At 41.4% G+C, this 121,896-nt stretch overlaps 1 protein-coding gene across 3 annotated transcripts; it reads right to left on the bottom strand.

Moving 5' to 3' along the window:
• Positions 1-11,313: 11,313 nt before the first annotated feature.
• Positions 11,314-63,067, bottom strand: LOC140481656 (uncharacterized). Of its 3 annotated transcripts, XR_011961581.1 has the most exons (5): positions 62,495-63,067; positions 47,917-47,974; positions 47,718-47,802; positions 11,533-11,613; positions 11,314-11,452 (listed from the first exon to the last, which is right to left on the bottom strand). XR_011961581.1 is itself a non-coding variant. In XM_072578195.1 (3 exons), the coding sequence occupies exons 1-2, from the start codon at positions 28,607-28,609 to the stop codon at positions 11,567-11,569; spliced, it is 3,732 nt and encodes a 1,243-aa protein (XP_072434296.1). In that variant the 5' UTR covers positions 28,610-28,660; the 3' UTR covers positions 11,314-11,452; positions 11,533-11,566. The 3 variants fall into 3 exon arrangements, 2 of the variants coding, with proteins under 2 accessions (XP_072434296.1, XP_072434297.1); XM_072578195.1 differs by lacking the exons at positions 47,718-47,802; positions 47,917-47,974; positions 62,495-63,067 and adding an exon at positions 24,925-28,660; XM_072578196.1 differs by lacking the exons at positions 47,718-47,802; positions 47,917-47,974; positions 62,495-63,067 and adding an exon at positions 24,925-28,660 and having other exon boundaries at positions 11,538-11,613.
• Positions 63,068-121,896: the final 58,829 nt, after the last annotated feature.

The raw sequence follows: 121,896 nt of genomic DNA, 5'->3' as shown, positions 1-121,896 counted from the left end.
TGATGCATGTCAAAATAACCTTTGGCATATGTTAGCTGTCATTATGGATGGATGTGTATCATGTGTTATGATCGTCTGGTTGTTGTCTGGTCTGATAATTCCAATATTAAAGTCATCATTATGTTTGATGGATGATTAGTCAAGTACAACTTGTTTTGGCCTTAAAGTTTACTGTTGTTTGCAATAATGTTGTATGATCAACATCATACACCATGTCATAGTATCTCTCCATGGGCCCAAATAGTTATAGGAAGACTTCAAGATCTGTGCTTTATCACACAATCATGCAACACAGAAACAGACCCTTTGGTCCAACTAATCCACACTGATCATGATCCCAAACTAAACTAGTCCCACATGCGTGCATTTGGCCCATATCACTCCAAACTTTTCTTATTCATGAAGTTATCCAAATATATTTTAAAAGTTATAACTGTACCTGCATCCACCACTTTCTCTGTCAGTTCATTACACAGACAAACCACTCTCTGTGTAAAAATGTTGCCCCTCACGTCCTTTTTAAGCCTTTCTCCTCTCACCTTAAAAATGTGGCCCCTACTTTTGAACTCACCAACCCTAGGAGAGAGACCCTGCCATAGACATCTTATCTATACCCCTCTTTATTTTATATACTTCAACATGGTCATCCCTCAATCTCCTACACTCCAGTGGAATAAGTTCCAGCCAATCCAGCCTGTTTTTATAACTCAAAACTTCCATTCCTGGCAACATCTTGGTAAATCTTTTCTGAACCCACTCCAATTTAATGATGTCCTTTGTACAGCAGAGCATCCAGAACTGTTCACAATACCCCAGTGGAGGCCTCAACCTCAGTACAACCTTAACGAAACATCTGTACAACCTCCACAGGCGCTGCCAGACTTGCTGACGTTTTCCAGCAATTTCTGTTTTTGTTTATAATTTAAGTGTTGATGTTAGAGAGTTTGTGAGCACAGTTATCTAATATTAGCGAGTGATAATTTATATCAATTTTTTGATAGTTTATTGAGAAGCAGCATTTTAGATATGGTCCATTCATTAATTGGGTAAAAAAAGGAAATTAAATCTGCCTATATCACATCACCAAAAGCAGAATTGTCTGTTCCCTAGTGGGCTCTACAACTGCTCCAAAAAACCGTGTCATAGATGTTCATGTTGCGGCTGTACAGGACATTGGTTAGGCCATTGTTGGAATATTGTGTGCAATTCTGGTCTCCTTCCTATTGGAAAAATGTTGTGTAACTTGAAAGGGTTCAGAAAAGATTTACAAGGATTTTGCCAGGGTTGGAGGATCTGAGCTACAGGGAGAGGCTGAACAGGCTGGGGCTGTTTTCCCTGGAGTGTCAGAGGCTGAGGGGTGACCTTATAGAGGTTTATAAAATTATGAGGGTCATGGATAGGGTAAATAGACAAAGTCTTTTTCGTGGGGTCGGGGAGTCCAGAACTAGAATGGTCTGTTTCCATGCTGTATATCTCTATGACTCTATGTTCCATGAATTCCTTTTCTGTTAACAATCTGTTAGGGTGAGAGGGGAAAGATATAAAAGAGACCTGAGGGGCAACTTTTTCACGCAGAGGATGGTGCGTGTATGGATTGAGCTGCCAGAGGAAGTGGTGGAGGCTGGTACAATTGCAACATTTAAGAGGCATTTGGATGGGTACATGAATAGGAAGGGTTTGGAGGGATATGGGCCGGGTGCTGGCAGGTGGGACTAGATTGGGTTGGGATATCTGGTCGGCATGGACAGGTTGGACCGAAGGGTCTGTTTCCATGCTGTATAACTCTATGACTCTATGTTCCATGAATTCCTCTTCTGTTAACAATCTGTTTTCCCAGCCCACTTGCATATTGCAGTCCCCCGTGATTATTGTAATAGTGACTTTCTTACATGCCTTTTCTATATCTTCTAATTTATTTTCTTCCCCACATCTTGACTACTGCTTGGTGGCCTTTACATAGCTACCATCAGGGTCTTTTATCCTTTGTGGTTCCTCAAATCTATCTATACAGATTCTACACCTTCTCACCCTATATCACTTTTAGCTTTCAAATTTGATTTCATTTCTTAGAAACAAGACAACTCTGCTCCATGTGCCTGTCATTTCAATAGGAACCTATGGAAACTTAGTTCCCAGCCCTGGTCCTCTTATGGTTGCCTACAACATTATACCCACCAATTTCAATCTGTGCTACAAATTCATTTACCTTGTTTTGTACATTGCACGCATTTAAGGACAAAACCCTCGGTCCTGCATTGACTGTCCCCCTTCTCCTAGTTGTTCTCTTATCCACTGTGCCTGATGTTAGATTCCTGACCCTTCCCATACTCTGTGCCCTATTACTTGTTCTGGAAACTTTAACACTCTCTGATGAACAATCCTCACCCTCTTTAATAGTCTTTGTTCTTCACAGAGGTTAACATAGACGAACTTCTGGTCTTCACTGAGGAGATTGTGTGGCTTGTCTCCCTGGATTTTCTTGCCCCTTTCTCCCCTCCTGTCCCTGTTAATTTCCATATTTTGGGGAGTGGCCACCAATACCTTGTCAATCATCTGTCTAACCCCTCTTGACCAAAGGCCGTGGGACAACTGTTGAAGACATCAGATGACTTTTGTCCCTTTATCCATCTCTATCTGAAGGTTAATTTTTTTTGAGACCAAAATCCTTTTTTTCTGGTGAGATTTAGTGAAGACATGAATCAATGCCTTGATGATTCTTATTACCTTTTATGTTTCAAACAGAAATTTGTTTACGCTTACAGAGGGCTAATTAGTTGTAGCTTTAAAACACTCATGTGACACAGATTAGGTCTCATACTGGACAAAAATATCAAATCAAATATTGAATGCTGAGTTAATATGGGTTAAGAGGGCCCCCAATTCTTAACAGGGACATTTGAAGAAACTGAGACATCTTTAACTTCGGGTTTAGACATTCTTTGTACATTTTCTAATTTGGTGTGGGATTAGATCTGATGCTGTTTTGAAGAATTAATTAATCTGAAAAAGTTATTTGGCTCATGTTGATTTGACAATTTGGTTGCAAACTAAGCCTTGTTCTTGCTGCTGCCATGAATTGATGAAGATTTATGTCATGCTAATGTTTACTTTTCTGGAGAACTGCAATCGAATTTACAATATAGAGATAACCACAGAACACACCAGATGGCCTCCTTCTTTAGAGACAGCAATTTCCCTTCCCACGTGGTTAAAGATGCCCTCCAACGCATCTCGTCCACATCCTGCACCTCTGCCCTCAGACCCCACTCCTCCAACCATAACAAGGACAGAACGCCCCTGGTGCTCACCTTCCACCCTACCAACCTTCGCATAAACCAAATCATCCGCCGACATTTCCGCCACCTCCAAACAGACCCCACCACTAAGGATATATTTCCCTCCCCACCCCTTTCCGCCTTCCGCAAAGACCGCTCCCTCCGTGACTACCTGGTCAGGTCCACACCCCCTCTACAACCCACCCTCCCATTCTGGCACTTTCCCCTGCCACTGCAGGAATTGCAAAACCTGTGCCCACACCTCCTCCCTCACCTCCATCCAAGGCCCTAAAGGAGCCTTCCACATCCATCAAAGTTTTACCTGCACATCCACCAATATCATTTATTGTATCCGTTGCTCCCGATGCGGTCTCCTTTATATTGGGGAGACTGGACGCCTCCGAGCAGAGCGCTTTAGGGAACATCTCTGGGACACCCGCACCAATCAACCACACCACCCTGTGGCCCAACATTTCAACTCCCTCTCCCACTCTGCCGAGGACATGGAGGTCCTGGGCCTCCTTCACTGCCGCTCCCTCACCACCAGACGCCTGGAGGAAGAACGCCTCATCTTCCACCTCGGAACACTTCAACCCCAGGGCATCAATGTGGACTTCAACAGTTTCCTCATTTCCCCTTCCCCCACCTCACCCCAGTTCCAAACTTCCAGCTCAGCACTGTCCCTATGACTTGTCCTACCTGTCTATCTTCCTTTCCACCTATCCACTCCACCCTCCCCCCTGGCGACCTATCACCTTCATCCCCTCCCCCACTCACCTATTGTACTCTATGCTACTTTCTCCCCACCCCCACCCTCCTCTAGCTTATCTCTCCACGCTTCAGGCTCACTGCCTTTATTCCTGATGAAGGGCTTTTGCCTGAAACGTCGATTTTACTGCTCCTCAGATGCTGCCTGAACTGCTGTGCTCTACCAGCACTACTAATCCAGAATATAGAGATAACGCTGTTGGAATATATCCTGGCTATCTGAATGATAATCTGGACAAAAAACAGTATCTATCAAAAAGTATTCTGAATGTAAGGGTCAGAAGTCGCATGGCACCAGGTAATAGTCCAACGGGTTTATTTGAAATCACAAGCTTTTGCAACACTGCTCCTCCATCAGGTAGGGTGAATGTTGTCAGTTCCTATGATTCTAGAAAATGATGTGTGAACACATGTCCATTCTTGCATCAACTTGGAAAAAATGCATTGTGCTGAACACTTGTTGAACATTCAGGGTAGGAGTGTTGTATGAACACATTTTCAGAGCAACGTTCAGTCACCTTGGATCTAAACATACACATCTTTCTTCATTACAAAAGCATTGGAGTTGTACCAATTCGTGTAATGTTGAACTTTGCAGATGTTGCTGTGTGCTTTGTACCATGGAATCCAGTTCCAATTTGAGTTTATCCTGAATGTGAACACTGCAATTAAGAAGAGAGTTGATGCTAAGTTGAGCATCATCTTTCCCGGGTAATTTTGCATTATTTTTAAAGTTATCAATAGAATAAGGTCAGTCTGACCACAGGTTAGTCAGGTGATGAATAAACTCAGTGTTCCTGCTTCCATTCTTTAGACACTTTGGCTAGTTTTTGCGCAAACACATTTTGCTTGGATATGATCTTGTGTGATGAACCAGTCAGTCAACTTACAATTCAATGCAACTTCATTTACAAAGTACACTAAAGGAGTCACATGGTTAAATATTATTTGTGACCCTGCTCTTTCATGATAAAACCCCAATTCTTACATTGATTACCCTATTAGAAGTCTTTGTCACAATCCTTATCTAAACTACGGCTAGCTACCAAACTAGGTTCCATTAATCCTTGTTGCTCAAAGTTTTCCCAGTCTAGGGTAGGACCTGAACAGCTAGCTATCCACAAATTGAAGAGGTATTTTGCATCAGTCTTCATTGTAGAGGATACAAGTAACATCCCACAGGCAACCTTATAAAGGGACTTAGCTATTTTTCATTGTACAAACCAAATTTGTAATTGGGCACATCAAAGCCTTCCAGTGATGCCTTGTCCTCTCTGCTCATTGTGTATGTGTGAAATAACTAAGGTGCACAAAGTGATGTCCCTTTATGCTTGTTGTTATCAATGATTGGTTATACATAACATGAATTAGTCATATAGTTGGGCAATTGTTATAATCAGCTTTGAGCAAGTATTCCACACATTTGTGAGGACCTGCAGGATTTGCATATCATATCAATGCTGCATCCATGTGCTCATTTGAAACTGCTAGTTTATATATGAATGTATCACTCAAGTAAGCTACAAGCATTTGTATTGCAACATTATACCATAGTGTTCCAGTCCTGCAAGGATTGTGAAAATGAGTATTAATTGAATATATTAACTCAACAACTTGTGGTTTAAGCGTTAACATCTTGTATACCTAAAGGAAGTCATCTAGACCGGAAACGTTAACTTGCACACTCTCTACAAATGCTGACTGATCCGCTGTGATTTCCAGCATTTGTTGTTTTCAGTAGATTACAGTATCTGCCCAAGTAGATAAAGTTGGTGAGATTCCGTTAAAACTGTGTATTTGATGGAATGACACTTAACCTCCTATCTCTTGTAATATTTTTGATAGATGAAATGGCTCCAGCTACACTCAAATTGAGATAAAGCAGTTAAAAGAACGTTGTTCCATAGATGTGCTTGTTCTCTTCCACTGCCTCATGCAAGCCTACCTTTACTAGTTCACACAAATGTTGCCATCTCTAGTTCCACACGCTATAGTAATCGCTTTATTGGTAACATCACAAGTCTGAGTGTTTTCCTAACCACGCGATCTATATACTGAAACAGGGCATATCAAGGCCATACTGCAAGATAATGGCAAGCCTAGATGTGACCTTATAGTTTGTGAGGGGCATAGATAGACTAAATGTTCCCTGGGGTGGGGGAGTCCAAAACCAGACAGCATAGGTTTAAGGTGAGAGGGGAAAGATTTAAAAGGGACCTAAGGGACAATGTTCTCATGCACAGGGTTGTACGTTTATGGAATGAGCTGCCAAAGGAGCTGGTAGAGGCTGGTACAATTGCAACATTTAAAAAGCATCTGGATGGGTATATAAATAGGAAGGATTTAGAGGGATATGGGTAAATGGGATTAGATTAATTTAGGATATCTGGTCAACATGGATGAGTTGGACCGAAGAGTCTGTTTCCATTCTGTATAGCTCTGTGCCTTTAAACAGATCATTTCTTGCTATTATGGCAGCTCATGAATGTTCTGAAGGCCACTTTTGGTTGTAAAATATGCCTTGCATATCTCAAAATAAGGTATCTCAAAAATCTGATCAGCAGGTGAAACTCAATGTGGATTTCACCAGTTTCCTCATTTCTCCTCCCCCCACCTTATCCCAGTTTCAACCCTCAACTCAGCACTGCCCTCATGACCTGTCCATCTTCCTCCTCACCTATCCACTCCGACCTATCACCATTACCCCCACATCCATCTACCTAGCGCACTCTCAGCTACCTTTCCCCCAGTCCTGACCCCCCCCCCCCCCCCCCCCCTCACATTTATCTCAACACCACCTTGGCTCACAGCCTCATTCCTAATGAAGGGCTTTTGCCCAAAACGTCGATTCTCCTGCTCCTCGGATGCTGCCTGACCTGTGTTTTTCCAGTCCTCACTTTCGCCTAGATGAACCTGTCTCACTCTGCTGTTATTCAGTAGCAACATGAGTGGTGTTCACCACTAATAAGATGCTGCTATTAGGCTAAAAAGATATTTTCCCGATCCCACAAATCATAATGTAGTATATCAATTTCAGTACCAGTGTAGTGCAAGGTACATAGACTGTCGTTATGACATGGTGACAACAAGCCAAATCAAATCAGCCTCCCTGCATTTGCATCAGAGTAAAATTAAAACATGTAGTGACCCCAAAAGTTCCTAAACAGACTTCATGAATAACCAATTTATACTTGAACAAAAATTAACAATTTATTATTAATATTGTAACTTCAGCAAATCAAAACTAAACAAGGTAAACTAATTAATGCCTACAATTGAAGTCCAATTGTTGTTGGGAGAAAAGCAAAGAGCAGTCTTGGGTTCTGTGTTCAGCAGGACAAGTGATCTTTATTCAGGGCTCTTTCACCTCACACGCGGGAGAGTCAGGAGACTGTTCTGAGTCTAGCTTTCACATGAGGCCCAGTTGCCAATTGCAGCTCAGATCAGAAGAGAGGTCAATGATACCGTGATTTTCACCAGATGAATATATTTTTATACTTTTCACAAGACAAAACACACGGTCAATGATAAACAATGCTATGAACAGCCCAAGGTCCTCCCATAATCTCATGATCTTTACCAGATATCTCCGCCATCTCTCTTTGGGATCTTACAATGCTTCTGACAGTTATACTTCTTCCTAAACATTTACCAGCTGCAACGCCTTATTTGTCAATGACATAAATACTTGCTTATCATTAAGAACTCTTCCAAATTTCCTAACTTCAGTACAGAAGACTAGGAAGGATATTCATTTCAACCAACTGTGACAAAGTCTAAGTGTCTACAATTCTGTGAGACCGCTTACAAACTGGGATCAATCCCTCTCTCACTTCAGCTTGAGAGATCTAACAAACAATCCTTCTGACTTGCAGTTCTAATTACAATTCCCGCTATTTTCATAACCATAACATGGAGGAGCTGGTGTTGGACTGGTTTGGATAAAATTAAAAATCACACAACACCAGGTTATAGTCAAACAGGTTTATTTGGAAGCACTAACTTTCAGAGTGCTGGTCCTTCATCGGGTAGCTGTGGAGCAGAATCTAAGACATAGAATTTATAACAAAAGATCAGTGTCATACTCACACAGACCCTCTCTCATACACACGCTCTCTCAGACACACATACACCTCCCCACACTTTCACTCATGTACACACTCTCTCACAGGCTTATACTCCGTTACACTTACACAAGCACACACTCTCTCATGTGCACTCACACTCAGATGCACCCACACACTTTCTCTCTCCCTCACATTCATGCACACACATAGAAGTCTATGGGGTGAATTGTATTTGCAGAATTCTATTTCCTGACACATTGTGTGTTTTTGAGCAAAATACAATCTGCAGGCAGTCAAACCATAAATTCCTAATTTTATAAATTCCTACTTTGGAAATATAACCAGTCTGACTCAAGACTGGGATACAGACAGCCTCTAACCTCACAACTTTAATACATTGTCTGAGCTGAGATGTCACCTTTTTTTAAAATAAAACCTTAAGTTATCTCGAGAATGTGATTTAAAAGAAGTTTTGGGATTTACATATTAATGAGCCAAAACCTGCAACCCACTCTAAAAGATGAAAGACTGAAGAGCATATTGCACCCACAAGGTCTTAGCGAGTTTTGAGAAGATTTGTAGCTCAGGTTGAGGATTTGGATGTAGGTTTGCTCACTGAGCTGGAAGGTTCATTTCCAGACGTTTCATTACTCTACTACGTAACATCTTCAATGGGCCTCACGCGAAGCAATGCTGAAAATTTCTGCTTTCTATTTACATCACCAACCCAAAGAAACCCAAACCTATAAACAGAAAGCTGTAATTGTTTATCTCTCCATATTGTGCACCACTTGTTACTCCATCTTCACTGCAATTGAAGGGGGGTCTCTTCTTACAGTGAACAGTTGACTGCTCATAAAATTCAACTAAATCTCTGCATGGCTGCTTGTGGGTTGCATTTTGCAATACTCATATGGGTATGTTTAACATGTCATAATTATCAAAAGAGTTTTGATTATTGTAGGATCATACATTTCCATCTACTTTTTATTAACTAACAAAGTTAGTACCTTGGCTTAACTGGGCCTTTCAAAAATGCCCCTTATTAAAATGCTTATATGTTTGGAAATGCCTATTTTGAAAAAAACGCGAGCAAATCCCGTTTCTTCCCATCAGCGATCCTTTTATGACACCACGGGACCTTTCACTATCCAGCAACATCCGTCTGACTCTGAACATTTGCCAGATAAATCTCTCAACCCCTTTTGGCCATCTTGTGTCAGCTAAGAAGCCCCAGGCGGCCAACTTGTTAACTTTAGTCAAGGGCTGGTGTAACACCAATCTTCTTTGAACACAGTCCCACTCACACACAGACAGATGCAGTTAAAGGATAAATTGAAACAAAAAAAAGGGAGGTATGACTGGCCAGTTCACTTACGTAACTTCAATGACATGCAGTATTACAGGTATATGGGATTGGATCTTGCTTGATTTCTGAAGACAGCAGTCAATGCAAACAGCATCAAGGAGGCTCTGTGTTATATTCACTTATTTTACATAACTGGGGTTCTATTCTCTGAACTTTCAATAAGTCAATAACAAGGATGATAACTAGAGAGCATCCAAAACCCCTTGCAGAAAACTTTCACAGTCACAGCTTTTCTGTCTGAAAACACAGATCAAAATCTGATTTCTCTTACTGTTTATTCTAATGTTCATTGTTAGGCTAGTCAGTGCCAGCCTCTCTGTGATGCCTCTTTTCAACACGCAGATATTTGTCAGCCTTTGAGCAGAATGTATCTCAAGAGCTGAATTGTCTACTGCGTTCTTTGAACAATAATTGACCTGCAATTAACTTCTCAGGCCAGGTCCCATCAACAAATAGCAGTTCGTTCTTTCTTTCTTTAAGGAAAAAAACAAGCTGCTGCTCACAGCCAAAGATCACTGTCAATTCACAGCTCATAGTTTCAACCAGAACTGAGAATTAAAAACAAAATCATTAAGAATTCAAAATACTGTTGATATCAAATGTTGACAGATCATACCAAACAATGTATCCCTTCTGCTGTTTGCAATGGACAAGGTATTGACAATATGGAGTCACAACATGGATTTCTGAAAGCGCTACCATACTTGCCGAGTGTACTAGAGAGTTTTGAGGAGAGTTGATATTGGTGAACCATTGCATATGGTTTACTTGCATATACAGAAAGCTTTTGATAACGTCCCACCTAAGAGATTAGCATGTAAAATTAAAATTCATGAGATTGGGGTGAGCGTACTGACATGAATGGACAGCTGGTTGGCACAGGAAATAAAGAGTGAGAAAAGAGTGGGTCTTTTTGGAAGTGTCAGACAGTGACTATTGGGATACTGCAGGAATCAGTGCTTGGACCTCAGCAATTAAATATGTTGCTGATATAGATGATGGAAGTAGATGTAAGATCTTCAAGTTTGTGGATGACCAAAGTTGCATGGAAGGGTGAGGTGTGAGGAGGATGCAGAGATGCATCTGTTGATTTGGATAAGTTGAATGAGTGCCACATGCACAGCAGCTTATGTATAGTGCAGAGAAATGTGAATTAAGAGAGAAATCTGTGGAGAGAAATCATAGTTATGTTGCGGGTCTGGTGTCCTTCCTCCAATGTGGTTCAGATAGCTGATGGCAGCTCTCTAACATTTCAAGACAGAGGCATGCGGTGTTTGATCAGGATTTGGTTCTGTGGTCACAGGTCTTGCCAGTTGTCATGATCTCAGGAGACTTTGGTTTGAAGGTCCAGATGTCTACGGAGAAGGGGAACTTGGAGAAGTGATTGGGGTGAGCCATCCAATGGACTCATTCACTGTCCCATTAAGGAAAGATCATCCTGTGCCAGCCATGAGCTCACAGAGTGTAGCTGCTGGCTTGGCCATTTGGTATGGACCTCTTTTCCTGCCAGCAGAATCCCTGCATTAACTGCCGACTTAAGAAACTTGAATGACTCATTGGCAGGCAGACCACCTGATAACACCTCCACTTCTCGCATAGTTGCAGTGGTGGCTGGGATGGGTGAATAGTCAGGTGGCAGGCTGCAAGCTGCATTTAACAAAGGCCTTTACCTTCAAGCTTGTTGGTTGGACAATGTAAAACCCTTCCCAATGTGCAAGCCTATTAGAATATATTTACATTAAGCAATGTTTTAAGACTGATCTTCAAGAATTTCCATTCATAAAAAAATAATTTGGAAGGAGATAAACTGCACAGAGATCAGGTCTTATTCACTTTGCCGTTCTGATGTTTATTTAAGCAAGTGAAATGTTACGTGATGTAACTGAATCATTTCAGCAAGCAATAAGACAGTCCCTTGCTTCACTGACGTCCTGCCTTGTGTTTGTAAGTTTTACAAAATCCTGCCGATGAAACTGAAAAAAAAAACAATTTTTCTTATTAACTTTTCACTTTGGCAAGTAATAAGTATTTATTAAAGCAAAATTCCACATACATTACCCATCATAGGGTCTCTTGCTCCCTCTGTCCTATTGTTTTGTGTGTGACGATAATGGACTCTCACACTGGTAATAGACTAAAAATAGGAAAAAAAATCATTAACTAAATTATTATTTTATGAGCTATCATGCAATCTATATCTGCTAACAAATTTCTGTGCAATTCAAATTAATCTATAGCCTTTATTAGCATGGCTAAGTTCCATTTTATTCTCCATGACTTTAAATGGTTCAAAGAAACATTAAGTGGCAAACCATATACAAGTAATTACTAAACCATCTTTTGAATGAGATGTTCAACTGAGATCTCTTAATTTAGCACAATCCACAAACGTTACTGTCCATTTTCCTTATAAAGCTCAAGTTTATAGTATTAGCACTTGCCTGCACTCACTACACTTCCTTATCCTGAAAATACTCTTTTTGAGAGATAAGGAATACATTTACAATGCATGCAATAGAAACTCAAAAAATATTAAACATCAAATTGCTTTTTGTTTTATTCATCTGCAGGATGTGGGCATCACTGCCTAAGCCAGCATTTACTGCCCATGCTCACTGTCCAGAGAGCAGTTAAGAGCCAAGAACTTTGTTGCAGGTCCGAACTCATGTGTCAGCCAGACCAGGTAAGGATGGCAGTTTCCTTCCCAAAAGGACATTAGTGAACCAGATGGGTTTTTTTTGAAAATTAATAATAACTTCATGGTCATCATTAGACTCTTTATTCCAGATTACTATTGAATTCAAATTCCACCATCTGCCATGGCAGGATTCAAGCCCAGGTCTGCAGGACATCATCTGTATCACTAGGCCATTGCCTACCCTTAAATATGTCCTGGGTTCTAAGACATAAAGAACACCATGCAGCTAGTGACCCTTGGCACTGCCTACTCTGGTACACTGAATGTGGCACGATGTAGACTTACATAGGTTCAATGGAGCAAGTGGTATCATTTCATTCAAACAAATTTTTCTCTTATGGAATTACTGCACCAATAGAGTTAACATCTTAGAATGTGAATGCCAGCACTGAACTATGCTGATAAAGTGGCAATACTGGTGACATTGGGCAGAATCTTCCATTACAGAATGTAAGTCTGTTGAGTGTGTTGGTGATTGCTGCTTCATGTCTTTGAGCCCATCATCTTTTCTCAAATTACTGAGCTGAACTTATGACATAAGGAGAGACAGGACATTCTCAACCGTTGCAACATTTTAAAGTCAAAGATTGCAGTAGCATATAAATAAGCACCAGACAGTCCTTGACTCACTATAAGACCTTAGCATCAGTGAAGGCTGTGTTGGTCATTCCTACCCAGCTCTCACTGCAAACAAAACTGACCCTTGGGTTCAGCAATGCCTTGTTCGAAGTTGTAGTTCAGAGTAAATAAGGAAGGTCCTTTTTCCCCAGGCATGGTAGCAGGAGACCTTTCAATCGGACAAAGGCATCCTGGACTGAGGTCACAGGACAGGTCAATGGTCATGCACAGAAGAATCCAGATCCAACTGAGGAAGGTGTCAAACAATCATTTGTGCTCTGCAAAGCTAAGTGACAGTTTGTCCACAGCAACCTGACACTTACAGGTGTATCATTCAGTCTAACTGGGCCTGTGTGGAGATATGTCACATAGGAAAATAATTACATACAGGTAAGGGATCAGGACCTAGCACAGTTATGCATACTTGTAAGTTTCTGACACACCCATTGCCATTACACTCAATACTTTTTTTTACTGAACAAAATTGCCCATATCAGGAAGATATGTTAGATATTCATATCGTCATTTCTATGGCCGTAAACATGACTCCAGGATGGTATGTTGCCTCCCTGATGCCAAAGTCAGAAGTCACATGACTGCAGGTGATAGTCCAACAGGTTTATTTGAAAGTACAAGCTTTTGGAGCACTACTCTTCTGTTAGGTGAAATGCTGTGACGAAGGAACAATACCCCAAAAATTTGTGATTTCAAATAAACCCGTTGGACTATAAACTGGTGTTGTAAGACTTCTGACTTTGTCCACCCCAGTCCAACACAGACTCCTCCACATCACCCCTGATGCCAGGGTCAAGAATGCCCCACAACAGCTGAGGATATTATTCGAGAGAAGGGTGAATAACTGAGGTCATAGTCCATGTTGGTACCAATGACTTGGATACAGAGGAAGTGGAGTTCTAAGAACAGAAGATTCAGGAAGGAGATTGTAAGGAAATGGTGAAGAAACTAAAGTTACTTGGCGAGTATTTAGAACATGGAACAAAGAAAAACTTAGCACAGAACATGCCCACAATGTTGTGCCGAGGAGTATTCCAAATCTAAAATAAAATAACCTAACCTACGTACCTCTCAATTCACTGTTGTCCATGTGCATGTCCAGCAGTCTCTTAAATGTCCCTAGTGACTCTGCTTCCACCACCATCACTGGCAACACATTCCATGCATTCACAACTCTCTGAGTAAAGAACCTACCTCTGATGTCTCCTCTATACCTTCCTCCTAACACCTCAAAACTATGACCCCTCGTGCCATGAGGAAAAGTGTCTGGTTATCGACTCTATCCATGACTCTCAATACCTTCTATACCTCGATCAGGTCACCTCTCTTCTTCCTTCTCCCCGGAGAGAGAAGTTCGAGCTTAGTCAACCTCTCTTCGTAAGACAAGCCCTCCAGTCCAGGCAGCATCCTGGTAAACCTTCTTTGTACCCTTTCCAAAGCCTCCGTATCTTTCCAATAATAGAGCGACCACAACTGGACATAATATTCCAAGTGTGGTCTCAACAGGCTTTGTAGAGTTGCAGCAAAATCTCATGGCTCTTAAACTCGATCCCCCTGTTAATGAAATGCTTTCTTAACAACCCTATCTATTTGGGTGGCAACTTTGAGAGATCTATGCACTTGAACACCAAGGTCCCGCTGTTCCTCCACACTGCCAAGAATAGTGTCGTTTAATCCCATATTCAACATGCCAGTTTGACCTTCCAAAATGCATCACTTCACATTTATCCAGGTTGAACTCCATCTGCCATTTCTCAGCCCAGCTCTACATCCAGTCTATGTCACGCTGCAGCCTGCAATAGCCCTCGATACAATCAATGGCACCTCCAACCTTTGTGTCATTGGCAAATTTACTAATCCACCCCTCAACCTCCTCTTTTGAGTCATTTATAAAAACTACAAAGAGCAGAGGCCCAAGAACAGAGCCTTGCAGGACCCCACTCAACACTGACCTCCAGGCAGAATACTTTCCATCTACAACCACTCTCTGCCTTCTGTCAGCCAGCCAATTCTGAATCCAGATAGCCAAATCTCCTTGTACCCCATACTTCCTGAATTTATGAATAAGTCTACCATGGGGAAGCTTATCAAATGCCTTGCTGAAGTCCATATACACCACGTCCACTGTTCGGCCTTCGTCAACATGTCTTGTCACCGCCTCAAAGAACTCAATAAGATTTGTGAGGCATGACCTGCTCCTCACAAAGCCTGCTGACTGCCTTTAATCATGCTATGCTTTTTCAAATTGTCATAAATCCTATCCCTCAGAATTCTTTCCAAAACCTTGCTGACCACAGACAAAAGACTGACTGGTCTGTAATTGGCAGGGATTTCCCTATTATCCGTTTTGAAAAGAGGAACAACATTCGCCTCCTTCCAATCCTCCGGTACGACTCCCGTGGAGAGTAAGGAAGGAAAGATCTTTACCAGCGGCTTAGCAACCTCCTTTCTCACTTCCTGGAGCAACCTAGGATAAATCTGGTCTGGACTTGGGGACTTACCAATCTTAATATATGCCAGAATTTCCAGCACATCAACTTCATCAATCTTGATCTATTCAAGCCTGTATCCCAGGTCTTCAAAGTTCTCATTCACAACAAGGTCCCTTTCCTTAGTAAAAACTGAAGCAAAAAACCCATTTAGGGCTTCCCTTATCTGCTCAGACTCCACGCACCAGTTCCCTACGCTATCCCTGACCGGCCCTACCTTCTCCCTGATCATTCTCTTATTCCTCACGTATGAGTAAAATGCCTTTGGGTTCTCCCTAATCCTTCCCCCCAAGCCTTTTTCGTGCCACCTCATGGCTCTCTCAGTCCATTTCTGAGCTCCTTTCTAGCAAGCCTGTAATCCTCTAAAGCTGTGCTAGATCCTTACTTCCTCGGCCTTACGTAAGCTGCCTTCTTCCTTCTGATGAGAAGCTCCTCTGTTCTCGTCATCCAAGGCTCCTTCATCTTACCCCTTCTTGCCTGTCTTAGAGGGATGATTATTTATTGAAGAACTTACAGAAAGTTTCTCAGAAATCTAGGTGACTATATAAGGAGTCTTCAAGAGGACTTGGACAAGCTGAATGAAGGGGTGAGAATGTGGCAGATGGAATATAACTAAATGTTAGGTCATCTACTTTTGCAGGAAGATTGAACATTTCTTTAATGCTGAGAGGTTGGGAAGTGCATTGCAGCAAGTTTTTCTTGTACTTATGTTTCCACCCCATTTGGTGTCATCAGCAAATTTGGAAATAGTACTATTGGTCCCCACATCACTGCTACAGTTGATGGAAGATCCCGTTTAGCCCCATGAAGACAATGAGCCTCTATACTCAGCCATAATTGGCATCCTGTAGCTGCAGAGAGTACAGGGTGTTTGGGACCATCAGGAGATGGAGGAGACCATCCAAGTTCTGATTACATCTTTGCTCCAACATGCAAGCAGCTGGCTGCTTCAATTGAAAGGATGGTACCTGCTTCAGAGACTGAGGTCCAGCAGAACATCCAGCAGCTGCCAAATAAGACACCTGATCTACATTTCATCCACTGGACAGCATCAAAGAGAAGACAACGGGATGAGCCAAGATACTGGGATAAGACACCACAACCTCCCTCCATATGTCCTGTACCTGAGGAGATGGGGTGCAGAATAGGGCACTTAAAAGGAAGAGATGCACCAGGCTGTTGTCCAAAGGGAATTCATCTCTGGGTACTGAGGTTCCCTGCCCTTCCGTCTTCCTTTTGCCAATGGTCTTATAATTTTCAGCAGATCAGATCAAAAAGGGTGCCTCTGCATCTTTACAGCAGACACTCAGCAGTCCAAGGTGCTCCATGCCCAGAGAACCCAAAGAATGCCCACTACGGTTATCATAGTTAGCGAGGCACAGCAGTCAACAGGATGTCTCCATGTTAACTAATCTAACTGACTGCTGTACCAGAATAATGAAGGTAATAAAGATTCTTTATTTAATTGAGGCACAATACAATGACACAATATTTCATCAACGAGCTGTGTCCCAAACAGAAAGCTGTGGGCTTCCAGTCAGCTGGTCTCAAAAATCTTTCAATATAAACACAAACTGTTTCAGGAGCACATTCACCAGTTCGTACTGAAACTTTCATCGGCTTTTCTGACACTTTGGACAATCGCTTTATTGATCTCTTATTTGAATATCCTCATGCCACAGTTGCTGTGGGGAGAATTCCAGGGATTTGAAAGTCTTTGAGTATGTCTTTTTCTGTCCGAAATGTCTAACTCCTTATACTGAGATTGTGATTTATCATTCCAGGCCTCCAGCAGGACAACATCTTCCCAATGACTATCTGTCAAGCGTTTAAGAATTTCATGTTTCAAATGAGATCACTTTTTGCTCTGCTGAACTGTATGAAATAAGTAAGGAGTCTACTTAATCTCTCCTATGGGACAATCTCTTAATCCCAGGCTCTGGATTAGTGGTGCTGGAAGAGCACAGCAGTTCAGGCAGCATCCAAGGAGCTTCCTCAATCCAGGTATTCTGAGGCAAATATACCATTCCTTTGGTAAGGAGGTCAAAATTATATAAAATACTCCAGGTGTGGTCTTACCATGACCTACATAATTATATAAAGACTTCTTTATTCTTACACTGCAATCCTTCTGCTTTAAGAGCTAACACACCATTTGGTTTGCTGATTATTTGCACTTGCTACTTCTCTCCGCATCTTCCTGCTGAAAAAAAATCTGATTTTCTAAAGCCTGTACATTTTCAAATTCTTTCCTGTTCTGACAAAAAGTTATCAATTTGAAACATCAATGTTGTTTACATTTTCACAAGTTGCTTAACCTGCTGAACATTTTGAGATTGTTATTTTATGTCAAGAACCTTCTTTTCACATTCACTGAGGCAACAGACACGAGTTTCAGTTTAACATTTCATCTAAATGACAGCACCACTAACAATGCAGCACTCATTCAGTACTACATTAAATTGTCAGCATTGATTATAAACTCAAATCCTTAAGCAACAATAAAAAACACCATTGTATGAATCTGTTGGGAGTGTGGTCACTGATTAAAGCTCCAACACTCGAGCGCTTCAGACCACTGCATTAATAACAAATGCAAAATTACAATGTAAACATGACTAATTGACTTGTGGTATTATTTTAGTCTTGAAGTAAATCAGTCCTCAAATGATTACATTTCCATCAAACTGTTTTAGAAGTCCATTGGTGTCCCTTGTTTTATGTCTATCTTGTTGTTAAGAGATTTGATCTTTAGTGTGCTGTGTTGCAGATAGTTGCAACTCTGCCAACTCTGGCTTGGGCGTGCAGAAATCAGATGTTTGCAATACAGTGGAAACTCGATTATCCGAACGTGATGTACGGGCACTACTTCGTTTGGATAATCGATTATTCGGAAAATTGATTAAATGCCTTTCCTCTCGGGCTCGGAGTTTTAAAGTCTGCTCCCCGTTCAGGAGACTGCAGCAGCGCACTGCGCGCAAGAACCCGCCCCGCTCTTGTTTGCTCCCACCCCGTCCAACATCGCCCCCGCCCCCAGCACAAAGCGTGTGAAACCCCGCCCCCCCAACCCAGTCCAATTCCTCTCCTCACCCCCAAACCCGTTCAACGTCGCCCCCACGCCCCCAAACCCATCCAACGCCGGCCCCCTGCCCCCAAACCCGTCCAACGCCGGCCCCCTGCCCCCAAACCCGTCCAACGTCGGCCTCCTGACCCTAAACCCGTCCAATGCCGGCCCCCACCCCCAAACCTGTCCAACGTCGGCCCCCCGACCCCAAATTCATCCAACGCCGGCCCCCCACCCCTAAACCCGTCCAATGCCGGCTCCCCCCACCCCCAAACCCGTCCAACGCCGGCCCACCAACCCCAAACCCGTCCAACGCTGGCCCTCTGCCCCGAAATCCATCCAACGCCGTCCCCACCACCCCCAAACCCATCCATTGCCGCGCCTGCGCCCCTGAACCCGTCCAACGCCGGCTCCCTGCCCCCAAACCCGTCCAGCACCAGAGCCCTGCCCCCAAACCCGTCCAACACTGCCCCCCTCATGCACAAACCTGTCCAACACCGTTCCCCCGTCCCCATACCTGTCCACACCGGCCCCCGCCTCCAAACCGGTCCAACGCCAGTTCCCCCGCCCCCAACCCCGTTCAACACCGGTCCCCCGCCCCCAACCCCATTCAACACTGGTCCCCCGCCCCCAACCCCGTCCAACACCGGCCCCTTGCCTCCAAACCCGTCCAACACCGGTCCCCCGACCCCAAACCCGTCCAACACCGCCACCCCCACCGACAAACCCATTCAACACTGGTCCCGCGCCCCCAAACCCATCCAACAATGGCCCCCATCCCCCAAAACCATCCAACACCGGTCCCTCGCCCCCAAACCCGCCCAACACTAGCCTCGAGCCTCCACACCCGTCCAACACTGGCCCCCCACCAACAAACCCGTCCAACACCGCCCCCCCCAGCCCCAAACCAGTCCAACACCGGCCCCCCCACCCCCAAACCAGTCCAACACCGGCCCCCCCCACCCCCACACCTGTCCAACACCGGCCCCTCACCCCCACACCTGTCCAACACCGGCCCCACACCCCCCACACCTGTCCAACACCGGCCCCACACCCCCCACACCTGTCCAACACCGGCCCCACACCCCCCACACCTGTCCAACACCGGCCCCTCACCCCCAAACCCGTCCAACACCGGCCCCCAGCCCTGAAACCTGTCCAACACCAGCTCCAAGCCCCATCCAACCCCATCCCCCAGCACAACCCCTCTCCCTGCTCCCAACCTGGACCAATCCCTCCCCCGTCCCTAACCCCATACAACACCGGTCCCTCACCCCAAACCTGACCAACACCGCCTGCCCCACCCACAAACCCGTCCAACACCGCCACCCCGCCCCCAAATCCGTCCAACGCCGCCCCCCACCCCCAAACCTGTCCAACACCGGCCCCCGCACCCAAACCGATCCAACACTGGCCTCCCGCCCCCAAACCCATCCAACACCGGTCCCCCGCCCCCAAACCCATCCAACACCGACCCCCGCCCCCAAACCTGTCCAACACCGGCCCCCCCACCCCCAAACCTGTCCAACACCGGTCCCTCACCCCCAAACCTGACCAACACCGCCACCCCGCCCCCAAACCTGTCCAACACCGGCCCCCCCACCCCCAAACCTGTCCAACACCGGTCCCTCACCCACAAACCCGTCCAACACCGCCACCCCGCCCCCAAATCCGTCCAACACCGGCCCCGCCCCAAACCTGTCGAACACCGGTCCCCCGCCCCCAAACCCGTCCAACACCGGCCCCCGCCCCCAAACCGATCCAACACCGGTCCCCCGCCCCCAAACCCGTCCAACACCGCCACCCCGCCCCCAAATCCGTCCAACGCCGGCCCCGCCCCAAACCTGTCGAACACCGGCCCCCGCCCCCAAACCGATCCAACACTGGTCCCCCGCCCCCAAATCCGTCCAACACCGGCCCCTCGCCCTCCAAACCCGTCCAACACCGGTCCCCTGCCCCCAAACCCGTTCAACACCCGTCCCCTGCCCCCAAACCCGTCCAACACTGGCCCCTCGCCCCCAAACCCGTCCAACACCGGCTCCCCACCCTGAAATCCCGTCCAACCCCTCTCCCCACCCCCAACACCGGCTGCCAACACCCAAACCTGCCCAACACCATTCCACCGCCCCCAAACCCGCCCAACACCAGCCCCCAGCCCCGAAACCCGTCCATCACCAGCTCCTCGCCCCCAAACCCATCCAACACCGGTCTCCCACCCCCAAACCCGTCCAACACCGGCTCCCCGCCCCAAAACCCCGTCCAACCCCTCTCTCCGCCCCCACTCCCATCCAACACCGGCTCTCTATCCCCAAACCCGCCCAACAACAGCCCCGAAACCTGTCCAACATGGGTCCCCACCTCCAAATCCGTCCAACACCGATCCCCTGCCCCCAAACCCATCCAACACCGGTCCCCCGCCCCCAAACCTGTCCAACACCAGCTCCCCGCCCCGAAATCCTGTCCAACCCCTCTCTCCGCCCCCAACCCCATCCAACACCGGCTGCCCGCCCCCAAACCCGCCCAACACCAGCCCCCAGCCCCGAAACCTGTCCAACACCGGCCCCCACCCCCATGCAACCACATCCCCCAGCACAACCCCTCTTCCTACCCCCAACCCCATCCAACACCAGCCCCTCGCCCCCAAACCTGCCTAACACCGCCCCCCCACCCACAAACCCGTCCAACACTGGCCCCCTCACCCCCAACCCATCCAACACCACCCACCCCACCCCCAAACCCAACCAACACCGCTCCCCCACCCCAAACCCGTCCAACACCGCCCCCCCACTCCCAAACCCAACCAACACCGCTCCCCCACCCCAAACCCGTCCAACACCGCCCTCCCACTCCCAAACCCGTCCAAAATCGGCCCCTACCCAACCCTGTCCCCCCACACAAAGCGTGCGAGCCCCCGCCCCAACACAGCCTCACCCCCCACCCTTGGCCCTCTCCGGGGCATCCAAACTGCGCACCAACAACAAAAGACTGCTGCTGCTGCTGCATTTGTGGGATAAGTCTCCAAATAGCGCACAGCCACACATGCACACAACTTTTTACTGCAAATTTTTGACAGGTTCCCTGTTTGTCCTGTACAGGACAATGTTGGAGAGATTATTCCTAGGAAGGGGGGAGGTTAGGATACACCCCTCTGTAAAATTCCAGGGTAAGTGTGGGGAGAGAGAGAGGGCGGGAGGCCAGTCATTTGGAGACAGTGTCTGTTTGATCAATGTAAACAAAAGACGCGATCACTGTTGGAAACATGTCTTTGACGTAATGTTTCCATCGGGACCTCGAGATCTCATTCAGATAATCCGATTTTTGAATAATTGAGTTTTCTCTGTAATGACTGTCTTCTAACTTCCAATGTTATTTATTAACTCAAATCAACTAAACCACAGAGTTTATTAACATTCACATAACAAGGTGCCAACGGTGGAAATGGTGTTTAAGCCTGAATCAACCGAAGAATTCATGTGCAGTATGAAGAGGAACAGCATAGAAAATATTGCAGTGTTGATATTAACTTTTATGAAACACATCTTTAAGAAAGCAACAGACAAGACAGTTCCAGAATTTAAAAAAATTAAATAACAGTTAACACAGACTGTGGAGATGATAAACATCTCTCTGGCTGAGGCATGTAGCAGATAGAACCAGACAAAAACTTATGGAAAAAGCCAGTGCAGACTAAACAAAGCTGCAGCTTAGAAAATTTCAGAACCATCTTGAGGTGCAAATCGAAACTGAGGAGTTCAGCTTAAAAAGTAACACCCTCAGGGAAGGTAGGCAGAAATTTTACCACAATAGCACAGTTATAACTGGGAGGTTTGGATAAGAGAAACTCGAGGCACTAAACAGACATTGCTGAAGTCAGGAATGAAGCAACAGCTGTAAGCTGCAAAGTTTAATAAAGGGGCCATTGAGTATTATAAATGAGCCAGCAATATAGCACGTAAAAATAGTGAAGCTAAAAGAAACTTTTATAACGTTTGTGGATTTAAAACAAAAATTAGAAATCCCACAATCTATCATTTTTGATCCAGGAAATGTTGGAAACTGTGTTGAAAAGAAGGTAGCCATGACGTGGAGGAGTCAGTGCTGGACTGGGTTGGACAAAGTTAAAAATCATGCAACACCAGGTTATAGTCCAACAGGTTTATTTGGAAGCACTAGCTCTCGGAGAACTGCCCCTTTGTCAGTTGTGTGATTTTTTAACTTTGAAAAGGAGGCTAACTGCTTCAAACCGTCCATTTTGTTTCAAATGAAAGAGAAATTATAAAATATATTTTGCTGATGTTTTCATAAGATTGGGAAGATCCAAACTCTTCATAAACATTTAAAACAGATTCAAGAAATTTATTTCAACAGTAGGAAATCAAATTAACATAATGGGAGATTTGAATCTACATATCAACTAGAAAGGTTTTAAGGTCAAAAGTGGCCTAGATGCGGAGTTCATAGAATATTTCAGGATACCTTCCAAGAACAATGTATCCTGGAGCCAACCAGAGAACAGATTATAGTAGATGCCAGACTGTTCAATGAAATAGGATTGACTAATGATCTCAGCGCCCTTAGGTAGCAACAACTATATCTTTGAATTTTACCTTCAGTTTGAGGGAGTGAAAAGTAGCTTCAATTTTTTTTAACTCAGCAACTTTGAGGGTGTCAGTTGGAATTGGAAAATTAGGTTAAATGATTGGTCAGAAGAAGTAGGAGCAGATATTTAAGGGGATATTTGAGAATTTACAGTTAATACACTTCATGACTAAGAAAAATTCCAAGGGATGGACCCATAATCTATGGTTAATTAAAAATCTTAAAAAATAATATTGAATGAAAGAAAAGTATATAATTATGCAAAGACAGGTGGCTGATCAAAAGATTTGACTGATTAAAGGAAAAGCATTGAACAAACAAAACAATTAATGAAGATGGGAAAATTAAAGTGCAAGAAAAATCTAGTGAAAAATATAAAATCAAATAGTAAGAGGTGGGTTAACAAAATAAGTGTTGGTCCCAGAGACAGTGAAACTGGAGAATTAATAATGGAAAATTAAGAAAGGTCATTTGCATCTGTCTTTGCTACAGAGAATGCAAGTAACATCCCAGGAGCAACTATAAATCAGGAAATGGAACGGAAGCTGGAAGTCATGAAGAGAAGTGTTACTGAGTAAAGTGCTAGAAGTTGTGAACTGACAAGTGCCTGAGTGCTAATGGACTTCATGTTAGAATCTAAATTGACTCCTGAGGTTTGTTTTATGAATAGAGATTGAGTTGTTCAGATAAAATGAGAGGTGATCAACTTGAGATATCTAAGAATATAAAACGGGGAGGGACAAAGTATCCATAAAGCGGGCATTTCCCCATGTGGGGCAATCTAGAGTGGCAGGTCATATTTGAAGCTAAGGGGTAGCAAATTTAAAACAAAGAGGAGGAATTACTTCTTTCAAAAAGAGTCGTGAATCTGTGGAATTCACTTCCCTGAGTATGCTGAAACACTGAGTAAATTTAAGCAAGTGTGATATTATAAACTTCAGAATTTTAGTTAAGGTTCATAGATTGAAAGAAACAGCAATGACTCTGCCTGGAAAAAAATACTATTAAGGGACAAGGACAAATGTACATAGGAATAGAAAGCAATTAAGCCATGTCTGGGAGAAGGAATTAAAGCTCCATGAACAAAACTGTTTTAACAACTGCTTGGAAAGTGACTGTGTTATGCCACAGGATAATTGATTAAGCTGCAGAAGAATTTAAGGAGTTAACTACTGGAAAGCTGTGTCTTCAAACAGATAGTCAATGCTAAATCTAACAAGGAACAAAGAAAATACTTCTACTAAGGCAAGCTGCAGACTTGCAATATTTTGGATTATAAAATGTAAAATAATCATCAATTATGTCACATTATAGACCTGAAAGACGAGAAACTGTATAAGAATTCAACACCAGAACCCTTCAACAGCAGAACTTCAAAGAGCAACACTGCACAAGGATCATGGACATCAGAGATTGACCCTGTTGGTTGGAACCATAGCTAAATTCCACTATCGGGCAATTGTCAAGTTGAGGCTTAACTTGCTTACTTGAGGATTTTTTTGGCACAAGAATAAAGTTTAAAGCACTGTTGCAGTACTTGATTGTTTGTGAAAGTTTGTAATAAGTAACCAAATGAAAGGAAGCTTGTGGTGATTTACCACAACAAAGGATATAGACAGATTCTTAATGAGTAATGGGTTGAAGGATTATAGAGAATGGACAGGAAAGTGGAGTTGAAGTTAAGATGAAACCAACTATGACTGTATTAAATGTGCAGCAGGCTTGAGGGGGTGAACTGCCCAGTCCTGCTCCTCGATTTTATTTTTCTGTGTTCTGACAGATTTTGGCCACTGGAAATGCTTACAACGTTAAACAGGATATCCACAGCATCAATCCAAATTAAGACAGTATAATAAAAACACCAACTAATTTTAAAATATCTTAAATTACTTTAAACTGAAGTATGGCAATTATACATATTTAGTAAGATTTTTCATTTAACAAAAAGTCATTCCAGTGTACCTTCACAGTCTTTATTTGTTGCAAATGATGATTCCTCATGTGATGATGCTTGCTGACATCCTAGACTATTGGCTGTAGAACTCTGTGAGGGCCCTTCATCATGTCTACAACTGTGAGATGTTTCTCTTGTTGACACTGGGCTTTCTGCTTGGTCACAGTTTGAGGAAAAAGAGGAAGACTTCTCTTTTTCGTCTGTTTCTGACTGACAGGGCTCAGCAGGGGGACGAACCAAAAGGATGTTTTCATTGCTTAATTCTGATTTTGTTCCTTCTTTTTTATGTTTAGTCGTTCTTGGTCTCTGGCAATCTTGTTTGGAAAACTTAGCCTTTGACTTCATCAAATTCTTGTCTGGCTTTGTTTGACTTGAATACAGATTTTGAAATGTTTTCTTGCACTTTTTCTTTGCAACATATGTTCTGGAAGTATGGTATGACTTATTGAGGTTTTCACAATAGGCAGCATGAAGTTCCTCATCAGAAACACTCAAATAGTTCCCATCATCAGGATCTTGAGATGGAACAATTATTCGGTTTTGCAAGGTATTATCAAGTTTTGTGGGTGTTGACTGTGCACAATTTATTTCTGATAGATCAACTTTCGCTTTTTGTTCTTCATTCTGATTGTTAACAATAGCACCTGCAACTATTTTGACATAACCATGTCTTGCATTTTCCTGAATATGGTTTTGTTCTTCCTGGGTCAATTCTTCTGAACAGGGCACATCATTATCAATGTCTCTTGAACTTTTTGAAAAAATTTCTTCACAATCAGCATAAGGAACTGGACGTGACAAAAAAGCAGAACCCATATTTTGTTTTACATAAACATTAAAATCTTGCACAATCATGGGGGATGAAGGTACATTTGCTTCTATCATTGCTGGACCTAGAGACAGTCCCACAATAGTCATTGGTTTATAGGTTAAATCAGCCAGTTTCTGGTCTGTTGTCCAAGTTGAAGAACCCACAGTTTTCATAGATTTTGCTCTATAGCTGGGTGAGGCTATGGGATATTCTACCTCAAAGCAATCATCACCCCACTTGCTTTTCAAATTTTGTTTCTTCAATCTTCTGTAAGGGGTATTTAGTTTCAGCAAACTTTTACTTGTAGCTGAGTAAGAACATCTATAGACTGATTGAATTTCAAACGATTGTTTTGTCATATCAGCATTCATTTTATTCTTAGATTCCAATTTTGGACTGACTGAAAATTCTTCCAAACTATCAACACAGCTACTTACATTATCATTTTCAGAGTTTGCCAAAGAGACTGTGCATGCACAAAATATTTGATCAGTTGATAAAATTGTGTTGATTTTGGTCAGTTCGGATCTACGGAAACCTGTGTTACTCCTTTCTCCAGGCTGTAAGCATGGCACAAAATCATTTCCTGGTGGAACAGGAGGTATAAAACTATTCAAAGATGCCTGAATAAAGTTTGGAATGCCCTTTTTCTGATTAATGATCCTGTTGTTTATGTTTATTTCCAATGCTTCCTTGAATTCCTCAGTTAAGAAAATTAGCTCATTTATAGAAACAGAAATATCTATGTTACGACGCTGGCTAAAATGTGATCGAGCCAGTTTTGGAGGTGTTGGAATGAATTTGTTTATAGATTGTTGGATATGCAATGGGATGCCCCACTGGTACTCAAAATATTTTGCTATAATATGCCATTCCAGGATTTCAATAGTTTCTGTGGACTGAAAGGCTAACTCCATACCTTTATGCTCTATTTTAGCTTCATTTGGTTTGATTGCTGGAAACAAAGATGGTGCTCTAGGAATCATCATTTCCATTGACTTGTCAAATATCGTTGCAACGCCCCAAAGATAATTAATCTGCTTGTGCTTTAAATTCATATCCAGGTGATGAATAATATCTTGCTCAGCAAACAAAATATATGGCAATCTTGTTTTCTTTATTCCATTAACATGTGTTTTCAGCTTTGGTAATGATCTCTTCAATGCTGGAGGATAGGTTTGTTTGTACAAATCAGTTACCAGTTCTGGAAGGCAGTCCAGTTTAATCGACAAGCTTTGTTTTAACAAACACATATTTAGTTTATCGCTATATTCTGGTCTAAAAACAGCCAGAGGAGGCATCCTTCTTTCTTTCTTTTTCACTTTGACGCTTCTCTTCAAATTTCCGTGGTGGAAAGTACTTTTTTGTTCTTTGGTCAGAAGAGATGCATGCTGAGAGGAAGTCATTTTACAATCATTTGATAACCGTACAGTTCTGCACCTTGCACCACAATTTTTCTTAATTATAATTTGTTGTATAAAGTCCCATATTGGTGGAGGAGGTGTCATAAATTCATTGAAAGATGACTGAATCAGCTTTGGAAGGCCCCATCTGTGATTTATAATCCTTTTCTTTATATTAATTTCTAATGCCTTTTTGTGCTCATCACTTATAAACTCCAACTCAGCTGGAGCAATAACAATTTCAAAACAAGGCTGTGGATTGAGCTGGGTTACAACCAGCTTTGGAGCAGGTGGAATAAATGCTTCTGTTGATTTTTGAATATGTGATGGTAATCCCCAAGTGTGCTGAAGTTTTTTCTGCAAAATATGCCATTCTAGACACTCTTTGACCCCATCGGAAAAAGCAGTTGTTGGCTGAGGGGAATGCTCCATTTGAACTCCCTTAGGTTTAATTGATGGAGGTAAAGGTGGTCCTTTGGGAATCATCATGCCCATCGACTTATCATACAGTGTTTCAAATCCACAGAGATATGAAAGTTGCCTATGTTTCAAGTTCATCTCTATCAGATCAATATCATCTTGTCTCATGAAGGGAATATACCGTACTCTTGGTTTTTTAAATCCCCGACCAGGTGCAATAAGCTTTGATAAAGGTTTCTTTCGTGCTGTTGGATAAGTGCATTTGTACAAACCCTTTACCAGTTCAGGCAAACAACCAATTTTAATTTCCAGACACTGCCTTGTTAAGCTGATATTGAGGGTTTCTTTGTATTGTGATCGGAGGATAATATTCATAGCTATCTCTTTTACTTTGTTTAAGTTCATCTCATCTGTCTCATACTGCGAAGATGATTTTCCTCCTTTGAGTCGCAGGTGTGAACTCTGAGAATATACTTTATAGTTCTTCCCAAGGTTGCTACTATTGCTCCTTCTTTTACAATGTTCTGGTGGTTGCATGAAATCTTTATCATCTGGAGTCGGAGCCATAAACTGCCTTAGAGACGAAGTAATAACTTTGGGAAGACCCCATTTATTATTTATAATCCTTTTCTTTATATTTCGATTCAGTGTTTGTCTGTGACCTTCAGTAAGAAATGCCAGTTCTGAAGGAGCAACAACTACTGAAAAATCAGGTTGGGAATTTACTTGGATTGGAATAAATTTTGGAGCAGGAGGAATGAATACTTCCAGTGATCTTTGAATACGTAATGGCAAACCCCAATTGTACTGAAGTTTTTTCTGTGTTATGTGCAATTCTAGTCTGTCTCTTATTTCATTTTCAATGAAATTATTTTCCATACCAACAGGTTCTATTTGAGCTCCACTAGCTTTGATTCGTGGAGGCAATGGCGGTGCCACTGGAATCATCATTTCCAATGATTCTTCATACAGAGTTAGAAATCCCCATTGATGGGTAATTTGCTTGTGCATTAAATTCAATTCCAAACGATCAACTACTTCTTGTTCAATAAAAGGCATATATGTTGACCTTCGTTTTTTAAACCCTTTGCCAGGTAAAATAGTCTTTGGTAAAATCTTTTTTTGTACCTCAGCATAGGGACCACAGTAGGCGTCTGTTACCAGTTTAGGCAGATTTTTCATTTTAATTTCTAAACATTGCTTCATTAAGCAGAATTCTATAACAGTTTTGCATATAACCATTTGGTTATCAGAAGAGAATACCTCATAACTGTTATCTTCATTTGGTGAAACAAACTTTCTTCTTAATTGAGTAACACTGTCTGAAGTAGTAGGCATTATCGGAATGGGCTCTGTTTGATGTTCTGAATCTAGTATCAAACCGTCGGTTTGTGGGGGAACAGGTATGAAACTGTTTAAAGATAACTGCACTGCCTTTGGAAGACCCCATTTGCAATTTATAGCTCTTTTCCTTGTATTCAATTCCAGTAGTTTCTGGTGTTCAATACTAAGGAAAGGCACCTTAGTCGGCGTATAGATTGTTACAAAGCAAGGCTCTGACATCACATGGAATGGAATTAGTTTTGGAGCAGGGGGAATAAAATTTTCTTGTGATCTTTGAATATACAGTGGAAAGCCCCAGTTATGCTGAAGTTTCTTCTGTGCTATGTGCCATTCTAGTCTGTCCTTAATTTTATTATCCAGGAAAGTTGTTTCTTTGCCCACAAATTCTATTTGAGCTCCACTTGCCTTGATTGCTGGATGCTCAGGTGGTGCTTCAGGAATCATCATTGCTGCTGATTCTTCGTATTGAGTTGGAAATCCCCACAAATGGGCAAGCTGTTTGTGTTTTAAGTTCGATTCTAACACGTTAACAATACTCTGTTCAATAAAAGGTAGATACAATAATCTTGGCTTTTTAACTCCTTTGCCTGGTGCAATTGGCTTAGGAAGAGGCTTTTTTGACTTTGGAGGATAGGTAGCCTTATACATCTCCTTCACTGTTTCTGGAAGACAACCATTTTTAATTTCAAGACTTTGTTTTGTCAAACATATTTCTAACATGTCCTTACTTTCTTGGCTGAGTTTAGCAGAAAGATATATCTCTGCTGCGCTGTAAGGTTTCAGATTACCGTTACCTTTTTGACTCTGGTTTAAAGGTAGTTTCATTTTCTTAGACTGTAAAAACATGTTTATTGAACTGTCTATTTTTCTATTTTTCACATGAATATCAGTGGAAGATACTTTGTTCCTTTCCACTGCTTCAGATGTCTGTGCAATTGAAGCCATGAAATTACTTAATGAATTCTGAACAACTTTAGGGAGACCCCATCTGTTATTTATGATTCTTTTTCTTACATTTCGCTCCAGTTTTTTCTGATGTTCTGAACTTAAGACCAATTCAGATGAAACAAAAATGCGGGAATAACCAGGCTGTGGTTTCAAATCTGAAGGAATTAGTTTTGGAGCAGGTGGAATAAATGCTTCCTGGGATCTCAGAATAAGTAATGGTAGACCCCAGTTATGTTGAAGTTTTTTCTGTGTAATGTGCCATTCTAGTCTACTTCTAACTTCATCTTCAATGAAACGTGTTTCCATTTGCACAGGGCATATTACATCATTTTTTGCCTTAATGTCTGGAGGTACAGGTGGTGCTTTACATATCATTCTTTCCACCGATTCTTCAAATAGATTTGGAAATTTACAGAGATGGGCAATCAGTTTATGTTTTAAATTCAACTCCAATTGATGAATAGCACCTTGTTCAACAAATGGTAAACAATGTGGCCTTCGTTTTTTAATTCCTTTACCAGGTGCAATAAGCTTGGGCAAAGGTTTTTTTGATTGTGGGGGATAGGTGTTTTTGTAAAACTCTTTTACCATTTCAGGTAAGCATCCAGTCTTAATATCAAGACTCAGCTTTGTTAAACAAATCTCAAGTTTCTGTTTCAATTCTGGTTGGAAGCTAGCAAGAAATAAATCCTTATCTGTCTTCTTTGTTTTCTTGCTTCTGCTAGTCTTTTCATTTTGCAATGCGAAGAATTTCCCCCTTCTGATTGATGTAAATGTGTTGTGAAGTACCATTTTATTTTCTTTATGGTCAATGTTGTTGGAAACATTTGGGGCGGTACCCATAAACTTATTCAAAGATAGTTGAATAAGCTTGGGAAGACCCCATTTGTGATTTATTATTTTTTTCTTTATATTCATCTCCAATATTCTCTTCTGCTCATCACGAAGAAACTGCAGCTCAGTAGGAGCAACAACAATTGAAAACGTAGGCCGCTGGTTTAGCTGAGATGGAATTAGTTTTGGAGCAATTGGTATAAATGCTTCTTCTGATCTCTGGATATTTAATGGTAAGCCCCAGGTTTCCTGAAGTTTTTGCTGTATAACATGGTTTTCAAAGTTCTCTCTCACTTTATTATCAAGGAACGCTGTTTCTCTACCCACATGTTCTATTTCAGCTCCACTTGACTTGATTGCTGGAGGCAGGGGGGACCCTTTTGCAATCATCATTTCCATTGATTCATCAGTTGGAGTTGCAAGTCCCCAGTTATGGTAAATAAGTTTATGCTTCAGGTTCAGTTCTAAGCGATTCACTGCATCCTGCTCAATAAATGCTATGTATAATGAACGTGACCTCTTACATCCTTGACCAGGTGCAATAATCTTTCTTAATGGCTTCTTTGATGCAGAAGGGTAACTTTGCTTATAAGAATCTTTCACTATTTCTGGCACACATTGCAAGTTAATTTCTAGATGCAATCTTCTTAAGCACATATCCAGTTTATCTGCAGTCTCTTGTTTGAAGTTAGACAAAACGGCCATCTCAGATGTTTTGCTCAGTTTTGTGCCTTTACAATTTTTTTTATATTGTAAAGACATCATTGCCTTTTTGTGCAGTTGCAGATGAATTTTAGTCTTTCTTGTTGTGCTAATTATGGTGGGTCCTGTTTTGTTGGCTTCTCTTATTTCTGACTGTGGCACAAGGTCTTTTCTTAATAGAGAAAGAGCCATGAAGTTTGTTAATGAAGACTGAATAAGTACTGGAAGACCCCATCTGTGATTGATTACCTTCTTCTTTGTATTACGTTCTAATAATTTCTTATGTTCTTTGCTTAAAAATGTTAGTTCCGTTGGAGCCACAACTACACTAAGGCTAAGCTGTTGATTCAGCTGGGATGGAATTAGTCTTGGAGCAGGTGGAATAAACATTTCTGCCGACATTTGAATATGCTGTGGTAAGGTCCAATTCTGTTGCAGTTTTTTCTGTGTAATGTGCCATTCTATTTTGTCCCTGATGTCAAGTTCAATAAAAGTACTTTCCATACCCACAGGTTCCACTTTAGCTTCGCTTGCTTTGATTGCAGGAGGCAATGGCGGTGCTTTCGGAATCATCATCTTCATGGATTCATCATATAGAGTTTCAAGCTTCCAATTATGAACAATCTGTCTGTGCTTTAAGTTTAGCTCTAAGTGATTAATGGCGCCTTGTTCAACAAATGGTAGGCACCATGGTCTTTGTTTTTTACATCGTTCATTGGAAACACCGAACTTTGGTAATACTTTCTTTGATGCTGTAGGATAAGCACGATCATACGATTCTTGTACAATGTCAGGTAAATAATACGTTTTAATATCAAGCACCTGCTTTAACAAACACATATTTATTTTATCTTCACATTCTGGTTCGAGGTTCACAAAATCTGGAAGTGCACTTTTCTTCTTCAAGTTTGCTGTTTTATAGACATTTTGGCAATTCAGTGAAGGGAATTTTTCTTTTTTGTGTCTTACTTTCATTCTGGATTTGGCATCAGTGTGTTCAAGGGTCTTGCTTCCTTTCATTCTTTCTGACTGTTTTATGTGACCTTTCAGTGATGGAACTGGAGCAAAGTCCCTAACAGATGACTGAATCAGTTTTGGGAGTCCCCATTTTTTATTTATGATCTTTTTCTTTGTATTCATTTCCAATCTCTTTCTAACATCAGCGCTTATGAGAAGTAGCTCTGCTGTTGTATCAACTACTACATCAACATGACATGGATTTAGCATGGAGGGAACAAGTTTTGGAGCAAATGGAATAAATGAATCAATCGATCTCTGAATATGTGTAGGCAATCCCCAATTATTCTCCAGTTTTCTCCTTATAATATGTTGTTCCAATCGGTCTCTAACATCACTGTCAATGAAAGTCACTTCCATGCCTACAGGCTCAATTTGAACTCCATTTGACTCAAGTACTGGAAACGTATTTGGTCCTTTAGGAATCTGCATTTCAACAGACATTTCATATGGTGTCTCCAATGACCAGAGATGCATAATCTGTTTGTGTTTTAAGTTCAACTCTAAACGAGCAACCGACTCCTGTTCAATAAATGATATATATTTTGATCTTGACCTTTTGAATCCTCTACCAGGTGCAATTAGCTTTGGAAGTGGTTTCTTTACTTGTGCAGGGTAGGTGTTTTTATACATTTCTTTTACCATTTCGGGTATACTGTGCATTTTAATTTGTAGGCTTTGCTTTGTTAAGCAAATAGCTAGTCTATCCAGATGTTCTTGTTTGAGAACTATTTTAAAGTCAGCTACTTGATTTGATGATTTAATTTCTCTGTAATATTGTGACAAAAAAGTATTTTTTCCAACATGCAACTGAAATGTGTCTGAAGAAGACACTTCACTGTTCACTTTCTCAATGGATGAGTTACTCAATAAGTCCTGATCTTTAATTATTTCAGTTTTTTGAGTGAGATCCTTCATCGATGGAGCCGGAACCATAAAATTGCTTAAAGAAGACAGAATGGCCTTTGGAAGGCCCAATTTTCGATTTATTACTCTCTTCCTTATACTGAGCTCAAACATTTTTTTCTGTTCTTTGTTAATGAATGGCAACTCAGATGGAGCAAACACAAAGTGGAAATCAGGTTGGGGATTTAAAGCTGATAAGACTAATTTTGGAGCAGGTAGAATGAATGCTTCTTGTGACCTCTGAATATGAAATGGTAAGCCCCACGTTTGCTGAAGCCTTTTCTGTGTTATGTGACGTTCAAGGTCTTTTCGAATTTCATCTTCAGAGAAATTAATTTCCACACCTACAGGCTCTATCTGAGTTTCAATTGCTTTGATTGGTGGTGGCACCGGTGGTGCTTCAGGTATCATCATTTCCATTGATTCATCAGTCAGAGTTTTAATTCCCAATAGATTGTTAAGCTGTTTGTGCTTTAAGTTAAGTTCTAAATTGCTTACAATATTCTGTTCAATAAAAGACATGTACGATGGTCTTCGCTTTTTAAATCCATTTTGGGGTATATTAAGCTGTGGTACTGGTTTTTTTGATGTTGAATAGTAAGTGTTCTTATAGTATGACTTCACCATTTCTGGCAAGCAGTCCATGCGAATTTCTAGGTGTTGCTTCATTAAACATACCTCTAGTCTATTTTTATCCTCTGGTTTGAGCTCACCTAGTTTGGTTGTTTTTGAACTGCTTCTATTTCTTTGGCATTGTGCTGATGACGAATCATCCCTTTGTGCTTTTACAAATGCTTTCTGTTGGAAACTAGTTTTATAATTCTCTATTTCAATGTTACTGGCCTTTGATTTCTTTCTTATTATGGTTTTTGACTGTATTAAGCTTTGATTCATTAATGGGGCAGGAGCCATGAAATTTCTTAAAGATGATTGAATAAATTTAGGAAGACCCCATCTCTGATTGATTATCTTTTTTCTGATAGTCAACTCCAATGCTTTACAAATTCCAACATCTAAAAAAGGTAACTCATTCAGAGTAATGATGACAAGGGAATCGGCTTGTGGGCTTAGCTGAGATGGAACCAACTTTGGAGCAACTGGAATGAATGCTTCTAATGACTTTCGATAATGTGATGGTATGCCCCAACTATGCTGAAGTGTCTTCTGAGTAACATGCCATTCTAAGTTGCTTCTGACTTCTTTGCTAATAAAAGTGGTTTCCATTGACACAGGCACTATTTGGCCTTTATGTGCTTTCAGTGCTGGAAACACAGGTGGAGCTTTTGGAATCATTAATTCTAATGACTCTTCATACAGAGTTTGAAATCCCCAGAGGTGGGACATGTGTTTGATCTTCAAGTTCATTTCCAGGTGATTAATAGCATCTTGCTCAACAAACGGAATATATGATTGTCTTGCTTTTTTGAAACCTTCACCTGGTGCCAAAAGTTTTGGTAAAGGTTTTTTTCGTGTTGAAGGATATGTATTTTTGTAGAATTCTTGTACAATTGCTGGTATATTACCCTGTTTTATTTCTAGGCATTGCTTTGTTAAACACATATCTAATTGATTTTTATGTTCTGAATTGAGACTATCAAGCATAGAAGGCATTCTTTTTCTCTTTCCTTTCATCAATTTGACAGCTTGTTCAGAGAATGGTGCAGACAATTTTGCTCCCTTGAGCTGCAGCAAATTGCTTTTTGAACGAACTGTTCCAGCCTTGCTACTTAACACGACTTTATTTTTTCCTGAGTTTTCTAATTGTGGTTTGGTACTTTTTATTTTTGGTGCAGGAGGCATAAACCTCTCTAAAGATGAAAGAACCAGTTTCGGGAGTCCCCAATGATGATTGATGATGCGTTTTTTTACATTCAGATCCAATTTTTTGTTACATGCAACGTCTAAAAATGCAAGCTCAGTTGGAAGAACTTTTACATCAAAATCAGGCCATCTATTGAACTGTGACAGAATTAGTTTTGGAGGAGGTGGAATAAATGCTTCTTGTGATCTTTGAATATGTAATGGAAAACCCCAGTTACATTCGAGCTTTTTCTGTGTAATATGCCACTCTAAAATACTCCTAGCTTTATTAGAAATGAAATCAGTTTTCATAGCTGTAAGTAGTATTTTAGCATCAGTTGCCTTGATTGCTGGGGGAAGAGGTATTTCTTGCGGAACCATCATCTCCAATGACATTTCATTTAGTGTTTCAAGGCCCCAGAGATGGGAAATCTGTTTGTGTTTTAAATTCATCTCCAAACGATGAACTGCATCCTGTTCAACAAAAGGTATGTAATGTGGCCGTAGTTTCTTATTATGTCTGCTAGGTGCAATTAATTTTGGTAAACTTTTCTTCGACTGCTTCGGGTATGTGACTTTGTACATCTCTTTTACAATATCAGGAAGATAATCCATTTTAATATCTAAGCATTGTTTTGCTACGCACATCTCTAGTTTATCTTTAAATTCTATCTTGCGAAGTTCTCTGTTTTTCCTACTGCTTTTATGTTTCCGTAAAACTAGTTTTTTAGTATGTTTTAATGTCTTATGATGTTCATTGCTACTGCATGATGATTTTGTTCTTTTTGCGATGTCAGAATGTGCAATGAGATCTTTTATTAAACTAAAATCCATGAAGTTTATTAAAGACCTTTGCACAACTTTGGGAAGGAGACCCCGTCTACGATTGATGATCTTTTTCTTCATGTTGATCTCCAACATTTTCTCATGTTCATTGCTTATAAATGCCAGATCTGTTAAGACAATAACTAGATCTGAACAAGGTTGTGGATTTAGCTGGGAACATACTAATTTTGGAGCAGCTGGAATGAATTCATTTCTTGATTTTTGAATTTCTGTTGGTATACCCCAACTAAGTTGAAGTTTTATCTGTATAATATGCCTTTCCAGATCATTTCTAATTTCATCTTCAAGGAAAACTGTATCCATACCAATGGGTTCTATGTTAGTTGCACATGTCTTGATTGGTGGAGATATTGGTGGTGCTTTAGGAATCATTATTTCCAAAGACTCTTCATATAAAGTTGGGAATCCGCACAAATTTGAAATAAGTTTCTGACCTAAGTTAATCTCTAATCGATCGATTGCATCACGCTCCATAAAAGGTATAAACAATGGCCGTGGCTTTTTATATCCTTTCCCAACTTTAATTGGTGCTGGTAAATATTTCTTTGATGTTTGAGAATAGGAGTGTTTATATGATTCTGATACCAAGTTTGGTAAACAATTTGATTTAATTTCAACTTTTTGTTTTGTTAAGCACATAATTAATTTATTTTTAAATTCTGGCTTCAATCTAGTAACACAAGAAGCCTCTCTTAAGATATTTGTTTCTCCACTATCACTTCCATGTGCTTGAACCATAGCTTTTCTTTCATTCTGAAACATTTTGTCCTGATGAGGAATGATATTTAAAGGATATGGTATGTCACAGTTATTGATTGCTGAATCATTTCTATCAACATTTTCTAAACACAGTGGTGTGGGAACATTAAATTCATCTAAAGATTGCTGGATAAACTCAGGGTGATCTTGCTCATTACTTGTAATTCTATTAATCACATTCATTTCCACAATTGTTTCATGTTCTGAAGTTATGAATGACGATTCAGTGGTAACAACAGCTGTATTATTTAGACTTGGCAGTGAAGAAACCAATTTAGTTGAAGAAGCAATTGAGACTTCTGTTGATTTATGAAAATTTGTGGATGAATCCCAGCTGTGTTCGAGTTTTTTCTGAGTGATGTGCCACTCAAGACTATCTCTTGTTTTATCATCAATGAAAGATGACTCTATACCAGTTGACTCTATGTTGGCATCACTTGCTTTAGTTATGAGGCTTTCTTCAGAAGTCATCATGTTCATTGAACTTTCACAGGAAGTTGGATATTCCCAGGGATGGGGAATAAGCCTTTGTTTTAAGTTCATCTCCAAGCAGTCCACAGTATCCTGCTCAATAATTGGTACACCCTGTGGCCTTGGTCTAGGAGTTGTTTTATTAAGAGGAAGAATGTCAGTTGAAGTTATTTTGTTTACGTGAACAGAGGTGAATGACTTTTGAACACCTGATGGAATTTCAAACTGTTTCTCAGCAACATAAATATTAGGTTCACTCATAACATTCTGAACCTTCTGAATGGGCAGAGCTATGTCAGGGCTGCCTGATCTCCCAAACAGAAGTGATGGATGGCTGCTACTTGTTGTTGGTTGTTTTGTACATTGAGCTCTGTCTGTTCTGATCTCATCAAAGCAATTAATTTCTTTACGATCCATTGCTTGAGTTACAGATGGTGGAACCTGTTCCTCATCAAGTGACTGTGATTTGAGATTAGCTGATTTATTAGTGTTGATACTGGAGGCTGGTGAAGCAACCTTAGCTTTTCGTTTTGATTTTCTGCGATACTTCTTACGATTTGAATCAGATGGTACACTAGCCTGCACAACCAATGTAGTTTTATTTTCTACGTTCAAAGGAATATCATCTTTTTTTACAGTCTTACTTAACTGATTAACTTGACTTTCTGAGATATTCCCATATGTGGAATCATCATTTTGCAGAATAGAGTCATTCACTGGGGCCAATGATGGTGTATGCTCAGCTTCTGTTTTTGATAACTCATCTGTTGAAATTGTCTGTTGTGATGTCTCAGGTTTAATAACCTCGTTTTGTAGATGGTAACTTGACATCTCTTCAAATTGCTGTTCTTCATTCTCAAAACAGTAAGATGTGTGCTGAAAAACATTTCTTTCTGGATGGGATTCAAGATATTCAATATTAAGTTGAGCAGCATCAACTTCTTCAATAATGACTTCATCAGATTTTACTTTGTCAATATCAAATTGAGCAGCATCAACTTCTTCAATAATGACTTCATCAGATTTTACTTTGTCAATATCAAATTGAGCAGCATCAACTTCTTCAATAATGACTTCATCAGATTTTACTTTGTCAATTGCTGGTGTCATTTCAATGTGAGATAGATGCTCACTGTTTATTACTGATGTTTCAAACTCTTCCTTCTTTACTTCAACCAGTGCATCTGAACCTTCTGTACATTTTTCAATATAAGGGAGACTATCAGAGTCTTGAGCTACCTTTCTTTCCAATTTTAACTTCAGGCGGGTAGGCTTCCTTCTCTTAGGTTTTTTTAGATTTGATTTTGTTTTGGTAGCGTTAGTAGGATCTGCAGAATTAACTTTCTTGATTGATGTAGGCCTCCACTGATGCATTCCAATTCTCATTTGTAGATTAAATTCCAAGGCATAAACTTCATTTTCAGTAAGGACTGGTGTTTCGACTTCCTTTATGACAGGTTCAAGATATGAACTTTTAGGTAAGGGTGACTGCGGAGGCAACATCGTTGCAAGTGCTACCTTATGAACGTATGGCAATCCCCACTGATTTTCCAATGCCATATGAGCAACATTCAGCTCAAGGGATGTTATTTGATTTTCATTTAAATTTGGAACAGGTGAAGGTAATGTTTGATAAATTAAACCTTTCATTTGATGAACGTTTCCACTCACTTGCTGACTTTTCTCAGTATTTTTCAACTCTTCAGTAACTGGTGGTAAAACAGATTGAAGATCATGTTGGAGCTGAAGTAACTCAAATTTTTCAACATTTTCTTTTGTCAAAGTAGCAACTTCCTGAATGCATGGATAAACATAAAAATCGGCATTGCTCGCTAATTCGTACATTTCATGTTCTTCCAAATAACTGATGTCAGGCAACGGAAGCTGGTCCTTTACTTCAGAAACTCCTAGTGACTCCATTTGATTCACTTCTGTATCTGGTAAGACTGTTTCTTGAATATCATTAATGTAGCTATTGTTTATGAAATCATTCTGAACTGGCACTTTGTTTATTTCGTCAATTATTGACCTAGAGGCAAGCGAGGTCTGACCTGTTGGGGATGCTGGACGAGAGGATGGCATACAGCTCGCCGTTTCAACTTCGGTAATGGTTTCATACATGTTGAAATGTGTGTTTCCTAGTACAGTATTCACATTAGCACCTGCAGTCCAAGATGAGTCAGGTGACCACTGGTTATCCAAATGAGTAAATGAGGAATAACCATCACTAATGCAATATGAAATGGCTTCTAAACCAGGTGTAGATACTGGAGAACGTGTGTAGTAATCTTGGTGTTGTATTGTACAGCAAGGTGCCTCTTGCTTCACATTGACAGATTGTGTTTTTCTCATTGATGCTTCAGTGTTATAAGTACTTTTTGTGATTTGTGAACCATAACTAAGAGATGGTCCAGGACTTGATGGTTGTGAATTTGCCATTTTGACATCCTCACCACATGTTATCTTTGACATAATTGTTTCATCCTTTCTAGATTCTGATGGTGATATGGAATATCTCTCATACTCATAAGTGCTGTATTCAGTCTCTTTCATTTCAGGTTTACTTCTTGCTTCTGAATTATTCATATCTGCTGGTTTATTCATAACGGTACACTGCTCATCAGCACTTGTCCATGTAACACTAGGTGTGGTTCTCCATATTTCCTCTGATGAAAATTGATCAGATGTGTTTGTTCCGACTGAAGTGTGCATTCTGACTAAATCCTGTTTTAAAGATTGTTGTTTAAAGTCTGGTGAGGCTAGACAGTCCTTCCCATCACCTTTTAAAGCACTATACCGAGAAGAATTGTAAGAAACAGATCTGGATTTCTTATAACTTTGTTTCTCAGATGTAAGTGAATCCAATGAAGCAGTAGATATATCTTTGCAGCTAGGACAATTATGATGATCAGAAAAGGGCATCTCAGAGGTACTTTCATCAAGTGCTGCTCTTTCATTTAGTGCTCCTTTTTCAGTCAGAGCATCTTTAGATTTTTCAAACTCCGACTTATTATGATCTCCTTTTGCATTGCGCTGTCTTCTGTTTATGTGCAATGCATACAAGTCAATACACAAGCATCAGTTTTACTCACCGTATCAACATAAATTTAAGAATAATGTTAATATAATGTTATCAACATGTTGTATTCTCACAAACATAAATTTCAAAGTACAAATATACATTTCAGTTCTAACAAAGGGTCACTGGATTGAAAATGTTGACTCTCTGCACAAATGTTGCCAGACTTGCTGTGTTTGGCTAGAGCATTCTGTTTTTGTTTCACAATTTAGTGATCTGTCATTCAGTTACACTGTCCTGCATCTGTATTTAGTGATAAACAAAAAGGCAGTGACAATGTTCGCAGTTGTTTGATCAGAATGCAGCCTGAATGTCACCAGTGAGGGCTGAATCATTTCTGTAATTAGGTTTCATTTGAATTGCCAAACTGTCCATAATCTAATCTAATCTAATCTGTTTGCAATGCTCATGGGCAGTTCCCCATTTGGAAATCTGGATATCTGATGGTTCTAACAAATATTCAAAGTTACCTTGCACCTCCTTAAACACAATATTTTCTTTATTTGTATTGACATTTCAATGCAATATTTGAACTTTATCATAAAGTTGATTGCTACTAGGACGCACTATTTCTGGGAGAGTGTTATAGAGGTTTTATTAGATCTGATCAGGATCTGTCAACATAGTCAACAGGCATGTAACAAATAGGTAAAACTTGTAAACAAAATTCATGATTCACAAGATATGCATGCCACTGGCTAGGCCAGCAATTATTGCCCATCTCTAGTTGTCCTGGAGAAAGGGATGGAGAGCTACCATCTTCAGCCAATGCAGTCCATTGGTGTGGGGACACCCATAGTGCAGTTACAAAGTGAGTAATAGGAAGTTCACCAACAATATTGGAGGACAGGTCATTCTGCTATAACGTACGTTTCATGAACACGAATTCACTATAACATGATTGACAAATTGGGGACACGGTTTCGAAAGCATAAAGTTTTAAAGTGTATATTGGTTATAATGTGATTCTGGCCCCATTACTTTGAATGGTGCTGCTATTACATGATTTTCTTCTAACGTAGGATTGCATGAGAATGGAACTACCGTGTTACAGCACAGCTGACTGTATCAACAATGTAGTTTCAAGGCAGGATATTGTGTGACTTGGAGGGCACTTGCAGGTGGGGGTATTCCCAAGCATTTGTTCCGTTCAGTCCAACTCATCCATGCCAAACATAATCCCAAACTAAACTAATCCCACCTGTCAGCTCCTGGCCCATATCCCTCTAAACATCTCATTGCCAAGGAAAGGTTGCCAACATCATCAAAGAGCCCTCCCATCCTGGTAATACTCTCTTCCAACCTCTTCTGTCAGGCAGACGATACAAGAAGCTTGAACACGAACGAACACACACACACACACACACACACACACACACACACACACACACACACACAAACACATACACACACACACACAAACACATACACACACACGGAGGAGGCTCAGGACTTGCATGTCCTTGGCAGAATGGGAGGGGGGGAGTTGAACTGGTCGGCCATAGGGCGGTATGGTTGTTTGGTCTGTGTGTCCTGGAGATAATCTCTGAAACATTCCACGAGTTGGCGTCCTGTCTCCCCAATGTACAGGAGACCACATTAAGAGTAATGGACCCAGTAGATGTGCAGAAAAAATCTGTCAGATATAGAAGGACCCACCCTTTGGGGCCTTGGATGGCCGTGAGGGGGGGAGATGTGGCACAGATTTACACCTCGTGCAATGACGGGGGAAGGTGCCAGGAGAGCAAGGTGGATTGGTGTAGAAGGAATGGTCTTTGTGGAATGCCTGAGGAGGGAAATAAATCTTTAATGGTAGAGTCAGTCTGTAGGTGGCAGAAGTGGTGGAGGATAATGCCCTGTATCCGGAGGTTAGTGGGTGGACAGAGAGAAGGAAAGCTTCCTTTCTTCGAGAGGTCCCATGGTTTCTGCTCAAATGTTCACACCAACCAGCTGTTCAAACGACTGGGAGCTAATTGCAAGCAGAAGGCCATTGTCAAAGACTGGTCACCAATCTCCCAGACCAATCAACTGCTTGCTGCCAGCAGCATCTCTGTTCATATACCTGCTGGACAAGCTGTAGGTAAAAACAATGACTGCAGATGCTGGAATCCATATTCTGGATTAGTGGTGCTGGAAAAGCACAGCAGTTCAGGCAGCATCCGAGGAGCAGTAAAATCAACGTTTCGGGCAAAAGCCCTTCATCAGGAATACAGGCAGAGTGCCTGAAAGGGTGGAGAGATAAATGAGAGGAGGGTAGGGGTGGGGAGAAAGTAGCATAGAGTACAATAGGTGAGTGGGGGAGGGGATGAAGGTGATAGGTCATGGAGGAGGGTGGAGTGGATAGGTGGAAAAGAAGATAGACAGGTAGGACAAGTCATGGGGACAGTGCTGAGCTGGAAGTTTGGAACTGGGGTGAGGTGGGGGAAGGGGAAATGAAGAAACTGTTGAAGTCCACATTGATGCCCTGGGGTTGAAGTGTTCCGAGGTAGAAGATGAGACGTTCTTCCTCCAGGCGTCGGGTGGTGAGGGAGCGGTGGTGAAGGAGGCCCAGGACCTCCATGTCCTCGGCAAAGTGGGAGGGGGAGTTGAAATGTTGGGCCACAGGGCGGTGTGTCCCAGAGATGTTCCCTAAAGCGCTCTGCTAGGAGGCGTCCAGTCTCCCCAATGTAGAGGAGACCGCACTGGGAGCAACGAATACAATAAATGATATTGGTGGATGTGCAGGTAAAACTTTGATGGATGTGGAAGGCTCCTTTAGGGCCTTGGATGGAGGTGAGGGAGATGTGGGCGCAGGTTTTGCAATTCCAGTGGTGGGAGGGTGGGTTGTAGGGGGGCGTGGACCTGACCAGGTAGTCATGGAGGGAACGGTCTTTGCGGAAGGTGGAAAGGGGTGGGGAGGGAAATATATCCCTGGTGGAGGGGTACATTTGGAGGTGGCGGAAATGTCGGTGGATGATTTGGTTTATGCGAAGGTTGGTAGGGTGGAAATTGAGCACCAGGGGTGTTCTGTCCTTGTTATGGTTGGAGGGGTGCGGTCTGAGGGCGGAGTGCGGGATGTGGACGAGATGCGTTGGAGGGCATCTTTGACCACGTGGGAAGGGAAATTGCGGTCTCTAAAGAAGGAGGCCATTTGGTGTATTCTGTGGTGGAACTGGTCCTCCTGGGAGCAGATCTGGCGGAGGCGGAGGAATTGGGAATACGGGATGGCATTTATGCAGGAGGTAGGGTGGGAAGAGGTGTAATCCAGGTAGCTGAGGGAGTTGGTGGGTTTGTAAAAAATGTCAGTGTCAAGTCGGTCATCATTAATGGAGATGGAGAGGTCCAGGAAGGGGAGGGAGGTGTCAGAGATGGTCCAGGTAAATTTAAGGTCAGGGTGGAATATGTTGATGAATTGCCATGTGTCAATAGCAATTACAATGAGTGTCAAGTGCAGCAATCCTTAGTTTTTAAAATTTATTTTCCCTTTTCAGTTTACAACCAAAAATAATAAAGTTCTTTGCAATATAAAAATATAGGAAGGCACCTTGTGAGGCAGAAACAAAGTGTTTACAACAGGATATAGATTGGTTCAGTGAGTGGGCAAAAATCTATGGATTTATCTACAAATAAAGAAAAATCTTTCATGGCACAATCTTTTTAGATTATTATCAGATCAAGGGAAATACAGAATGATTTGTAATAGAGGATTTGTTTGTTCTTGTGTATGAGTCATAAAATGAAGAACCTCATAAGATATCATCTGTCCTTATTACATAATATTGCAACACTTCCTCTTCTTTTACATCACTCCACCCTGGCTTGTCTGAGGATTCAATCCCCCAGAACACTGAGACTCCCTGAAGCATGTCTTCATAACAGCAATACTATATCATATTTCCATATGTTTGTCAACACTGCTATCAACTGCCCTGCCTTATTAGCAGCACCCCTAGCATTAAAATGCCACCTACCTTTGCAATGCTCCCTTCTGCCTTAACCTAACTATATTAACCCTGCCATCCAGATTGATTTCACTTTTTCTCTTTTCTGTACATCCCCACCTGACTGCACACCTCAATTCTATGTCCCATCCCCTTGCCAAAGCAGTTTAAACCTCCATCAACAACATTAGAATTCAATCTGCTGACGAACAGTCACTCTCCATAAGACCATAAGACATAGGAGTGGAAGTAAGGCCATTCGGCCCATCGAGTCCACTCTGCCATTCAATCATGGCTGATGCGCATTTCAGCTCCACTTGCCAGCACTCTCCCCGTAGCCCTTAATTCCTCTAGACAACAAGAATCTATCAATCTCGGCCTTGAAGACATTTAGCGTCCCGGCTTCCACTGCACTCCGTGGCAATGAATTCCTCAGGCCCACCACTCTCTGGCTGAAGAAATGTCTCCGCATTTCCGTTCTGAAATGACCCCCTCTAATTCTAAGGCTGTGTCCACGGGTCCTAGTCTCCTCGCCTAACAGAAACAATTTTCTAGTATCCACCTTTTCAAAGCCATGTATTATTTTGTACGTCTCTATTAGATCTCCCCTTAATCTTCTAAACTCCAACGAATACAATCCCAGTATCCTCAGCCGTTACTCATATGCTAGACCTGTCATTCCAGGGATCATCCGTGTGAATCTCCGCTGGACACGTTCCAGTGCCAGTATGTCCTTCCTGAGGTGTGGGGACCAAAACTGGACACAGTACTCCAAATGGGGCCTAACCAGAGCTTTATAAAGTCTTAGTAGTACATCTCTGCTTTTATATTCCAACCCTCTTGAGATAAGAGACAACATTGCATTCGCTTTCTTAATCACAGACTCAACCTGCATGTTTACCTTTAGAGAATCCTCGACTAGCACTCCCAGATCCCTTTGTGCTTTGGCTTTATTAAGTTTCTCACCATTTAGAAAGTAGTCCATGCTTTTATTCTTTTTGCCAAAGTGCAAGACCTCGCACTTGCTCACGTTAAATTCCATCAGCCATTTCCTGGACCACTCTCCCAACCTGTCTAGATCCTTCTGTAGCCTCCCCACTTCCTCAGTACTACCTGCCTGTCCACCTAACTTCGTATCATCGGCAAACTTCGCTAGAATGCCCCCGGTTCCCTCATCCAAATCATTAATATATAATGCGAACAGCTGTGGCCCCAGCACTGAACCCTGCGTGACACCGCTCGTCACCGGCTGCCATTCTGAAAAAGAACCTTTTATCCCAACTCTCTGCCTTCTGTTAGATAGCCAATCCTCAATCCATCCCAGCAGCTCACCTCGAACACCATGGGCCCTCACCTTGCTCAGTAGCCTCCCGTGTGGCACCTTATCAAAGGCCTTTTGAAAGTCCAGATAGACCACATCCACTGGGTTTCCCTGGTCTAACCTACTTGTTACCTCTTCAAAAAATTCCAACAGGTTTGTCAGGCATGACCTCCCTTTACTAAATCCATGTTGACTTGTTCTAATCAGACTCTGCTCTTCCAAGAATTTAGAAACCTTATCCTTAATGATGGATTCTAGAATTTTACCAACAACCGAGGTTAAGCTGATTGGCCTATAATTTTCCATCTTTTGCCTTGATCCTTTCTTGAACAAGGGGGTTACTACAGCCATCTTCCAATCATCCGGGACCTTTCCTGACTCCAGTGACTCTTGAAAGATCTCAACCAATGCCTCTGCTATTTCCTCAGCAACCTCTCTCAGAACTCTAGGGTGTATCCCATCGGGGCCAGGAGATTTATCAATTTTAAGACTTTTTAACTTTTCTAGCACTATCTCTTTCGTAATGGCAACCATACTCAACTCAGCTCCGTGACACCCTTTAATTTTTGGGATATTACTCATGTCTTCCACTGTGAAAACTGACGCAAAGTACTTGTTAAGTTCTCCTGCTATTTCCTTATCTCCCATCACTAGGCTCCCTGCATCAGTATGAAGTGGCCCAATGTCTACTTTTGCCTGTCGTTTGTTTCTTATGTACTGAAAGAAACTTTTACTATTATTTCTAATATTACTGGCTAGCCTACCTTCATATTTGATCCTCTCATTTCTTATTACACTCTTTGTTATCCTCTGTTGACTTTTGTATCCTTCCCAATCTTCTGATTTCCCACTGTTCTTAGCCACTTTATAGGATCTCTCACTGCTTTCTCATCGAGAAAAACCTCAGCAAGACGCTGGGGTTTTCCCAACTACCTTCTTCTGTGTGGCGGACACCCATTTGTTCTCTGATCACTTGAATAAATACACAGTTGCTTGTCCTGCTTGCACAGATCCCAAATTTGTTTTAGAATGTACCAGTATAAGAAACTCTTTAATTACTGTAAGTCAGGGTGAAAATAAGTGTCTGTGGACAGCTGTAAGTATAATGAAAGGCAAGTGACATTTGTGCACTGATTACAAAATATGTACCATAAAAGTCTTAAAGTATACCTGTTACCATTGTACAATTCTGCTAACCTCTCCATGTCTCTTTGAAATCTTTACAGTTTTTCTTGCAATTTGTTATACTCTTTGTTTTTACATCAACAATTTGTAAAGTTATGTCTTCTTTGACAAAGTTTAAATGAAGTGCAGCAGCATTAGTTTCTGGAATTTCCAAACCTTCTCTCATCCAAGAAATACACATTTATCTGAAATTTTTAATACAACAAAATATTGAAGCTGCTGGAAATCAGAAATAAAAACAGAAAATGTTGCAGGAACTCAGCAGGTCTGGCAGCGAATGTGGAGAGAAAAACAGTTTATGTGATATAAAATCATCGTTTCACGTTCACCAACTAAATTTTCTATTCACCTCCCCTTTTTTTTGTAATACCCCTTGCTTTTCAAAATAAAGTATGTTGCCAAAGACAACATTCTCATAATGCATACAATGCATGTGATCTCCTTAAATAATTAATACACTAAATACTCACTAACTTTACCTTGAAAAAAGGATTTTAAAATTTTTTTGGATGTTTTTATTATCTTATCTGAACTATCCATATATAACCAAAAAGATATCTCACACCAACATCTAAAAAGTTACAAATAATATCCATTTTAAGATCATTTTCGAAGCAACAAAGAACAGTACAACGCAGTACAGGCCCTTCGGCCCTCGATGTTACGCCGACCTGTGAGGCCAATCTGAAGCCCATCTAACCTACACTATTCCATTATCATCCATATGTCTATCCAATGACCATTTAAATGCTCTTAAAGTTGGCAATAATCTTTTAGAAAATGAAAAAGCATTTGCATATTGAAGATGCTCAACACAAGTGCTTTCACAAATTAGATACATGTTTACAGAACACCATGAAGCAAGTTATTCATGACATTACTGCTCCATTATGACTTGGGCTACTTCAAAGTGGCTGCTCATCAAAAAAAATCTATTTGAAAATTATTCCAATGGAATGACTCATTTTCGGATATAAACAAATATATATGCTTCATAATATTTTCCTTGATTATTTTTAAAAAGTTGAAACTTACTTTCTCGTGGAATTACAACTCCTTCTGTGTCTATGTAAAGGAACACTTTTCTCCATTTCCATCTCCTGTTCTGTCTCAGTTGACTCTTAAGTAAATTTGTAAAATAGAGACATTTCAGAAAAACAATAACTGCCAAAAATGCACATAATGTTCACAGTTGATTGTATGACTTGTCCAATGTTTATTCATCTACAATTACCATTAATCGCAGTTCTCCGATTTATTTCACTCTTCTTCAGCCTTTTACGAAAAACATGCTGAAAATAAACAAATATTTCATTTTTATTCAGACATACCAGTAAATGGAATTAGTTAGTTAGCAGTAATCACATACCAATAAAGTTTTAATGGGAAAAACATTTTTGTAAATAATGGCTACACATATATAATATACTAAAATCAGGCACATCTTTCAAATATGGACAATTATGGCTCATTATACCATAGTCATAACCAACAGTAATAACATGCAGAGAAGATGCTGTTTTATTTAATTTTATTAAGATACCATTTTAACCGGCTGTTACACAGTGTCTCAGTTAATCATTAGTCATTACCATACCCAATGTTATTAAATGGATACAGGTCAGAATTATTCCCATAGCTCCAAAGTGATGTAAATACGTAGAAAATGTTGAAACCTAGATCTGACATCAAAGTACAAAAGCAGCAATTAATTAATAGGATGCAGAATATGAAGAGTCACTCAGGGTGGGTTAGGAATGAGTTGGCACAGGAGTCATGGGCAAGAACTTTGGAAATTAGTTTGCAAAAGTTCCCATCATCAGAAAGCATAGAATTGTACAGCATGGAAACAAACACATCAGTTCAACTCATCTATACTGACCAGATATCTCAAATTAATCTCGTCCCACTTGCCAGCTTTGGCCCATATCCCTCTAAAGCCCTCCTATTCATATACAATATTTAAATATTGTAATTGTACCAGCCTCCACCACTGCCTCTAGCAGCTCATTCCACACATACCCTCTGCATGAAAACGTTTCCCCTGAGGTCCCTTTTAAATCTATCCACTCTCACCTTAAACCTATGCCCTCTAGTTTTGCAATCCTCTACCCTGGGAAAAAGACCTTGGCTATTTATCCTATCCACACCCCTCATGATTTTATAAACCTCTGATAGGTCGCCCCTCAACCTCTGATGCTCCAGAGAAAATAGCCCCAGTCTATTAAGCCTCTCTGTACAGCTCAAACCGTCCAACCCCAGCAAGTTAGCTTGGCTTGACAAAGATTTAGATTACATTACAGTGTGGAAAAAGACCCTTCGGTCCAACAAGTCCACACCGACCCACCGAAGCGCAACCCACCCATACCCCTATATTTACCTCTTACCTAACACTACAGGTAATTTAGCATGGCCAATTCACCTGCCCTGCACATCTTTGGACTGTGGGAGGAAACTGGAGCACCCAGAGGAAACCCACGCTGACACGAGGAGAACGTGCAAACTCCACACAGTCAGTTGCCTGAGGCAGGAATTGAACCCGGGTCTCCGGCGCTGTGAGGCAGCAGTGCTAACCACTGTGCCACCGTGCCAAGTGATGCCTATTCCTCTGGTACAGCTGGCCGTATTAGGAATGCAAATTAGGAATCCTTTTTTCAAGACAGTATAAATTGGGAGCAACAGGAAAGGTGGTGAGAATCCTGGAATCATTTCCCATTCACTGTTTTTACGAGTTTAGACTGTCCACAGCTCAACAAAATACTGTCCCGTAGGTCTAAATATAAGTACAACTGACAAATTGTTTTTAACAAAACCAATAAAATGTCTACCAGAAATCTAAATATTACATAATTCTGCAGCCTATAAATCAAGGATGAAGATAATCAAATTCACAAAGTCAAATACCCTGTAAACTTGGAGTGGGAGGTGAGAGTTTACCATGCAAATTTCCTGCTTGCAGGCCAGGACTTTGTTTATGCTTTCTCAGAGTTTGCAGAGTAATAGAAAAAGCCCTGTGGAGAATCATCAATAATGCATGCCAAACATACAAGAACTTGAGAGTTAAACAGCACAGACAGAAACATTTATATGTACCTGCATAACTTAAGTACTAAAACCTTAATTTTCTGTTTTAACTAAGCAGTTCCTACAGTATAATTAATATTACATGTATGATTCATATGATTGAAATATAGAACTATAGGAGTTTACAATTCAGAAGCACACTATTCAACTCATCCTATCTTTACCAGCTTTTTCTTAAAGTAGTGCAAAACTAATGCCACTGAACCACATTCTCCTCAAAGCCAAAACTTTCCATAAAAGATGCCCTGGCCTCAACCACTTGTCAATTCAAAAATTCAATGTTCTAACAATTATGTTTTTTCCCTTAATTTACGATGAATGACCCTCATTAATAACCATTAAAAGAACGTGGTTATCCATTTTGATCTCCTCTTCTGACTCAATTTACTCTTTGGTAAAATGGAGAAATCAAAATACCACAAGTGTCGTTAATTTTCACAGCTGATTACATGATTTGTCCAATGTTTATTCATTGTACAATTACCATTAATTGCAGCCTTCTCTACATAAGTTCAAAGCTTCTACTGAAACTCTTTTGAACCTTCTTAGCTTTAATGAAATGATCCCACTAACTCAGGCCTGACTTCCAAGCTACAAGTTCTGTCTGAAAACCTCCTGATGCAGTTGTACACGCTTTAGGGGACTGAATGATATTTCTTTAATAGATCCCTTGTTGTGGTATAACAATGGATTTGTACATGTACTGTCATAAACATTTACTATTAAATATCCAGATTCATAAACTGTAAGGATATGGGAGTGAGGTACTTTTGTCTCTGGTTGGTCAGCTAGAGAACAAATTCAAATCCCAATGTCATAATCTCGAGGGGAAGAGTGAATCACTTCGATGGTTAATTTGCAAGACGTTGACTGCTATCCAAGACAAAAGAAATACACGCCAAGTTTCATCAATAAAGAGAAAAAATTTAGAAACAAACTCATCCTTTAACAAGTAAGAAAACAGATTATTGATTATTACTATACAAACTTAAACTAGATCCCCCTCCAATGCAAACACACACACACATTCATTCACGAGCAAGACTACAAACTGTCAGCTCTACAGAAGTACTACAGAATGAAATTACATGGAAAAAAGATACAACTTCTGTGGGTTGAGTCCAAACCATGAGGGTAGAATGAGATGACTCCCTCACAATTCTCTTTTTGATGGTGGTATGTTGTTGTAAACTGCACAGCAATAGAAGATCTTCAATTTTGTCTCCAGTCAGTTAGACTAAGTCTTTGTTTCAGTTAGAAGTTCTCCTTTTCAGAGTCTTTAAGGACTGCTTTCTTCCCAGAGGTTGTGAAAGAGAGACAGTTTTTTGCTTGCAGCTTTCAATCTACGCTGTTGATGTCACACTGCATTGACAGTGGAAGGAGGTTAGGGTGAGGGTGATAGGTCAGAGAGGGGGTGGGGGCGGAGAGGTCAGGAGGAAGATTGCAGGTCAAGAAGGCAGTGCTGAGTCCGAGAGTTGGGACTGAGAATAGGTTGGGGGAGGGGAAATGAGGAAGCTGGAGAAATCTGCATTCATCCCTTATGGTTGGAGGGTTCCTAGGTGGAAGATGAGGCACTGTTCCTCCAGGCATCGTGTTGCCATGGTCTGGCAATGGAGGTGGTCAAGGACCTGCATGTCCTTGGCAGAGTGGGAGGGGGAATTGAAGTGTTGAGCCACAGGGCGGTTGGGTTGGTTGGTGCGGGTGTCCCAGAGGTGTTCCCTAAAACGTTTTGCAAGTAGGCGGCCTGTCTCCCCAATGTAGAGGAGGCCACATCGGGTGCAGCGGATGCAGTAAATGATGTGTGTGGAGGTGCAAGTGAATTTGTGACGGATATGGAAGGATCCCTTGGGGCCTTAGAGGGAAGTGAGGGGGGAGGTGTGGGCGCAAGTTTTGCATTTCTTGCAGTTGCAGGGGAAGGTGCTGGGAGTGGAGATTGGGTTGGTGGGGGGGTGTGGACCTGACGAGGGAGTCGCGGAGGGAGTGATCTTTCCACAATACTGATAGGGGAGGGGAGGGAAATATATCCTTGGTGGTGGGGTCTGTTTGGAGGTGGCGGAAATGACGAAGGATGATATGATGTATCTGGAGGTTGGTGGGGTGGTAGGTGAGGACCAGTGGGGTTCTGTCCTGGTGGCAATTGGAGAGGCGGGGTTCAAGGGCGGAGGAGAGCAACATATTTTTCAGTTCTGATTTCCAGCATCTGCAGTCCCCACTTTCTCCTAGCTAACAGAACTAACCCACCTCACTACAACAGTAATCGCCAGGGGTTGATCGCTCTTTTTGAAATTTATTTCAGTGCAACTGATAAAACTGGAAATTCAGCGTGGATTCTAAAATTATATTTTTTATATCAGTTTTGATTTGAAGCCATGAATGGGTTTCTCTGACAATCAACAATGGTCTCATTGTCATCCTTAGGCTGTTAATTCCACATTTTTATTGAACTCAAATTTCGCCATGGAAGGATTCAAACCCAGGTCCCCTGACTATTACCTGGGTCTCTGGATTAACAGCCCAGTGAAAAATGCCACGAGAACATCACCTTCCCTTAAAAAACTGAATGGCCTTTTTCTCTGCTGTAACTTTTCTTCGGTTTCTATAGATTGTGTAGTTCAGGAGAAAAGCAAACTGAATCATCTGCGTAACGCCCATTGTCTCATGGGACACTGGAAAGCCCAATGCCTTTTCAATGCATTATCAAACCCTAAAACTTATGTTTACAGTTTGCTGCCTTGAATAGCCAATGGACATATGTTAAGTTTGGATACAATATTACAGCTTGACAGAGCCAAGTTTCAAAACAAAAAAATCAAGATATTTATATGGCACACAAGATTTAGGAGCAGAAGGAGACCCTTTAAAATTCTATACTGTCATTCAGTAATATCATGCCTGAACTAGCTGTGGTCTCAACTCCACTTTCCTGTCTGTCCCCATTACCTTTCACTGCTTTGTTTATCAAATACATACAGTACATACAAATGTAAAAGACACATTTTTTAGACTATTTTAAAGGTTCAATTTATAGGGCTGACTAATACACAGGTACTAGTTTTGAGGGGCTGAAATTCATGATGCAGTTTGAAATACTGTATTATGAGCAGACGTCAATTTGATCACTCAACTAATCCCAGGTAAAGAAGACAAACACAATAAATTACGGTAAAAAATTACTGGTAGCAAGTTTATTTATACATAACGGTACAAAAGTTCAACAAAGATTCATTGAAATCCTGCAAAATGTTCCACATCATCATGGCCTGGTATAATGGCACATTTAAAATGAAATATTTATTAAATTTTGAATGTGTAAACATCTTGAACTTTCCCACCAAATTCATTTGTTTCCCTCCCATTTCTTCTCGTATGCTATGAAGCTCAGCAATAGTAACAAATTTGTTAAAGAACTAAAGATATATGTAGCTAATATATCTCAGTTTTATTCAGATAAGATGGCACAATTAAAATGATTAACTTTTTAACAAAATTAACTTTTGGATGTATAGTGAACAAAGTGCAATAAGTACCAATAGACTCGTATTGGTCTGAATGAATGGATCAATCAAAACGTGGTGTAGTAAACCAAGTCGGCTAAGTAGAGGTGTGAATGAATAGAAATGTGATAATTATTAAACACTGATGAGTAGAGTTACTGGTATGAATGAATGAATGCGATTTTGTTTAAGTGGGTTAATGGGAATATGCAATTTCCTTTGTAAGAGGTTTATAATGCGATGTATTGTTGTCGACTTTTATACAAAATATATGGAAAATACAAGATTTTTTGGCCAAAAAATAAGGGGCCAACTTTTACATGAGATCAATTTTTATATGAGTATACACAGTATATCTTACTCAGTCTTGAATGTATGCAAAAGCTAGCCTTTACAATTCTCTAGTGTGTGGAATTCTCTTCTCCAATGACCCACTGAGGGATGAAACTTCTCCCCATCTCAAACATAAATAGAAGACTCTTAACTTTTCAATTGTGTCTCCAGTTCCAGACTCCACATTGAACAACATTCTCTCAACATCCACTATGTTAAGATTCCTTAGGGTCTTTTATGATCAATAAGGATTCCCTCTCATTCTTGTGAAGTGCAATGGGCATAAACCAAGCTTGCTCAAGCTTTCAATCCACAGACCAATTGATTGAATCTTCTCTGAATATAAGCATTTTCTTCTTCAATTAAAAAGGTCAAACCACTGTATTCTGGATGTTGTCCCTGTACGGGTGCAGTATCTGTGTACACCATCATTTCTTAACAATCCCCATCTCCCTGTACAAGACACTTATAAGTTCTCTCATTTAATTTCTACAGTCTTTAGGACGTAGAGCTGTTTGGAAGGGCATTCGAGGATTTTGTGCAGTACATGTTAAGGAATGGCAATAATAGTTTCAGTTCAGGGTTGTGGGTGACTTGGAGAGAAACTTGCAGGTATATCTACTATTCTTTCAAGTTGACTTCATAGATTTTGGTGGTCATGTTGGATTAGTAACTATGGTGCGTCTTTTAGATGATACATAATGCTGCTTTGGTAGTAAAGTGCATGAATGGTAAAGATGGTGGATGGGGTGCCACTAAACTGGGCTTGCTTTGTCTTGAATACAGCGTCAGGTTTCTTGGGAATTATTGGAGCTGCACTGTTCCAGGTCAGTAGTCAATGTTTCAATACATTCCCAACTACAGCCTGCAGTTATAGAGCACTGGACAGTCATGATGTGACTTAGTTGCTGTCGAATTCCTAGCCTTGATGACCCCTGATAATCCTGGTATTTATATGTCTAGTCCAGTTCAGGTTCCCACCCAGGAAATTGCTCATGGGGGATTTAACTCAGGTAATATCATTAAACATCATGGGGTGATAGATTCTCTCTTGTTGTATGTGGTCATTGCCTGGTACCTCTGTGATGTAAATATTGTCCAGTCTTACTGCATATGGATTCTGCCTTTGTGCTTAGTATGGATCCAACCATCAGAGTTCACCCTCTGATTCCCATTGGCTACAATTTTGCTAGGGCTCCTTGATGCCATAATTTGCCAAATGCCACTTTGACATTGGGGCAGTTACTCATTCAATTATTCTGTCCATGTTAGAACTAAGGCTTTAATGAAGTCAAGCACCAAGAACCTAGCAGATGCCAAATTGATTACTGATGAAGAGCTTATGCTGGAAACATTGATTCTCCTGCTCCTTGGATGCTGTCTGACCTGCTGTGCTTTTCCAGCACCACACTCTTCAACTCTGATCACCAGCATCTGCAGTCCTTACTTTATTCTAGATTCCAAACTGAGCAGGTGAAGTGATAGGGCTGTTAATGAACCAAACCTTCACTTTACAAATGACTGGAAGTAAGGTGGTAATTAGACTATTTGGATTAGTTTTGTTTTTTGTGGAAGATATGAGTTAACATGGTCAAGATGGGCTGAATGCCCCGCTTCTGTATTGTCACGATTTGGAGATGCAGGCATTGGACTGGGGTGTATAAAGTTAAAAATCACACAACACCAGGTTATAGTCCAACAGGTTTAATTGGAAGCACTAGCTTTCAAAGCACTGCTCCTTCATCAGGTGGTTGTGGAGCACACAATTGTAAGACACAGAACTTATAGCAAAAGTTTCTAGTGTGATGTAACTGAAATTATACAGTGAAAAATACCTTGATTGTTTGTTAAGTCTCTCATCTGTTAGAATGACCATGATAGTTTCACTTCTTTCATATGTGAATCACTAAAGTTTTTTTTAAAAAGTTACATTCTCAGGTTAACTGTAATAATTGGTGTCAGCCCATAATGCTTAGACTGATTCTGATCTAAGAAGTAGTTAACAGAGTCTAACATGGATTCAAGCAGTTTTTGAGCAAAGTACAATGTAACTCTGCAAGTACAAATTCATCCCACAAATGTACATGTGTATGTGTGCATGTGGGTTTGTGTGTGAGTGTAAAGGGGTCGAAGTCTGTGAGAGGGAGGGTGTGTGTGTGTGTGTGTGTGTTTACGTGGGGTTGTGAGAGTGAGTGAGTGAGTGAGAGAGAGAGAGAGAGCGAGTGAGAGAAGAGTGTGTAAAGGGGTCTAAATCTGTATGTGAGAGTATGGGAGTGTGTGTCTCTGTAGGAGAGAGTGTGTGCGCGTCTGTGTGCGTCCAGGGTGGGGGGGTTGAGAGTGTGAGAGTGAGTGTATTTGAGAGTGTGAGTGTAAAAGGGATCGAAGTCTGCGAGAGGGTGCAGATGTGAGTGTGGGAGTGTGTGCGTCTGGGGTGGGGGGGGGGGGAGTTGAGTGTGTCTGTGTGAGAAAGTGTGTGTGCGTGAGAGAGTTTAAAGGGGTCTAAGTCTGTGAGAGGATGAATGTGTGAGTGTGTGTCTGTAGGTGTGTGTATGTCTGGGGTGGGGGGGTTGAGAGTATCTGTGAGAGAGTGTACGTGTGTGTGTGTGTGAGTGTAAAGTGTCTAAGTCCGTGAGAGAATGAATGTGAGAGTTTGGGGGTGTGTCTTTCTCTGTAGGTGTGTACGTGTGTTTGTGTGTCTCTCGGGTGGGGGTGTTGAGTGTCATTCTAACAGATGAGAGACTCAACAAACATTCAAGGTATATTTCAATGTATAATTTCAGTAGCATCACACTGTAAACTTTTGCTATAAATTCTGCGTTTTATAATTGTGTACTCCACAACCACCTGATGAAGGAGCAGCGCTCCAAAAGCTAGTGCTTCCAATTAAACCTACTGTTGTGTGATTTTTAACTTCTGTGTTGTGTCATTTCTATGGATATACCTGGGCAACTGTCCACTTTGTTGGTTGGATTCCAGTTCTAGCTGTATTGGCACAGCTTATTTAGGACCACAGCTAGTTCAATGTCATAATGGGAATGCTGTCAGGGCCCATGAATATCTCCAGTGTCCTCAGTGTTTTCTGTTATTACTTGGAATGAATTGAATTAGTTGCAGACTTTTGTGTCTGATGCTGGGGACTTCTGAAGGAAGCCAAGGTGGATCGCCATCTGGCACCTCTAGTTGAAGATGAATACAAGAGCTTCAGTTTTGTGTTTTGTACAGATTTACTGGGCCCCACCTGTTTGGAGGATGAGTGTATTGTGCAACCTCCACCTGTTAGTTGTTTAACTGTCCACCATCATTCACGCCTGGATGTGGCAGGACTCCAGAGTTTAGATCTGATTTGTTGGTTGCAATGATCATTGAGCCATTTCTACTGCACACAGCTTCTGTTGTTGGACATTCATTTTGTTCATTGAGTTTCACCTTATATTCTTTTGCAATAAACACTCACATTCCCACCTGCCTTCCTAATCACTTGGGCAGCCACATAACTAATCTGTACATATTCAGCCATCTAGACCTCTCAGTCCAGTCGAGTTCTGAAATTTATTTCCATTTGAATAAAATTCCGTTTTATTTTTCCTGTCAAACTGACAAGTTGACACTTTCCTAAATTATATTCCAGCTTCCAATATTCTGCCCACTCACCTATGCAAATGCTTTGTATCTTCTTGACAACTGACTTACATATCTTTGTATCATTAACAAATTAAGTCCTTTCTTCCAAATCACTTAAAATGTATTTTAAAATGTTGTGTCCCCGGCACCTCTGTTACACTCTACCAGTCACAGTTTATCAAGCTGAAAAAATCCACATATTCCCAAGGCTGCTTCCTGTTAGCTAATTATTTCTCTATCCTAAACTGACCTCCACCATATCATGAACTCTGATTCTGTACCTTATCAAATGGCACCTATCAAACACTTTTTGAAATCCAAGTATATATTTATAGGTTTCTCTTTATCCAAAAGTACTCTAATGAATTAGATAAACACAACTTTGCATATAAACATATTGTGTCTGGTCTGATTCTGCAGGATAGTTATTATTCAAAATCAAGATTGACTTAGTCAAATAAAGAAGAATTACAATTTAATTATGGCTAGTTGTTAAAACAGTACCTGTAGAGGGAATGTCAGTCAGTTTTATAGTTTCATTGATTCATGACTCAGGACACACTAAACTTAGACACATGGAAATGCTTGAAGGTGAAAAGCTGTTACTCAAAAACAGTGTACATCTTAAAATGTTTTTCTTTTGTAACAAAGTTTGTAGCAAGCCTATGGACATATGTATGTCCATCCAAACATATAAAAGAATTACAATTTGGCTGAATGGTGTATTTATTAGTTTTGTAAGTTTTCTTCATTTTTGAGCAGGTCATTCAGAACATTTTGAATCATTAATCACTGGAAAAATACTGTTCTGTATTTACTAAGTAGACACCTTCACAGATATCGGTCATCATACAAAGGGTTGTAGTTTGGAAACAATTTAAAAATGCCTAAAGAGAAAGTACTCCCATTTCATTGAAGTGACTGAGTCCACTAACTGGTTGTGTAGTTTGTTTTACTTATTTTAATGACTTACAAAATTGGTAAACTTAATTAAGCTAAATTGAACCTGAAGTGGTCTTTTATTTAGATTGACCCCGAATGTTACAATTAACTTGAACTGGATTTCAGAATTCACGATCCCAGAATGATTTTCCACATGTCTTATCATACCTCCTCAGTAAGTGATTCCAACATTTTTCCTTTGACAGGCATTAAGAAAACTGAGCTTCAGTATCCTGCTTTCTCTTCCACCTTTCTTGAATAGATGTGTTCCACTAGGCATTTCCCAAACATCCATTGTGTTATGTTAAAAGATTAAGTGGGAATCTATCTGGACATTAATGTAATATTAAAGGGTTAAACTGCACTATCTTTGGGTGGGGACAACAGTCAGGCAAGAATGCAAATCACCCACACCCCAATTAGACAGACAGTCATTTACTACTACTCCCCCTTGCTATTGTCAAGTTAAACTATTGTTCAATCCCTTCCATTCAGAAATGCTTTCTGGCCAGAGATATGTCACACCTGCATTGGCTTGGTGAATAATGGAGTCAGATTCCCCAGGGCATTTGCATCATCTCAAAGGATGATCTCATCCTACCATTGTACCTGGGGTAACATGTGACTGAGGGAATAGCTGGGGGTTGTCTTGAGTGGCATGTGACTGTGAGGGAGTGGCCAGGCATTGACACTGACCTGTATAAAGGGGATGTATTTTCTTTGTTCAGGGCCTCATTTTGACTCAACCTCGCGTGGGGTGGGGTGTGTCACCTGGCTTGTACAAGCTTTAATAAACTTTAACTGTTTGCAGAAGTTGGTATGTGCGAACCCTCAGGAAAAGAACCTAACAATTGGAACACTGACAGAACAGAGGGAATTTCGGAAGCTCACAACCAACACATCTACTCTCTTTGCAACTCCCTTAAGACCTTAGGATGTGGGCCATTGGAGGGAAAGAGATGTTTCGGCTTTAGATTCAAAGTCTTCCAAGCGCCTTTTCCCTAGTGATGGTTTTCTTTTTCAGGTTCAGCGCTTTCACTTCCATTAATCTACTCTTATTTGCTAACACTTGGCCCAGATCCTTCTAAACCTTTCCTAATCATGTACCCAATTATGCCTTTAAAATGTTGTAATTGTACCAGCCTCCATATTTCCTCTGGCAGCTTATTCCATATACGTACCACATTCAGCTTGAAAACGTTGCCCTTCAGATTCCTTTTAAATCTTTTCCCTCTCACCTTAAACCGATGCTCTCTAGTTTTGGACCCACCTAACATGGGAAAAAGACTTTGGCTGTTTACCTTATCCTTGCCCCTCATGACTTTACAAACCTCTATAAGATCATCTCTCAGCGTCCAATGCTCCAGGGAAAAAAAGCCCCAGCCTATTCAGCCTTTCCCCACAGCTCAAACCCTCCAAGCCCAACAACAGCCTTGCACATTTTTTTCCTGAACCCTTTCAAGTTTTACAATGACATTCCAATAGCAGGGAGACCAGGACTGAAAGCAGGATTTCAGAACTGGCTTAATCAATATCCTTTAGAACCACGAAATGACCGCAACTCCTACACTCAATGCACTGCCCAATTAAGGAAAGCATCCTTATATGTCTTCAACAATGAAGGCAGACACAATATTTGTTCACTGTTTGTGCCATTTCTTTCTCAAAATTGTTTCTCCAGTCTCTTTCTAAAAGGACAAACACTCATTTTGATTACTTTATTCTCCTAACTACTCTCAGAAACTCTTGCATCCTTCCTAATTAGTTTTCTCTCATACTCTAATTTCTTTCACCATTTATTGCTAGTTCCTAAAATCACCTGATGAAGGAGCAGCACTCCAAAAGCTAGTGTGCTTCCAATTAAACCTGTTGGACTATAACCTGGTGTTGTGTGATTTTTAACTTTGTACACCCCAGCCCAACACCAGCATCTCCAAATCCTAAAATCTGTCAAGACTTCCTGAAATCCTACTGATCTATACACAGTACTGTATGATTTTTCTACCAATCTGATACTAGCTTTAACATCCTTTCCTATCTTAACCTATTTTCCTAAATCACTTAAGCCAACTGTCTTCATTTATTATGTTTTAAGTTTAATATATTAGTATTGGACCTATACTTCTCTCACCCTCAATCACAATGTAATCATTATTGCCTAATGTTCTCTTTAATACAAAAGGTCATTAATCAATCCTAGCCTCATTAGGGTTCTGAAGAATCACCAAACTTAAAATATTAACTTTGCTTTCTTCCCACAGATACACCCAAAAAACATTTTCCAGCATACTTTTGCCAGTCTGATTCATCTAAACTCTTATTAAAATAATCCATGATTATAGCACTTTTCTAAAACTTCCCACAAATTAATCTTGTATACCCCATTTTACACAGTGTAGGTACTGTTAGGGGTGGGGACAATAAACTACTCTTTACTATTTTTAATCTCTACCCTGACTGATCCTATATCTAGTTCTCAATTAAGATAATCTTCCCACCATCATACGGTCAGAGGTGACAATATCCACTGGTAATTGCAAAATGTTAAACACCATTCATGACATCTCAATTACTGAAGCAGTCAGTGACCAATTACAGTCATAGAGATGTCCAGCATGGAAACAGACCTTTCGGCCCAACTTGTCCATGCTGACCAGATATCCTAAATTAATGTAACCCCACTTGCCAGCATTTGGCCCATGTCCCTCTAAACCCTTCCTATTCATATACCCATCCAAATGCCTTTTAAATATTGTAATTGTGCCAGCCTCCACCACTTCCTCAGGCAGCTCATTCCATTCATGCATGACTCTCTGCTTGAAAAAAAAGGTTCCCCCCCCCCCCCCCCCCCTTAGGTCTCTTTTAAATCTTTCCCCTCTCACCTTAAAGCCATGCCCCCTAGTTTTGGACTCACCTACCACAGGGAAAAGACTTTGGCTACTCACCCTATCCATGCCCTTCATGATTTTATAAACTTCTTTAAGGTCACTCCTCAGCCTCCAAGCTCCAGGGAAAACAGCCCTAGCCTATGCAGTAAGGGCAAGTAAGCATTCAAATTAAACCACACATGTGCCAGACAATGATCGTTCCAAACAAGAGAGAATCCAAGAATGTCTCTTGACGTTCATCATCATTTCTACTGCTGAATTCCCCACTAGCACATCCCAGAAGACCACTGGTCTGGACCACCCACATAAAAACTGTGATTATAACAGTCGATTGGTGGCTGGAATGTGGAGGGCAGACTCAATGAGAAGATGAAATGGACAACATGTCATTGCTGGTTTAATTTCAGGTGCTGGAAATCTGAAACAAAAACAGAAAATGATGGAAAAACTCAGCAGGTCTGGCAGCATTAGGCAGGGTGGAGGGCAGTTGCCTGGAGTTAAGGCTTCACCAGTTGTCCACACCAACTCATGGTACTAGGGCTGATTTAGTTGCATTTTATGCATTTCTTTTGGGAGGGGTTGTTTGAAGACATTCTGAAGAGGGGATCACTGGACCTAAAATGTTGTTAACTCTGCTTTCTCTCCATGGATAAGAACACAGGAACAGGACAAAGTCATTAATTCCCTTGAGCCTGTTCCACCATTCAATAAGATCTTGGCTGATCTGTGGACTAATGCCATATTCTTCAATACCTTTACTTGACAAAACAATTATTGATCTCAGATTTAAAATTAACAAGTAGCATCCACTGCCGTCAGTGGTACAAAATTCCAAATATCTATCACCCTTTGTCTACAGAGGTGCTTCCTACTATAACAATCTGTAATTTTCAGACTATGCCCCATAGTTCAGAATCCCAACCAGTGGGAATGGTTTATCTATCCTGTTTTCTAACCTGCCTGCTCCTGTCCCTACAAACCTTTCCTATTCATATACCTATCCAAATGTCTTTTAATCATAAATGTACCCCCATCCATCACTTCTTCAGATGTTCATCCCACATGCGCAACACCTTCTGCGTCCCTCAATGTTTTTTTTAAACCTTGCTCAACTCAGAAATGTGCCCCCTCACCTTGAAACCCTTGAAGACTTCCACCAGCTCACCCCGAAGCCTTCCAAGTTCAAGATAAAAATTTGTGTAATCTCTTCCCTTAAACCCCTGGAAATCAGGTATCATTCCTGTAAAACCCCTTTCCCTGCCCCACCTCCAAGGCCAACATATCCCTTCCCAAGCTGTAGTACTCTCGCCCCCCCCCAATCCCTTGCTGTAATCAGGAGGTGGTGACCCATTCACATGGACGGTTTGGTTGCTAACTAAATGAAATCAGAACCATCCCCCCCCCCCCCCACTCCTCGAGGAGGGAGGGAAGGAGGGAGGGGGGCACGCACCTTGCGGCACTGAGAGCGAGGAGTTGTCGATTTTGCGGACTTCATGGAGCCGGTGGTACTGCTGGTCATCTTGCCTTTTCTCGATCGGAGGTACCTGCTGAGGTGGACGGTGAGCAGCGCCAGGAGGCAGACGGACACCACCAGGCCGGCGCACACCGAGGTCACGATGCCCAGGTTCGTGGTCCACAGCAGCGACACCAGGTCGACGACGACTTCGCTGAAGATGGTGAAGTGGGATTTGGGCGGCGGTTCGGCGCGCCACCACGACGTCCACCACCACGACCCCATCCCCCACCAAGACTGCCACCACCATGACCACGTGGAAGATTCAGGAGCCGGTTCCAGGCCAAGCAACTCGAGCAGCCGCAGCCACATGGCGGCTGGGTAGGCCGTAGGCCAGCGCACCCGCTGACCTCAGGGAAGCCTTCAATATCACCGATAAAACCCTACAACCTACGTGTAACTAACAAATAACAAACGAAACCAACTATCTATACTTGTTCTTCTTTCAAAAAACACGCAGATATAACACTTATCAGCCTCAACGCCGACAGCCAATGCCGATAATAACGACATAGCCACCATACCCGTGGCACCACCCGCCGCCCTGAGCTCACATCACCTTAGGCTCACTGTTTAGTCACAGCGGCTCAAAACATCCCCGGGACCAAGGGGTGAGGGGCAATGTGAGCCTAGGGAATACATGTCAACTGTATTCACAAAGGCGACAGGAAACAATGCCACGCTTCAAACACATTAATCACAATTCACTTTGGTGCTCCAGGCGCTGTGTTTATTTCCCAATCTTTCAAAATAAATGTTGGGACGTTTCTCAGACTGCACCCCTCCCCACCTTTCCTATCTCATGGTTGGCGCCAAGGTGTGACGCCCATTGACAGGTGCCACTGGCCCCGCCCTCCCGAGGATGCTGCAAAGCGGACCATGAGGCACCTTGTGGGACCAGGGAGAGAGGGGTCACTGTAGCAGAGCTGGGATAACAGGGCAGTTGGGAAAAAGTTCAATCCATGTTTGCGATAGTTTGCTTTCACTTGCAGGAAACGAAAGTTCAAAGGTGTGGCAGTAAGTAAGTGTCAGCCTTCGCACAGTTTGTGGACCTAATGATCCACATTTTGCAAAATTATTTCGACCCACTGAGTTAGAAGGTAGCATGGGCTTTCCCCATTTCAGCACAAAGAATCACAGAATCCCTGCAGCATGGAAGCAGGCCATTTAGTCTATTGAATCCACACTGACCTTCCAAACAGCATCCCATCCAGCAATCCCTCCCTCCATGCAGTCCTTGTAACTGGGCATTTTAGAATAGCCAATCCAGTGAGCCATCAGTGCAACTTCATATTTTAAACCAGTTTCCAAATATTGCACCAAAATGGTACTACTACCAATAATAATACTCCTAATCCATTCTTTGACCACTGTCACCAACCCTTGTTCCCACGGCACCTTCCCATGTGTGAGAAATGAAGTTTGTACAGGCATATCTAGCTTAATCCCCTCCCCTCACAGCACCTTATCTATTTGTCTGTAACATCTACCATTGCAGGCACTTTTCATTCTTGCATGCACATTTTAGCTAATACAAAAGCAAATATATATTTCCTTCATATAGTTTTCATTCTTGTTAACTCAGCTCTTGGCTGAAACAATTATACACTGGTGTGAGTTCATTTACCTTGCGTAAAACAATTATGATTGCAAAAGTAACACTGCTTTACCTAAATCCCACACCATGTAACCACTGAAGGTGCAAGATTTGCCCATTTACCTCCTCCATCCAAGGCCTAAACACTCTTTCCAGGTGAAGCAGCATTTCACCCGTACCTCCTCCAGTATTATGTTTTGCATTTGCTGCATGCAATGTGGCCTACTCTACATTGGAAAAACCAAATGCAGACTGGGTGACCATTTTGCAGAATACCTCTAGTCCACACACAAGCATGACCCCAACATTCCTGTAGCCGGTCATTTTAACACAGCATCCTGCTCACATGCCTGCTTGTCTCTCCTCGGCATGCTGCCATAATCCAGTAAATCAGAGCCCAAGCTGAAGGAACAACGGCTTATCTTCAGACTAGGCACTTTACAACCTTCTGGACTTAATACCAAGTTCAATGCCTTCAGATTGTGAACTCATGCCCATCCCCTTTCATTTATTTATTGCATTCTTTTGTCATCATATCCTCTCGCCCTCCCCCCCCACCCCCCCACTCCAGTGGGACTGTCCTTTCCAGTCTGTCAAGTAGACACACCATTGTTCTGCCATTCTAACATTCCAATCACTTAATCTGTACTGCCAACATCCTTACTCCCCCAGCACTCCACCCCCACATGAATTGCATAAATGTTGCCCCCTCTACACTTCATGTCAGCTCTGATGAAGAGTCATCGAGACTTGAAACGTTAGCTTGCTCTCTCTCCATGGATGCTGCATGACCCGCTGTGATTGCTGCCATTTTGTCTTCAGTCAGTATCTCTGAATCACTTTGGGGACAATTTGGGATACTTCATTAAAACTTCACCAACATTCAAACAACATTTATTCTTGAAATTCTCTGAGAAATGAGGTTAGTGTTGTGCTACTTATCATGAGAAAGAAAGGTGTGTGTTAGTTTTGGGTTTCTTGCGAATGGTCCTTCAAGATCTGGATGACAGACATGAGGAGAACATAAGACAAGCAGAGTTACCGCTGCATCAGGAGAGCATGCTGAGTTCATGTGAGTTCCTTTAGCCACTGCAGATACACAATGTTCCTTTCCTGGACCTTCTTCACCATAACTTCCATTGTCACATTCAATAGTCTGATCCATTGGTTCGTGAATTGTCCTGATTTATTTGATTTATTATTGTCACATGTACCGAGATACAGTGAAAATTATTGAATTGCGTGTTATTCAGGCAAATCAAACCTCACATAAATTCATCAGGTTAATAGAAAAAAATGCAGATTACACCAACAGAGAAAGTGCAGGAATAGATCACCTCTAAGAGGTCCGTTTACAAGTCTGATAACAGTGGGGAAGAAGCATATGGTCCTATGTAAATTGAATTGAATTGAATTGAATTTATTGTCACGTATACCGAGGCACAGTGAAAAGCTTTGTCTTGCAAGCAATACAGGCAGATCACAGAGTTAAATAGCATAGATAAGTAAATAATAGGTAAACAAAACCACAGGTACAGTATTCTAACAACAATAGGGCAGAACCTGTTTCAAAACCGGCTGGTGTGTGTGTTCAGGCTTCTGTACCTTATCCTCAATAGCTGAGGTTGTAGATAAACATTGCCAGGGTGGGATGGATCTTTAAGAATGCTGACAGCCTTTCCATGACAGCGGGCGTGGTGGATGGATTCTATAGATGGGAGGTTGGCCTTTGTGATTGTCCAGGCTGAGTTCACCTCTCTCTGTAGCTGTTTCCGATCTTGAATGGTACAGTTGCCATACCAGGTCGGGATACATCCAGACAGAATGCTCTCGATGGTACACCTATAAAAGTTGGCAAGGATATTCACCGTCATGCCAAATTTCCTCAGCTGCCTGAGGAAGAAGAGATGTTGTTGGGCCTTTGTAACCAGTGCATCCACATGAAGAGTCCAAGAAAGCTTGTTGTTGATGACCACTCTCCACTCGTTCCACCACGTGCTGTTAATGTGTAGGGGGGCATGAGTAACATCCCACCGAAAGACAATAATGAGTTCGTTGGTTTTGCCGGCATTGAGAGCTAGGTTGCTCTCAGTGCACCATTTTTCCAGGTCTTCCACCTCCCGTCTGTAGTCTGTTTTGTCGCCATATGAGATTCAACTGACTATGGTGGTGTCATCAGTGAACTTGTAAATGGCGTTAGTCTGGTATTTGGCAACACAGCCATGGGTATACAATGAGTACAGTAGCGGGCTGAGTACCCACCCCTGGGGGGCTCTAGTGTTGAGTGTTAGTGAAGATGAAATATTGTCCCCAATCTTCACTGATTGTGGCCTGTGGGTCAGGAAACTGAGGATCCAGTTACAGAGAGTGGGGTTTAGTTTGAGATCACTAAGTTAATCAGTCTCGAGGGGATAATAGTGTTGAAGGATGAAATGTCGTCAATGAGGGGGATTCTTACTCTACTCATATTTCTCTATTTTCTACTCATATTACTCTACTCATAAGTAGAGAAAACTCTACTCGTATTTCAACAGTTTTAAAGAATCGCACCCAACAGTTCACAATATTTCTAAAACAATTTCTCAAGCATCCACTGCCTCCATCCCTGATACCAACTTTTCTGCAGTGTGTACTATGTATAATGCACTGCAGAAATTCACCAAAGCTCTTCAGACAGTATCTTCCAAAACCACAACCACTTCCACCTAGAAGGATAAGGGCAGCAGATACATGGGAATACCAAGCCACAGACCATCCTGACTTGGAAATATATCCCTGTTCCTTCACCATCGCTGAATCAACATCCTGGAATTCCCTCCCTAGTGCCATTGTGGATCAATCCATAGCAGATGGACTGCAGTAGTTCCAGGAGGTAGCTCACTACCACCAAGGGCAACTCGGGCTAGGCAATAAATACTGGCCAGCCAATAATGCCCAGATCCTGCAAATGAATAGAAAACACAATAACTTTCTAAATAAAATAACTTACAGCATTCCTTTTAAAAATATTTAATTTGCCCAATCTTAAAGGATCCTTGAAAATTTTCCATGTTCCAGATCCAGAACTGCACTTTTACCAAGACCTAATAAGTTTCTCCTTGGGCTATATCCTGTGCATCAATTTTCATTGAGGATTAATTATTTTTAAAGACATTTTGTTAATAGAGAAACAGAACAACAAACTGGGATGGAAACATCAACTCTGCTCAGTTTTAGTGATTGAGACTATAACACAAATATTGCTAATGCTTTCCAAAATTCACAAGATCGTTGCACATGTAGGGAACCACACAATATCAGTATTGAAAGTCACAGAAATGGAGGAAAAATGTGGATTGAAAAGTGGACAATCCACATTAACATATAACGTTGCACAATGTCATGTCTTCCAAAAGTTGGCCCACAGGTAGTTAAGTGTTTTTGTGGTTAGGAATTAGTATGAATATTTTATGTTTTTGAGCATAGAATGGATGAAAAATGTACCAATTTAACAGTGGCGTGATCTGGACCCAAGTGGACAAGTGTTAGTTCCACAGTTCGTTTCTGAGTTCCATTTTTAGAAATCTCCTGTGGATGGCTAAACAAAGCATTTTTATTAACTAATGTTAGAACCTAAGATCTAATGAAGGACCCTTTCAAGAAGTCAGCAATTAATGGGGCTGAGATTCTTCAGCAGCCACTAACAATCTGTCAAGTTCAGAATATTTTTTGCTCATCCTCCTGCTCCCTATCTCATTGAATTCCACATGATAACACTCCGACTCATATTCTGGCTATGTCAGCTGCTCCAGACCTCTCTCTGAGCTTTTCTGTAAGTTGCTTCAAGGAAGAGAGTTGGCTTGAAATTATTTTCTCCATAAGTCTTCGGAGATGTGACTTACACTGCCAGCTGACCACAATTATTCAGATATGTAGATCCTTGGATTTTATGGTTTGGGCATGTATTGTACAACGCCAAGTGTGTGCCCATTTTTCCATTTTATTTTATGTCAACGTTTAACATAGGAAAACTGGATATTAAGTTATCTCGAGTGGACTGCAATGAGATGCAGAAAATTACTGGATAATATATTTTAATGTTGTTGGATGATGTATAACTGGTGGCCAGTTGGCAAAAGTACAAATCTGCATTTGTATAGTCCCTTTTTTGATATTAGATATTTCAAAACAATTTAAACGCAAATAAGGACTTCTGAAATATAGACCTTGTTATAATGAAGGAACCTCACTTGCTTTTTTGCACACAACAAAATTCCAGAAATTGCAATGCAATTGATGAACTGAATGAATGGTTCTGAGGAGGGGGTCACCAGATCTGAAACATTAACTCTGAGTTCACTCCACAGATACTGACAAACCTGCTGAGCTTTTCCAGTGACCTCTGTTTTTCTTTCGGATTTGCAGCATCTGCAGTTCTTTTGGTTTTTATCTACAAATTCTTCCTATCAAATCCCATCTTACATGTATAAATTACTTACTTTCTTTAAATTAAGATCGTAAGATCATTCACATTTACTTAAGCAGAATAGTGGTAATGAAGACAACAATAGCACAAAAAAGTGCAAGTTCCTGGGAAAAGAAAGTTTCCTTCGGGGGCGGGGGGATGCTTTCAGGAAATAGATGAGAATATTGCATTGCCCCAACTATAATCGTCCAAAACTCCTTCAATTCAAGAACTGTTCTTCAGACTGAAAACTTGCTGAAAACATATTACTCTACTTTTTATGATGTGAGAGAGGAAAACCATGGAATGAGAGACCAGCTGCCTAACATCTGCCATTGGCAATTTGCTACAGTCTATACTTAAGGATAGGGTGATTGAACACCTTTTAATTTTCAGCTAAACAGAGAGATCCAAAAGATAGGACAAGCCTGATAAATAGGATCAGACCTTTTGATGAGTGATTAAACTAGCAGAAAGGAGGATATCAATGGATGGATTTGTAAAATGTGTGTGATAAATTCCCCCAAAAGCAGAGGAGTAATCTAAGGATTGCTACTGGTGCCATTGGGCTAGTGAGGCTAGGAACAGAGAGAGAGTGCAGATCAACACATGGCTGTAGGGCTGTGGTGTAGGAGGGAGGGCTTCAGATATATGGATCATTGGGATACCTTCTCGGGAAGGTGGGACCTGTACAAGAAGGACGGGGTTGCACCTGAACAGGAGGGGCACCAATATACTGGGTAGGAGGTTTGCTAGATCTCTTTAGGAGGGTTTAAACTAGATTGACAGGGTGATGAGAATTAGAGTTAAGGATCAGAGGATGGGGTAGTTGGTGAACCGGCAAATACAGCATGCAGAGTCTGTGAGGAAGGATAGACAGTTGACAGGGCAAAGTTGCAGTCAGTGGGTTGAAGTGTGTCTATTTTAACACAAGAAGTATCAGGAATAAAGGTGATGAACTTAGAGCATGGATCAGTACTTGGAGCTAAGATATTGTGTTCATTACGGAGACTTGGATATCACAAAGGCAGGAGTGTTGTTGGATGTTCCAGGGTTTGGATGTTTCAAAAGGATAAGGGAGGGAGGTAGAAGACATGGGGAGTGGCATTACTAATCAGGGATAGTATCACAGCTGCAGAAAGGGAGGTTGTCAAGGAAGGTTTATTTACAGAGTCAATATTGGTGGAAGTCAGAAACAGGAAAGGAGTAGTTACTTTATTGGGAGTTTTCTACAGACGCCCCAGCACCAACAGAGACACAGATTGGGAGGCAGAATTTGGAAATGTGCAGAAGTAACAGGGTTGTTGTCATGGGTGACTTTAACTTCCCTAATATTGATTAGAACCTCCTTAGTTCAAAAAGTTTGGATGGAGCAGTTTTTGACAGGTGTGTCCAGGAAGGGTTCCTGACTCAACATGTAGATAGGCTGACTGGGCGGGAGGCCATGTTGGATTTTGTATTTGACAATGAATCAGGTCAGGTGTCAGATTTCTCAGTGGGGGAGCATTTCGGTGATATTGATCACAACTCCCTGACCTTCACTATAGTCATGAAGAGGGATAGGAGCAGATGGTATGGGAAAATATTTAATTGGGGGAGGGGGAATTACAATGCTATTAAGCAGAAACGGGGGTGTCTAAATTGGGAACAGATGTTCTCTGGGAAATGCATGGCAGAAATGTGGAGGTTGTTTTGGGAGCACTTGCTGTGAGTGCTGGATAGGTTTGTCCCACTGAGGCAAGGAAGGGATGGTAGGGTGAAGGAGCCTTGGGTGACAAGGGATGTGGAACATCTAGTCAAGAGGAAGAAGGAAGCTAACTGAAGGTTGAGGAGGCAAGGATCAGATGGAGCTTTACAGGGTTACAAGGCAGCCAGGAAGGGACTGAAAAATGGACTGAGGAGAGCTAGAAGGGGGCATGGAAAAATTTTAGCGGGTAGTATTAAGGAAAATCATAAGGCATTCTACACTTATGTAAGGAACAAGAGTATGGCCAGAGTGAGGGTAGGGCCATTCAAGGCCAGTGGAGGGAAGTTGTGTCCGGAATCAGAGGAGGGAGGGGAGATCTTTAATGAATACTTTGCTTCATAAGTGAGAGGTCCATTTGTGAGGACAGTGTGAAACAGGCTGATATGCTTGAACAGATTGATGTTATGAAAGAGGATATACTGAAAATTTTGAAAATGTAAGGATAGATGAGTGTCCAGGACCAGATGGGATATACCCAAGGTTTCTACAGGAAGTGAGTGAAGGGATTGCTGTGCCTTTGGCGATGACCTTCGCATCCTCACTGTCCTCTGGAGTAGTGCCAGATGATTGGAGGGTGGCAAATGTTATTCCTTTGTCCAAGAAAGGGACGGGGTAATCCTGGGAATTACAGACTAGTCAGTGTTTCATCTGTGGTGGGTAAATTATTGGAGAGGATTCCGAGAGACAGGATTTGTCATTTCTTTGGAAAACCATAGTTTGATTAGAGATAATCCCCAGCATGGCTTTGTGAGGGGCAGGTCATGCCTCACAAGCCTTATTGTATGCATTGAGGATGCGAGAAAAAACATTGATGAAGGTAGAGCAGTGGATGTGATGTACATGGCTTTTAGCAAGGCATTTGATAAGGTTCCCCATGGTAGGCTCATTCAGAAAGTAAGGAGGCATGAGATACTGGAAAGTTTGGCTGCCTGGATACAGAATTGGCTGGCCCATAGAAGACAGAGAGTGATAGTAGATGGAATGCATTCAGCCTGGAGCTCAGTGACCAGCAGTGTTCCACAGGGATCAGTTCTGGGACCTCTGCTCTTTGTGATTTTTATAAATGACTTGGATGAGGAAGTGAAAGGTGAATTAGTAAGTTTGCCAATGGCACAAAGATTGATGGAGTTGTGGATAATGTGGAGGGCTGTTTTAGGTTGCAATGGGACACTGACAGGATGCTGAGAAGTGGCAGATGGAGTTCAACCTGGAAAAGTGTGAAGTGATTCATTTTGGAAGGTCAAATTTGAATGCAGATTACAGAGGAACCTTGATTATCTGAACGACATGGGTGGGGAGTATTTTGTCAGATAATTGAATATTTGGATAATCAAATACTGAATAACATAGTTTAGCCAAGTATCAGGACCTACAATCTTGCCAGATAATCCGAAATTTGGATAATTGAATACCGGATTATCGAAGTTCCTCTGTACAGGGTTAAAAGTAGGCAGTGTGGCGGCACAGATCCCTCAACGTTGCCACCCAGGTTGCTAGGGTTGTTAAGAAGGCAAATGGTGTGTTGGCTTTCATTAGCAGGGGGATTGAGTTTAAGAGTTGCGAGGTTATGCTGCAGCTCTATAGGGCCCCAGTTCGACCACACTTGGAATATTGTGTTCAGTTCTGGTCGCCTCATGAAGAGAAAGATGTGGAAGCTTTAGAGAGGGTGCAGAGGATGCTGCCTGGACTAGAGGACATGACTTATGAAGAAAGGTTATGGGAGTTAAGGCTTTTCCCATTGGAGCGAAGAAGAGTGAGAGGCCATTTGATAGAGGTGTACAAGATGAAAGAGGCATCGATAGAGTGGATAGCCAGAGACGTTTTCCCATCGGCAGAAATGTCTACCACAAGGAGACATAATTTGAAGGTAATTGGAGGAAGGTTTAGTGGAGATGTTAAAGGTAGGTCGTTTACACAGAGAGTGGTGGGTGTATAGAATGCACTGCCAGCAGTGGTAGTAGACTCAATACATTAGGGACATTTAAGCGACTCTTAGATCAGCACATGGATGAAAGTAAAATAAAGGGTATGTAGGTTAGCTTGATCTTAGAGTGTGATAAAAGATTGGCATCAGGGCTGTACTGTTCTACGTTCTAAAAGGGATTTTTGGCTGTGTTGAAGCCCAAGTAAATGAAGTGGAGGAGCTGGTTATAACCTTGTGTTGTGTGATTTTTAGCCAAGTAAATGAAGGCATATTTTTGACTGTGGTAAGTTGGTTGAGCAGCAGGAGACCACAACTAGTGATAATGGGCAGGATATGATGAGCAGTATCCCACAAGGATATACAGGATCTGTCAGGGCTCCAATTATTCATATTTATTAGTGACCTAGATGGTGGCATAGAAAGCCACATTACCAAATTTGAATAAGACACTGACACAGGCAGAATTATTAGCATTGTACACAGAAACATAGAATTACAAAGAGACATTGATAGATTAAATAAATGATTTAAAGCAGATGGCTTTACATGTGACTAAATGTAACATAAAAATACACGAAAGATAGTTTTCAGATGGTAGAAAGCTAGAAATAGGGAGAGTCCAATGAGGCTGAGTTCAGGTAGGGAGATCCTTAACTGTCATGTATATACACAGAAAATAATCAGATTTCAGTTTTAAGCCTCTAGATACAAAAGGCAATAGAAGTCATGCTTGAGTTATACAGAACTCTGGTTAAAGCACATGTGAAAGATTGTGACCATTTGTAGCCCCTTAGGAAGAATCTATTGACCTTGATGGCAGCACAGTGCAGGTTTACCAGAAAGGTAAAAACATTGTCAAAACATTTTCAACACTTGACAATAACAACTGAATGCTCGAGACAGCTCCTCAAAAATGTACAAGGATTGTCCTGGGATTCACTTCAAGAAACTGCTTTCCAAAAGATCAAACCCATACTAATATTTACAGATGAGAGAAAGTGAGGTCTGCAGATGCTGGAGATCAGATCCGCGGAGCAGGAGAATCACTGTTTCGGGCAAAAGTCCTTCATCAAGAATGGCCTTCCTGTTGAAGGGCTTATGCCCGAAGCATCGATTCCCTGCTCTTCGGATGCTTCCTGACCTGCTGTGCTTTTCTAGCACCACACTCTCGACTCTGATATTTACAGATGTCCAGGCCACTACAATCCACCATTCCTTCCAATTACTGTAACAGCAGTGACTTCAGCTAAGGGCATGGGGGCAGAGCTGTTTCACAACTGGATGGGTGCTGAACACTGGGCTGTTATGTCTCTAGCCCATTGTTAGACATAAAGATCTAATACAGAGATATAGAGCAAGAAGGAGATTGTCTCAGGCACATGGATATGCGAAAGATTTTCAGAGAATATCTTTGGCCTGAAAAATTTCATTCAGATTGACCACAAACCATCTGTTTCCTTGTGAGATGGGAAGGAGTTTGTAATAACGTTTTCACGACTACAGAAATTTCATCTCCGTTTTGCGAGGTTTGTGCACAAGAATGAATATATGCAGAGTATGCTGCAAAAAACACCACACGCCATCTTCTAGAATGACTGTCCACAGCCTTAAAGCATTTAATCAGGAATTTGCTGTGAACGTGATTCACAAAATCAGGCCACGGTTATCCAGAGATGAACAATCCAAACATGCTCAATCAAATTTGAAAGGAGCGTAGAGAAGGCCTGGAATGTGTTGCCATTTTCTGGTGTTCTATGCAAGGCTGACCAGACAAAATGTCCAATGGGCTAACCATGAAGACTTGAGCAACAACAGCTTTTCACCATGATAGACAGATTACTTATTGGTGTTTGATGACAAGTGGATCATTCCAGCTTCACTCAGTCATGACGTCTCGGACATTTATCTCAAGAGGTTTGGAATATAAAAGCAGCAATGTGCTTCTGAGACTTTATAAAGTTTGGTTAGGCCCCATTTAGAATACTGTGTCCTGGGCCCCACACTTCAGGAAGGATATACGGGCAATGGAGCATGTCCAGAAGAAATTCACATGGATGATCCCTGGAATGGTAGGCCGAACATACAATGAATGGCTGAGGATCCTGGGATTGTATTAATTAGAGTTTAGAAGGTTGAGGGGAGATCGAATAGAAACTTACATTGCTTAGAAAGGGTGGATGCTGGGAATTTGTTTCCGTTAGTGGGGAGACTAGAACCCATGGGCACAGCCTTAGAATTAGAGGGGATCAATTTACAATGGAAATGAGGAGACATTTCTTCAGCCAGAGAGTGATGGGCCTGTGGAATTCATTGCCACAGAGCCCATTGGAGGCCGGGATTTCAAGGCAGAGATTGATAAATTCTTGATCTCACAAGGAATTAAGGACTACGGGGAGAGTGCAGGTAAGTGGAGTTGAAATGCCCATCAGCCATGATTAAATGGTGGAATGGACTCGATGGGCTGAATGGCCTTCCTTCCACTCCCACGTATTATGGGTCTTATGATCTTATGCTACACTGGAAAGGGAGATTTCACCATGACCAAATGCAAAGCCAGGAGTTGGGCATTGGCCAAAGATCTCAAAAAAATTGAGAAACTTATAGCTGACTGTGAAACTTATTGTAGTCCCTGTCTTGAACACAGCAAGTGTCTGGCCTCCATTATTTTCCCCTCCAGATAAAGGGAGCAAGTAGAACTGACCTGGTTTTGTTTAACTGATGGTCTTACTTTATTGTAGTTGACTATACTTCATAGCATTTATTTAAACATTATATATTACCACAAGCACAGACATAGTTGTGAGGATATTACCGAATATGAGAATCTCCAATTTGCTGATCCCTGACAGTTTGACCACAGTTTAGCCTGTTTTAGAGCCTCCTCCAGACTTTAACATTAGCCAGCACACCCAGAGAGTTAGTCAAGAGAGAAAGTTGAGCACAGGGTACAGTAGGCCAAACGCTTTTGAAAAATATGTTGTCTTTTGTATAGTCTCGTTACCTTACTGGTCCAGCCCATTCCAATGTGACATAGAGCCATCAGAATTACTGATGGGGCAAAAATGGGAAATCCAACTCCTCACCTGACCAAAGAGATCGACAGAAGTATAGAAGTGTTTGAAACAAGAGCAGTCTTACTAGTAGATGTTGCGTTGCATGGCAGTTCCTACACCTCAACCAAGAGAAATGGATACGTTTAAAGGTGCTCAATAAGAATGGTACAGTTAGTCCATGGGTAAGGGAACAAATATCTATCGTAGGAGCGAATTACTGCAGATGCAGGAACCTCTACTGAAAATAGCAAATGCTGGAGATCACAGTGGGTCAGACAGCGTCCGAGAGAGAGCAAGCTCACATTTTGAGTCTAGATGAATCTTCATCAGTGTTTCTTGACTGGAAACGTTAGCTTGTCCTCTCCGTATGGATGCTATCTGACCCGTTGTGATCTCCAGTATTTGTTTTTTCAAGAATCGATTGTACATTGTCCATCCAGCAGAGGACATTATACAGAGGAACTGCAGGAACGTTATGGCATTGTGCTGCCATTGTCCAGTAATGCTTGGGATGAATCTACTGGGGAATGTCATGATGGTTATGTTCCAGAGACTACTGAAGATAAAAATCATCATCAAGACCAACAATCCTAATGCCAAAGATCTAGCAATCTTCTAAGTTCAAAATGAACAAGTTGGAAAAATTGTTAAGGCATCCAGACTGCTTTAATTTGTGAAATTAGAAATTTGGGGGAGAAGATGTAGTTGTGGTAAATGTAATGTAGATGTTTGTCTAATGGGTTAATTAGAGATAAAAGCTTACGAGAGCACCTGTAGAAAGTTTCTGAAAGAGTTAGTGCATAAGCTATAATGAGCTCTACTTAGGCTAATTTTTTAATTTCAAAAATATATATTAGACATAAAAGAGTTATTTATGAATACATACAAAAAGTTTGTAATTTTGTTCTGTATAATCATTACAGCGAGGAAAAAGAACCACAAAAAACACATCCCACTACTACACAGTTGCAAAGATTTTTAACCATGCAGGAAAACTATTTACATTCATTTTGAGGCAGGGGAGGTGGGATTTAAGAACTGAATAGACCCTCGTTATACTTTCGCAGAAGGACTCTAGATGGCTATCTTTCCCAAGACTTTAGTGCATCCCTCAGCATGACGTACTGGGCCTTGGAATATGCCACACTGTAACACTCACTCAAGGACAACTCTTTACAGTGGAAAGCTAACACTGGAATCTACCTGACAATGGAAAACTGCCCAGGTATATCCTGTACACAAAAAGCAGGAGAAATTACCGCCTCATCAGTCGATTCTCGTAAAGCGATGGAAGGTGTCATTAACAGTACTGTCAAGTAGCAGCTGCTCAGTGATGCCCAGTTTGGGTTCTGTGTCACCCAGCAGAAAGACTCAGGGTGTCTGAGCTGCAGCCTGGCATAGTCTGATGGAGATGCATGGGTCTTTTCAACTTCTTGTTCAAAACTGTTAATATGCCAAAGAGTTAATGCAACTAATATATGGCTAATTTGATGTAACAATTTTGTTATTTAAGACGAAAGTCGATTCTGTTGACCTTTGTTTGTGATCCATGGTCCAGAACCAAATACTGAACAGCTTCTTTAGGTTTCTGTGAGAGGGAGGACTGGAGGCAGCTATTCCAATCACAGGAATCATACTGACAAAACCCCAGTCTGTGTAAACACCACAATGACCTTTAGCTGGGGTTAAAGTTGGATTTTAAAGAGAGGCTGATGGAAAATAAGTCTAGGAATGTCATTTCAAAACTTAGGAAGATTGACAGCTGAAGACGTGGCCCCAGGTGTGAGAAAAAATAAATGTATGCGGGATGGACAAGAGGTCAAGGTTGAATTAATGCAGTGTTATTGGAAGGTTTTAGGGCAACAGGTGATTTTTTGTTTCAATCGGGAAGAGAAGGGTCATGAAGGAGCTTGAACATTAAAATGAAAATATTAAATTCAAGGTTCCGGTGGTATGGAAGCTTATGTTGGTCACAAAGAACAAGGATGATGGACAAACAGGACTTGGGATGTGAGACGTACACGTATCAGAAAAACTGAAGCTGTTACGTCCACACTCAGTAAGGCAACAATGCCAACTTGACAGGGAAAACCAAAGAGTGAGTTTAGCAGGACCATGTTCTCTATTACACACTGGGGAGAGCCCTCAATCGCACACATGAGGCAGGAGAAAAAAAAAACAGTTCCAGAAGTATTCTCAGCATCTCTTGGTGAGACAACATAACCAATTTAGAGGTCCAGGAGTACCAGGATACACTCGCTGCAACGCTAACAACACCTGTGCCAGTTTGACTATGTTCCTAGAATGGATGCTTATTATGTACCCAAAGATTGCACTATCTCTTGATGCTGCCTGGCTTGCTGTGTTCTTCCAGCCACCTTTCTGTCATGTGCCCAAAGACTTTCTGCACAGTGAGCAGTCATAAAGTTCCATGTCAGCATGGTGTGTAGCTGGGAAAGTACTTGCACATGGTGGATTTCTCATGTGTCTGCTCCCCTTGTCATTCCAGTTGGTAGAGGTTGCAGATTCAGAAAGTGCTGTCAAAGGAGCCTGATGAGTTTTTGCATCTTTTGGATATTGCACACTGGTGCTGCCGTACCAAGGTGGTAGATAGCATCAATGTTGAAGATGTTGGATGGAATGCTGATCAAGTGATTTTTGCTGGAGTTGCATTTGTCCAATCAGGTATAGACTATTTCATCACAGTCCTGACTCATGCTTTGTAAATAGTGGTCGAGCTTTGAGCAGTCAGATGTGTTACCCACTGTAGACTTTCTAAATCTGTTTTCTAATTCTGCTTTTATAGATACAGTACTTACGTAGATGATGGAATTCAATTTCTGCTCAATGGTAACACTGAGGATATTGTTAGTAGTAGATTCAGTGATGACAATGTCATTGAATGTCAAGGGATGACGGTTGAATCCTTTCTTCTTAAATATGGCATTGCCTGGCTCATGTGGCATAAACATTACTTGGCACTTAATAGCTCAAACCTCAACATTGTCCAGGTCTGGCTGCATTTGACCATGGGTTTATTCTACATGTGATGAGTTGGTGTTGTGTGTTGGTGTAAACATTTGCGAACAACCCTGCTTCTGATTGTATGGTGGAGGCAAGTTGTTGATGAAGCAGCTGATTAAATAATTAGGTCTGGGACACTATCCTGAGGAACTCTTGCAGAGAAGACCTGTTGCTGAGAAAATAGATCCTCAACAACCACTGTCATCACTAATATAAATGACTTGGATGAGAATTTAAGAGGTATAGATTAGATTAGATTACTTACAGTGTGGAAACAAGCCCTTTGGCCCAACATGTCCACACCGACCAGCCAAAGCAGACCCCTACATTTACCCCTGTACCTAACACTATGGGCAATTTAGCATGGCTAATTCACCTAACCTGCACATTTTTGGACTGTGGGAGGAAACCCACGCAGACACAGGGAGAATGTGCAAACTCCACACAGAGTCGCCTGAGGAGGGAATTGAACCCGGGTCTCTGGTGCTGTGAGGCAACAGTGCTAACCACTGTGCCGCCTATGGTTAGCATGTTTGTAGAAGACACCAGAATTGATGGCTTACTGGACAGATTTTCTAAGATAAGAAAGGGATCTCAATCTATTGGGTCAATGGATTGAGGAGTGGCAGACAGAGTTTAATTTGGATAAATGTGAGGTATTGCATTTTGGCAAAATAAACCAGTCAGAACATACACAATTAACGGTAGGGCCCCGGGCAGTGTTGTAAAACAGGGAAACGAACGGGCCCAGCAACATAATTCTTTGAAAGTTACATCACAGGTCAACAGGGTGGCTAAGAAAGCAGTTAGCACGTTTGCCTTCATTGGTCCAATACTTTGAGTATCAGAGTTGGGACATGATGTTGGGAATGTACAGGATGTTGGTGAAGCCACTTTTGGAGTACTGTGTACAGTTCTGGTCGCCCTGCTATAGGAAGGAGATTATTAAATTGGAGACAGTTCAGAAGATATTTACAAGAATGTTGCTGGGAAAGGAGGGTTTGTGTTATATGGAGAGGTTGGACAGACTGGGACTTTTTCTCACTGGTGCTAGGAGGTTGAGGGATGACCTTATGGAGGTTTATAAAATTATGAGGGACATAGATAAGATGAATAGAAAAAGACTTTTCCCTAAAGTAGAGGAGCTCAGGAATAGAGGGCATTTTTTTAAGGTGAGAGGCGAAAGATTTGAAATAGACCTGAGGGGCAAACCTTACAAACAGAGGGTGGTTTGTCCATGGAAGGAATTGCCAGAGCAAGTGGTGGATGCAGATACAGTTACAACATTTAAAAGACATTTTGATCAGTACACGAACAGGAAAAGTTGAAAGGGAAATGGGCCTCATGCAACCAAGTGGGATTAGGTTAGTTCGGGAAACTTTGTCGGCATGGATGAGTTGAACTGAAGGGTCTGTTTCTGTGCTGAATGACCCTATGACTTTATCATCCTTCGTGCCGTGTATGACTTCAACTAGCAGAGAGCTCCCCATGGTTCTTATTGATTTGAGTTCTGTCATGGCTCCTTAATTGTGCACTCAGTCAAATGCAGCCTTGACATCAAAGGCTGCCTCTCTCACCTCACCTCTGGAAATGTAGCTATTTTGTCCACTTGGAAGTCAAGATGGGCTACCCTCTTTCTTCCTTAAAGAATATTATGACATTTGCTGAACTCTTTGAAAGGCTCCCTTTTTAGAGCAGTTCTAGTTCTGTGTAACTATTTTCTCTTTATCTAAATTGGTAGTAATCTCATACCTAATTAGGTACTTTACAAATGTTCCTGCCATAGATGTGATACTAACTGGCCGATAATTACCTGGATTAATTCTTACTATTGTGTTACATTGGCCAATTTTTAGCCCTGCATATCACTTAGCAACTCTGTTCCCTTTTCTTCATTTACTCTGTCTGATTCAATCAATATTTGGATAATTAAGATCTCCCAGAATGATCATTGTTTTTCCCTTCATCTCATAGAGTCATAGAGATGTACAGGACGGAAACAGACCCTTCGGTCCAACCCATCCATGCCTACCAGATATCTCAATCCAATCTAGTCCCACCTGCTAGCACCCAGCCCATATCCCTCCAAACCCTTCCTATTCATATTCACATCCAAATGCCTCTTAAATGTTGCAATTGTATCAGCCTCCACCACATCCTCTGGCAGCTCATTCCATACCCGTACCACGCTCTGTGTAATAAAGTTACCCCTTAGGTCCCTTTTATATCTTTCCCCTCTCACCCTAAACCTATGCCCTCTAGTTCTGGACTCCCCGACCCCAGGGAAAAGACTTTGCCTATTTATCCTATCCATGCCTCTCATAATTTTGTAAACCTCTATAAGGTCACCCCTCAGCCTCCACGCTCCAGGGAAAACATTCCCAGCCTGTTCAGCCTCTCACTATAGCTCAAATCCTTCAACCCTGGAAACATTCTTGTAAATCTTTTCTGAACCCTTCCAATTTTCACAGCATCTTTCTGATAGGAAGGAAACCAGAACTGTATGTAATATTCCAACAGTAGCCTAACCAATGTCCTGTACAGACGCAACATGACCTCCCAACTCTTGTACTCAATACTCTGACCAATAAAGGAAAGCATACCAAACACCTTCTTCACTATCCTATCCACCTGCGATTCCACTTTTAAGGAGCTATGAACCTGCACTCCAAGGTCTCTTTGTTCAGCAACACTCCCTAGGACCTTACCATTAAGTGTATAAGTCCTGTTAAGATTTGCTTTCCCAAAGTGCAGCACCTCACATTTATCTGAATTAAATTCCATCTGCCACTTCTTGACCTATTGGCCCATCTGATCAAGAACCTGTTGTAATCTGAGGTAACCTTCTTCGCTGTCCACTACACCTCCAGTTTTGGTGTAATCTGCAAACTTACTAACTGTACCTCTTATGCTCACATCCAAATCATTTACGTAAATATCAAAAAGTAGAGGACCCAGCACCAATCCTTTTGGCACTCCACTGGTCACAGGCCTCCAATCTGAAAAACAACCCTCCACCACCACCCTCTGTCTTCTACCTTTGAGCCAGTTCTGTATCCAAATGGCTAGTTCTCCCTTTATTCCGTGAGATCTAACCTTGCTAACCAGTCTCCCGGGGGGAACCTTGTCGAATGCCTTACTGAAGTCCATATAGATCACATTTACCACTCTGCCCTCATCAATCCTCTTTGATACTTCTTCAAAAAACTCAATAAAGTTTGTGAGACATGATTTCCCATGCACAAAGCCATGTTGACTATCCCGAATCAGTCCTTGCCTTTCCAAATACATGTACATCCTGTCCCTCAGGATTCCCTCCAACAACTTGCCCACCACCAACATCAAGCTCACTGGTCTATAGTTCCCTGGCTTGTCCTTACCACCCTTCTTAGCCAATCTCCAGGCTTCTGCGACTATCGATGATACAAATATCTCAGCAAGAGGCCCATCAATCACTTCTCCAGCTTCCCACAGAGTTCTTGGTACACCTGATCAGGTCCTGGGGATTTATTCACCTTTATGCGTTTCAAGACATCCAGCACTTCCTCCTCTATAATATGAACATTTTGCAAGGTGTCACCATCTATTTCGCTACTTTCTATATCTTCCATATCCTTTTCCACAGTAAATACTGATGCAAAATACTCATTTAGTATCTCCCCATTTTCTGCAGCTCCACACAAAGGCCGCCTTGCTGATTTTTGAGGGGCCCTATTCTCTCCCTAGTTACCCTTTTGTCCTTAATGTATTTGCAAAAACCCTTTGGATTCTCCTTAACTCTATTTGCTAAAGCTATTTCATGTCCCCTTTTTGCCCCCCTGATTTCCCTCTTAAGTATACTCCTACTCCCTTTATACTCTTCTAAGGATTCACTCGATCTATCTTGTCTATACTTACATATGCTTCCTTCTTTTTCGTAACCAAACTCTCAATTTCTTTGGTCACCCAGCATTCCCTATACATACCAGCCTTCCCTTTCACCCTGACAGGAATATACTTTCTCTGGATTCTTGTTATCTCATTTCTGAAGGCTTCTCATTTTCCAGCCGTCCCTTTCCCTGCAAACATCTGCCCCCAATCAGCTTTCAAAAGTTCTTGCCTAATACCATCAAAATTGGCCTTTCTCCAATTTAGAACTTCAACTTTTAGATCTGGTCTATCCTTTTCCATCTATATTTTAAATCTAATAGAATTATGGTCACTGGCCCCAAAGTGCTCCCCCACTGACACCTCAGTCACCTGCCCTGCCTTATTTCCCCAGAGTAGGTCAACTTCTCTTGTAGGTACATCCACATACTGAATCGGGAAATTGTCTTGTACACAGTTAACAAATTCCTCTCCATCTACACCTTTAATACTATGGCAGTCCCAGTCTATGTTTGGAAAGTTAAAATCCCCTACCATAACTACTCTATTATTCTTACAGATAGCTGAGATCTCCTTACAAGTTTGTTTCTCAATTTCCCTCTGACTATTAGGGGGTCTATAATACAATTCCAATAAGGTGATCGTCCCTTTTTTATTTCTCAGTTCCACCCAAATAACTTCCCTGGATGTATTTCTGGGAATACCCTCCCTTAGCACAGCTGTAATGCTATCCCTTATCAAAAATGCCACTCCCCCTCCTCTTTTGCCTCCCTTTCTATCCTTCCTGTAGCATTTGTATTCTGGAACATTCAGCTGCCAGTCCTGCCCATCCCTGAGCCATGTTTCCGTAATTGCTATGATATCCCAGTCCCATGTTCCTAACCATGCCCTGAGTTCATCTGCCTTCCCTGTTAGGCCCCTTGCATTGAAATAAATGCAGTTTAATTTATTAGTCCTATCTTGTCCCTGTCTGCCCTGACTGTTTGACTCACTTCTGTTCTCAGCTGTACCCATCTCAGATCGATCTCTTTCCTCACTATCTCCCTGGATCCTACCCCTCACCTTACCAGTTTAAATTCTCCCGAGCAGTTCGAGCAAATCTCCCTGCCAGTATATTAGTCCCCTTCCAATTTAGGTGCAATCCGTCCTTCTTGTACAGATCACTTCTACCCCAAAAGAGATTCCAATGATCCAAAAATGTGAATCCTTCTCCCATACACCAGCTCCTCAGCTATGCATTCACCTGCTCTATCCTCCTATTCCTGCCCTCACTAGCTCGTAGCACCAGGAGTAATCCAGATATTACTACTCTCAAGGACCTCCTTTTTAAATTTCTGCCTAACTCTCTGTAATCTCCCTTCAGAATCTCAACCTTTTCCCTTCCTATGTCGTTGGTTCCAATGTGCGCAATGACCCCTTGCTGGCCCCTCTCCCCCATGAGTACATTCAGCACCCTCTCTGAGACATCCTTGATCCTGGCACTAGGAAAGCAACACACCATTCTGATTTTTCACTGCTGGCCACAGAAAAGTCTGTCTGTACCTCAGACTACAGAATCCTCTAACACAATTGATCTCTTGGAACCCGACATACCCCTCATTGCATTAGAACCAGTCTCAATACCAGAAACTTGGCTGTTCATGCTACGTTTCCCTGAGAATCCATCACCCCCTACATTTTCCAAGACAGCATACCTGTTTGAAATGGGTATATCCACAAAAGACTCCTGCACTAACTGCCTACCTCTCTTACCTTTCTCGGAGTTAACCCATCTATGTGAGTGTATCTGAGACTTGCCCCCCTTCCTATAACTGCCATCCATCACATACTGTTGCTGTTGCAAATTCCTCATCGCTTCTCACTGTCTCTCCAACTGATCCATTCGATCTGATAAAATTCGCAACCAACAGCATTTATTGCAGATATAATCCATAGTAACCCTTAAACTCTCTTTAAACTCCTACATCTGACAAGAAGCACATATCACTCTACTAAAGGCCATTTTTGCTCCTTCACAATCTACAGATCCAGAAAATAACACAGTCTTATTCCTCTAAAAAATACTGCCCCCGGTTAAATTAATAGATATAGCTTATATTTTAAGTTTAATCAAGAGACATATCTCAAAAAACATATAATCAAGAAGGAACCCACTCTACTCACTACTGCAGACTTTCTGTAGGTCCCACTTAAAAACAATACACTTATCTGCTTCTGTGCTATGAACTTTGCCCAAATAGTTCCTCCAAGATTAGTTGTGAATTTCACAGTTTGTTAATTTTCCCAGACGCACTCCGATGTCCAGTGATACATGAATTCAAACAGCAAAGGCAGTTTCACTGCTGTGTCAGTTTTTTTCTCTCTCTCTCTCTTGCACTGACCTCACCATGTGCTTTCTTTGTCTGTTCTTCTCCCTTTTAAAACTGCTGTTGTTTTGACTTTTTTTTTCCAAAGTTGCAAAACAATGCAACAGCATATAAAACAGTAATTGCTGCTCCTGGAATTCGAGGAAATCAACTCCAGCACCTAAAATACCTCAAAAAAGGAGCAGCTGTTACAGCCAGAAATTTTTCCTTCCTCCATCTTGGATTACCCAGAATCTGACTGCTAATTTCTCTCTTCTATACCCTTCCCACAATTTGGATGCCTTTTGTTTTAATTTGGCGTTTCAATAATATTGACTTTGTCTGAGTCTCTTCTTTGCCTACAACATAAGATCGTAAGACCATAGACATCAGAGCAGAAATTAAGCATTGAATCTGCTCCACCATTCAATTATGTTTGATCATTTTCTCAACCCCATTCTCCTGCTTTCTCCCCGTATTCCTTGATCCTCTTGACAATTAAGAACATATCTATCTCAGCCTTATATATACGCAGTGACCTGGCCTCTACAGTTTTCTGTGGGAGTGAATTCCATAGATTCACCAGTTTGGCTGAAGAAGTTTCTCCTTATCTCCATTTTAAAAGGTCTTCCCTTTACTCTAAGGCTGTGCCCTCAGGTCTAATATCTCCTACCAATGGAAACATCTTGCCAACATCTACACTTTCCAGGCCATTCAGTATTCTGTATATTTCAAATAGATCCACCCTCAACCTTCCATACTCTATCAAGTATAGACCCAGAGTCCTCAAACATCCCTTATATATTAAGCTTTTCATTCCTGGGACCATTCTTGTGAATCTCCTCTGAACATGCTCCATGGCCAGTGCATCTTTCCTGAGATATGAGGCTCAAAACTGCACACAATACTCCAAACATCATCTGACCAGAGCCTTATAAGAGCCTCAGAGGCACATCCCTACTTACATGTTCAAGTCCTCTCAAAATAAATATTATCCTTGCATTTGCCTTCCTAACTACTAACTCAATCTGCAAGTTTACCTTGAGAGAATCCTGGACTAGAACTCCCAAGTCTCATTGCAATTCAGATTTCTGAATATTCTCCCCATTTAGTAAAGAGTCCATGCCTCTATTCTTCCCATCACTCCCTCTATGCCTACTTTTTAAAAGATGCCATTTCCCCTCCAGTCTTATTGAGCTGGGTGTTGCTGGAAATGTCGTAAACTTGATATGTGTGGGTTTGAGTTTGGCTCAAGGTTATTGCACCCCATCCAGCAGCATAGGGTGTCTAGTGGCCTGACTGTGAGAACACCATCCAATTAGGGAGAGTGGACATACCAATGGCAGGACCTGTCCGAAAGGTGTTCGTCACTGTGGCAATAGCAGCAGACTATATCATTGCAGAGTGTGCAAGAGTTGAAAGCATCACATGGCAGTTATTTAGTGTCCAGACCTCCTCAAACTGCAGCCACACTGTGGGAAAGGGTTTAAATCAATAAATAACAGGAGCATGTGTAAAGAACAGTGCAGTAACTATGGGTGACTTTGATCTTCATCATGATTGGGTTGATAAAAGTGGAAAGGGTAGCTATAACAAAAAAAATCATAGGGCACATTAGGGATAGTTTTCTTGAGAAATATGTTATGGAGACAAACCAGGAAGTAGTCTATTTTTGGTTTGGTAATAGGAAATTAAGCAGGTTTAATCAATGACCTCCCAGAAAATGATCCCTTAGGAAATAGTGATCATAACAAGATAGAAATTAATACTCAGTTCAAAAGTCAGAAACATGGATAAGAAGCAACTGTTTATTTTCTCTTAAGTAAAGAATTTACAATGATATGAGGAAAGTGAACTGGGCAGATAGATTAGGCAGTAAGCCAGCAGTAGCAGGTATTTAAGGAGATTATGCATGACTCTTAGCAAAGCTTACATCCCAATAAGGAGGCAAGATTCTAGGAGATGTGTCTACCACCATGGCTAACCACGGGAGTTATGGAGAGTATTAAGTCAAAAGAGAAAGCATACTGTGTGGCCAGAATCAATGATCGTCCCAAAGATTAGAATAAATTCAGAATCTAGCAAAAGACTGAAAAGTTCATTAAGAGAGAGAAAATAAACTACATGGGCAAATCCTTGTAAAATCAAAACTGACAATAAGACCTTATTTAAATATGTAAAAAAGAAGAGAGAAGTCAAAGTGAGCATTGAATCTGTTAGAAAATGAATTTGGGGAGAAAATTTTGGGGAACAAGGAAATGGCAGTAAGTTAAACAGATATTTTGCATCAGTTTTTACGGTGGAAGATACTTTGAACTTTCCATTAATACTAAAAAAGAGGAGAGGAACTAAATGTTATTACAAAAGAAGTAGTAAATAAAAGAAACCAAAGAACTGTGGATGCTGGCAATCAGAAACAAAAACAGAAATTGCTGTAAAACTGAAGTTTTGAATAAGAGTCTCTAGACTCGCAACATTAACTTTGCTCTCTCTCCACAGACGCAGCCAGACATGCTGAATTTTTTTCAACAATTTCTGGTTTTGTTTCTAAAGTTGTAGCTTTGGACAAACTGGTGGCTAAAGGCAACTCAGTCCCCTGGCCCTGATGGCTTTCATCCTCGGATCTTAAAAGTGGTCAGAAAAATGATAAAACATAGTGGATACATTGGTTATAATTTTCCAAAATTTGTTGGATTCTGCAGAAGTACCAGAGGATTGGAAAACTGCAAATTTGACAGCCTTATTCAAAAAGGGAGGGACACAAAAAGCAGGTTGCTAGGCCGATCAGCCTAACATCTAGTGTTGGAAAAGTATTGGAATCAATTATTAAGGAAGTAATAGCAGTACAATTGGAAAATTATGATCTAATTAAGTAGAGTCAGCATGGCTTATAGAATCCCTACAGTGTGGAAACAGGCCCTTTAGCCCAACAAGTCCACACTGACCTTCTGAAGAGTAACCCACCCAGACCCATTCCCCTATCCTATTATCCTGTAATTACCCTTGACCAATACATCTAACCTACACATCCCTGAACACTATGGGCAATTTAGTATGGCCAATTCAGCTAACCTGCACATCTTTGGATTGTGGGAGGAAACCCACCCAGACACAGGGAGAATGTGCAAACTCTACACACAGTCACCCGAGGCTGGAATCGAACCCAAGTCCCTGGCGCTGTGAGGCAGCAGTGTTAACCACTGAGCCACTGTGGCACCCCAAAACAAACAATGCTTCATCATAATCTCAATCAGTGTAGGAATTGAACCCACGCTGTTGGTAGAACTCTGCTTCACAAATCAGCCATCATGCCTACTGAACTAAGCCAGCCCCCTCCTTCATGAAGGGGAAATCATAGAACATAGAACATTACAGCACAGTGCAGGCCCTTCAGCCATCGATGTTGCACCGACCTGTCATACCAATCTGAAGCCCATCTAACCTACACTATTCCATGTACGTCCATATGCTTGTCCAATGACGACTTAAATGTACTTAAAGTTGGTGAATCTGCTACCATTGCAGGCAAAGTATTCCATACCCTTACTACTCTCTGAGTAAAGAAACTACCTCTGACATCTGTCCTATATCTATCACCCCTCAATTTAAAGCTATGCCCCCTTGTGCTCGCTGTCACCATTCTTTGAAAAAGGCTCTCCCTGTCCACCCTATCTAACCCTTTGATTATCTTATATGTCTCTATTAAGTCACCTCTCAACCTTCTTCTCTCTAACGAAAACAGCCTCAAGTCCCTCAGCCTTTCCTCATTAGACTACCCCTCCATACCAGGCAACATCCTAGTAAATCTCCTCTGCACCCTTTCCAAAGCTTCCACATCCTTTTTATAATGTGGTGACCAGAACTATACACAATACTCCAAGTGCGGTCGCACCAGAGTTTTGTACAGCTGTAGCATAACCTCATGGTTCCGGAACTCGATCCCTCTATTAATATAAGCTAAAACACTGTATGCCTTCTTAACAACCCTGTCAACCTGGGTGGCAACTTTCAAGGATCTGTGTACCTGGACACTGAGATCTCTCTGCTCATCTGCACTACCAAGAATCTTACCATGAGCCCAGTACTTTGCATTCCGGTTACACCAAAGTGAATCACCTCACACTTGTCCGCATTAAACTCCATTTGCCTCCTCTCAGCCCAGCTCTGCAGCTTATCTATGTCTCTCTGTAACCTACAACATCCTTCGTCACTTTCCACAACTCCACTGACCTTAGTGTCATCTGCAAATTTAATAACCCACCCTTCTACGCCCTCATCCAGGTCGTTTATAAAAATGACGAACAGCAGTGGACCCAACACCAACCGTTGCGGTACACCACTGGTAACTGGACTCCAGGATGAACATTTCCCATCAACCACCACCCTCTGTCTTCTTTCAGCAAGCCAATTACTGATCCAAACTGCTATATCTCCCACAATCCCATTGCTCCGCATTTTGTACAATAGCCTACTGTGGGGAACCTTATCAAACGCCATGTCTGACTAATTTATTAGAGTTTTTTGAGAAAATCTCAACCGGAGTGGGTAGATCTGTTGCATTTTGACTTTCAGAAGGCATTTGATAAGGTAAAGTGATAAGGTAAGAACCCTGGGTTTCTGAAATAGTATATTGACATGGATAAAGAATTGGCTAATGGGCAGGAAACAGTGAGTGAGGATAAAGGGTTCTTTTTCAGGTTGGTGACCAATACGAGTGGGGTACCAGTGGGACCAAGCCTGTTTACAATATATATAAATAACTTGGATGAAGGAAATTACTGTAGCCAGATTTGTAGACAGGCAGCTTGTGAGAGGGATACAATTTACAGCGAGGCAAGTTAAGTAAGTGGGCAGAAAGTTTGCAAACGATTATAATGTGGGAAAATATGAAGTTCTTTATTGTGGAATGGAGAACAAAAAAATAGAAGATCATTTAAATGGAGAGAATCTGCAGAATGATACAACACAAAGGGACTTGGGGGAACTTGTGCATGAAACACAGAAAACTGGCAGTCAGGGACATCAGGTAATCAGGAAGGCTCTTGGAATATGGGCCTTTATTTCAAGGGAGCTGGAGTATAAGAGTAGTGATGTCTTATTGCAACTGTGTTGAATTGAATGATTTATTGTCACTTGTACTTAACAAATAAATAGTGAAAAGTGCAATATGTTACCATGCTCTGGCACCATTTTAACTCACAGAAGATTTTAAGATATAAGATTGAAATTAACAAACAAGACTTAAATGTAAGTAAAAATACAATCATTTTCCTCCCTTCTTGTGCTTCACGCAACATCCAGGGGGGTCTCCATCAAGGGCTTTGGGCTCACCGATACCCCTACATCACAGGCCATTCCAGGAGGGCCAAATCAGACCCGCTGCATTGCCACAGCTGAGGTCCAACATCTCCAATTCCGACACTGTCTTATACTGACCGCAGATACTGCCCTCTCCATCAACATTGTTGTAATCCCCATTCTCCCACCACTTTGCCATAGCCAGCACAGAACCCAAGCATCATTGATCCTCAGGTGCCAGGTGCTGGTGAGACCACATCTGGAATACTGTGAGTAGTTTTTGATCTCCTTATTTAATAAAAGATATAATTTAATTGAGGCAGTTCAGGGAAAGTTCACTGGTATGATCCCTTACATAGGCAGAAGTGGGTATTGCAGATGCTGGAGATCAGATTCAAGATTAGAGTGGTGCTGGAAAAGCACAGCTGGGCAGGCAACATCCGAGGAGCAGGAAAATCGATGTTTCAGGCAAAAGCCCTTCATCGGAAATCAGTCCTGATGAAGGGCTTTTGGCTGATACATCGATTTTTGTGTTCCTCCAATGCTGCCTGACCTGCTGTGCTTTTCCTGCACCACTGTAATCCTCATCCCCAGTGTAGACGGATTGTTTTATAACCAAAGGCAAAACAGGTTGGGATGCTTCTCCCTGGAGTGTAGAAGAATGAGAGGTGATTTCATTGAAGCATTTTGGATTCTTAAGGGACTTGACACAGTAAACGCTGGGAGAATGTTTCCCCTCATGGGAGAATCTAAGATCAGATGGCACAGTATCAGAATAAAAGGGCACCAATTTAGATTAGATTCCCTACAGTGTGGAAACAGGCCCTTCGGTCCAACAGGTCCACACCGACCCTCCAAACAGTAACCCACCCAAATCCCTTTTCCCTCTGACTAATGCACCTAATTGACAGTTTAAGCATGGCCAATTCACCTAACTTGCATATCTTTGAACTGTGGGAGGAAACCCATGCAGACACGGGGAGAATGTGCAAACTCCACACCGACAGTCGCCTGAGACTGGAATCAAACCCGGGACTCCTGGCATTGTGAGTCTGCAGTGCTAACCACGGAGCCACTACACTGCCTCAAAAATTTAGGATGGAGATGAGGAGGAATTTCTTCTCTCAGAGTTGAAAGTCTTTAGAATTCTTTGCCACAGCAAGCTGTGGAGGTACAGTCCTAGCATATGTTTAAAGCTGAGAATGATAGATTCATGGTCAATAGGGGATTTAAGAATTATGGGGAAAGGCAGAAAAGCAGACCCAGCAGAATCAGTGATGATCCTATTGAATGATGGAGCAGGCTTCAGGTCTACTCCATTCCTATTTCTTATGAGTTAATGGAGCCTAGAACTTCATGTCAAATTAAATCTCCTGGTCTATTCCTCACACTTCACAAAACAGATTTTAACCATTTTGATTTTTCATCAGAATGTCCTTCCTCATGTTTTTGCTCTAAGTTTTCCCTTATCTTTTCCCTTCTAGATTTTCTTTGCTGTACAGCACTCTGAGTAATTTTTCTGTGTGAATATTTTTCTCAGTCATTGTTTACTTCACTGATAGTTGATCTACTGGGATTATTTTCCCAGCAAGGCTTCAGATCTCATCAGCAAATGCACTAGAAATTAGCATCTTAACTATTGGATCTGCTATTTTCTTCAGACTTCCCTGTTGCTGCAGTTGTAAATTATCATCATAGTCAACTATCACTAGATGGCACTGTTGTTTCTCTGAGTAGTCTCAAGAGCTGCGTTCATCTGTGGACCAATTTATTTAATTGCTTTTTAATCTGAATTTACGCCAGCACACTGTTCCCTTCAGGGTTTTGTTTTAATTATCACTTTGATTTCACATTGCTACCTTCAATGTTTTATTTAAATGTACTGTGGGCTGCACAGGCCATTGTCTCTGCACTCCGATAACTGGTTTGTCTTGTCAGGGCCTACCAAGCCAGACAAGGCCTTCCTGAATTGGACACTGTCAGCACTCCTTGCTCCCAGTTCCCACACGCACCAATTGTACCATCTCGCTCAAACTCTTTGTGAACTGCCCATGCCTATTCCCATCATGCACCCTGGTCATCCACCAAATTACTCCACTTCCTCCCATTCTCTGTCCCAGACACCACACTCTGCCTCTACCAAGTTCCCAGCAATTGGATGTTAAAACATTTCTGGCACTATGGAGAGAACATAGCACGCCTAGCACAGTAAACCTTCCAAAGAAAAGACATTAATACCCCACTCATTGCTGGAAGTCTGGGTTGTAACTTATGCTGCTCTCATCAAATAAGAATGGGTTTGGCAGGACAGAGGAAGGGAGTGTGATTTAGGAGCCCAAAGTATAGAGGGTAGGAAGGACAAAATCACTGGGAAATATGTGGTGGAGAATAAAATGATAGGATTGAACAAGGTGGAAAATGTTGTATTTGTCCTGATTACCACACCTGGCATCTGCCCCCTTTTCCTGTACAGAGGAAGCTCAGTTATCCTGCATTAAATTATCTGAATATCAGATTATCCAGCAAGATCGCAAGGTCCCGATGCTCGGCAAAACTATGTTATCTGGCATTCATTTATCCAGAATTCGATTAACCGAATGAAATACTCCCCACCTGTGTCCTTTGGATAATTGAGGTTCCTCTGTTTATGGCTTGGGGTTAGGATTATTTGAGGTGGTTCTCTGTCACCAGACCTCCGTTGTCTGGGGCCAGTCTAATTGTCAATGATAGAGGATAGATCGCTGGTGAAGAACAGAAACTTCACTTGCTGAACAAGATGGTTTACTGTATGATTGCAATCTGTACAGTTTATATAACTCACCAAACATAATTACTGAGGACTCTTGAGAGCTTTACAGAGTATATGCGTTCCCTATGAAAGCTGGTGTAAAGCTCAGCTGCCTTCAGCCATAGACTGTGTGTGACATCATTGGAATGTGTGGAGCTAATGCAACTTCAACATTAACTCTTTCAGAACCATTAGCCTGGTAGCAAGGTGAGAAGACCTCTCGCAACCTTGTAGAAATGAATGGAAAGTGGCCAGAAGCATAAGAGGAATGGAGGAATAAATGCTAAATGTCATTCAAAGAAGAAAGGCAGGCAATGGGGAGTGAGTGTTTTATTCAAGATCACCAGGAGATAAAAGATTGAGCAAGAGCCTTTTCTTTCATACACTGTGCTTGATTATACAGAGAAACACATAACAACAATCACAGTATAATTTTGGTCAAATAAATAGCGATATAGGTAAATCCCCTCATTAACACTCACTACCTGGTTATAATTAAACACTTAGTTCATAGAGTTAAAATGGGAAGGTGAATGAGAAATATCGTTCTCAATGGGAATGAAAAACTACAAGTACAGGATAGGACTGAGGGTGGGGAGGCAGAAGTGACAGGTGCGGGGATGGATGTGTGTCACTAAGAACACTATGTTTCCCTAGACCAGCCGATTATTTTCATCCATAACCAATCTGTACCACTTCCGATCTGAGAAGAAAGAAATAAAATGTTTTTCTCTGACGTATATTCATCATGGAATGGTGGCAATATTAAAGAACTCCTACTCTAGAGGACTTGGGTTATAGGTTCAAATCACTCTCAAAGCAGCTGCTTGAACTTAAGTGACATCAATTATTGAGTGTAGAATGAAATGCTGGTCCCACTGGTGGTATTACTGGTAACTATTAAACTATTGGACTATTATAAAGACCCATTCAGTTCAGTAATGTCTTTTAGGAAAGGAAATCTGTTACCTTTATCTGATCTTGCCTACATGTTACTCCAGATCCACACAGCATGGTTGACTTGTAATCATTCTTTAAAATGGTCCAGCAACACACTATGTTGTAATACACCTCAAGCGAAGAATCAGAAAAGGAAAAAAAATCAAGCAGATGAAGCAGCTCTGACCCTGGCACCTGAAACAGCAATGGCACACTGAACCCAGTCAACTCTTTTAAATCCTCCTGACTAACAGCTGGAAGTTTGTGCAAAGGTTGGGAGAGCCATCTCAAAGACTGTTAGACACAACCTGATGTAGCCATATTCACAAAATCATACTTACAGTCTATATTCCCTACTCCCCCACCCATTCCTATCTCTGGATACACCTGGCCCAATCAAGCCAGGAATCAAGAGAAAGTAAGGACTACAGATGCTGGAGATCAGAGTCAAAACGTGTGGTGCTGGAAAAGCACAGGAGGGCAGGCAGCATCCGAGGAGCAGGAAATTCGTCGTTTCGAGCATAAGCTCTTCATCAGCTCTTCATAAGGGATCGAAACTGCACATGATGCTCTGGGTGTGCTGTCACCAAGACACGATACAAAACATCCTCTACATGAATTCTCACCAAAGAAGGAGTAGGAACCCAGTGCAGTTATAACAGACAACTCCATGTAAACCAAACGGCAGAAATATTGTGCAATGTAACCTACAGATTAGATCGAATCTTATCTCAAGTGGTTGTGAGTGAGGATGGACAATTAAGCAAATGACAGGATGATGTTGGTTCCAGAAATATCCTCATTCTTAATGATGGCGAAGCCCAGCACATCCATACAGAAGACAAAGCAGAAATACTGAATGGATGATAATCTCTTCCTGAAATCCTTACACAATTACAATCCAGCCGAAGGAATTGAGGGCATTGTTACTAAGTTTGCAGGTGACACAAAGATAGGTGGAGAGGCAGGTAGCAGAAGCAAGGAGGCTGCAGATCGACTTGGAAGATAGGAAAGGGGGCAAAGAAGTGGTAGTTGGAATACAATGTGGGAAAGTGTGAGGTTATACACTTTGATAAGAAGAATTGAGACAGCATTTTCTAAATGAAATCTGTAGCACAGAGGGACTTGAGAATCTTAGTTCAGAATTCTCTAAGCTTAATATGCAGGTTTAGTTGGCAGTTAGGAAGACAAATGCACTGTTAGGACCCGTTTCAAGAGGGCAGGAATACAAGAACAGAGACATACTGCTGAGGCTGTGTAAGTCTCTGCTGAAACTGCATTTGGAATATTGAGAATATTTTTAGGCCCCGTATCTAAGAAAGGATGTGACGGCCTTTGAGGGGGTCCAGAGAAAGTTTGTAAGAATGATCCTGTGGATGAAGGGTTTGTCATATGAGGAGCAGTTGAGGACTCTGAATGTGTACTCGAAGGAGTTCGGAGGGATGAGGGGGTAATCTGATTGAAACTTACAGAATACTGAGAGGCCTGGATAGAGTGGTCGTGGAGAAGATGTTTCCACCAGTAGGAGAGGCAGAACCCAAGGGCACAGCCTCTGAGTGAAGGGCCAACCATTTAGAATTCAGATGGGGAGGAATTTCTTCAGCCAGGGGATGGTAGAATTCACTGCTACAGATGATTATGGAGGCCAAGTCACTGTGTGTATCTAAGACACAAATAGATAGGTTCTTGATTAGTAAGGAGATCAACGTTTAGAGGGAAAAGGCAGAAGAATAGGGTTGAGAAATATATCAGCCATGAGTGAATGGTGGAGCAAACTTGATGGGCTGAATGGCCTAATCCTACTCCGGTAACTTATGATCTTTTGGTCCTCAGTTTTTGTGAATGCCAGTTTTCAACCAATTTGATTCACTTTACATAACATCAAAAATCAGCTGATGGCACTGGATCCATAAATATATTGGGCCATGACAACACTCCAACAACAGGACTGAAGGATTCTGCTCCTAATCTAGGGCTGTGTATCTTGCCAAACTGTCCTAATAAAGCTACAGCAGTGACACCTTCCCAACAATATGAATGATTGCTGATGATATCAACTGGCCACAAGTCCAATCCAGGCATTACTCGCCATCAGTCTCCTCCCAATTATCAGCAAAAATAAATCTTGGAAAGGGCAGCCTCTCACTTTGATATGTTGAGGAGGGACAATTGGGGGCTCCGCGCGTTTAAACCCTCTCTCAGTCTGTCACACAAATATTTAAGATTTCTTTGAGTACAAAGCTTTATCATGCATCAATTAAAACTGTGCCTAACTAGATCAAAATGAAGGAACCAATTAGACGGATTTACTGGATTGAAGAAAGAGGAAAACGATAAAATTGACCACAAACACATACACAATCATTGGCAATAAGTTTAAACAGGAGATCGTTTGGTACAGACAAGGAAAATAAAGTTTATGCAGTTTAAAACCCTTCATAGTCTTTCAGGTATTGGATTTTTTAACCAAAGAACACTTTTTGTTTATTAACTTATCCTTCAATAGTGGTAATATTTGTAGATAATTTTAAATTCTCAGTGAATTATTGTTTTCCCAATTTGCTTTTTCATCAGGTGTAGCCTTCCAAGATAATGAATAAGGACCAGGGAGTAAGAAAGTCATTTTGTCCTCATAGTTTCCAACCCATGTTATTTATTTATCCACTGCTCAAAGGCAGTTGTTGAAATACAGCTCATTTATGGATTCCCAAGTCTGGCCCCAATGCCTCTCAGAGCTAGATGCTCCAATGTCTACCTTTCAATTTCATATTCAAAGTTATCACCTGACTGTGACTTACATAGGAGATCCCAATTCCTTGATGCTAAATCATCTACCTGGTTTTGTAATATTGTGCCTCATGGTTAATATGTCAGGGTGCTTCTAAGAGGCATACTCATAACATCATCACTGAATCATAGCATGTGACCTGAGGGCATCAAAGTTTTATTACTCCATTTTACTCCAGATCATCTGAAACATGACACTCTGCTGGAAGCATGCTTCTCATTACAAGCCAATAATATTAGCCCAAAACTTCTTTGCCTGAAGAATTTAATGTTTGCACATAATAATCGTTTTAATAAATGTCTGCTGTATTCTTCAATGTCACGATATCTATACTCTGTTTCTTATATTACAGGAAATAATGTAAACATTGTCACGGGAACCCAGGGAGATAGTGAAGAAAGAGATCAATCTGAGACTGGTACAGTTGGAAAAAGTAGCGAATCAAACACACAGAGCAGGCAGGGACAAATCAGAAAACAAGGTAGGACTGATAAATTAAACTGCATTTATTTCAATGCAAGAGGCAAAGCAGAGAAGGCAAATGAACTCGGGGCATGGTTAGGAACATGGGACTGGGATATCATAGCAATTACAGAGACATGGCTCAGGGATGGGCAGGACTGGCAGCTTAATGTTCCAGGTGACAAATGCTACAGGAAGGATAGAAAGGGAGGCAAGAGAGGAGGGGAAGTGGCATTTTTGATAAGGGATATTACTGGAAATACATCCAGGAAAGTTATTTGGGTGGAACTGAGAAATAACAAAGGGATGATGGCCGTATTGGGATTGTATTATAGACCCCCAAATAGTTAGAGGGAAATCGAGAAATAAATTTGTAAGGAAATCTCAATTATTTGCAAGAATAATAGAGTGGTTATGGTAGGGGATTTTAACTTTCCAAACATATTTGGGACTGCCATGGTGTTAAGGGTTTAGATGGAGAGGAATTTGTTAAGTGTATACTAGAAAATTTTCTGAATCAATATGTGAAGGTGCAAAACTTGACCTACTCTTGGGAAATAAGGCAGGGCAGGTGACTGAGGTGTCAGTGGGGGAGCACTTTGGGGCCAGTGACCATAATTCTATTAGTTTTAAAATAGTGATGGAAAGGATAGACCAGATCTAAAGGTTAATGCTCTAAATTGGGGGAAGGCCAATTTTGATGGTATTAGGCAAGAACTTTCAAAAACTGATGGGGGGGCACATGCTCACGGGTAAAGGGTTGGCTGGAAAATGGGAAGCCTTTAAAAATGAAATAACGAGAGACCAGAGGCAGCATATTCCTGTCAGGGTGAAAGGAAAGGCTGGTAGGTGAAGGAAATGTTGGATGACAAGAGAAATTGAGATTTTGGTTACGAAAAAGAAGGAAGCATATGTCAGGTATAGACAGGAGAAATTGAATGAATCCTTAGAAGAGTATAAAGGGAGTAGGAGTATGCTTAAGAGGGAAATCAGGAGGGCAAAAAGGGGACATGAAATAGCCTTTGCAAATAGGATCATGGAGAATCCAAAGAGATTTTACAAATACATTAAGGACAAAAGGGTAACTAGGGAGAAAATAGGGTCCATCAAAGATCAGCAAGGCAGCTTTTGTGTGGAGCTGCAGGAGATGGGGGAGATACTAAACGAGTATTTTGCATCAGTATTTACTGTGGAGAAGGACATGGTAGATATAGACTGTAGGGAAATAGATGGTGACATCCTGAAAAATGTCCAGATTACAGAGGAGGAAGTGCTGGATGTCTTGAAATACATAAAAGTGGATAAATCCCCAGGACCTGATCAGTGTACCCTTGACTCTGTGGGAAGCTAGAGAAGTGATTGCTGGGCCCCTTGCTGAGATACTTGTATCATCAATAGTCACTGCTGAGATGCCAGAAGACTGGAGGTTGGCAAATGTGGTGCCACTATTTAAGAAGGGTGGTAAGGAAAAGCCAGGAACTATAGACCAGTGAGCCTGATGTCAGTGCTGGGCAAGTTTTTGGAGGGAATCCTGAGGGACAGGATATATATGTATTTGGAAAGGCAAGGATTTATTACGGATAGTCAGAATGGCTTTGTGTGTGATGATCATGTCTCATGAACTTGATTGAGCTTTTTGAAGAAGTAACAAAGAGGATTGATGCGGGCAGAGCGGTAGATGTGGTCTATATGGACTTTGGTAAGGTGTTTGACAAGGTTCCTCATGGGAGACTGGTTAGCAAGGTTAGATCTCATGGAATGCAAGGAGAACTAGGAGAAAGTGAGGTCTGCAGATACTGGAGATCAGAATTACTTTAAAAGCACAGCAGGTCAGACAATATCCGAGGAGCAGGAGAAACGACGTTCTGGGTTGGAGCCCTTCATCAGGAATGAGGGAGAACTAGTCAATTGAATAGAGAACTGAATCAAAGGTAGAAGGCAGAGGGTGGTGGTGGAGGGTTGTTTTTCAGACTGAAGGCCTGTGACCAGTGGAGTCCCACAAGGATTGGTGCTGGGTCCATTACTTTTCATCATTTATATAAATGATTTGGATGTGAGCATAAGAGGTATAGTTAGTAAGTTTGCAGATGGCACAAAAATTGGAGGTGTAGTGGACAGCGAAGAGAATTACCTCAGATTACAACAAGACCTTGACAAGATGGGCCAATGGGCTGAGAAGTGGCAGATAGAGTTTAATTCAGATAAATGCGAGGTGCTGCATTTTTTGGGAAAGCAAATCTTATCAGGATTTATACACTTAATGGTAAGGTCCTAGGGAGTGTTGCTGAGCAGAGAGACCTTGGAGTGCAGGTTCATAGCTCCTTGAAAGTGGAGTTGCAGGTAGATAAGATAGTGAAGAAGGCGTTTGGTATGCTTTCCTTTATTGGTCAGAGTATTGAGTACAGGAGTTGGGAGGTCATGTTGCGGCTGTACAGGACATTGGTTAGGCCACTGTTGGAATATTGCATGCAATTCTGGTCTCCTTCCTATTGGAAAGATGTTGTGAAACTTGAAAGGGTTCAGAAAAGATTTGCAAGAATGTTGCCAGAGTTGGAGGGTTTGAGCTATAGGCTGAATAGGCTGGGGCTGTTTTCCCTGGAGCACGGAGGCTGATGAGTGACCCTATAGAGGTTTATAAAGTCATGAAGGACATGGATAGGATAAATAGACAAAGTCTTTTCTCTGGGGTGGGGTAGACCAAAACTGGAAGGCATAGGTTTTGGGTGAGAGGGGAAAGATATAACAGAGACCTAAAGGGCAACTCTTTCACACAGAGGGTGGTACGTGTATGGAATGAGCTGCCAGAGGATGTGGTGGAGGCTGGTACAATTACAGCATTTAAAAGGAATGTGGATGGGTATATGAATAGGAAGGGTATAGAGGGATATAGGCCAAGTGCTGGCAAATGGGACTAAATTAATTTAGGTTATTTGGTTGGCATGGATGAGTTGGACCAAAGTATCTGCTTCTGTGCTGTACATCTCTATGACTATGACTCTATGGGTTTTACCGAATAAAAGATCAATATTCCCACTGGTAGGAGTTCTTCAGACAGTGTTCTGGGCCAAACCATTTTCATTTATTTCATCAATAACCTTCTGACTGTTATCAGGTCAGAGGTGGCAATGCCTACTATCCAGCTTTGTACAGTATTCAGTAGTATTTGTGACTGGTCAGATACTGAAGCAATCCCTATCTAAATACAAGAAGATCTGGACAACATTTGAGCTTGGATCGATGTGTCGCAATAATGTTGCATCACACAAGTGCCATACAATGACCATCTCTGAGCAAATCAATTTTTCCTTTTAATGACAATACATCATTACATTCCCCACTGTCCAAATCATGGAGGTTGCCATTAACCAGAAATGGAATTGGAGATGCCTCAAAATTGCTGTGGTTACAAGAACAGATCAGAGGCTGGGAATTTGGCAGTTAGTACCTAACCCCAGGGGTAGGAGAGAGATGGAATTCTTTCCATTTGCTGGGATGGGTCTAACCCAAGCAACACTGAAGACACTTTACACAATCCAGGACAAAGTTACCGACTAATCACCACACCAAACATTGACTTCCTCCACCACTAATGAGAGAATGACAGCAGTGTGTCCCACCTTTAAGAAACGCTGCAGCAATTCAATGAAGACCCTTCAGCTGCAGCTTCCACCACTTCCCGACCTCTGATAGAGAAATAGGGAAAGCAGAGACAGGAGAATACTACAGTCTATCTGCAAGTTCCCTTCCAAGCCGCACACCACCTTGACTTGGAACTATATTGCCCAGACTCTAACCCTAACAGCATGGTAGTTGTATCTGTATCAGATAAATGGAGCAGTTCACAAAAGAATATAGTCCAACAGGTTTAATTGGAAGCACTAGCTTTCGGAGCACTGCTCCTTCACCAGGTGCCTGATGAAGGAGCAGTGCTCCGAAAGCTAGTGCTTCCAACTAAACCTGTTGGACTATGACCTGGTGTTGTGTGATTGTTAACTTTATACACTCCAGTCCAACACCGACGTCTCCAAATCATGTTCACAAAAGGAGCTCATTATCTCCATTTTACCGGATGAGCATCAAGTGCTGGCATCATCAGTGATTCACAATCCATGAAGGAAAGCCTTCCCCTCCAAATCCACTACCTTTCTGCTCCAATATATACTCACTGCTCACAATGCAGTCTCCTCCGCACAGGTGTGACCAAACAACAGACAGGGTGATCTTTTTCTGAAATATCCCACTCAGTTGGCAGGTGTGATTGTGACATTCTGATTATTTGCCATTTCAATGCACTATTTTGCTCTCATGCTCCCATCTCTGTCCTAGTCCTGCGATAGGGTTCCAATCAATCCCAAAATTAGCTCATTTTCTAATTAGACACTTTTAAATGTTCAGGATTCAACATTGAGTTTAACAACTTCATTTTGATATTTTCTTTCACCTCGAGTCTGTATTTCATTTTCATATTTTTTCTTTTAGTCAGAGGCTGACCTTTAACATCTATTCCAGACAAATGCTTTGTTTCTTCACTAAAACCATTAGCCCTCCCTTTATGTTCTGTTCCATAACAGAACTGCATGTTGATATAAGGAAAAATTTCTTCTCTCAAAGAGTTGTGAATCTTTGGAACTCCTTGCCATAGAGAGTTGTGGGGTCAGAGTCCTTGTGTATATTTAAGGCTGCGATAGATTCTTGATCAGTCGGGGAGTCAAGGTCTTTGGGAAAAGGGTAGGAAAGTGGATGTGAGGAATGTCAGGCTAGCCATGATTCTTCTGGACAGTGGGGCAGACTCAAGGGGCCGAATGACCTGTTCCTGTTCCTATTTTTGTAATGGTTTTATAACATCTTTAAACCTTAATACGTTTCCCATCTGACCTTTTCCCTTCTCCCTTTTTCAACAGCACAAAACTCAACAAATGTTCACCTTCCTTCAGCCTTGAAGAAATCATTTGACTCAAACTATTAATTCTGTTTTTCTCTCTCTACACAATGTTGCCTGAACTGCTGAGTTTCTCTGGCACTTCCTTCTTTATCTCAGATCTCCAGCGTCTGTTGTGTTTTGCTTGTATTTAAGTGGAATGTGGTTTTCCACTGGCGATGGGTTGACACGCAGCTGGTTGTAAATGTACAGGAAGTTCGGCTGAACGATTACTGAAAATTCTCAAAACACAGCCTATTTTATTTATCATTGCACTGAAACTGCATTTCATGGGGAGGGTATTGCTTGGCTTCAGAAGGAGAGTTTGACTCAAGCTGACTGATGTTAAATAAACCTTCAGGCAGTCTTAAGGACATGAGGGTTGGATTTTCATTGCTCAATGGGACAAAGTCCAATCTTTCAGAGCTGCTGATCAACTTGACTGACTAGGACTTCCAGTAGGATCTGCTGAGACCAGGACTCAGTCGATTGCATTGCTGGGATTGTAAGGAATCATAGAATCCCTACAGCATGAAAGCAGGCCATTCAGTCCATTAAGTCCACACCACTCAAACTCACACCGAGCATCCCACTCGAACTCCAGCCCCACCCTATTCCCCCTAACCCTAGGTGGCTAATTCACCTAGTCTGGACACTATGGGCAATTTGGTATCCACCCTAACCTGCACATCTTAAAGCTGTTGGAGGAAACCATAACACCCAGAGGAAACCCCCACAGGCACAGGGAGAACGTGCAAACTCCACGCAGACTGTTGCCCGAGGCTGGAATTGAACCAGGTCCCTGGTGTTGTGAGGCAGTGGTGCTAGCCACTGAGCTACCGTGCCACCCTATGAGATGCATTAAGATCCAGAATGGATCTTGACATGACATTAGAATGGAGCTTATTTGGCAGGGAGGTATTGGGGAGGCCACGGTGGTAATTGGAGGTCTGGTTTTCATGACCAGGTATGAAGTGATAAAGATTGGAGGTTGGGGGTAAACACTTGGAGGAGAGGTGCCCCCTGACGTGCAAAGCGCACATCCTCAAGAATGCATCCACATCCTTGCCACCTTTTAACTGGTTATTTTTTATAAAAAGACCCCAACTCCCAGCCACCTGCAGACCTCAACCATATATGATGTGGGCAACATAATATTTGCAGTCAATTGGCTTGGAGACAAACTTTATTGACCAATTTTATTATATTACAAAAAGCAGATGGAGGATCAGTCTTAGTCACTGGTCAATTTTCATATCTGCCTGACAGTCATATCTCTCTCAAATCCCTTGGTCCACAAGCCTCATTCCTAATGTCGACTCTCCTGCTCCTTGGATGCTGCCTGACCGGCTGTCCTTTTCCAGTGCTGCACTTTTCTACCATCTCATGGGCACTGGGTTCACAGACGGCCGGAGATTGGCAGCTGGCTACTCAATATATCACCCCCTCCCGTCGGAAACACAGCTGGCAGGACTCAGGCTGTAAAATCCACACCGTCGCCTCATAAAACATGAAGGTGAAAGTGGAACAATTTCAGTTAAAGTGTAGCTAACCTTCTCCTTAAATTAAAAATTCATCAGCAACATTGCATTTTAAGCATTAACATTCCTGTAGCTCATTATGAAACTTGAGTCTGGGAGAACAGCAGAAGTGAGTCCACAGAACAACATTATGTTAATCACTTGTACATGAGTAACGAGAATTGCATGCAAAATGTTCAGCGAGTTGATTGCCACAAATTAAGGAGTTATTCTATAAAAGTGCAGGCGTTACCACCTGCTGGGATACATACCATATGAATTACAGACTAATTAAACATCCCTCCAATAACGACAAAAACATTCAAATAGAACGTATTTGACAATAATACTAAATTACATGCATCATTAAGTTCAGGATGCTCTTGACCAGAAACAGGAACCCAGCTGGAAATTTTCATCCAAGGTGGAACTGAAAGGGGAGAGGTTGGTTCCATGCGTAAATACTAACTATTCATTCAGGAACCGTTCCACAGAATTGAAATTGAACGCTGCTAATTAAAATGTTGTGACCGAAATAAAGTCACACATTTATCAGATTGTCTTCATTAAGTAATTCCATTAGCCCTGGCATTTAAATATATTCTTATTGACATACCCCAAGAAATAATTGGTTATGTAGAAAATGCCCCATGAAAAGAACTGTCTCCATTAACTTGTGTCAGCGATATTGAAAGAGTGCCCAAAGGTACTTTAATGCAGAGATTAGTTTGCTCCTATACTGGGGATAAGAATTAAATTGGAAATCATTGGACTTTAATGAAGTTGAAAACATTTTAATCCCTTATTTTAATACATTTCTGTTTTAAAAGTGACGCTGAGGTGGAAATGGAAAAGCTGTTTGCCAGCTCAGCCACCATGACATTGTACACCCCGTTCTGATCTCTATCCCTGCATCGTGTAAGACAGGGATCTGGTTCATTCAGAAATTCCCAAGAGTTAACACAAATTGCAAACACTTTTCTTATAGCTAGTCATATATTAGCAAATATGATCTCAGCTAGAGACTTGAGACAGATACATCTAACATACCTGGATACTAATGTAGGAAATACATGTTGATTGATACCTAGTATAACTCAGTAATTAGCCAAAGTAAATCAACTGAACATCACAACCAAGGCCAGCATCACTGTTGCCAGTCTTCAGCCAATTTAATTCAAAACAAGTGATATTCAGTAATGGTTGGAGACATTGGATACTGCAAAGGCTATGGGCCCTGACAGCATTCCAGCAATAGTACTGTCGACTTGTGCTCCAGAACTTGATGCTCCCCTAGCCAAGAAGTTCCAGTACAGCTACAACACTGGCATCTATCCGACAATGTGGGAAATTGCCCAGGTATGTCCTAAACTCAAAAATCAGGATAAATCCAACCCAGTCAGTTACTGCCCCATGAATTCACTCTTGATCATCAGTAAAGTGATGGACAGTGTCAGTGACAGAGCTATCAAGCAGCACCTGCTCAGTAGTAACCAGCTCAGTGACGCCCAGTTTGGGTTTCCATAGGGTCACTTAGATCTTGACCTCATTACAGCCTTGGTTCAAAACAGCTGAATTCCAGAGGGGAGGTGAGAGTGACAGCCCTTGTTCTATTTGACCGAGTGTGGCATCAAAGAGCCCTAGCAAAACTGGAATCAATGGGTATCAGCGTGCAAATTCTCTAGCTGTTAAAGTCATACCTGATACATAGAAAGATGTTTGTAGTTGTTGGAGGTCAGTCATTTCAGCTCCACGACATCTCTGCAGGAGTTCCACAGGGTAGTGTCCTAGGCCCAAAACCTCCAGCTCCTTCATCAATGACCTTCCCTCCATCATAAGGTCAGAAGTGGGGATGTTCGCTGATGATTGCACAATGTCCAGCACCATTTGTGACTCCTCAGATACTGAAGCAGTCCATGTTCAAATATAACAAGATCTGGACAATAACTAGGCTTGACTGACAAGTAGCAAGTAACATTCACACCACACAAATGTCAGGCTATGGCAATCTCCGATAAGGCACAACCTAACCATATTTAACAGTGTTACCATCAGTGAATCCCCAACCATCGATATCCTGAAGGTTATCATTGACCAGAATCTCAACTGGACTCACCACAAATATATATATAGTGGCTACAAGAGCAGGTCACAGGACAAGTAATTTACCTCCTGACTTCCCAATCTCCTGTCCATCATCTACAAAGCACAATTCAGGAGTGTGATGAAATATTCCCCAATTGACCTGGATGGGTTCAGTCCCAGCACCACTCAAGAAGCCTGACACTATCCAGGACAAAGCAGTCTGCTTGATTGGTACCACATCCACAAGTATCCACTCCCTCCATCACTGATATTCAGTAGCAGCAGGGTGTACTATCTACTGCAGAGATTCTTCCTCAGACAGCTCCTTCCAAACCCATGACCACTTCCATCTAGAAGGACAAGGGCAGCAGATACATGGGAACACCATCACCTTCAAGTTTCCACTTACCGTCCTGACTTGGAAATATTCCCCAAATATATTCATCACACTCCTGAATTGTGCTTTGTAGATGATGGACAGGATTGGGAAGTCAGGAGGTAAATTACTTGTCCTGTGACCTGCTTTTGTAGCCACTATATATTTGTGGTGAGTCCAGTTGAGATTCTGGTCAATGATAACCTTCAGGATATCGATGGTTGGGGATTCACTGATGGCAACACTGTTAAATATGGTTAGGTTGTGCCTTATTGGAGATTGCCATAGCCTGGGTCAAAACCCTAAATTCCCTGTGAGTCAAAGCGCAGCACATGGGCTGCAGCGGTTCATGAAAGCAGCTCACCCTACTGTCTCAAGGGCAACTAGGGCATGGGCAATGAAATGCTGGCTCAACCAGCAACGGCCAGATGACATGAGTGAATAAAGAAGTAAAAAAAACACTCCAATCACGCCCCTGAAACCACTTGACTCCTATCCTGAATCTGACTTGAACAATTGGGACACTTTCTTTTAGGAGAAAGGCCTTGTTGGATCTGGAACAAAAGAGTGAAGTGGAACAAATGGATGGAGTGTTTTTTTCTCTCAGCCTGACTGTGCCTCTGCTTGGAGCTGTCCTATCAGGGACCTGCTATCATGGTACCTTCTGCTTTTCTAACTCACACCTCCATTGGTGCACAGCCATGTATGTCATCCAACTATACCTACATTGACCCACCTATCTGTTGCCCTCAAGTAGAGATTGCCCTTCAGCAGAGATTTCAGATCTGATCAAATGGCCAAAGCATTGACATTTTCTTCTCTGGATGTCACTTTTAAGAGTTCTTTTTGCTCTTGCAATTGTATCTTTTCAAATATTTCCTTATTTGTCTGATGGTACGTATATAGAATTTTAACCAAATGTCTTTGCATCCACATTTCACAGGCCTCAATTTTCTTCCACAGACCCTTACTTATTGTCCAGGTTTCAGGAAGTGTTAATAGGTGGCATTTAGGCAAGAGTGACATTAGGCAAGTTGTAATGTAAAATTTAGGTTGGCTATGGAAAAGAACAAGGACGAATCCAGAGTAAGAATAATTCATTGTAGGAGTGCCAATTTCCATGGGGTTAGAATGGAGCTAGCCAAGGTCTATTGGGAACAAAGATGGCACGCAAGCCCATAATGGGACAATGAATTGCCTTTAAAGAAGTCTGCATATGATTGAGGTACATTCCCACAGGGAAGAAGGTGGGACAGACAGAGATGGAGTTTCCTGGTTAATGAGAAAAGTAGAGTAGGATGAAACATGTGTGTATGATAGATATCAGCTGTTAATCCAAGTGAGAGCCAGGCTGTAGATAGAAGATAATTGAGAATGTGATAGGTAGATGAAGGTGAGGGAGAAGGTGATAGGTCAGAGAGGAGGGTGGAGCGGATAGATAGGAGAGACAATGCACAGGTCAGGTCCACCATATCGGATGTTCTACATCCTCAGAAGAATTCACACGCTCAGCAAACAGTTTTTCTCCATCATATCAGCCATGCACCACCACCTACTTTCCTTGCAGTCAACCCTGCCTCAGCTCAGGGCCACTCTCTCCCAGATCTGCAACAGACCTCTGCTGTTGTACACCCTCAGACAAATTCACATGCTTAACAAACGGTTTTTCTCCACCAAGTCAGAGCCCTTACCACATTCCTGGCACCTTCCCCTGCCACCGTAGGAAGTGCAATACCTGTGTCCACACCTCCCCCTTATCTCTGTCTAAGGCCCCAAAGGAGCCTTCCACATCTGACAGAAATTTACATGGACCTCCATCAATGACATTTACTGTATCCATTGCGCCTGATGTGGTCTCCTCTACATTGGGGAGACAGGATGCCTACTTGTGGATCATTTCAGAGAATATCTCTGGGATACCCACACCAACCAACCCCATCACCCCCTGGCTGAACACTTTAACTCCCCCTCCCACTCCATTAAGGACATGCGGGTCCTGGGCCTCCTCCAGGAGGCCAACCAGTACCCTTCCAGAACAACTTGTACTTACACTGCCCAGACACTCCCCATGGTTTTGATCATCTCTATCAGATAGAGTCGTTCAGCACAGAAACCAACCTTTCCATCCAACTCGTCCATATCAACCATATCCACAAACTAAACCAGTCTCATTTGCTGGCATTGACCCATTTCCCTCCAAATCTTCCCTATTTGTGTACACATCCCAATGTCTTTTAAACATTGTCACTGTACCCACATCCACCACTTCCTTGGGAAGTTCATTCCACATGCGAAATACTGTCTGTATAAAAAAGTTGCCCCACATGTCCTTTTTAAAACTTTCTCCTCTCACCTTAAAAGTGTGCCCCCTGTTTTTGAACTCCCCAGACTAGGGAAAAGACTCTTGCCATTGACTTTATTTATGCTGCTCATGATTTTATAAACCTGCATAACACCAAACCTCAACTCCCCCACGCTTCAGTGAAGAAAGTTCCAGCTTATCCAACATATTTTTCTAAATCAAATTTTCCTTTCCCAGCAACAGCCTGCTAAATCGTTTCTGAGCCCTCTCCAGTTTAACAGGGCGTTTCTATAACAGGGCGACCAGAAATGCACACGGTAATCTAGAAGAAGCCTCAGCAATATCCTGTACAACCTCAACACGACGACCCAACTCCTGCACTCAAATGTCTGAACAATGAAGGAAAGTGTGCCTAATGCCTTCTTCACCACCCTCTCTACCTGTGGCACAAACTTCAAACAATGATTTACCTGAGCCCCTAGGTCTCTGTTCTATAACACTCCCCAGGGCCCTACCATTGACTGTGCAAGTCCTGTCCTTGTTCATTTTACCAAAATGCAATACTTTGCATTTATCAAATTAAACACTATCTGCCATTCGTCCGCCCATTGACCAAATGGGCGTACTGGTTGGTACTGGTTGATATGGACGAGTTGGATGGAAAGGTTGGTTTCTGTGCTGAACGACTCTATCTGATAGAGATGATCAAAATCATGGGGAATGTCTGGGCAGTGTAAGTACAAGTTGTTCTGGTATAATGCGCATTTCGTCAACACAAATTGGCTATAATGCGATTGATGAATTGTACTTGCTGTTTGGATGACACGATCTTTCTGCTGAATGGGTATAGTGAGATTCTATAGTGATCTCTTACAGCATGATTTTCTATAGTGGGAGGTTACAGAGGAATACAGCTGTCACATTATAGCAGAACGACCTGTCGGGAGACACTGTTCCCATTGATGAAAGGGTGAAGACGGAGTGGGCACCAACTGTGAAGGAACAGTGACTGTTCTTTATGCAAAATGTGGCTAGGATTGGAAGTACACTTTTGGAGAATGTGGTGTTGGCAAATTCAATTGTGGTTTTCAAAAGGGACCTGGATAATTATCTGAAAAGAAAAGGTTGGCAAAACTATGGATGAAGACAGAAGATGGAAGTGGGACCAGCTGAGTTACTCCTATAGAGAGCTGAATGGTCTGATTCTATCCTATGGCCAGATTTGGATTTGAAGACTGATGTGTTCCTCAATTGGATTCATTCACTCCATAACCTTTGTTATGTGAACTGAGCAAAAAGGTATCTCTGCCAGTTTTGAAAACACCGACTCCTAGCACCAATGCCCTTTTGAGATTAGAATTCCAGATTTCTATTACTCTGTGTATGAAAAGAAATGAAATAAAGAAACAAAAATTGTTGTCCTTAGAAACAGGGGCATTGTGAAAACTATTTGCTTGTTGGACTTTAACAATAGAGCAATGTAATGTTCCTATTGGTGTCATGATTTATTTGTTGCTGCTATCAATATCTAACCTATTAAAAGAGCTGAGAAATGACACTTTGCTGAGTTGAGATCCCTGTGTTGAAGCTGCCTCTGTTAATATTTTCTTTATCATTTGCAGAAGGTCATTGAAAATTAGCATTCCTGAGGTTTCGCCTTATAAACCTAATGGTGGCACGCATCAGAGACCTTTCAGTAAACAACAATTAAGCACCAATAATTAAAGAGCCTATAAATCAGTCTCAGATTTGCATTTTACTTACTGCTTTTAATATGCTTATTAGCAATCAATATTCTAATTACTCTACACTAGGATGCTTTCAATCAATTTAAAATCTGAGAGTCCAAATCATTTTCATTTTATTATGACTGTTGTGAAGAAAACAAACAGCAAAGGTTAATCTTAACAATTTGTAGTGGAAGCGATTTATTTATCTGCCTGAGAAGATATTCTGTAGGGTACGAGCATTTCATAAAATTCAGAAGAACTTTAATGAATCCATTGGATAGTGAATGACTGTCTGTAGGTTATATTCATCCATAAATCCATAAACATTTTCCTTCTGTACCATATCCTTTGCAGCAGTGCTTCATTGCACAGAGACATTTCAGTCTCTTACACCTTTAGGGCACAGGCGTTCTCAAAGATATTGAAATAATTTACTGAAGCCGTCAGATGCAAGATGACTTTCAGTGAAATACTGCAGTTGGCCAGGAACAACTATTGATCCACCTGTTCGAAAAGCTACATCAAAACTGCTTACGATGACTGGTCTGACTGCTGCCTGGATATGATTCAGGTCTAAAGTGTGATTCAACTTTCAAATCGAACAGCCATTTGTCCTTTTGGACCACCAGATGGAGTCCTTGTTGCACGCTGTAGGAGATTGTTGCAAGAAATAAACCAAACTCATTTGATTTAATTTGCTGCATTCAGTAATCCCTCTGACAATGGAGAGACTTGCTCGAGTAACAGAAGCTTTCAGGGTCCTGTAGGGTATGTTATTGGGTCTGATTTTAATTCATTCAAAACCACTCACTTAAAGCCAAACTGATTGTGTTCCTTCTATTAGGAGGATCTATTGTGGTAAAGAATTTTGAAAATATTAAATTTTGAGATGTGATCGTCGGTGAGAAGGCTATCACTTACTGGTTCTCCACATTTGTCTTGATGTCCTGTTAAACCAAATGTGAAGGCAATTAAAAATCAGCCACACTGATGTGGGACTTGCATGACATGTAGACCTGATCAGCTTGATTTGTAGGTATTTTGCAGTATTACAATAATGAGTTTCAGCCATCTTTGGGTTCATGAATATTGATGGCCCTGTGTAAGGGGATACCTCGAGAGGAAAAGTTGACCATGTTTGGTGTTTGCTTATTGAGGCTGAGAAGAATGAGAGGCAATCTTATTGAAGCATAGAAGGATTTGAGGGGATTTCATACGGTGAATCTAGATGTAGAGTGCACAATGTTAATATATGAGGACTCCCATTTAAGGTGAAAATAAAAAGGAACTTCTCCACTCAGAGGGCTCTTAGTATTTGGAATTCTCTTCCACAGAGAGCAATGAAGGTTGTGCCATTTAAAATAGTCAATGTTGAGTTAAACAATATTTGATCTACAAGAAACTTAAACAGTTATGGGACTCGGGTGGGAAAATGAAATTCGGATCACGATCTGGTCAGCCGTGATCTTATAATGGTTGGGAAAGCTCCAGGGGATAACTGGGCGACATACAATCCTTCAAATGTTCTTACACCCAAAACTGGGCTGGATTAATCTACTTTTACAATGTTCAACCTCTATTACAATACCTTAAAATCAAGACTGATCACATTTTCACCTGTTTTTGCTCAGGAGTTGAAGTTTCTGAGTTCCTTAACTCCCTCAATGCTTCCATTCTTTGTTTCAGAGGCTATCCTTTACAAATTCACCAGAATGATATAAAAGCAAAAACATTCAACCTATGACAGCCAGTTGCATAGATTTGCATTATATTCCCTTAAGTATAGGAAATTTAGAAGTGTTATAATTACAGCATTTAATTATTTGGTTATAAGCAGAGAGATTCTTGATAAATATCCAATTTGGCAAAATGTAATGTGTGCTCCCCAGTGAGGCTACTGCTTTATATTTGTAATTAATTGATTGGGTGAAGGAATAGAAAACCATAGCACCTATGTTTTCTGATGATTCTAATTGAGGCGATTTATTACGTGGTGTAGGTGTTAAGTTGCAAGAGGGCATTGATGGATTAAGCGAACAGGTAAAGTACAGCAGATGCAGTTCAATGTGAGAAATTGTGAAGTTATCCACATTGGACTTCATTAAGATAGATTGGAGTATATTCCAAAGAAAAGCTGAGAACTGTGACTGATCACAGAGACTTTGGGATGCAAGTACAGAAAACAATAGACATTAATGAACTAGGATGAACATGATGAAAAAAAAAGCAAATGAAATGGTCAGCTTTATTTCAAACGTTGCCTCACTCGTTGTAAGTATTGCATTCAGTTCTGGGCACTTCACCTCAGAATAGAGTTTTCTTGAACTGGGTGAAATAAATTCACCGAAGTTATATCAGGACTAAAAGACTAATTCAACTGGACATCTTGCACAAAGGTGGATTTGTTTTCCCTTGAACATACAAGACTGAGGATGATCTAATTTAACTGTCAACACTTAAAGATTTGATAGATTAGGTTGCGAGAAAGTACTTCCTTTGGTTGGAGAGTGCAGTCCTCGGGGCTATTAGAACTGGGCTGTTTAGGGGTGATATGAAAAAGCTTCTCTTCATACAAAAGGTAGTGGCACAGTTTTATTTATTTAGAGCTGTTTAACTTTTCAATACTGATTGAGGACAGGTTAAATGAAAATCTTAAAATGGAGACTGATCAGCATTTATTAGGAAGAAAAACAAAAAGTGCAGGAGAAGCTCAGCAATTCTGGCAGCTTCTGTCGAGAGATGGAAAAACAGAGTTAGTATTTCAAATCCAACAAGACTCTTCTTCACAAACTTTTTGTTCAGCTTGAGTATTAAAGGTCATAGAACAAATGTGGGTAACAGAGTTAGGGTACTGAGCAGCCACCATTTAATACAACAGGAGAGGATTGAAGGACCGATAACAAACTCCAGCTGTTTTATTCCGAAAAGGATGGAAGATGGGGAGGCCAAGATGGAGACCAGTAAACTACTGCTTGTGATATTTAGTTAGGAGCATCATAACTGAATCGAGAGTGTGGTGCTGGAAAAGCACAGCAGGTCAGGCAGCATCCGAAAAACAGGAGAATCGATGTTTCAGGCATCAGCCCTTCATCAGGAATGAGGCTGGGAGCCAAGGGGGTGGAGAGATGAATTGGAGGGGAGTGGGGCTGGGGGGAAGTTACCTGAGACTGCTATAGTGGATGGGGGGAGGAGATAGGTGGGGGTAAAGGTGATAGGTCGGAGTGGAGGGTGGAGCGGATAGGTGGGAAGGAAGATGGACAGGTCATGAGGGTGGTGCCGAGTTGGAAGGTTGGAACTGGGATAAGGTGGGGGGAGGGGAAATGAGGAAATTGGTGAAATCCATGTTGATGCCGCGGGGTTGGAGGGTCTCAAGGCGGAAGATGAGGGGTTCTTCATCCAGGCGCGAGTGGTGAGGGTGTGGTGGTGGAGGAGGTCCAGGACCTGCAAGTCCTTGGCAGAGTGGGTGGGGGAGTTGAAGTGTTCGGCCACAGGGCAGTGGAGTTGGTTGGTATGGGTGTTCTCTGAAGCGCTCTGCGAGGTAGACGTCCTGGCTCCTCAGTGTAGTGGAGAGTGCATCTGGAGCAATGGATACAGTAAATGACATGTAGAAGTGCAGGTAAAACTTTGATGGATGTGGAAGGCTCCTTGGCTCAGTGTACACATATAATATATAATATACAAGTTATGGTGCAATGTTTAATACCTATTTTTATTTGCATTCTGGAAATTCTCTGCTCATACAGCAATCTTGAAGAGCTTTCTTGGATCCTGCACAGGCAAAGCCTTACTCATAAATCATACTTTCATGTCTACACAGATATTTATTCTACATCTTTCTTTGTGGTTCAATCATAAGTTGAGGTACTTTCATCATGTCCACATTTTTATTGACTTCATATAAACACCAGCAGGAAGATAGAAAAGCCAGAATTGTGACAAAGTCTGATTAAGCAGATAGTAAGACGGGAAGCAAAGTCTTCTAATTATGACCGGAAAAGTCAAGTTGAAGTGGCGTGTGTAAAATAGAGTGTTTGGAATAGTAAATCAACTTGATTTTTAAAATCTTTAAGGGAAAACAATACACAATGGTGAGTACAATGAAAATCAATTGGACGAGAGGCAGAACCATCTCCTGCAGCAGTTATTTATCATGTGAAGGTGCTATTTTCAACAGAGAGTACTTTTCAAGGTAACAGAAATGAAAAATTAATTCAGGATTAATGGAGGAGTGAAAAAGAATGATGCAATAAACATTTGATAAACACAAAGCAAATTTCCTTTTAATAAACCATGCATTACAAGCTGAAACTCACCAGTATGAGGGAAATCAATGCAAGAGTCAGAAAGTAAGTCAGAATTGATGAGTATGGAACATTAATTTAAAACACAAAACACTGAAGTATTAGAGTTTATTTATAACAGCTGCATTAAAAAAATTCAAAAAATTTGCCAAGTGCAATAATTGCTAAACATTTAAAATAAACCACAGAGGACCATAAAAATTTGCAAATTTTGCATTGGCTGTGAAACAAACAGTTCTGTAAATTACAGAGAGAATGAAAAAAAACCTTTTTTCTTGACTAGCGCAATCAGTGGATTCATTTTAATTGGAGCTTTTAACCATTAATGTTAAAGGTGGTAAAACAGAAGTGGTACAAATTACGTGCACTTAATTATGTCCCACTTGTTCATATCAAGTGGAATTTCATGCAATTCGTTGTGGACCAGACCAGATCTCCTCAAAATACTTTATGAAGTTAACTTAGACCCTAACCGTTTCTTATTTTAAAGGCAGATGGAAAGCATCTGTTCCAGAGGCAATGTGACTGATCAAACTACTCCACATTAAGCAGAGCACAATTTATTCAAACATTATAGTTAAGGTACAACAAAAGAAATAAGAACTTAGAATAACTTAACTCTACTGGAAAACCTAACAGAATAACAAATACAGTAACAATTACTGATTAACTGTTCCAATAAAGTAACATCCCATAAGCACACTCCCTTGGCAAAAAGGCAAATTCAGAAATCAGATTTTCTCACATATAACCCATCAGCAGAGGCAAAGAAAAATATAAGTGAAAACGCAGAAAGGGCAGCGGTTAGGAGACTTGTAATGTAGCTTGCAACCCTGTTTGGATTGCAATAGAAACTGCCAAGTCTAAAAGCTAAAAAAACCCTGGAAATCATGGTCTGTGAGAGCTGGCCACACCCATCCAGGCTGCTTCTATTGTTCCAATTTAAACAAAAACCAAGGTCTCACAAGCTGTTCATGTTACCCAGACAGATCAGTACCTCTCATTCAATCTCTGTCTTAAAAGAAACCAGGACAAAATGCACCTTTTAAAACCACAGCATCATCACAAACTTCTCAACAGTGGGGGTTTGGTCCACTAAAGTCATCCAACTTGTGATGTAAAGATCTCAATTCCAATGATTTTGTGAGATCAGATTCTTGTAGCCTGTATCATTCATTTACAAGAAAAATATAAAGATCAAAGTAAAAATTGTGCAAATGATGTTTTCACAGCCTCACTTATGACCACGAGATATGAAGAAAGATTGTAGACTTACAGAGTCATAAAGATGTCTAGCATGGAACTAGACTCTTCCATCCAACTTGTCCATGCTGACTAGGTATTCTAAATTAATCTAGTCCCATTTGCCAGCACTTGGCCCATATCCCTCTAAACCCTTCCTATTTATATACCCATCCAGATGCCTTTGAAATATTGTAATCGTACCAGCCTCCACCATTTCCTCTGGCAGCTCATTCCTACACCTACCACCCTCTGTGTGAAAATATTGCTCCTTAGGTCCTTTTTATATCTTTCCCCTCTCACCCTAAACCAATGCCCTATGGCTTTGGACTCTCCCACCCCAAGGAAAAGACTTTGTCTGTTTACCCTGTTCATGCCCCTCATGATTTTATAAACCTCTATCAGGTCACCACTCAGCCTGATCAAAAAGCTTTTTGAAAATTTCTAAATAAATTTTGCTGGACTAAGTATGGATATTAATCACATAATTTTTACAAATCATGTACAATTCTAGAAGATGTCCAGCAGTATAATTACAAAGGCCAAAATTAAAATCACCTCTCTGCTTGAACTGTACACACCATCCATTGTGTGGACATTGCTGTCGAAGCAACTTCAAGGAATTGTATCTGTATATATAAGACACAGCATCTCTCCCGCAGAGTCAAAGAATAAAGGGAAACTATTGAAACTTATTATACTCGAGGGGGTGATAACAGCTCACTGTTATCTCATATAGTGAGCAATGGGTTTCAACCAGGGATCTACAAGTTTAACTTTACTTATGGGGAGTCAGTACTTACCTTTACCTTGGAGGTGAATACTGAAAATGTAGTCACAGGGATAGAGCTCAATTGCAAAATTGAAACTGACATCTTATGGTGCTGCTATATGACCAAAACATGCCTGGCTTCTGGAAAAAGTTAACTGTAATCTCTGGACTCTATTGCATCCATCTAGTAAGGGTCTAGTCTAGTGTTAACAACATGGTCTGCTAAGAATCTAACTGATGGCATCACAACCTGATTCTGGTTTTAACTCCATCTGCCACTTGTCCATATTTTTGGTAAAACCCAGGTCCAGAAGAAAACTTATAATCATTGGAAAGGTGGACAATATGTAACCATCATCTGTTGGGTGTGTATCAACTTTCAGAGAAATTCTGCAACGACAGCCAACTGTATCCACCTGATTCTGAGCTCCTGTGATAAAGAAGTTCATTAAATTCTGATTTATTAGACTCAGATTGATCTCGTGTTAATTTGATTCAAAAAAGAATTTTATTTCTAAACTCTCCTTTTCTTCCTTTGTTGAAGTCTTGTGTGTATCCATGCTGCAACAATGCTTATAAATCCTCACCCCAAACAATGCCACAGAGATCTGTTTTTACACAATATATATGTTGACATAGAGTACTAGTAACCATTGGGGTCAAAAGTACTAGAATAGAAATGTAAAAACTTAATCAGGAAACTATTTGCAATATAAAACCAATACAAGTTCCACAAAAACTTCAGCTGAAATCGACAAGTCAATGGCATTCTGACATCACACTTCGAAATAGTGAACTCAAAGGGAAGACAAAAAATACTGTCCATGAAAAGAGAATTGTTTCGAATTATTTGTTAATGACACTCTATGTTGCAACGTTTTATCTCAGGCTCTCTCTTTCAAATGTACAACCCTAGAGATGTGAACATACAATTGCCCAGATTTCATGATGAGCAGCGAATGAAAAATTGTTAGTCATTCTAATTGCATGCTGGCCTTCATAACACAAGGAATTGAGTATATAGGAGCAAAGAGGTCCTTCTGCAGCTGTACAGGGCCCTGGTGAGACCACACCTGGAGTATTGTGTGCATTTTTGGTCTCCACATTTGAGGAAGGTCATTCTGGCTATTGAGGGAGTGCACTGTAGGTTCACGAGGTCAATTCCCGGAATGGCGGGACTATCATATGTTGAAAGATTGGAGTGGCTGGGCTTGGATACACTTGAGTTTAGAAGGATGAGAGGGAATCAGATTGAGACGTATAAGATTATTAAAGGATTGGACACTCCGGAGGCAGGAAGCATGTTTCCGCTGGTGGGTGAGTCCAGAACTAGTGGACACAGTTTAAAAATAAGGAGTAGGCCATTTAGAACAGAGTTGAGGAGAAACTTCTTCACTCAGAGAGTGGTGAGTGTATGGAATGCTCTGCCCACAGAAGGCAGTGGAGGCCAAGTCTCTGGATACTTTCAGGAAAGAATTAGATAGAGCTCTTAAAAATAGTGGAATCAATGGTTATGGGGATAAGGCAGGAACAGGATACCGATTGTGGATGATCAGTCATGATCATAATGAATGATGGTGCTGACTCGAAGGACTGAATGGCCTACTCCTGTCCCTATAATCTATTGTCTATTCAATCTGTTTTCACTTCTGGCAGCTTTTGCATTGGCAGGTGCAGTTATTAGAAAAGCTCAAGTAATATTGCACTTCCTCCTTCTGTCTGAACAGATATGTAACAGCATAGCCTTTTCAATTAAACCATTTGAAGGATCCTTAATAAGGCCATGAAAATGAGCATGTGGATTAATCTGTGCCTGTTCTTTCCAATGTTTGCAAAATTGTTAATGCTTGTTCATTTAAATGATGGTAATGTGCAGCTAGCAATAGGAGCACAGCTGAATAACTACAGGCCTGAGGAGAAAGTGTGACATCAGGACAGCATAGCGTGAGATACAGTGAGCTCGTGTTACGTAAAGTTAGTCAAAATCTCTTCAAGTGGAAGTATACTTTTACAGGAGCAATGTTGGAGATCTATGAGAAAGTGAGTGCAACCTGGGAGAGGGACAGAAATAGTCCCTTGGTGAAAGTGTCCCTTGCAAAAGCCTTGAAATTAATTTTGGCTGAAGCAATTCCATCTATCTGTGTGATCAAATGATTAAGACAAAGAACTTCACGTTATATGCCCAGTTTCAAACAATCTTTTTATAATAGAAGTGACACTCTGTGAAATAATTTATAACTTGTGCCCTATTTGGTTATAATAATGTATTCTTTTTCTTTGAGAAACCTTCCAGTACTTTATGCATCATTCCTCAAGACCTCAATGGCAATTTGTCAGGCAGAGAAAAGTGAGAGATGTAACAAAGTTTAGCAAATACGGAGACAGAGGAAGGGGAAGATGAAGGAAAGAATGGAAAGGGAGAACTGTGATAGGGTGGAAGCCAGGAGCGATGAAATGACCAAAGCGATGATGATACTGCGGACTGTCACCGCTGGGTCATTAAGTACATTCAAGGCTTAGATGCACAAATTTTTAATTCAGGAGAGAATGAAGGGTTATGGGGAAGAGGTTAGGACAGTGGAGTTGAGGATTATCAGATCAGCCATGACCTGCTCAGATAACATGCTGTTCTGACTTGGAATGTTCCTTCATCACTGGTTGATCAAAGACCTGGGGAATCCCTTCTTAACAGCACTAAAGGCGAGCCTACACCTCGTAGACTGCTGTGGTTCAAGAAAATAATTCAACCCAACCTTCTTAATGGCAATCCTGGGTGGGTAATAAATGCTGGCCTCGCCTACAACATTAACATCTCACAAAAGAATAAGAAGTTGTTTAACCGGAATTCTAAGATCTATCAATAGTTTTAATTCTCCTGTTGGTTTTCTTCAAGCCTACAATATAACACTATTAGACAAGTCTAGTGAACTTTATCAGGTCCTTGTTGTAGAGTTCTTTTCATTCTTGGGTTGCAATTGATTTGTAGCGTCCAGCTACAAATGGCTTTATTCACAATCAGCCTGTCAGATAGCCCAGCAAAGCACTTCATTGTCAACTTCTTCTCCAGGCATTTTGGATAGTTGGAAACATTGGCTTTTACCAATCATGACCTTCAGTGAATTAATTTTCAAAGAAGGACTGCTATAACAAGGATAGCTATCTCATTAATTCTTGATGCTCTTGTAACTGCAATGTAAATGTTAAAGAAGATGTAGTTATGGACAGATAAGATGTGCTCCTCAGTTATATGAACCGATTTTATCGGTCATGAACAATAATCAAATATCTGGTCAGAATAATTAAGAAAACCTATCATGGCTGAAATTTTCTCAAAATTTATGTCCAAATCAAAGTTTAAAGTTATTCCAAGATTTCCTCCCCATTCTTCTAACATTGGAAGGAAATGATTTGTTCCATTTGCTTGTTTCTCTCTCTCTCTCTCTCTCTCTCATTGCTAGAATATGCTACTACCGATCAAAATGTTTATGGAGAGTCAATCATTCTATTGAGTAATGTAGTAATAAATCTGAACTGTTAAATTGCCTCTTTATTGCCTAATTACAAAGTTAATTGTTACCTCTGTGACAAAAATAATTAGCCCTTTTACCTTCTCCTCAAGGGACTTAGGGACATAATGCTCAACCAGTTTTAATTAACTCAACTAGTAAAAAAATGATAAGGTTTCCTTGTGCTGAGACTGTTTTTTAGTGTTATAACTACTCCTTCTATCTCTCCCTTAATTACTCCAAATGTCAATGGCTAACACTCCAGTCTGAAGAGGCTGCAGAGGTGAGGAGGGTGACAGCAATAACATTTAGGGTTAAAACACAGGATGAAAAAATGTAAAAAGCAATGCAGACTTCTAACCTCATATTATTCTGTGACCATTCACTCTCCTCACACTAAGGTCAGGTTCCCAGCTGAAATGGTCACTAGAAATTCTAATGTAGTGTTTATGATGGTTGATTATATCTTACATTTTGTTGGTGGAGTGGATATTTGGGAAAGAGTGGATGACCTACACCTTTAAAAAGTAAAAACTATCCAGTGACAGCACCAAGTGTTTCCAATAAGACACAATGTAAAATGTGCTCCAGCTACTGGGGTAGCTAGTTGCCTGGAAAGAACAAAACAGATTTGAATTAGGCCAATCAGTTTAAATTACATCCAAAAAAATACCAAATTTCAATTCAGTTTGAATTGAGTGTATTGACAATTTTAAAAGCCAATGACACAATTCGATGCTTTGGGGGTGTAAGAACGGGGAAAATTGAACAGTTGAGAGGAGAACTGCCACCAGACCAACAGCTGTAGATTGCTAGTCAGAACTCTCTGAGAGGTACTTGTCTAGAGAAGGAGTTTGCACAGAGAAAAACCTCAACACTGGAGAGCTAATCTACCGACGAAGATCAAGAGACGATTCGACCGCTGACTGGTTTTAATACTTGAATTTTCCTGTAAATCTTAAATTGGGAGTTTTATTGGACCAGCGTTATTGAAGGGAAGGTAAAAGATAAGTTAGGTGAAGGAATTGTCAACAGTTGTTAGTTAATTATTCTCTGTTATACTTTAAGAAATAAAGTTGTTAATTTTTACTTTAAATAGTTCTTGGCCACTCGACTCTTTACAGATTACTGCATGGGATAAATCTTTTCTGTGTTGCTGGTTTTAAATTAAGCAGGAGGGTTTACCCCATGTTGTAACACCCTTTTCATTATTTTCTATTTTGCACAAATGACATCAGAGTACAACTTTGTTTCAGCAGCAGGACAGAACAGTGATATTAGTGAGTTTTGAGAAGATTTGTAACTCAGGTTGAGGTTCTGGATGTAAATTTGTTAGCTGAGCTGGAAGGTTCGTTTTCAGATGTTTGATCACCATGCGAGGTAACATCATTAGTGAGCTTCTGGTGAAGCACTAGTATTCGTGACCTGCTTTCTATTTATCTGTTTAGGTTTCTTTGGGTTGGTGATGTTATTTCCTGTAATTACATCATTCCCTGTGGTGATGTCATTTCCTGTGATTACATCATTCCCTGTGGTGATGTCATTCCCTGTTCTTTTTCTCAGACGGTAGTAAATGGGCTCCAAGTCAATGTGTTTGTTGAGTTCCAGTTGGAATGACATGCTTCCAGGAATTCTCGTGAATGTCTTTGTTTGGCTTGTCCTAGGATGGATGTGTTGCCCCAGTCAAAGTGGTGTCCTTCCTCATTTGTAAGAAAGGATACTAGTGGGAGTGGGTCATGTCTTTTGGTGGCTAGGTGACGTTCATGTATCCTGGTGGATAGTTTTCTGCCTGTTTGACCAATGTAGTGTTTGTTACAGTTCTTGCAAGGTATTTTGTAAATGACATAAGGGTCTGTATCAGGTCTTTCAAGTTCGTTAGCTGCTGTTTTAATGTGTTTGTGGGTTTGTGGGCTACCAGGATGCCAAGGGTCTGAGTAGTCTGGCAGTCTTTTCCGAGATGTCTTTGATGTAGGGGAGAGTGGCTAGGGTTTCTGGATGTGTTTTGTCTGCTTGTTTGGGTTTGACAGGAAGAATTCCTGAAGACCATTAAAGACACCAAGGTAGAAGAGGATGAAATAATGGTCTCCTATGAAGTAACAGCCTTGTTCACATCCATTAACATCAAACTGTCCAAGGAAACATGATTAGAAGACCCAAAGACACAAACACCAAACACCACCAACTTCATCAGCAAGGCCAGTATTGTCAAGCTAGTGGACCTATCCTTACCACACACTTCACTTTCAACAACAAAACCTACAGACAAACCAACAGAACACCCTTGGGATCTCCGATATCAGGGTTCTTAGCA

This window comes from Chiloscyllium punctatum, chromosome 9 (assembly GCF_047496795.1).
Source record: "Chiloscyllium punctatum isolate Juve2018m chromosome 9, sChiPun1.3, whole genome shotgun sequence".
NCBI classification, from domain to species: Eukaryota; Metazoa; Chordata; class Chondrichthyes; order Orectolobiformes; family Hemiscylliidae; genus Chiloscyllium; species Chiloscyllium punctatum.
Note: the sequence above shows the minus strand (reverse complement) of the source record. Positions and strands in the feature narration are given on the sequence as shown.

Bases quoted from the DNA above. Each gene is read 5' to 3' on its own strand.
- LOC140481656 (XM_072578195.1), bottom strand. From the start codon at position 28,609: ATGCCTTTTATTGAACAAGAAGTAGTTGATCGTTTGGAATTGAATTTA. The intron at 11,614-24,924 runs GTACACTGGAAT...TCCTATTTTTAG, and splicing joins AACAAATAAAGACTGTGAAG to TCTATTACCAGTGTGAGAGT.